The 124478-nt window shown below is 35.7% G+C and overlaps 1 protein-coding gene and 1 long non-coding RNA gene across 38 annotated transcripts; one reads left to right on the forward strand and one right to left on the reverse strand.

Moving 5' to 3' along the window:
• The first annotated feature begins 8947 nt into the window (after positions 1–8947).
• ZNF532 (zinc finger protein 532) lies at positions 8948–121646 on the forward strand. Of its 36 annotated transcripts, none has more exons than XM_016431632.2 (13): positions 8963–9163; positions 11844–11952; positions 22682–22750; positions 25048–25123; positions 40181–40244; positions 55505–57870; positions 69554–69735; positions 75186–75362; positions 88431–88593; positions 92023–92304; positions 111472–111584; positions 114351–114498; positions 119657–121646. In XM_016431632.2, the coding sequence occupies exons 6-13, from the start codon at positions 55525–55527 to the stop codon at positions 120149–120151; spliced, it is 3906 nt and encodes a 1301-aa protein (XP_016287118.1). In that variant the 5' UTR covers positions 8963–9163; positions 11844–11952; positions 22682–22750; positions 25048–25123; positions 40181–40244; positions 55505–55524; the 3' UTR covers positions 120152–121646. The 36 variants fall into 36 exon arrangements, with proteins under 36 accessions (XP_007487583.1, XP_056680484.1, XP_056680500.1 ...); XM_016431631.2 differs by lacking the exon at positions 8963–9163 and adding an exon at positions 9405–9980; XM_056824502.1 differs by lacking the exon at positions 8963–9163 and adding an exon at positions 10738–10890.
• Positions 42449–83542, reverse strand: LOC103093734 (uncharacterized). Of its 2 annotated transcripts, XR_464700.3 has the most exons (5): positions 83357–83542; positions 72780–72849; positions 62391–62530; positions 43499–43602; positions 42449–42635 (listed from the first exon to the last, which is right to left on the reverse strand). It is a non-coding gene; the product is annotated as an uncharacterized LOC103093734 (long non-coding RNA). The 2 variants fall into 2 exon arrangements; XR_001628832.2 differs by lacking the exon at positions 62391–62530 and having other exon boundaries at positions 83357–83537.
• Positions 121647–124478: the final 2832 nt, after the last annotated feature.

The following is a 124478-nucleotide window of genomic DNA, read 5'->3' on the forward strand; positions in this document are numbered from 1 at the left end:
GTTATGTACAGCAACAGAAATATTGTTTGAAGAATGACTTGTGCATGTCTACTTCCTGAGAAAGAGCTTATAAACAAAAATGAGTAAGGCATAGTTTTATATATGCATAGTTGTTGTTGTTTTTATTTTTTGTCAAATGATGCCTTCTCTAGCAGGGGGAAAGTAGGGAGGAATTTTCTTGGGTATTTTAATGTAACAAACAAATACATTTAAATTAAAAAAAGAAACTAAATACACACCTATCTAGCTTTCCCAGTGTAGGTAATGTAAAGTCATACTTAGGGCAAAACCTTAACTCCCCTCCTCCCATACTGCTTTTTCTTACACCTGTATTATCCCCTCAAACTGCATCTGATCACAATGGAGGCTTTGCTGAGTGATTCTTTTGGGGTTAGAAAAGCACAAGAGAGTCGATGTTTCCATAGCTCTATTGTCTTTCCCATTTCAAATAAATGCGGCATATTCCTGTAGGCTCCCAGAGATATGACTGGGGGACACTTCCTCTTTCCCTCTAACACATCCTGCTGACCAGCTTAAGACCTTGATCTCAAATCCCGAAGTCTCCTTTTCTACTTCATTGGCTCCTTTTTGTTCTCCAGGCTTTCATTCTCGGATTGAGCTTGTTGTAAAATGCCACATCCTCTACAGATCATAGTGAATTGTGGGGTCTGCTCCAATATCCGGAGCAGAGAGGAGACGCAATGCTTTGTGCAATAAAATATATAATACTCATCAGTTGAGATTGCCTTAAACATGATGATATATATTATGAATTCCTAAAGAGATAGTGAAATGGGACAGATATCCAATGATGGAAGAGAGCACTAAATAATACTTCATTTTAATAATAGCTATTCCCAATTTCAGCATTCCAACTCTGTTTCTTTGTATGTGCATGGGCTTGTCCTTCAGTGCCTGGAATGTCTTCCTTCCTCACCTCAGGCTTTTCAGAACCCTTATCTTCCTTAGAGACTCAGTTCAGGTGCCACACCTTCAGGAAGGCTCCTCCCCAGACACAGAATCACTACCGCTCACTTTCTCTTCAAATTGTCCCCAAATTCAGTGCCCACCATATACAAAGCACCGTGCTAGTGCTAGAAGTTGGACATGCAAAAACAGAGTCCAAATAGACTTTACCTTCAGAGTTTATATTCCGAGTGGGGTGGGGTGGTAATAACAAAAAGTAAGTAAATACAAGATAATTGGAGTACTAAGGATCCTTAACAATGGGAGGGGGGGAGTCCACCTGAACACTGAAGAAGCATTCTAAAAGGCAGAATGCATTCCTGACAAGTATTGATGGGTTCATGTTAAAGCACTAAGACTTGAGACAGGGAATATTGAGTTTGGGAGGTAGCTAGGAGACTAGTTCAGTGGAATGGAAAATACATGAAATAGGTCTGGAAATAAATATAGATTGTGAATCACTACATTTTAGACTGAGGAGGTTGCATTTTATCCTAGAGATAAACTGGGAGCCACAGGAGATTTTGGAATAAGCTAATGACATGATAACATCTAGGCTTTAGGAATATTCATTTGACTACAAAGGAAAGATAATGAGTTTCACTTTTGATATATAGAATTTAAGGTCCTGATGGAACAACCAGGAGGAGATGTACAGAATGTCCTTGGTGATACCGAGAGTAGGGAGAGAGATTAAGGCTGACATTTACTTTTCTGTTTTTATGCTCTATCTTATCTGGGAACAAGTGCCTCCTCCCTAGTCCAGGACCCCATTAGTTTCTGGAGGATTTGGGCTATTCCATTTTTTCTTTTGTATTCCTATCCCCTCCTCCATTTGATAAGTGATTAATAAATGAAAGTTGAGTTAAACTGACTATGCTGGAGAAGGGAGTGGTATTTTGAGGAAAGTGCTTTCAAATCCTTGAAGTGCTATGATTGTCTTGGCCTGAGGAAGAAGGTGAACCTCTGACTGTGGGGAGGAACTAAGGCAGTGCCATGGGTTGTCATGCTGTGATTAAAAAAAAAAAAAGTTAGGGGGAAGGTGAGGAGAGTCATTCTTAGAGCTCTGGAGGAGAGTTGTGATTAAGGAAAGAAGGAAGGGCAACCAAGATGTCCCCAGAGGGCTCGTCTGGAATGTAATTTTGAGTGGCAGAGTCTATCACTCTATCTTAAGATAGGAAGACAAGGTATAGGGAAGAATAGAATATCTAGTTTATTTAAATACAGAATCGATCAATAAATATTAAGTATCTACTATGTGCCAGGCACTCTGCTAAATGTTGGAGATACAAAAGGAGACAAAAGATATTCCCCGCTGAGAAAGACAGGCTCTAAAGACTTTCACAGGATATAGAGAGAAACTAGCATTTTTTAGAGCAGGAATCAGTGGGACACTAGCTAATTTGCTAAAGGAGGAAGCCTTCAAGTCAGCACAACCAAAGGCTGTACAAGGCCCAAATAAGAACTTGGCTGCTCTCTGGGGATCCCTCCTTCCCCTTCCCCCTCCACAAACAAAAGGCTGAAGGTCTGGAAGTGAAAAGCAGACATAGGGCCAGCTGCGAAAAGAACCTGCATATTGAAGGGAAACGACAGCACTTTCTTGTTTGGAAGGGATAGTTTCATACTACAAATCCACCTAAAGCTTCTGGGTGACATGAGTAATGCTGTGCATTTTTGTTGACAAAAACTACACATTTGAGACACAAGTTTGTAAGAAGTCATTTTTATTAATTTAACATTACTCTAAATCCAACATTTCTAGCTTGTCCAGAGAAATGCCCAAATTGAAATTCCACCCTGCCTACACAGGGTATTTGGTGCTGAAACACCATAGGGCTCTACTCTAAGACATTTTGAGGTTTCATAGCAACAGAACCCAAAACAAGTTAATGTTCAAATATAGTTTGGGAGTCCATATTCTGTAACAATTGTCACTTAATCTACTAAAATGAATCACTCTTCTCCAAGATTCAAAGGGCATCCTCCTCCCCCTCCCCCAATGGAAAGGGGCTCTATCTTTAGGTGGATTATAAAGGGAATGGCTTCAGGGGCTGGTGTGGCCAGATCTTAACTAGAATTTGCGTGTCATATTTGTCATACATTTTGTTTACCACCCTCAATCAATTTTCCTAAATATCTATCTATCTATCTATCTATCTATCTATCTATCTATCTATCTATCTATCTATCTATTGTACCCTGAAACAGTGTAGTAAAGTTTAGTTGGCCATTTAAACTTATTACATGTACTAGACTGCAGGAGCAAGAGAGGAGAAATGGGTGTCATCAGAGAAAGTAGTTTGAGAAAATGACATGATGTAGGAGCTCAGTTTTGGAGTATAAGAAATCTGTCCTGTCTAATTTTTGAGTGATATCAATGAATAATTAACCTAGTTCCTATCTTGTTAAATTTTCAATTTTCATTAAAAAATAAAAACTTTCTGCAATAGAAGTTCCTGGTGTCATATATAATCCTCTTTTTTAGATCTTATTTTATTTAAATGTCTATATTTATTGCTGAGTATTAATTTTGCAATTTAAAATAATCTAGAACATTCTGATGGTTAAAAGGAGTTGACATTCTATAGAAACATGGACTTAGATGCACAAAAAGGGATCTCATAGACCATATAGTTCAACCTATACCTGACCAGAAATCCCTGTCCCACAATATCTCTAACAAGTCCTGTAGTATCTAGTTAAGTGAGTCCCTTCTATTTTTAGACAGCTATTATTTTAGAAAAGTTTTTTCCTTACATTGAGGCAAAATCCTCTCTAAAATTTCTAATGATTGTTGTAAGTTCTGCCCTCCAAGACCCAGAAAAATAAGGACAATCCCTCTTCCACATGATAGCCCTTTAAATAAATGAAGATAATGATCACAACCCTGACTACTAGTCTTTTCTTCTCTGGGTTAAACATCATCATTTCCTTCAACCAATCATTGATCCTTCAAGCCTCTCATTATGCTGATTATACTTATAGGAAGTCCCTCCAAATTTTTAAAGCCTTCCTAAATTAAGGTGCCAAGAATGTCAGATATGGTCTAATAAAATGAGGGTACAACAGGACTATCATCTCCCTTGTTCTGGACGTTGTGCCTCTATTGATACAAACAAAGATTTTGTTAGCTTCTTATTTTTTGGCTGCCATGCCACACTGATTCATATTGAGTTGCTGCCCAGATTTTTTTTTTCCCCACATGAACTGCTGTCTGGCCCTGCTTTCTCCATTCTGTACCTGCAGGGTTATTTTCTTTTCATCAAATGTATGACTTTACACTTATTCCTGTTGGGCTTTATTTGATTAGAGCTACTCTACTGTTCTAGACAAATTTTTTGTATCCTGAATATTTTGTCCAATCTGTTCTTTAACTTTGTGTTATCTGGAATTTTGCTTTAAAAAAATGTCATCTATGTCTTCATCCAAATCATCGATAAAAAATAATTTATTGTATAAACCCATCAAATTGCAATTTTCTCCTTCTAGTTTGGTGCTAGTTTAGTCTGACCAGATGGCGTCCCTGACCTAGAATTTCAGTGAATGTGGACTATAGATCTTTTTTCCTCCCTGAAATAATTACAGTTGGTTCTGCTCTAACCTGACATATGTATTCCCAAAAAACACCATGCTTTTCTCATAACAACCATACTGCTTATGGGGAAAATGGAGTTAGGGGCCCTACACTCAAGAACATTACCAGTGACTTTTTTTTTTAAAGATAGGAACCTACTAAAAATGAGAGTACAGTTTTATGCATGTTAAAAGGTTAGGAAATACATAAATACTACAATAAATAGTGTCTACTGCTTAGTCTGCTCTTGGGGTTGGAAAAATCTCAGTGAGGGAGGGAAAGCAGACTAGCCTTCTTCCCCACACAGCTCCTACTGTTCAAACAGATATACAAAAAATGTGGCACTTTTTCTTGTCAAAGACCTGAAGTTTGTTGTGGAAGTGGGCGTCTGGTGGCATAGAGAAGGCTGTAGCTTATGAGTTATTGTGAAGTGGTGCAGTTTTTTGCCTTCTTGCTCATGGAAGAAATTAAGCATCAACAAACTTGAAATTCATGTTATGCTCAAAATGTTCCCTAATACATCAACTCCGCTGGAACAAATTCTAGTTTTCAAAACAAGAATTATAGCAGAATTGACTTTTATTTTCAAATAAATATTTGCCTTTTCTCCCTTTCACCACTACCCTCCATCTGAAAAAGTACACGCACACACATCATAAATATACAGAGTCAAGCAAAAAACATGTCTAGATTTGCCATGTTCAAAAAACATGTCTTAGCCTACCTACATTGTGAGTTTATTACTTCTTTATTAGGAGATGGGCAGCATTGTTTCATTATGAGTTCTCCAAAATTGTGGTTGGCCATTATATTGACCAGTTTCCAAGTCTTTCAAAGTCATTACAATGTAGTTGTTATTTTAGAAATTTTTCTCTTGGTTCTGCTCATTTCATTTTGCATCAGTTTATACAAGTTTCCTGAGGTTTCTCCGAAATACTCCCCTGCATCATTTCTTAATAGTACAATAGTATTCCCTTATATTAGTTTATTCTTTGCTACCACAAAAAAGAGGCACTATAAATATTTTTGTACATATGAATCCTTTTCCTTCCTCTTTCTTTACCTCTGTGGTATAAACCTAGTGGTGGTATTGCTGGTTAAAAAATATGGAGTTTTGGGGGCATAGTTCCAAATTGCTTTCTGTAAGTCTTTCCATGAGTGGGAGTATTTTTATACCTAGGCATCTCGACTAGTTCCCATTCCCACCTACCCCTGACCTCCATCTTCAGCATCATTGATTTTGAAGTTTGCTATTTGAGGTTATAGGTGCAGCTTGACTGAAGTTTTCCTTTCTTAGGCTTACTGACCTGTATTGGATTAGAGTCATGGATTTGTCCTCCTTAGGACCACATTCTAACAGACTGAGGAAACCATCTCGTAAATGGTCATATTCATTTTTCTAATGCTTTGGTTTGATTGTCAAACTGCAAGATTCATCTATACTATTTTTTCAGGCTTAAGGGAATTTTTTAAGGACATATTTATGTCCTTCATCAATAGACATCAGTACTGCCCAAGAAGCCTATGTAGTATATAAGTCTCCTTGCAACAGGAAATGCTTTATTAAGCAGTTTATATGGTAAATGAAAGGCAAAAGGATTTTCTTTGTTTGCTTGCTTAGGATAGCCAGAAATGAAACCTAGATCATTAGATTCGTCCTCTCTATCTTTCTAATGGACTGATCATTTTTATTTAGTTATATGTCCCCTCAGTTTTGCATTTTAGCCAAGCTAGATGATCATAACAATCTTATTATCATCACTAAAAACAAAATAAAATCTGTTAGGTCTTTTTGATGACCACTGGGATACAAACTCTGAAACTGCACAACTAAAGGACAAAGTAAGCAATACTTCTTTTAAAAAATTGATAATAAATGTAGTCTATATCTCCTTAGAGGTTATAGATCTTTCAGATTGAGGAGTCAAATAGCAAATATGCCTAGGAAGTGTATTTTCATCTCTTATGTATTCCACCTATAAAATGTTTTCCTATTTCCACTGAAGAATGTGGAGGATAGACAGAAAAGGGGAGAGACATTGTTATGCCTTTCTAATGAGGGCAACAAAAGAGGAAAATCATCTTAATAAACCAAAGCTGGAATTTCAAAGTCCACTTTGGGAAGCCTTTGTTGAAAAATAAAATCTCTTTTGGTTTATATAACAACCCCTCCCAAAACAACAAAATCCCCAAGGAACTGAGATTCTTGTAATTTCTACATGGCATTAATGTTACATGATTTCTTTGTGTTGACCTTTCTACATGACTCGTAGAAACAATAATTTGTTTCAATCTTGCATAGTCAGGTAACTGCCTCTGTTGTTATAGTTGTGTTAAACAGTAAGACACAGTGTATCCTTTCAAAGAGGTTTTTGCATTGATTTATTTTTTTTGGTGGGGTAAAGAATTCCTTATTTTATATCTCGGATAAAAACAATTTTTTCCAAAACTAGATTTACACAATTCTGTGAAATGGAGCACTTTGGATCTTATACTTTTAGTTTTCTATTTCTCTTGTTAAGTAACAAAGTTGGTTAGCAAAATGGTTCATCTGAACCCTCCTAAAAATAGTGTTTTCATGATTCGTAAAAAAATGGAATCCTCTATTACCAGTTTGACATAGTTATATATTTTGAAGACTATCACAATGAATCTATTATCGTGACTCCAGGCACATTCACAAACCAATTTTCTCCAGGGCTCCTGCTATTTAGGAGACTTGATGTGAAATGTTTTTGCAAAGTGACCTGTGTGAAAATAGTCTTGCCATTTTGAGACCATCAGGAAATTCTGAAGATGAAGATACTCCTTGGAAAACATTCTATCTACTTACAATCTTGGAAGCCTTAAAATCCCTTTGTCTGCTCTTTAATATAACAGCATGAAAAGGGATAAGGAAATGCTATCAAATTGACCACAGAACCCAAATCTATTAAATGTTATTGCATTTATTAAATATTATGATATGCTTGTCATATACTTCTATATATCAAGTAACAATATCATGAGTATATACTAGTAATCTGTTGCAGATCATGCAGTGTACAATGCAGCCTATAGGGCCATAGAATCATTTGTGATTTGGAGAAGAAAAAAGAATCAAAGTTCAAATAAAATTGAAAATATGCTTCACATTGGAAGTGATTGTTTTCAAGCCCTTGATGATCTCCCATTTTATCAGATGGTATTGGCAAATGTGAGATAGGCCAGTGAAAATTTTGCTATTTACATAGACCTTTCTAAAACTGTAGACACAATCAAATTTATATGCAACTACAAGCATTTTGCTATTTTTTTTTTAATTAAAGAGTAATGACATCTCTGAGAATATTTCAGTTCATTTATATGGAAAGTTTTTTTAATAGCAAAATTGTTATGCTCAATTCTAACTCTATAACATAAGAACAATGGAAGTTAATATAAGGTATACATCATTCAAGTGCTTTGCAGACATTAACTAATTAATCTAATTTAAAACCAACAAAAGGAAACACCCAGAAATATTTCATGCAGCACAGAGTCAGCTGGAAATATTCTTTGCCACTGGATTTTAGTCAAATGGTACATAGCAAGTTTTAAAAAAGGTGTAGCCTAGTTTGATGCAGTATTTGTAGTGGGAGAGCCAAGTGGAATCTTAGCAGACTTGGAGAGAAAGGCATTTTTTTTTTACAGATTTTCCCATTTTGTTCTATTCCCAGTGGCTGCTCAATTGGCATTGTGTGTGTTTTAAATTGGTTTTCAGTTTTGTGTGATGTTACTCTAAAAAAAAACAGATTGTGGACATTTCAGAAACCATGACATACAAATGGATAAAACAGGAGGCTCAATCTACAATATAAAAACCATATAATTTCACCTTTAATTCATGGAAAGATATACTTCATTTTGCTGATATCTATATCTATTTATCTATCTATATAATATATGTGTGTTTGACTACCACATGCTTTTTCTTAAAAAATACCATATGTTATATTTGTAAACAAACTTGTTTCGTAATTTAAAAACTTGGGCTTTTTGCATTTTGTTTTCCCTTCCCTCTGAGATTTTTCAATGCCATTCTCTCCACTTTTAAAAAAGGACTACGGGAAGAGGAAAATGGCATAGGCTAATCAAGTCCCAATTCCTTTTCTTTTTTTCCCAGATAGCAAAATGTGTAGTTTTTAACTCATTCTCCCCACTGGAGTGTCTTCACTCCTTTTGTGGATCGGTTTAAAGAGAAAAGAGCTTCAAATTGGACCTAGAAATAAAGGGCCCCTTCTTCATTCTCATGGGAGAAGCTTAAAAAATTAATTTCTCTTAAGATTTCCCCCTCCCCCTTTTTTATTTGCCTCCATTATAAGGCTAACAGAGCCACCACTCCCCCTTTTTTTTTCTTAAGATTCCCAACCCCCTCCACCCTCTCAGCCTCTCGATATTTTCCAGCCATCTTTAGCAAGGCCTTGCTCTCCAGTAGCTGCGGCTTGCGGCCGTTTAAAGGACTGACTCAGATCCTAAAATGTCTGATTGAAATACACGTTGGACAAAAAAAAAAAAAATCCTCTCTCCATCCTTCTCACCACCACCACCATCACCAGGGCGAGAGTTAAAATCCAGCAGCCCCATATGGGTGAGACTTGGCAGGTCTGTCAGACTTATTTTAAAATTCGTAATAATCTAAGCTAGTTATAAGAATAATAGCATATTGCATGCCTTTCTCTCTAACCAACACCCCCCCTCCCCAATCTTCCCTTCCCCCATTCCCAGCCCCCCCCCTCCCCTCCTCCCCCTTCTCCCTTTCCTCTCTTTTGTTCGCTCGGCTCTCCGGCCGTGCCTGGGCGAGCTGGGGCCACGGCGGCACCCTCCCCTCCCTCCCTAGGCCGCAGCTTCTGCTCAGCCCCGGGCTGGCGGCGCCGCGCGCGGCCTACTCTGCCAAGCTGCCCTGGGTCGTCGCGCGCGGCTCCCCGGGAGAGAGGCACAGGGCCGCGCGCGGCGGGGACCCGAGCGCCGGCGCCCGCCTGCCCGCCTGCCCAGCCCGGGGCTTCAGACTTTCCAGGCCCCGGGGTATCTTGCGGTGGGGCCCGGCCCGGCCCGGGAGCCCCTGCTGCTGTGGTTGCTCCTGTTGCAGCTGCCCGGGGAGCTGAAGCTGCGGCGCAGCCAGTGGTGGTAGTAATAGCAGCAGCAGCAGCAGCAACAGCAGCAGCAGCAGCAGCAGCAGCAGCAACAGCGGCGGCGGCGAGGCCGCCCCAACACACACACACAGACCCAGGCAGCGGGAATGCAGATGACACGCCCGTAATATGGAAGCAGCCGCCGCCGCTGCCGCCGCCGTAGCAGCAGCAACAGCAGCAGCCACGACAGCTACAGCAGCAGCCGGCGGCGCCGAGCTAAACAAAGGTCATCAGAGCCGAGGCCCAGACACCCGGGCTTGACCGCTGCAAAGGCCAACACCGGGAAGGGGGTGGGTGTGCGCCTCTGTGTGTGAGTGTGTATATATGGGTGTGGGTGGTGGGAAAGGTGAGGGTCGGAGGGCAGGAAGAAACCAGGAGAGGGGGGCGCTGGGCATTAGACTGGAATGGGTGGTGGTGGTGGTAGCAGAAGGAGGGGGGGGAGGCAGGTCGCGTTTGCATCTGCCCCTGGCTGCTGCCACCACCGCAGGGGTGGGGTGGCAGGGGGGATTCTAGTCCCCGTGGCCTGCCTGCATTGGCCTCTCCAAGCCCTTCTCTGGGGAGAGCTTCTCTTCCTTTTGCTGCCACTTTCGTGGGGGGTTGCAAAAGGGAGCCGCTGGAGCTAGGCCCCACGGCTTCTGAGAGGGGGCCACGTGAGCAGTGGGGCACTCCTTCTCCTCCTCCCCTCCCCCAGCACTGTCTCTACACTGTTTATTTTAAAGGGGCCTCTGTCCCCCCACTCCTCCCCTTCTTCCCCTTCATCCTTCCTTCTCCTTATGGACATCCCCAGCTTTCTTCCCTGGGGTGAAGGGATTTGGACCTTTTTTCTCCCCAGGTGCTTGAAAGAAGAGGAGAAGGTTGGAGCCAGAGGAGGGGGGTGGCCGTCTAGCCGGGTGGGCGGGCGTGGGGCATGTGGTGGTGGTAGTGGTGCTGGTGGTGGTGGTGGCAGCGTTGGGAGAGAGGGGAGGGCAGCCAGGGAGGTGGGGTGGAGTGGAGTCGGGGTGTCAGGCAGAGAAGAACCTGGTCAACAAACCCGCAGCTCTCTGCTGTGGGGTTGAAGGCCGTCGTGTGCAGCAAACGCATCCTGAGTAAGGACAGAGCTCTAGATTTTTCTTTATTGGGGGGCTCTTTGTTAGCTCCCAACCCAGACACACACACACACACACACACACACACACACAGATCTGAGCCAGGTTGTGGGAGGTAAGTGGGGAAAGGAAGGAGGGGGAAATGGATGTGCTGGGAGCATCGGGTAGAAGGGAGGGGGGAATGGGGCCCTGAGAGGCTTTAGGGGAGCTGCAGAGGTGAGCATTTCCAGGGTTTGTGCATGTGTGTTGGGGGGGGATACACGAGGACTTCCCCTCCTCACCAGGACCAAAAAGGAAAAAGCAACCCCTAGCGAGATCCCCCTGCGCTGTTGATTTTCAGGGACTTGTTGGCAACTCAGCGAGGGTTGCCATAGCTTTTTTATGTAGGGTGACCAGAACCGGCTGAAACTGGTTTGAGGCAGATCAGCTCCTGAACACAATGCAGTCACTGAGCTACTACAGTGGGATAGCAGCTTCCTCCCTTCATGGCAGCCAAAAGCAGAGGAGCTTGCAGGAAGGTACCATCCCAACACAGTATGTGAATGCACACTTTAGACACCACACAGCACTGGTATGTGTCTAATGTAGTCCTAAAAGATTCTGGATAGGGAAGAGGAGGAAAAAAAGACTGGAAAGGTTTGCAGGATCTGAGGTGGCTTAGTCTTTTCCTGCCTTTTTCTTTTGCTTAAGGGATGGACAAGGAACTGAGATTTATGACCCTTATTAAAGAAAAAAAAATGTGCTTTGCTAGGGTGGGGACACTTGGTTTTTGCAGTCTCTCTTTTTTTTTTTTAACAAAACCAAACCAAAATGAACTGATGACTTTGTAATTGTAGTTTTATTTGTGACTTGGAGAATGCTGCTTTGCATGCTGTTTTCTTTTGCAGGAGATGTACTGGTCTTGTGCTTTTCATCTTAGATGCTAGGGTGTGTGCGTGGATATGTGGGGGTGGGGGTACATCTGACTTTTGTGAAGGCCAAAAGGTAACAATATTGTTCTAGGAATGAGCATAAATGCATTGCAGTGATGCTGTGAGGCATACATACTGTCTTTTTTTTTTCTTGTAGGCCTATTGACTGGGGCTGCTTTTAACCCTTTCATATTTGCAGAGGTAATGCATCTGTGTGACAGTAACTGAGCATTGATCAGTCTTTTCAAAAGGTCAAGGTTCAAGAGGTGAGATATGATATTTTGGGCATAAATATAATAATTTGAAGGCACATGCAGACACAGATTAACTCTGACAACCGATTGGTACGCTGGTGAAGAAATCGTGGTTTGATTGTACAAGAAATACTCCTATCTTACCCAAGTTTCATGGAATTAGTTTGACTTTATGATGTCATTGTTATCAGAGGTAACGTAGGATGGCTTCATTTTAAATAGCATGTGCATAGGCTTCTCAGTGGCTACTCACTTTCAAGAAATAGGCCTTGATAAGTGCCAAGTGCAAATACTGGGAAGAAACCATGGGCCTTGTGGGGAAAATGCAGTGTTTTGTATTGCACTATGGTCCTGACCATATAGCATTTTCCTTGTGGTTACATAAAAGGTAACTGCCTCATCAGAGGGAGGCCACCTGGTTATAATTTTAGAATTTAGAGGCTTTGGATTTAGACCTACATTTTCTTCATGCAACTGACCAGCTTTATTTTACTTTGCAGCATTGTCTCATCCTGAAAGGGATTCATTTGGAACCAAGTAAAGGGATGTTTTAGTGATTTTGATGGTGGTAGTAGTAGTGGTGATGATGGGTGTATTAGGGGGAGAGGTTAGTGTAGGGAGGATAGCTTGGAAGATGAATGTTCTAGTGGATTATTTGTGGGGTACATTTTAACATGGAATAATAATGAAGTATTAGAAGAACACTGGACGGGTTGGCATCCTCTGCCAAAGGATGCCTGTTTCCTACCCATAATGTCACAATCATGGATAATAGAAAGTCTTAAATATCTTAAAAGTATATTCTTAAGTTTGAGTTGGCATTTAAATTTATCATGGAAAAGTAAAGGCTTTAGAGGAAGAGAAGAGAGAAGAAAGCAGTAATGAATGTAGCAAAGTGAAGAACAAAGGCTGTTAAAGCTTACACAGGAACACTAAACATTTTGCCTTGGGGATCCTTGCGAAAGGACTGTAACTTCCTAAAACAGGAAATCAGCAACTCTAGAATCTTATCCAGAATGATGTTAACAAATATAACCAGTCTTGCCTGTTGGAGCTTAGTAAAACTATAATCATAGGGTGAGCAATAGAAGGATACCTGAAAATGAATTTTTGTGACTAGGGTGAAGTGCTTATTTTGCTCTTCTGTCTGTTCAAAAGAGCAGACAATCTCAGAAACACTGAGAATTTAAAATTAAGTTAAGTAATGGTAGTTGTGAGCAGCATAGCTGCATTAAAATGGGTGACAAGTATGGAAGGGTGTTTTTTTTTGTTAATTAAAATTTTACTGTGACTTCAGAACCTAAAGTATTTCAATGAAGCATAACAAAAGGAAGAGAAGATTGCTCTCTGTAGGTAAAAAAATACTTTGTGCAATATTTTGTATAGATAATCTCGTAAGATTTGCTAAAATAGTAAAATAATGGAGTAAAATTCCTTTTCAGATGTTGCTAAAATTATTTTTCAAATTCAGCATCATTTCTGAGTGCCAGAGATTCTGTATTTCACTATAAGAATTATGCTTGCAAAGCAGACTCAAATCCATGTTTCATATTTATTGTGTTTTCTATCCTAAACTGCCAACCAAAATTCACATGACTAAACATAATCATTCTTAATTTTAGAACAATAAGCTGATTTAAAATTGTGGTCACTGAAATCATTCCCTTAAAGTGAGTGGTTTTTTTTTTAAATTTAAATTTGAAAGACAAACCTCTGACGAGTGGCAGATTTTTTTCCCCTAAGATGTTAAAAATGCCTTTTGGGAATTGCATGCATAGAATATACTTAAATGACATTCTGGTTTGAAGTCCTATTGGTGGTTTTAGCTTTATGTTTTCATAAATCTTCTGGAAAATAGCGTTTGGTTTTTGTATGTAGGCCAGTATTTCCAGCTGAAAATGCTGTTTAACGTTGGAGGGCTGGTTCTCTGCATCAGTAATCATGAGCTCATCTTGGATTGAGGTTTTTCTCCAGTATTTGGACTTGCACAGAGGCACAACAATTTAGCAAGTTTTAGGTCCCATTTGAGAGGTAGCTGAAGTTGGGAATGTGAATACAAACGGGTCGATTATGCATTAGCATGTTGAGTCTTGGGAAAGGGGCAAAATGTTGACATAGACATTTCAGGGCCTTTGCTTTGATGGTAGCTAGTTGTACACGCAGGCAGGCCCTGCCCTATCTCACATAGAAAGCTCTGGTTGAGATTGCCTGCAGCTGTACTGAAGTATTTCTGAGCATGAATTATAATCCATTTTGACGAAAGAATGTGTTCATTTGGCTATAGAAGGTAAACTGAAGAGAAGGTAAAACTGGAGTTTTTGAACCCATACTTTTTAATTTTCTATTTGGAGAAATTTTTTTCTGTGTATATTAAATTACTGGCTTAAAAAATTAATGGAATCTTATTTGTTGAGAAATAAGGGCTCTTTTGCCTTATGATTTTTTTCCCCCTATTTTGCTTTTTTTGGGGGGTGGAATAGCTTTTCAAAAGAATACTAGAGGAGGTAGAGAGCCATTAACATTTAACAGATTTTTTCTTTATTACCTGTTGGCTAGGTTATTTGAGTTTTATATAGGTTAAAATTTTGTATCCTGCATTTTTTTTTACTTCCCCCAGAGTACTTTCTTGAGCTTTACTCTGAGATATAGAATGTCTCTAGTTGGTTTCAAATAACCTTCCCTTATCTTTTGAATAGTATTTGGTAGAACTCTATTTAGCCATTCATAGCCATTCAGAGTTAGATGGCTAGGTTTCCCTGATGTAGAATGTCCAAAGGTAGCCAATAAAAAGGAAAAGAGGGCATTTAAAATTATTCTGGGTTACTTCTTTTAACTACTTGTAAGTATAACTCTCCTAATGAATTTTCTTCTTTGTGTTAATATTTTAGATAATTATGTTTCTCATGAATTAAAGGATAACATCTTTGAATGATAAAAGAAACAGCTACCCTTATCAACTGAAAAAAGATCAACCTTATAAATTACATTTTAGACTTCTGATGTCACATGGCATAACAAAAGTTTTATGAATGGATATCAAAATGTGAGATAAAGTGATAATGGAGAATTGTCTAATGGGATGACATGCTTCATAACCCAGAACTAATCTAAATTAGATAAAAGTGGAAACAAAAAAAAATCAAAGTACTGAAATATTTTATTCTTTATAGCTATATTTCCAGAAATTTAATTTTTATAGCCATCTTAAGCTTCATTAAAATATTAAAAAACAGTAATTACGTCCATCTAAAAGCTAGTCCCAAGTTCTAGGTTTATAAAGAAAGCAGTTGGATTCCGTATTTGTAGAAGAGGCACACTCTTCATGCATATCATGCATAAGGGAGTTTAACTTAGTTATAATTTATTGATCTCAAAGAATATGGTACGGACAGGTACTGACCTGTGTGACATGCCCATTTGAGTCTCTTCTATCATGATTCAGGGACATGTCATAGTGTACATAAGTTCCACCCAAGAGTTCTCTTCCAAGATTGCAGCTAGTCTATGAAGTGGCTCCCAAATATTTGGCCTTCCTTTCAGAAGTAAACAAAGGGAGCTGGAACCTTTTATAGAACCACCAATCTAGGGTTCCTCAGGAACTTTTGAATATGCCAGGAAGAATTAAGCAAGATAAAGATGTCACAGATATTGATATCATTCTTTTGGTGCTTCGTGGTCACACCTATGGATTTGTCAGTCATTCCATCTCTTTCTGTCAACCCATTTTTGCCTTGCCCTTCCTCTGGGGGAAGGAGTCATGTTTGACCAGATTTCTTATGACAGAGAGAGAGAGAGAGAGAGAGAAGGAGAGAAATTGAGAGAGAGAAAATGAGAGAGAGAGTGAGAGTTCAAATTTGGTCTCAGACACTAGATGTGTGACCCTGAACAAGTCACTTAACTTCTCTCAGTTTCCTCACTTGTAAGATGAGCTGGAGAAGGAAATTTCAAATTACTCCAGTATCTTTGCCAAGGAAACCTTAAATGAGGTCACAGAGATTCAAATATGCCTGAAAAATGACTGAACAAAGCAGAATTCTTAGTATTTCTCAAAATCAAGCTTTGATGGAGATTGTAGCAAAAGTATTAGTGTCATATATTTCAGTCTCCAGTAAGTATGAAAATCCAATTGGATTAGTGGCAAATGCTGTAAGAGACTATCTTCTTCAAATTCCTATGTAGCACCAGGGCAATTTAAGACCTGGTCTTCTGGAACAGTTGATAGGCTGCTTTTTTTATGCATGTTCATTCAGAACTTAGCTCAAAACCAGATTCCTTATGCCCTTGTTTAGTTTTATAATCCTTAGTGAACTGTGGATTAGGATAACTGAAAAATCAAATATCCCAAATTTTATACACATACATACACTCACACACTCTCTCTCCCTCCATCCCCTGTTCATCAAGTTTATGTAGAAAGCAAGGAATAAATGTATGATTGTGTCTAGCCTTAAGAATTAGCTCCCTCTACTACTATAATTATATCTGGGTAGTTGGGACACTGAGAATGAGATTCAATAATCATCTCTTCAGTTTGCCTTTCAATAGACTAGATTATCGTTAACTTTTTCTCCAGAAAAGCCAGGATTTGGGATATAAATTCTTCCACTTCCCTTGTATTATTGAAAATACAGAAATATGTATGTCACTTCATAGAGCCAACAGGTGTTAAATTAATCCTCATTTGCTGGAGTCCCCATGAAAGATGGTAATCACTCTTTGCTCTAGGTTTTAGGAATGTCATTGATTCCCTACTTCTCTTACATTGTAGTGAGTTCCATTTTTCCTGCCCTATTTTCAAGGTATTTGGGAGTGGGATAGGGAGAAGCATGTAAGAATAAACTCAGAATGAATCTTACTGATATTAATTAAATAAGTATTTTATCTTTGGAGGGTTTTAGTTACAGGACTGGCTCTAAAGCAAGTGAATCTTGGGAGCAGAGGGGGTATGTTTGTTTCTTTTTTGGCTTTACTTTCCAGTCAGAGAACCGAAGTCTGAATTCTGTAGATACATTTATCCACTTGGATTTGGATTCAGGAAAAATTTATACCTGTCTGTTATTTAGATTGTCTGGCTGGTTGTCCCATAGGAAAATTTGTGTTGACTTAAGGCATTAAAGAAGAGTTTCTTTGCTTTAACTGATCCAATAGAAATATTACATTTCTCTACATATGACAAATAAGAGGGAGGGAGAGTAGGGATAGAAAGCCAGCCTTGGAATCAGCAAGACCTGGGTTCAAATTCCATCTCTCAAACATGTTGAGAGTATTCTAGGAAACTCTCAAAGGCTATTAATTTGCAGAATAGTTGCTGAACTCTATTGGAAGGGGAAGTTTCCTCCCTGGGAGTTCCCTGCACTGGTGAAATCATAGGTCTTAACAAAAAACGATGTGTGTGTGTGTGGGGGGCAATTAAATAAATAAACATCTAATTTTTCTCATTCGTGATTTGGATGCTATAATTACTCATTTGGGGAGATAGAAGATTGGAAGATAGGACATTGTTTTCTATGTGATTGCCAAGCCTTTTTTTTCCAGTTTTTTTCACAAAACTGTCAATACTTGGGGTATCATGAAATGACCAAAGATGATTTTTCTTCCCCAAACAGGGCACTGTGGGATTGAGATTCCACATAGAATTTACTCCTCTCTCTCTTTTTTTAATCTTCCTGATGGGGTGGGAGAAGGAAGACTCTCTCTCACTCTCTCTCTCTCTCTCTCTCTCTCTCTCTCTCTCTCTCTCTCTCTCTCTCTCTCTCCTTGAACTAGAGGAAGATGAACAACAACCAGAGAATAAGGACAGATTGGAGCTGTAGATGAGAATGACTCTACATCAGATTTAGAAAGTAGAATACCTGAGATTAGATCTAGTTCCTCTAATGAAGACCACCAAGTCCTGTGGGGATTAAGGAACTTGGAATGGGGATCTAGTTCTGATCAAAGAGGCCTACTCAGTGATTTAACATAGACTTAATAGATTTAGAAGTAGAAGGGACCCTAGAGGTCCAACCTCATTCTACAGATAAGGAAATTGAGGCTTAGGAAGATTAAGTGGCTAGCTCAAAATAACACAGCAAGTAGCTAGCTAAAGTGGGATTTTAGCCCGAGTCCTTCTGGTTTTCTATCTCCAGAAATGTTCTCTAGTGCACCATGCTACCTGTCACAGGCAAAAGGAAACAGTGTAGTCTTATAGAATTGTTATAGCATTTGTACAAAAATTCCTCAGGTTTGGTAAATCTTGTTTTACTGGATTATTCTATTGTTATTGGGCAGTACCACTAGGGATTGTTAATCTAAGTTTTATTGGAAAAATGCACAGATGTGAAACCATCCTACATGTGCCAGATCTGTGGCTTCCTTCAGCTTATGTACCAAGTACTTTATTTTTTTAATTTTGATTTTATTTTTATTATGCAAAACAAACTTCCATACTGAGCACACCCATATATAACCAGAACCCCAAATAAATCCATAAATACACTGATGTGAAAGATAGTGCACTTTGATCTGCATCCATTTGACTTCAACAGTTCTTCCTCTGGAGGCAGATTGCATTCCCCACATTTCAGGATCCCAGATCATTGTCCCAGATCATTGCATCGCTGAGAGTAGCCAAGTTTTCAGAGTGGATCATTTCACAATACCTCTGTGACTGTACAATGTTCTCTCGGTTCTGCATATTTTGCTTCGCATCAGTTCCTACAGGTCTTTCCAGCTTTTTCTGAAATCATCTTGTTTATCATTGCTTACAGCACAGTAGTATTCCGTCACCAACATGCACCAGAAGTGCTAAGTACTTTAGATGAACTGTTCTCTGCCAAAGGACCTGACACAATTGGGATCTGAACCAGGAAGATTACCCAGTGTGAGATTACTGCTAGTGTTTATAATCTAGGTTGCTACCCTGGGTTCCCACTCCTATTATTCATGCTGCATCTGACTCCAGTCTTCTAACCTCTTATAGGCTAGTTTCCATTCCTGGGATCCTGGACCAGATTCTCTGTCTGGAATCCAGGCCTGTCACCTTTCATGATCTGCCAAATTAAAATTAAGGCTTGTTAAGCAATTACTACTGGTAGTATGATGTGGTGGGTACTAGGGACCTTATAAAAATTTATATAAGTTGTAGTTCCTGCCATGAGGAAACTTAAAAATACAGCAGTGAGGTAAGACAAACATTGAGAACAGTAATGCACAGTAATATTTGATAAGCACCTTAAATAGGGACAAAATATATCATGTGAGGTCTTTTAAGCCCTTCTGAATATCCTTCTTCACTTTTCCCTACTGATCTCCCTCTCTTCCACTAAATTCAGACAAAAATTCTTTCTTTTATTGGAATACTATCCCAACCCCTCTTAAGTTTAGTGCCTGTCCTCTGCTAATTACTTACTCTTTATCTTATATATAGCTTGCTCTGTAGACATTTGTTTGCATGTCAGCTCCCCAGTTAGATTGTAAGCTCCTTGAGGGCTAGGACTATCTTTTGCCTTCTTATATCCCCAGAGTTTAGCACAGTGCCTGGCACTTAGCACATAGCAGGTACTTAATAAATGTCAATTGATTAATCTACCACCTGTCTCTGACCTTTGATACTGACTTATGCCCCTAACTTGATGCTAGATGCCTTTTCTGGCTTGAACACTGGTTGCTGGGCATTCACTAGGTCATTCCTGCTTCCTACACCCCTGCCTTTGCCCTATTTCTCCCAAGTCCTGGCTCTTTACCCCACATCTTCAAGCATTTGCTGCCTGAAGTCCTGGTGTTGACAGAATCAAAAGGTAAATTCAATACAGAGATTAGATCCAGGGGATCTTTGGGCTGGAGCCACCTGTTGTAATTTAGTGGTTGTCATAGGGATGGTCTGATCTTGAGTCAACATGCAAACTGCTGTTTTCTTGGCCAGTGCTCAGAATGAACTACCTCATCATCAGATGCCTGGTTGCCCTTTCTTAATTGTGACATAGTTCAATAAAATCATCAGTAAACTAGGGAGTGAGCTCAGATTTATTGGATTATAGGACCCTGGGTTTTGAGGTAGAAGGGACAGTAGGTGTCATCTAGTCCAAACCCTCCATTTCACTGATGAGAAGACTGAAGCTCAGAATCTTCTGTAATTTGCTTGGATCACATAGCTATTAACTGTCAGAGAAACTGAGATTGGCAGTTAGCTTAAGTGTGAATGTAGGCTAGACACGAAGGAGGTGGTCAAGGAAGAAGTGTAGAGTTGGGACAAATTCAGGAAACTAGCAGAGTAAGGCTGGGGATCAGAACTGGTAGTAGGTTAAAGTCAGGATGTCCATAAATAGCTAGGAGTGGATTGAGAAACAAGTCAGAAACTAGACAAATCAAGAAGACACAGGACAGATTAAAGTTGTGCAATACTAAAGGATATAGTAAAAAAAGCCAAGATAGGCACAGAGCAATATGGAAAATCCCAAGGCATAGGAAACAAGAGATGAAAGGTCAGAGCAGGGCAAGCAGGAAACCAAATTCAAACCAGTATTGGCAAGAAGAGTTCTGATAACTGAAGCCACACTACCTTACACCCACAGCTTTTAAATGACTAGGCAAGAAGTAGTTCCAACCTACCTTGTCATTATGGGGTTAGGGAGCACCTGGCTTCTGAAAAAGTATGGGTTTGGGGAAGTACTAACATCTGGCAGGTAAAGAGGTGAGAGGTAGACATTAAACAAACACGTGACGATTTCAGTAGAAATGAGGTCCTATCCTCTAGGATATTACAGTCTAGTGAAGGAAATGGGATAAATACAATAAAAATTGACATATATATAACAAATGCCAAAAAACAAGGACTGACTAACTTCATTGTTATGGAACTATGCAAAGAGGTTCTCATTTTAAGCATTTCTGAAAATTGCTTTGTCAAGCTTTATGGTAGAATTCTTATAGAATATATTTCTTTTCTTGAGACACTATAATTCTTCAAAAGAATGAGTCGAGGAAGAAAGTTAAGTGTAAGCCTTTATTTTTAGGGCAGTTATTAAAAAAAAAGGTGAAAAGTAAGGATTGCTTACTAGGACAATGTATAAATAATAGTTTCTTTTTCTAGCACACTTTACAACTAAAGAAGGGCTTTTACATCTTTTATGGCATTTAATCCACATATTACTAGTCCCATTTTTACAAATAGGGAAACATTTTGAGAGGTGACGTAATTTGCACAAATTTTATAACTGGTGAATGGAAGGATGAAGATCTAAACACATATGACAACATTGATTGGCTATCATTTTTCCAATAATATTTTTGTGTCTAGGGCTAAGAACTACCTCCATTACTGTAACTTTTTTTGTGTGCTGATGGTGAGGTATTTATTTGTTATTTTTTGGTGCTAGTAGATTAAAGTTAGGTTTTGTAGTGATAGAATCATAGTCTTTCACTAGTTTGCCATATCATCAATGACATGTGGTTTTTAGGTGACTCCCTTGATACAGTGGATAGATTATTGGAATCAGGAAGATATGAGTTCAAATTTTGCCTCATACTGTCTGTGTGATGCTGAGCCAGTCCTTAAGCTCAGTTTGGTCACTTATCTTTAATTTTCTTATCTATTAAAATAACAGAGTTGTTGGTAGGCTGAAAAGAGAACTTGTATAAAGCAATTAGCAACCTTGAATTGATAAATGTCAATCATCTTTGTCATAGATTAGTTAAAGGTATAATCTAGGAGTAGACCATGAACCCTTCCTTGCTGATATGGAGAGTAAACTTGTTTCCTTGACCTCCTTGCCACCATTGTCTGATCAGATGAGCCAAATTCCAATGTAGAGGAAAAAAGACTGAACTCCATATCAGGGGATTTAGATTTGTGACCCTAGCATTTACCATTTTTATAACATCAACTACTTTGATGCTCAGTTTCCTTGTCCATAAAATGGGGATAATGTACAACTACTTCACAGGGATATTGTGAAATAATCACTTTGTGAACTTTACTAAATAGACATTTTAGCATTTACTACATATATGTCATATTACTGGTTAGCATCAAGATATCAGTTAATGTACACTTGGGTCTGATTGTCATAAAATCTTGTGAAAAAGTTTAGAGCATTATCAGCTAAATATTTGAGTGACCAGTAATTTTCTTTGGTGGTTCTAATCTCTTGGACAATTTAATTGGAATGAATAGCATTTGGATTTTAGTTTTTGTACCATTAGTCAAATAGTCATTCTATTTGTTGACTGCATAGTGGAAAAAAAGGTGGGTTTGGAGTCAGAGAATTTGCATTCAAATCCTGACCTTCCCTTACTAGTGTGACTTTATAGATAAGTCACTTAACTTTTTGAAGGATAGGACTAGATGAGCTATCTCAGATCCTTTTTAAGGCTCTAAATTTATCACCCTATAATCTTCGAGAGCTCTTACAACATTTCCTTACCAAATGTGCTCATCATGACCTTGCTGCTGTTAGTTAGGCATTCTAAAGGGTTCCACTTGCTTAGAATACCTCTTTTCAACAGAGAATTTCTCATGTTTGTAGCTTCGCTCCTTTCAGACCACAGATTCTCTAAGTTACCTAGGATTATATTACATATCTTATTTGCTTGTTAAATGTTGCATGTAGGTGTTGATTCTGCAATAGATCCTGAAAGGCTATGTGTTAAGTATCTCATAGAATCCTAGTATCAGACTTGGCAGAGAACTGATAATCCAGCAACATAAGTAGAGGACTATTATAATCATTGTTATTTTTGTTCCAACCCCTTTCCCATGCAGGAATCCTACCTACAACATACCCAACAAATGGTTAGTCATCCAGCCTCCGCTTGAAGACCTCTAGTGATGGTAAATTCATGATTTTCTAATGCATCCCATTCAATTTGTGGGCAGTTTTAAATGTTAAGCTAGAGCCAAAATCTTCATTACTGTGACTTCAACGTATTGGTTTGAGTTTGGGCCCCTAGACAGAATAATTATTATCTCTCTTTCCCATGAATCTGTTCAGTATCATTGCCAATAAATGAATAATGATTTCTTTTTTAAGATCCATGACGTGCTTACATACTGGTTTTACACCAGTAGTGTCCAACCCATATAGAAATGAATCCCTGTGGGCTGCATATTGATTTAGAAATCTACAAATTAACCTTATCTATATTGTATTATATTTTTATTTATTTTGACAAACAGTTCCCAAAATTACATTTTAATCTGGTTTGGACTGTTGAGGTGGAGAGTTTTATATCAATCTCTATTGTTCAGAGCTTGGCTTTTGAAAATCACTGATCATTAGAGTCAAATGATCTTGATCCTTTATGTAATCTCCTTTCATGATATACACTTATACTTCTTGCGGTATCCATCCCACAAAACAAGAAACTGTCTTCCTTCAAATTTGACAAACCAGTAATATAAACATGTTCGTATTTAATGGTTGCTCTTGCTCCAAATTCAATTCCCCATGAACATATATTCCCAGGAACTTTATTTTTTGTACAAATACACTTTGTATAAAGGCCAGTTCACTGTTCTCTCTGGCCCCCTCTGCTGTGAAGGCCTGTTTGGAAAGTTGTACAAAGAGTTTAGAGCCCCAACCTTTTAAAAGTTTCTTGGAAAACAACATTTTCTGGTTAGAAAAATGAGTGATTATTTCCCTGCCCCCTCATACATCATGTATCTTAAAAGCACTGTATATTGTTATTATTATATTGTTATTATTATCCAAACTGCTAATCTAAATCCTCAAGTACATAAAGTTTTAGATTCCTGATGGGCTAGAGGAAACTGTCTTGATAGTTGAAAAAATATTCAAGGATAAGGGACAAGAAAAAGTCTTAATTTTAAAGAAAAGACAAACAGGTTAGGATATTTAGTATCTGGATGCACTTGCCTTTAAAAATTCTAGATTTTTATATTACTATAAGATATAGAGAGGGAAATAGTGAACACTGACTCATAAGATTTTATGGAGACCAGGTTATGCCAGATAGATTTGATTTCTTTTTGACAGGATTATTTAGACAACAGATTAAGGGAATGCCCTTGAGTGTTGACAAAGCCTATCACAATCTTGTGGACAAGGTGGGGAGATACAGACTAGATAATAGTGCCAGCAGTTGGATTTGAAATTGGTTGAATAGGCCAAAGAGTAGTGATTAAGGAATCAATATAAGCTTGGTAGGAAGTTTCTAGTGGAGTGTCTTATGCTGTTTAGCATTTTTGTGATTTAAATGAAGGCATGGATAACATGTTTCTTCAATTTATAGATGAATAAAAATTGAGTGATAACACTGGGTAATAGTAATGTTATGAAAATATATCAGTAGGCCAAAGTGATAGCCTGAGTCCATTAAGATGAAATTTAATAGAAATTAAGTTAAGGTCTTATTTTGGGTTACAGATCATTTCATAGATACAGAATGGATGATATGTAGTTAAGTAATAGCATATATAGAAGAATTCTGGGATTTTGTAGTTGAATCAGCGTGATTGTCACAAAATAGGCAGAAAAGCTAATACAATCTTAGACTACATTAAGAAAGGAATTAATAGTCCAGAATGAGGGAGGTGATAAGAGTCACACTATACTCTGCTAGAGTAGAATATACATGGAGTATTGTATTCAGTGTCAGCAACCACATTCTAGGACTGATGCTAATAACATATTTTTGAGGAGTATAGAAATGGTTTAGAATAGCCTTTGTGGGTAATGTGATAGGGAATCCATTAAAGATCAGAAGGAAGTTTGCCAGTCTGCATGAAGGTCCATCTGAAGTTAGTTAACCTGACTTTGTAACTGAGAAGGCAACACTGGTCAGTAAGGGAAGGGGAGTAGAAGAAATGTATGGAGGGTTTAGCTATGGTTTGGGAAGGGTGTGGCACCTAGAAGGGTAGGTAAGCCCTATTCTTCTGTCTCCATTTCTTTATCCCACCACACAAGTCCGCCAACAAAACTTTTAAATTAATCAGTCATACTAAGTGACCATAATAATTGAGTAATCTGATTGAGAGCTTTTGGTGCTGCCCTTAGTCAGATACTAGAGACAAAAGGGCTGCATTTTGTGATGACTACACAGTGTCACTGCTTTGGTGTTTGTTGAAGGGGAAGAGCTATATGAGTGAAAGTTTTCTATCTTCTGTAGCTTTATGACGTGAGGAGTAATGCCAGGAGTCTCAAACTTCTTTGTAATGAAAGATCCAAAAGAAGACTCCATTAATGTAAGTAAAGAAACATATACCCTGTTCATTTCTTTTCTTTTTTCTTTTTTTCTCACAAAGCTCTACAAAATTCAAAATGTTAATGACAAAAGGCATCAATAAAATGTTTTTAAAAGTTCTAATAACACTATATTCATACTATGTGAAGCCACTAGAATTCACTTCTGTAATTTTCAAGTTAGAATTTTTATATATAGATGGCTCAAAACAATTTGTTTTGATTTTTTAAAAAAGTATAAAATCAATGTCTTTGAAAGTGAAAAACAGTAAAGCAAGCCCTAGATTGACTAGAGCATTTCAAGGACAAATACTTTAGATACATTCCTGTGGAGCTGTATAAATGCCATACTGTTTGGTAACATCCTTGCAATTCCAGTTTGAAGGTAACTAACTACAGACTTTCCAAATCAGGAAAGATGTTATGCAAATAAAAATTCAGCTTCCCCTATCAGCTGAATAAATTCATTAAATTATAGCATATAAATGAGTTCTAAGTACTGTATAAAATTTTGATTGTACCATAAAACTTTGAATCATATTTGTAAATGAAGAATTACTTATTAGATAAACAATAATATCTCATTTTATATTGCAATGTAAGGCTTGCAAAGAACTGGAATATGTATTATCTCAGTATGTCTACATTAGTGTATGTTAAACAATACCAAAATGAGTAAATAATTGCTTAGTTTTGAGGATTTGAGTTCACATAGAAGTTTCAGGATCCAAAAAGGTTTTGACAAGCTGGAGTATTAGGATCAATCTAATAAGAAAAATAAAAATTTAATAGGAGTGAATGCAAAGTCTCACACTTTGGTTAGAAAAAAAAATCAGTCTAACATGTTTAGTGGATTGGAATGCAGTATAAGTAAGCAGTATCATATGACACCTTCCAAAAAACAAAAATGAAAACTAGTACACATTTGTTTTTCACAGTGAAAGGCTTAGCTTCTGAGTATAGAAGGAATTAGTAGTCCTACTGCCCTCTGCCTTGTTCATTTCATCCCTGGGGTATTATGGAAACTGCAATTTAGGAAGGAAATTGTTAAACTATAGTGTCCAAAGAAAAGTAGTCAGGGAAAGCTTTGAATCCATATCATATGAAAATTGAAGAAGCAGAATAATAAGCCTCAAGAAGTGTCTCATGGAAAGCAAAATAGCTGCTTTCTAGCTGCTTTTTAGTATTTGTATAGCTGTCTTAGAGAAAAGGGATTACATTTGTATTGTTTGGACCTAGAGGAAAGAAGAAACAATGGATAGAACTTGAAAACAGATAGAATAAGGGAAATTTGTGATTGAGGTAACAAAACAGAACAAACTTCCTCAAAATTAGAGCTAACAGTTCAGGAATTTTCCATTCTCCTTGGGAATGAGTTTGATTAATCAGACCACTGAAAGCAGAAGCTGAGATGATGTGCTTTAATAGAGATAGACAGTACAGAAATTCTGGGTGCTTTTGGAAATTCATCCATCCTCTTTTGGATAAAGCTGGCAAGTAAACTGCCAGCATATGGCTTTCTATCACAATAGAAGAACTTCACAAGGAGGAAAAATTCTTAAAATTAAACACTTATCAGATGTTTAATTCTATGACAAGGAATTGTGCTGATCACTTGAAGGGGCCTTAAAATATCATTTAATCCCAATCTTTTATTTAGCAAATGTGGAAACACATGTCTAGAATCATCGTGTGACTTAAGGTCACACAGCTAGTAGGTGGCAGATCTAGTTTCTAGTACTCTTTTAAAAGAGCCCATCACCTTTTGTCCTAAAATCTGTTCCAAGGCAGAAGAGATGTAAGGACTAGGCAATTAGGGTTGAATGAATTGTCCAGGGTCACATAAGAAGTATCAAGACCAGAATTGAACCCAGGATCTCCCATCTCCAAGCTTGGCTCTATTTATTGAGCCACTTAGCTGCCATGGTTCCAGTTCTTTCTCTTTCATATCTTCCAGATAACATCCTGTGGAGTAACACATGAAGTTTCTTAACTGTATGCTAAGTTGATTTTTAAAAAATATGCTTTCTATAGATATTACAGAATAATCAGTAAAATTTTAACTAGGTAATAGGGTCCACATAATTTGACCAATAAGCATTTATTAAGTACCTACTTTGTACCAGGCTGGCACAGTTGCTATACCTTTAGCACACAAACAAAAAGGAAACTGTTTCAGCCCTTGAGGAGTTTACATCTTATCAGAAAAAATAGCATATACTTCGATAAGGACCCTTTCTGGAGCCAGAGCACTTAGGTTCATATTCAGACGCTGACTCTTCTGTGGGACCTTAGGCAGATGACAACCTCCTTGGGTTCTTTACCTATAAAATAAAGTTCCCTTCTAGCTCTCTATCTTATAATTCTGTGGATTATAGTCAAAATAAAAATGGGTCTTGGGGCAAGGAGGAGGTAATTAGCCACTGGGTGAGGGAAATCAAGAAAGACTTTATGTAAAAGATGACACGTGAGCAAAGTTTAAGGAAATAAGAGAATCCAGGAGGAAGAAGTGAAGTAGAAGTGAATTCCAGGCATGATAGAGGAAAACCCTTGTTGCAAAGGCACTGAAATGCCCTGTCTGTGCAGGGAAGGATTATGTAGAAAGTTTTGTCCTTCTCTGGTTTTGTAAATTTGCTGTTTAACTGCATCTTTGGGACCACACCGGTGTGGTCCATTGGAATTGCATATTTTCATATTCTCCAGAACTGAAGACTTTTGTTATTACATAGAGGCAGTATTGTACAGTAGAAGACTTGGATGCAGATGAGGAAAGAGCATAGGGTCAAGTCCTACCATACATTTATTAGCTGTGTGAAATCAGTCAGCCTTTCTTCTGTGAAATGGGAAAAATAAAACTAATGCTAACCAGAATGATTGTGAAAAACTGTAATCCTTTAAGTACTGTATAACTGTATATTATGTAACAGTGACATCTGGGCAAGCTAGGTCTTGTACAACAGACTGGGTTCTGGACTCCCTTTCCTAGGTGGCATTTGGAGAGGAGTTTTCACCTAGGTAACCTAGGTAAATTAATCTTGTTCCTGGAAATAACCATGGCGATGGAATTGAGAACACCCCTAAGGAGGAACACAGCCAAATGAATGAGCTAAGGTTTCTGGGTGGGAGGACTGTCTGCAGCAGCATTTGCCAGTTGCCAGTTGTCAGGGCCTGCAAGGGCAGTTTTGCTTGGAGAAGGTTTTCAAGTCAGCAAACTTAAAAACTTTTTCTTTTGTATCTGAGTTTTGGCAATAAAATGAAAAAAATGAATGAGGTCTTCTTTAAATTTTGATTTGGTGGTCCAAAGAAGAGCAATGGATAGCAAGTATTTTTGGAAGCTTGATCTATTCAGTAAATTGATACACCAGCATTAAAATACCTTTAGGGCAACAGCTAAGTAAACAGATGGCTATTTTCATCTCTTTAATAAGAAGAATAAAAGACTCCTCAGATTTAACTTGTATTGCATCATTTGGTTTCTATTTGATGCAAATTTAGTTACACAGTGAGAAATCAGTTTTCTGTCTAAAGTTATGGGCAAGGGACCCTTCCTCCAAGGTAGAGTTGACATTTAGTAGAAGAATGAGCCAGTAACCTACCTATAATGAACAGGTACATTTGTGAGGATTAAAAAAATTTTTTTTTCCACCTGGTTTGAAAAAAAAATCTGAACTGAACTAAAAGGAGCTTCTGTGTCATGCAGGAACAGCCAGTATTGCTAGTTGTGGTTATCGTGGCCTCTTCCAAATCATAGTGCCTCACTGAATGTTTGAAACCACATTGAGTCACAGTTCAGGCTGTGGTTGGAATCACTTCCTGACAGAGCTTCTACTGGAAGCTAAAGCAGTGATGCTTTTTGAAGACTCATTTATTGAACAGATTCTACACTGACAAGTATGATATATGCATTGATTTTTCTCTTTAGCAGGGAGTGTAGTAGGTAGAGGAGCCACCCAAAAGGATAAACATTAATCCTTTGAGCATTTTGGTACCACTGCTTTTTCTGAGATTGCTTCTTCCCATTCCATTCCACTTATTGTTTTGAACATCCTGTGTTTTGAGGTAAGGCAGGGACTTGAAAGTTAAGTAGCAGATTTGCAGGGTTTCTAGAAAGGATTGTCTAGGGTATTGCTCTAATAGGAATTAATGGAATCTTAAAAGGACACTGGAAAGAAATCCACTTGTTCTTTCCTAAAACAGCATTCTTATTGAGTCATTTTTATATAAGTAGAGTCATAGGAAAATGCATAGATCTTTTGTTGACAGGAAAATTTGGTCATTTGAAAAATTAAACTATCAAATGAAAGAATTCTGAAATGTAGATGTATCTTAATGTGTTCATTTTACACATACCGTCATGTCTATTTAATTTGGCAAATATCAAAATGCTGTTTACTTTTGTTTTTTTCCTTAGAAAATGGTACTTTTTCCCTTTCTCTCTTAGAACATTGTACATATTTTCTATGTAGTAATTATTTTAAATGTCTATATTACACAAAGTTAATTATTTGTAGAAGTAATAGGTAGTATGTTAGAGAAAACTTCAAATGGTCATGTGAATCTCTGCCATTAAAATAGGTTAAAGGGAGTAAGACAGTCCTCTGAAGGTTAATGAACTCCTCTTTGGCACAGTGCCTATATTTTAGCTGACACTAGCTGAATGGTTGTGCCTATTTAGGACATGACTTAGGCCTAGTTGGTAGACTTTTTTTTTTCAGATGCAGATAATTGAGAAAAACAAGCATATATTATACTATCCGTTCTCCTATGTTTTTGCTACCAAAAAATACAATTAAGAAAATGGGACATATAACTTATACATTACACTTTTGAATGACATATGCAAATTCCCAAGTACAAATTAAGTATCTTTGTTACTTAGCTCATATAAGCTCTATTTATTTAAACACTAATTTTCATTGATACTTAGAAGAAGGCTCTACACCTGCTTTTTCCTTGCTTCTATTAGTAGGACAGCTGTTAATTACCTTAACACCTCTCCGTTACTCTTGGAGTCTCTTCCTGTATTTAATTACGCATCTCAGAAAGTTGCCTTCCACAAAATGGCTCTCAGTTGGGGTCAGGCCATTTTACTTTTCAACCTTATATAACTGTTGAACAAAGTAGAACATTATAAAGGATAGATAAAATATGATTTTATTTTATACTTTGTATCCAGATGTTTCTAATATTTAGAGTTTTAACGAACCAAACTTGAAGACATGTTGAAAATCAGATTTAGAGTTAGAGGAAAATGTATGGTTCCTTTTGATTCTTTCTTAGAATCCTTTCTTTAATTTGAATTGGTGCAGTTCATCAAACTAAAGTCACTGTGGGGTGTACTGTGCAAGGTACTGTGGAGACAACGACATAGATGAAAAAGCCCTTCTGTTAAAGATTTTAAGAATGGAGAGTATGAAATGTACACAATACATGAATAAACAAATAATAATAGGCAGTAGTTTAGAGAGTGAGTGGGCAAAGGAAGGAATTAGACAAAGCATTTGCCATAAATTTTAGGAGAGGAGAAAGCACTAAAAACCTAATAGCAAGCAAGAAAGGCTTTTCATGGTATAATCCCCCTAAGATGGACTTTCAAGGACGATCAAAATTTTGAGAGGCACAATTAAGGAAAGAGAGTCATTGAAGGCATGGATAGAGATAGAAATTATGTTGAATTTGAGGAAGATTTAGAGTAGTCCAATTTAGCTGTAATGCCATGATTGTGAAGGGGAATAATTAATTGGACATTTACAAAAATAGCATGGAGTTCTTTAAATGCCGGGCTAAGGAGTTAATATTTTATTCCTGAAACAGTAAGGAATCACTAACGTCCTTTAAGAAGGTGAATGAAATGAATGATGAATTTAAGTTAGTTACAGTAGTCTAGAAATGGTGAGTGCTAGAACTAGAGTGGTCACCATGTAAGAGGAAAAATGGGATGGATGTGAGACGTGGCTTAGAAGTAAAAATTGACAGCACATGGCAAATGATTAGATGTGATAGATGAGAGAGAGAGAAGAGTCAAGCATGACTATTAGATTTTATTAGTGTCTTCAGTAGAAGCCAGGCAGGTTAGCTAGAAGGTGAGTTTATTGTTGGACCTACTGAATTTGAGATCCAGGTGGAGATGTCCAACAGCGAACTGGCAGTGTGCAACTGGAGTTTAGGTTTGAATATAAGATGAAAAGCAATTGAGGTTATGATCAATGGACAAGCCTCTATAGGAGATTAAAGGATGGCATCAGGAGCCCAAGTAGAAGGGTGAGCCTGGCAAAGAGAAGGGCTATTTCATCCTTTGAAACTGAAGTGAAATAAAAGAGAATATAAGTGATGATGTAGAGAAGTCTTGAGATAGAAAGAAGAGTTGAGTGAGATGACATTAGTTGGCCTTGATTTTCTGACTAAAATGGGAGACAAGATTATTTGGAGAGAATGTGGTGTACTAAAGGTGGCGATAAGAACATGGGAAAAAGAGGAGAAAATTTGTAATAGCCATTGGGGAAATATGATAGAAAGTTAGTGAGGAAAGAATAAAGGAGTTGTAAGAATATATGAAATTAAAGTAGATTCATTTGACTAGGTTTTATGATTTCCTCCAGCTGCATTCAGTTGCTTATGTTTAGGATCAGAAAATGAAGCTGTTACGATCATAGGTCACTTTTTACACACAGGTATTGAATTTGGAAGTGGATGTTCTTGACAGTAAAATTCCTGAGGACATTGGGGAAAGAGCTTGTTGCTTAACCTGATATGAATCACAGAAACTATGGGAGGGTGTATAGTAGAGAGGAAGGGAACACTGAGTAAATTCTCTTGAACTTAAGAGAACATTAATCAACATTTTGTGGGAAACTGGTCAGATTATTTAGAATATAATATTAGCAACTGTACATTTTAGTTCCTTCTTTAATGCAAATGACCATTAAAAATCCATGAGCATTTTTTCAAGAAAACAATTTAATCAAATGCATATTTCCTTTAATGGATAGCTTAGAACTTAACCAGATACATTTTCAAGATCCTGATAGATCCTAATCTACTTATAATAAGAGGTATGGAGGGGGCAGAGAGGTGACTCAGTGGATTGAGAGCCAGGCCTAGAGATGAGAGGTCCCAGGTTTAAATCTGGCCTCAGATACTTCCTAGCTGTGTGACCCTGGGTAAGTCACTTAACCCCCATTGCCTAGCCCTTGAACCAATATACAGCATTGATTTCTAAGATGGAAGGTAAGGGTTTTTATTTAAAAAAAAAATAAAAGAGCTGTGGGGCTCCTTATGTATATGTAGCACAAATATAGTCAAAAATATTTGTCTAATTGATGGTTGGGATATCTAGGTGGTAGAGTAGATAGAATACCAGGCCTGAAATCAACAAGACTCATCTTTGTGAATTCAAATATGGCCTCAGACACTAGCTATGTGAACCTGGGCAAGTCTGTTTGCCTTAATTTCCTCATCTGTAAAATGAGCTAGAAAAGGAAATGGAAAACCACTCCATTATCTTTGCTGAGAAAACCCCAAATGGTGTCACAAAGAATCTGACACAATTGAAAAATGAGCTAACAACAACAAACTGATGACCAGTCACCTCTATTCATGGTAACAAACCGAATGCCATACATTTTTGAAACATGTTGTAAAATAGAAGCAAGATGGTAGAGTAGAATATTGGGAATCAAAACACCTAGGTTTAAACCTTATTTTAGCTCACAGGGTCACTTACTTTATGACCTTGGGCTGGTCACTTAAATTTACTGGATCTCCATTTCTTCATCTTTAAAATTAGGGGACTGGATTGGGTGATCTCTTGAGGTCTCTTCCAAACTCTAAATATATGATTCTTTGAGGTATCTGTAGCAATTCCTTTAGGCATCTGATGGAGCCAGACAGTACTAATGGAGTAGCTCCTTGCTGGAAATAAATTAGACAGATTTAGAAAGCATCTTTCAATACATTTGGATGCTTGCCTACTTAGTGCAGAGATTCAGGTGGTTTCATTTAGTCTCCAACTTCTTGTTGAACTTTTTAATAAGTGACTTGAAAAAATGCCCATCTTGAAATTTGTTCTGTTTATCTTTGAAAATTAGGCTAATAATTCTCTGAAGTACCAAGCAGGGTAATTGTTGGTCCATCTGCACTGGGTTAAGATGCATAGTGTGTAATACATGTTCCCTTTGATCAACTGGGGCCTTCTCTTATAACTTGATTCACTATTTCAGGGATTTATAACTTGAGGTCCATGATGAGTTATATTTTAGCATAATTTTGTTTTCTTTATAATACTGTGTATTTTCTTTGACATAAATAAAAACAGTTTGAGGAGGGGTCCATTGTTTTTACAGACTTCAAAAGGAGAGTAAAGGTTAAGAATCCTTGTTACCATGATATTGAAGAAGTGGTTTGCTGCCTTGTAATTTCTCCCTTATCCTGTGTCCATTATTATTGCTGCCTTTGGTTTTAAGATAACAGCAAATATCTCTCTTTATCCTTGACTAGAACTATTTAAAAGGGAAAAGGAGAAACATTTGTCCTGGCAGTGGCTTTGTAGAAATCTTTGGCTTTTAACTATTCATAGGATCTAGGAAGGCATTATAGTTTGATTCATCTGAAAACCACTGAAAATTTTCGCAAATAAATCCAAATGCTAAACAATCATTAATAGGTCTGTCCCTTTTCAGGATGAACAGAAATATTAAAATAAATGAAAAACAATTTTTAAACTCTTTATACAATATATCATAATTTGTTGTGAGTAAATTTCAGTTTGACTTATACAGTACAAGTGACCTCATTCTTTATTTTTCTGCGATTTTGATTTTCCCTTTTTCTTCCTAGATGTCAGTCCATTAAGTTTTGAGATCATTTTGGATTTTAAGAATTTTTTTGTCACTTTATCTCTATAGATAGATTTAAAATTTTTTGAGAATTTGTTTTAGATTAACATCATACCATAATTAGAGCATCATAAGACTGATGAACTTAGTTGTGGGGCTGTGAATGGATCCTAAATGCATTGTGAAATTTGGAGTAGGAAAGGAACTGGATGAGAAAAAAAATAATTTCCTGTGGGAACTTGTATGACCTTGGGTAGATTGCCTTGCTTCTCTGGTCCTAGTTTCCTTCTCACAAAATTGAGGGAGTTTGACTAGATCTCTAAAATCTTTTCCAGCTCTAAAGATGTGATGCTCTGGTTATTTTGCTTCTTATATTTTGTTTCTTAAATTTCCTCATGGCAGATCCTTCAAATGAAGAGGAGTTTTGTTGTGGTTAAGCTTTTGCTTTTAAGTTCATGAAGTAGGGGTGTAAGGCCATTTTAGGGACTTAATACATGTTTACTATCTGGGTTTAAAAGGATATCTTCAGGCTATGACTCAACCTTGTTTCAATATTGTAGGTAGGTAATATGCTGAAGTAAAAGCTTTAGCAGGCTCTGTCAAGCTGAAAAGACCTTGAATAAAGGTCTAGTGATAAACTGCACTTCGGGATCATTAAAGTTCAGAGAATGTGATCATTAGGTTGCCTCCAGGGTGATGAATTCTTCAGCTACAGGAACCCTGGAAGGCCATCTACTGCTATCCAGAGGGTTTGTGATCTGCAGGAAGTACCCACACCAATAAAATCACAGACCCTTGAAGTATTGAAATACTGTGTAAATGGCTCCACTAAATAGTACTCTTCGTACAAGGGACTTTGAGGTTATATACAGGAAGTATGATTTAATTCCTGCCCTGAAGGAGTTTATGGTCCACTTGAGAAACATGTAAAAAAGTTATAAATAAGTGCAAAGTAACATAATTCAGATGCTATATGTTTTCATCAATGTTGAGAAGATAGATATAGTTATTAGGACATTTTAAAATAAAAAAAATATAGTTATAACTTGTTTTCACATCACTTTTGTTCTTCCATACTCAGACAACCTTTGTAACAAAGAAGAAAAAAAAGCAGTTTAGCAAAGCTAACTAGTACATTGATATAATTTGACAGTGATAGCAGTCATGGTTTCCTAAGTGTAGATTAATGAGGGAAGACCAAAAGCTTCTGGGTAGAGGGAATGGCTTATGAAAAGAGAGAAGCAGGGAGGTAGTTGAAAGGACATGATCTATTTCAATGGGAGGATGAGAGAAAAATATAATTTTTTGTAAATAGAAAAAATAAGACAAAATAATGAGACAAGATCCCAATCTCCTATGAGCTTTCACCCTAAAGTAGATATAGTAAAATATATTTAAAAAAAACCCAAACCTACAGATACAGAGTCATTAAAGAGGGATCCTTTCTTTAAGACTAACTACCTATATGGCTTTGAACAAGACCCTTAACTTTCCTAGTTCCTCATATTTTTTTTTTTGTATTGCAGATGAAGGAATTAGATTAGATGGTTTCTGAGGCCCATTCTGACTCTAGATTTAGCATCCCATATTAGCATTAAGATGTTTAGAAGTTCATTTTCAGATCTTGAACAAGCATAAATCTAGTGACTAAAAGTTTCCTCTTGGTCTGAGTAAAATATTATCTGTACTAATACTTTATTCTGTATTTGTTTATATTTAAGTTTGAATAAAGCTTGAACTGTTTTTGCATGAAATATGGATTAGTAAATAATTTTTTTCTCCTGGCATCTAAATAATTGAAAATAGTCAGATTTATTCATTCCGTATGTGCAATTCTTACTGAGTAAAGGGTTTCCCAAGTAAATTTGGGTTGGGGAGAGAGTGATCTAAAAAGGAATTACACACAATTAAAACTCCTATTTGAATATTCATAGAATGCAATTTCTCCAACTAAGGTTACTATTTCAGGAACTGTGATATTTGCAGTTACATAACATTGTCTGACAAAGAATGGAATTTGCTGTATTTCACTGTCAACAGTTTTGTTAGTAATTTAAACACAGTAACAACATAAGCTTATAATTTTAAATGTCTGCATCAGCACATAATTTTTTTCTTATTGTTTTATATCAAGCTGTACTTAATGCATTAAAAGAAGCATATATTTGATTAAGTTGTTTTCTTGAGGAAAATGCTCATAGCACTAGTGGATTAAAAAAAAAATAACCCGTATCTTCTTTCTGTCTTTGAATCAATACTAATTATCAATTCCAAGGCAGAAGAGCAGTAAGGGCTAGGCAATTTTGGTTAAGTGACTTGCCCAGGGTCGCACAGCTAGGAAGTGTCTGAAGCCACATTTGAACCCAGGATCTCCCATCTCTTGGTCTGGCTTTCTATCCACTGTGCTGCCTTACAACCCTTCTAGAGGGTTTTAAATGATTATTTTCATTGAAGAAGGAATATAAATATCCATTTGGGCACATTATATTCTCCACAATCTGACCAATTCTACACAAGATGTTAATTAACATTCCCTGAAGAGAACTTAACTCAGTGTTCCTTTCCTCTCTCTCTCGTGTGTGTGTGTGTGTGTGTGTGTGTGTACATACGTGGACATATGTGGACATGAAATCAATTTGTTTTGTGTTCTTATTCAGAAATGCCAAAACCCAAACTAGGAGCCTATATACTACTCTTGGTTCCAACTTTCATGGCACATCTCTCAGCCAAGGGCAAAGGAATAATATTACAAGGTCTAAGTAGATTATCACTTTATTACTTAGGGGAGTATCTTTGCCAGGAATGCTACCTTTATCTGCTTACAGTAGTAGCATCTTAAGACATTTATTGTCTATAGAGGCATAGCATAAAAAATCATATGTGTCTCTTTCAGCTTTCATACTGTGAATCTAAGAAAATCAATTAAGAAAATGTTGTACAGTCAACAAATATTTATTATGCATCATGCATATTCAGTGAAGATACAAAGAGAATCAAAAAATGTAGTGTTTCCCTCAAAGAGTTCACATTCTAAAGAGGAAGAAAACATGCTTGTAACTATATGCAGATCATGTTTGTACATATGCACATAACTATGTTCAAGATATATGCAGTATAAATGGAAGGAAATCTCTGAAGAAGGATGCTAGTAGTGTGGTTGATCAGAAAAAGCATCCTAACGAAGGTAGAATTTGATCAGGGTCTTGAAGGAGTCTAGGAAAGCCACCAAGAGGCAATGAGGAAAAGGATGAGCATTTCAGATATATTGGAGAGCCAGTTGAAAAGATATAGATTTGGAAGATGGAATATCATGGTCAAGAACCACAAATTGTAAGTAGATTGTAGAGTATGAGGAGAGGAGTAAAATTCAAAAGGACTGGAAAGGGGGAGGAAGGAGCCAGGTTGTGAAGAACTTTGTTATTTTTTAATTTTATTTAGTCAATTTAGAATATTTTTCCTTGGTTACAAGAGTCATATTCTTTCCCTCCCCTTTCCCCAACCCCTCCCATAGCCGATACACAATTCCATTGGGTATTACATGTGTCCTTGATCAAAACCTATTTCCATATTGTTATGTTTGCACTAGGGTGATCATTTAGAGTCTACATCCCCAGTCATATCCCCATCAACCCATGTGATCAAGCAGTTGTTTTCTGTGTTTCTGCTCCCACAGTTCTTTCTCTGGATGTGGACAGTGTTCTTTCTCATAAATCCTTCTGAATTGTTCTGGATCACTGCACTGCTACTACTAGAGAAGTCCATTACATTCAATTGTTCCACAGTGTATCCATCTCTGTGTATAATGTTCTCCTGGTTTTGCTCCTTTCATCAATTCCTGGAGGTCGTTCCAGTTCACATGGAATTTCTCTACTTTATTATTCCTTTGAGCACAATAGTATTCCATCACCAACAGATACCACAATTTGTTCAGCCATTCCCCAATTGAAGGGCATTCCCTCATTTTCCAATTTTTTGCCACCCCAAAGAGTGTGGCTACAAATGTTTTTGTATGCCTTTTTCCTTATTATCTCTTTGGGGTACAAACCCAGCAGTGCTATGGCTGGATCAAAGGGCAGACAGACTTTTAGTGCCCTTTGGGCATAGTTCCAAATTGCCCTCCAGAATGGCTGGATCAATTGTGAAGAACTTTAAATGCAAAGTATAATAGCAAGTAATTCATACCTAAGATGAGCATAAGAGCTCAAACTAGTCATGGAAATGTGAAGATGAAAAAAAGAAGGGATGTATTTGAAAGACAATGAATATGTGATAAAATTTGGTGACAGAAGGGTTCAGGATGACATTGGTTTCAAGCTCATGTGACAGTATAATTCGTTCTCTATGAAATGAATGAGCAAGATGACCTCTCATATTCCTCTCCACCTCCAAATCTATGATCCTTCCTTTGATGCCCTCTGCCCTTCCCAAACTCGTCCCTGGTCTCTGCTCACTTTAGATGATAGCATTTAAAGATACAGGGAGGTATGAGAAGGGATTAGTTTTGGGAATGCTAAATTTTGGTTTAAACATAATTTTTAAAGTGATGATGGGATTATTCATTTGGAAATATCTCTCAGAGTTGGATTTTGGGAATTAGAACTCAGGAGCAAAGTTAAGAGCAGTTACAGATTTAGAATTTAAAGTCATCAACATAGAGATGATGATTGAAGCTTTGGGAGATATGAGTGAATCTCTAAAGGAAATTATATAGGATGTTGTTCAACAAAACAAAATTATTAATGGCCTACTATATGCCAGACACTGAAAAGCAACAGATGTCAGGATTGAGCTATGAGGAATAACTAGGGAGTATTCTAGGTTTTTGTGAAGCTGCTATCTGGCTAAATGATACAGATTTTTTTCAATGTTAAAATTTTTATGATTTAGTCTTGGCATTATGGTTTTCCTTAATACTTTAATAAATAAATATACCTTAATAAATGGTCACAACAATTCCTCATTCAGCGCTCATTAATTGGTAAGAAGAAAATTTTGATGGGACAAGTTCTAGATTTGAAAGTAGAGGACTTCAGTTTAAATGATGATTCTGCCATTTGTTACCTGTGTCACTTTGCCCTTCACATTATTAAAATATATTTCATAGATATCATTGCCTATAAGGTAAACAATATGATCCTTTGATCTGATGACAGGATTCCTGTGTTAGACACACCCATCATCCATATGTATAGGAAAGGCAAGAGGGCGTGCAATATTGGTCTTCAATGCTACCAGTGATTAGATTGGCATGCTAGAGAGTACCATTGAAACAGCCTGGGCTGTGAGCATTCTTCCCTCATTGGTGGGTAATGGCCAATGTTAAGACGACCTAGCAATAATTTGTACTTGGAAATCAGAGGACGGGCATATGTTTGAAATACTAGGTGGAGATCATGTTTTAACTTGTAAAAAAATTGTCTCGACTATTTCCCCCTGAAACTTATTTATAAGACTGTCATGGGTGAAATAGAAGAAGCTTGTAGGTAACATCCTTAAACTTGAATCTTCAGAAGACTTATATTAGATGAATGCAAAACTCTCTTCTTGGTTCAGGGATTGAGCAGCCTAGGGGACCTATATTATGATTATGACTTGAATCTTATCCATCACATTAATCCAAAGGATCTGGGTATAGGCTCTGGGTTTTGGATTGATGATCATTTTGGGGTGCTATGTTTCTTGAAGTACATTTTCCAGGAATTTTGTACTGTAATAAATTTGTTTTAAAAACCTTTACTTTCTGTCTTAGAATTGATACAAGTGTTGTTTGTTTCCAAGGCAAAAGTACAGTCAGGGAAATTGAGGTTAAGTAATTTGACCAAGGTCACATAGCTAGGAAATATCTGAGGACAGATTTGAACCCAGGTCTTGCTGACTCCTAGGCCTGGCACTCTTATCTACTCAGATACATGACTGCCCTTGTAAATAAACTTTTAAATAGATAGGTGAAAGCTTACACTGAAATTATAATTAGTGCCTTTTTTTGAGGGGTTATTTTTGTTATTTTGTTAAATTGGTATTTGGTTTTAAAAAACAATACATCAAAGTAAAATAAAATTTAATTGTGTTGGAGATTTGTTTTTAAAGTTGCAAGTTTAAAGTATACTTAGGTCTTCTTCAAGCAATGACTAGAGTATTATATTTAATTAAAATGTTGGCAACCAGAATAACATACGTTTACAATAAAATATGAAATTATTTTCTCTCTCCATTTGCTTTTTGTAGAAAATCTTTTGGGGGCCAGATTTAAAAGCATTTACTTCCCAGACTTCCAAGAAGATCAAATGAGGTAATAATTGTAAAGTGCTTAGTTAGCATACTGCCTGGCACATAGTAAACACTATATGAATGTTAGCTGCTAGTGACTTATTTAAAAAAAAAACTTCCTCCCCTAGAATATGAATTTCCATTCATTTCCATTCTCTCCTTGCCTACCCTCCCCCAATCAATTTCCTAAAGTGCTGTTTTTGGAATTAAGAATCTGGTCCTGGAGGAATATAAGATTCTGTTGGGAAGATTTATGACTAAATCACAAACTGTTCTTTCGGAGGGGAATAATTCATCCATAATCAAACTATAAAATTGAAATGTTTTGCAGATCTCATGGCAAGATAGGGGCTCCAAATTATGACGGGTGATGTTTTTAAATTGATGTCTAGCACTAATTATTTTGTAGTAGTTTACTGAATAGAATAGAAATTAATTTAAAATATTTCATGATTTTTTAGAGATTTTCAATCTGAAAAAAAATTTGCCCACAACCTTTCTGTGGGCTGGTTAATATAGTTATCCTTATTTTATAGATTTCAAAAAAAGATGATAAATAGAAATTAATATAAAAACCAGAATGGAAGAGTTGAGAGCCTATCAAAAGCTTTAGTTGGGAGTGATGGGGAAGGAAAAAAAAACATTTTTTATGGGACCTACTATATGTCTGGCACTGTGCTCAGTTTGCTTTTCTTATAAACGTTACCACATTTGATCCTTAACAATCCTGTGATATAGGTATTATTAATAACCCTGTTATACAGATGAGGAACCTGAGGCAAACAGAGGTTAAGTGACTTTCCCAGAGTCTCACATCTAAAAGGGTCTGTGACCAAATTTGAAAACAGGTCTTCCTTATTCCAAGCCTTGGGGTCTATTTACTACCACCAAGTTCTAGTACTTCCTTTTTGTTAGGATACTGACTTAACTCACTTGCTGGGCAATTAGTCTTTGTTAGAAAAATATCTGTTATGTTAAGCAAAGCACCTCATTCATATGATATGGCTTCATTCTTATTTCTTACTAAGTTGGAAATACTAGGAAAGGGGTAACACTGCCCAGATAGTTTTTGCTTTATGTAAGTGGACCATTTCTCAGACTATGAATTTGCCAATGGGGAAGGGAAGGAGGGAGAGAGATGGGAAGGGAGACATATGACCAAGATCCAGTACAAGGTTCAAGGACACATTGGGGCTGGGGACCGAGAAGCAAGGCAGGGCCAGGGCCAATTGGATGGGAGCCAGGCCATAGGGAGTGCATCAGATGGTAGACAGACATTCAGGGGCTGGACATGTGCGTGGGTGGCCAGCAGAGCAGGGAAATCTCCTCTCACAGGGTGCTGGAGGTCCCAAGCCAAACCCAAATCTGTTCTTCTTTCCCTTGGAAGTTTTTAGTGGGTTGGGTGGGAGAGGAGACCATGAAGTTGAGGGGCAAGAGTGGAGAGAAAGATAGAGAGGGAGAGAAAGAGAAGGGAAAGGAGGAAAGAGTTAGGGGAAGAGACAGACAGAGACAGAGGAAAGGAGGGAGAGAAAGGAAATAAGGAAAGAGAGATAGAGGAAAGGAGGAGAGAGAGAGAGACAGAGAGGAAAAGGGGGGAGGGATAAAGTGTACAAGTTTCATATCAGGAAGCCAGACTCAGTTAACATGCTTTTTTCATATGCTGAGAATGGGCCTTAAATTAAAAAACAAACAAACAAACAAACACTTGACAAATAGAGGGCTAAGTAGAAATCCAGTTCATAAATGTATTAATTATTCCCTGAGAAGAAATTAAACAGAAATCCAGCACTTTAACCATTTATAAGTGGAATCAGGATTTTAGTACTTTTTATTTTGTTGTGCTTCCAGAGCTTACTTAAAAACATCAAAAGATCTTATTAGATTAGCTGCTGCTACCATGAAAGACTAGGAGTCAATGTGTTTCTCAAGGGAAACCTTGCAAGCTATAGGTAGAATAATGGACAGCACCTGTTCAACCTTCTGGAACCATATCCTATTAATATATTACCTGTTCCTGGAATATCCTAACCTCACCCAACTCTGTATTGCTCTCATTTGCCTTTTCAAACCAGAATAAAAGATTAAAAATCGAGCAAGCTGTTTTTACTCAGAGCAGGGAAGAACTTGGCTCTTGTATCCATTAGAATATCTGTGGTCTGGCCCTTCCCTGGCAGCTGCAAGAGTAAAGAATGTCTTGACTAAATATGAAGAACATAGAGTGCTCAATCAATTCTTTAACATATATTTATTCTTCAATACTTTAGTGGATCTATAACCATATCATAGGATTTCTAAAGGTTGCATCCCACTGTACTTTCTTATCCTGTGTGATTGTGTAGTTCCATAAATCCTTTGGTGAGGATTTACTCAGTGTGTTGGAAACTTCCTTCTAGGCTTTTAGAATTTTGCATGGCTGGAAAATAAAAATCAGATTTTTTAAAGTTAAAAAAAATTCATGGATATTTTGTATCATTAACATCATATCCTACCATCCTTTATTTTTTTTATCAGTCATAAATATTCTTGAAGATAAGTTATCTGGCACTTCTCAAATGCAAGGCATAATAATTGGTAACATACTGCAACTTGCTTATTCTAATATTTACCTCCATTGTCCTTAGGATCACATGGAATATTTTATTCTATTTTTTTTTGAGATGGTAATTCTCCACAAAGCATCTTTTTTTCTTTAAATATTAGGAAGTAAGTTTCTTCAATCTGAATCCCAACTTATTTGAATGAAGAATTTATCATTGCCTAATTAACTTTTTAGATCATTCAGTAAATACTTATTAACCACCTACTATGTGCCAGGTAGGCCCTGCAATGGATAGAACTCCTAGAGTCAGGAAGACATCTTTCTAAATTCAAAAGTGGCCTTAGACACTTAATAGCTTACTCCTCAACTGTAAAATGTACTGGAGAAGTAAATGGCAAACCACTCTAATATCTTTGCCAAGAAAACCCCAAATGGGGTCTTAAAGAGTTGGACAGGACTGAGATGACTAGACAACAACAAAAAATATATCGGGCACTATGCTAAGTGCTAAGGCTACAAAAAAAAGTAAAAGGTAGTTCCTACTGTCCCCTGGCTAATGGAGGAAACAACATATAGCCTCTTGCATTAAGCAAGCCCTCTTTTCTTCATACCAAAGCCCTTTCTTTGAAGAAATTCGGTAAAAGTTCAGGAAGGAACTCTGGATTTCCTGAGTATGGAGTTGGGGTGGTGATAGGAGAGATAGGACAGCACTTGATTGATCCACTTTAGAGAATTACCCTTTTCCTCTCTGCCTTAACCTGCTAAGGATCTTGAAGAAAGAAGTCTGATTTCTCCAGCTAATGGAAGCATCTCTGGCATTCATCTTTGATAGAAAGGGAACCTTTAAGGGGAGCAATAGAAAAAAGATGAAATAGTTTTAGGAAAATTCGATTCTCTAGGTGCATCAACATTTTAAGGGACTATTGTGTCTCTGTAAGATGAATGGATCTATTCTTTGTAGATAGATTTTATCCTGTGGAATTTGTTGTTCAAAAAATATAAAATTTCACTCCAAAATGTCATATATCAGGAGATACTCTACTTGTTTGGACTTTTTTCTTCTAAACCAGTTTTATTAATTAATGGTCATTGGCAGACTTGTGCCCCAAAGTTGAGTAAAGACCTTTGCCATCAACAGTGGTATTCTGTTATTATATAATTTGCTACCTTATTATGTCATTGGGAGGAGATTGGTATTTTGAAAGAAAAACAAATAAAACAAAAATGGCATTGGTAACAATAGCCACCTTTTATATTGGTGAACATTTAGTGAGTCATGTTTTTTACGTTTTTACTAGATTGTAAGCTCCATGAGGGTATGGATTATATCTTCTCAGTCTCCATCTTTCCCAAAGGTCCAGGACACAGTGCTTTGCATGTGGCAGGAGCTTTATAAATAAATACTTGTTCAGTTGAATTACATGTCACATAAATCAGTATTGTAGGTGGTTGAGCAAGATTAGGTTACTAGGCTCTTTATGTACCTGTCTGCTCCAGTGAGGGTTGAAATATGAGAGAAGGAAGAGCAAGCCTGTTGCTGAAGGTGTGTAGTCCTATGGGACACCAGCTGTTTTCATGTAACTAGAAATGACTGGTTAGCTATGTTCAGAAAATATGGAATCTAGTTTCTTTTTTAGTACTTGTTAACTATGGAGCAGAAAGACCAGACTTCATGGTATGTGTGATTGAAGACAAAATGAAAACTGAAATTTTTAAAATAGTTTTTGTGGGGGGTCCTCCCATAGAATGAGAAATAAGAAATTCTTTATAAAAATAAAGATGTCACCATCCTTATTCATATTTTTTTTGGGGGGAAGAGCTCACACAAAAAGTGTTTACTTTGTGTAAGTATGTATGTACACACATATAATGTATATAACATAGCATAAAAATGTTCCAGGCACTGTATAAAATACTCTACATACATATGTATGCATACAATATACAAATATGTACATATTTGTGTATATATGTTTCCTGGCATACATATATGTAAATGTGTCTTTCTATATACATACATGTACATATACATATACTGGAGGTATGGTGGTTTTGAATGGAACTATTGCAGGGCCACCCATAACCCCTTTTTCTTTAGAGTACTGTAGCCATAGTTCCCTACAGCTGCTTCAGAGATGTAGTCGGTCAGTGTTTTTTCATTTGGCAACAGAACTGACATCTGTTCCAGCTGGGCTAGGAAAAGCTGAGAAGGAGGAAGCAGAGCCACTACACAAGTAGCTTTCCTGACTTAGTGCTTCAGATGGACCTGCAGTGAGTAGATCTTTCCCCTAAGTTAGTAATCTAGAGGTGGGCTGGGGCAGATGGGAATAAGGAGTGGGGTAGAAATGACTTTTATTTCTCATTTGGGTTAGCCTTCTATAGGTGAAGCAAGAGTGAGAGCTCTGAACGTGTAAGAGGATAGGAAAATAATGGAGATTGGAGAATCAAGATAAGAACTAAGATTTTATGAAGGAAAGGACCCTTTTAAAATCCAAGAAGACAGCATTTCTTCTTCCCTAACCATTGATTTTGTTTTTAAGCCATTAAGGTTATTTAAAAAATTATATTCTTTGAAGTGAAATAATAATCCAATTAAAAATGTAAAATGCTTTGAATATATGATTTATAAGTGAACTTTTCATATGACTATATGAATTGAAAATAGCTTAAGTTGCTGTTAGGAAAAAGTAAGGGAAATATAAATAGTAAAATTTATTGAAACTAATTGTTGAGTAAATGATTTTTTTAAAAACATGGTCCAATGGCAAAAAGTAGGCAATGACAAAATTTAGCCAGCCAGATGTTTCTAGAAATGAAATAGTGACAAGAAAAGCACCACCTCCCCCATACCCCCTCCAGATTATGGGCCCTGTTTTAACATTATCATTATTTTATGAAATTATCAATATTTTATTTACATAGCATTGCCAGCATGTTAGTTGATTTGTAAAAAGAATGGATTAAAATAACTTATATTTCCCTAATTTTTATCTAAAAATATTAAATTCATTTGAAGATAGTAATGATTTTCTGCCACTCATCTACATGACCTTTATGGATTCATATATTGGCTGGTATCTTAGTGCCTACATCTTGCTGGCCATGTTTCAGGTATGTAATCTTTTCCATTTGAGGGCAGTTTCTAGCTTAGAGTCTGCTTTCATGACTAAGCCTTCTACCTTCGTTTAGCTTTTTTTACCCATTGTAAATTCAGAATGGATTCTATGTGGATTCTATAATTCTCTACAAGAGAGAAAGAGGATTAATTCTGGGATTGGCAGTTTTGTCTTAGAGTCAGAGTGTGTGAGTGAGTGAGTGTGTGTGTGTGTGTGTGTGTGTGTGTGTAGAGGGAGAAAGAGATGACAGAGGTTGTGGTTTTGATGATTATGACAGGTGAAAAGATTATAGAAGTTTTCATTTTATTACCTTCTATAGCAAATAGAATTACCATATGACATTAGACAAATGACATTTAAATTCCCCTCTTCCTTTTTTCCTTCACTGTAAATTATGCCAGTCTAAATTTATGTATGTATGTATGCATGCAGAACTGTTGGATAAAATGATATAATGTAAATACAAATCTTATTTGTGAAAGTATTTTTTCCCCCCTAGGATTTATACTTAAATGAAAACACATCATTTGATGCTTTGGGGGAAGATGTGCTTTACTAGATATACAGATGGATTGGAAGACTAAGTTTTAGTAACTCAAACATTCTTTTTAGAAGGGAAAGTCTGAGAGGCTTAGCAGTCTAATATTTTTTCTTCTTAGAAAAACTCAAGGTTCATTTTATTAATGATTTAAAAAAGAAAACAATTGGGATAGGAACACGTAGGAAGACCTATCACTTTCAGCATTTCTCTTCATATTAGATATAGCTTTTCAGAAGTTAAATGAGAGCATTAAACATTTTTTCCCAATAGCAAAATTTGTTTTTGCCTTCCAAAATGTGGGAAGGCAAAGGGTAATAGGACAATATGATTGCGGGTATGAAGAACATTTCTATAAACCAAAAAGAAGTGTGAGGTTACAGTTAGTGGTATTTATTACACTAATTATACAAATCCAGAGATATGAACCAACCTACAGCAAAAGTTATCCTCTTGTGTTTCAGACAATGTGATACCTTCTAAATTGGCCTGTGTACTCAGACCATCATGCCAGTTAAGCATTTTTTAGTTTATAGCTGAGACTTAGGTCAGTGAAGGTGGCCAACTCCTATTTCTCAAAACCAGAGTCCATTTGCGGACCTTCCATCTTTCCAAGATGTTTCATTACTTTTCTTCCCTGGTCTGATTCACTAGTCTTTCTCCTCTTTTCCTTTCCCGCTTTCCTTCATGAGATGGGCTTAAGCCATTTATAGAAAAGATTGTGAAATACATTGCAACTAGACAGAATTAACTTTGATCAACAGACAAGGAACTCTTGCTTCTGACAAAACAAATAGGAGTTGGATGTTTTAGGTAGAATAGGGCCCCATATTTGATGGAGATTCCAATTTAGTAGTGTGTCTCTTGTTGCCAGATCTTAAGTTTTTCTCATTACTAGCTCTGTAAGGTAGGGTTTTCTGAGTCTTGGTTGCCTCATTTCTCAAATGTGAATGAGAATGCTTGACTTTACAGTCCTCAGAATTGTGAGAAGAGAGCTTTTTCAGCCTTTAAGGACTCAATAAAAGGGAGATATTTTTATTATTAAGAACCATAAACTAAAGATTACCAAATGATGTGGGAGTCCTACTCTTTTTCTTCCTTCCTTCCTTTTTCTTTCCCCTTCTTTTCCTTGCTCATCTTTTTTTCTTTGCTTTTTCTTCTTCCATTATCAAGCATGCCACTGGAATGTTAGTTGTTGACACCATAAAATTCCAAGCTAGTGTCCCATGTATTCACAAATCTGAATATTTTTAAGACAACTTGATTATATGTAAAGAACAACCAAAACTTATCTCAACAAAGCTTGTTGCTCACTAGGATTCCCCCCTCCCCGCCTGCCCCCCCATGTGGTATTTAATTTTTGTAAGTTATAATTGGAAAATATGTTATTAAGCATTCCCCTTCTCCTGGGATGTTTTGGGTAGTATACCTTCTTAGTATTGTCTCACCTCTGCCTTTTGTCCAGGAGCAGGTTTTACTATAAATTATTTGAAACTCAAATCGCTATTATTCAGTTTCAAAAATGATTAAATTATGGGGGCAGACTAATTTCATGAATTGAGTATATGATTAGAAAGTGAAGAGGAATGGATCAAATTAATTTTTCTTCAAAATCGGGAAAACTGATCAGAAAATGGGTTTCCTAATGGTAGTTGTATTATTTATGTGGTTTTAAGTGAGAGACAGATAGTAAAAAATTAGGAATTGATTTTCTTAATTGAAGGGATTGGCTTTTAACTACATAAGTTGACAAAGATTTTTTATTCATAAGCATTAAAAATGAATGTGCTATGTTAGATGCTAAGGAAGATATGTAAAACACAATGACTAATTGTAGGAATGTTTTAATAAATTTCATAGGGACAAAAGGAAATGAAATGTACATAAATTTATATGGTAAATATTAAAATATAAAATTATATATTATATAGCAAAATGTATTTTTTGTTTCAGTTGAGAAAAACGTTACTGTTGGGTAGGGGGTAAATAGCTTTTGGGAGAAAATTATATTTGGGCTTGATCTTGAAGGATAGTTAAGATTTAAGCTGACAGAGATGTTTAAAAAAACAATGTGAATTAAAATAGAGAAATGGACAGATTAGGCATGTGTCTTGACAAGAAGTTCCATTTTAGAGATTACATTACTAGCTTTCAGAGTTGCACTTTTTGACAAAAAGTGCTGGTAAAACTGGAAAGCAGCATGGCAGAGATAAGGCATGGACCAACATCTCATACCATACACCAAGATAAATTAAAAATGGGTACTTGAGCTAGAAATACAGGGTGACACCATAGACAAATTAGAGGAACTTGGAGAAGTTTACCTGTCAAGCTTATGGATAAGGGAAGAATTTATGACCAATCAAGACTTGGAGAACATAATGAAAAATCAAATAAGATAATTTTGATTACATTAAAATATTTTGCTCAAATAAAACTAATGCAACCAAGATTAGAAGGGAAACAGCAAATTCAGGGGAAAATTTTATAGCAAATATCTGACAGAAGCCTTGTTTCTCAAATATAGAGAACTGAGTCAAATTTATAAGACTATAAAACATTATCCAATCAAGAAATGGTCAAAGAGTATGGACAGGCAATTCTCAGAGGAAGAGATTGAAACTATCCATAGGCATATTTTAAAAGACTCCAAATCACTATTAATTAGAGAAATGCAAATTAAAACAACTGAGATAACACCTCACACCTATCAGATTATCTAACATGACCAAAAAGGAAAATTATATAAATGTTGGAGGGGATGTGGGAAAATTGAAACACTAATACACTGTTGGCAGAACTGTGAATTGACACAATCATTCTGGAAAGCAATATGGAATCTCAAAGGGCCACAAAATGCTTTGACAAAATTTCAGAGTTGGAAGAGACCAGAGACATTATTTAGTCTAAAACTGAACAAGCTCTTCCTTTTTAGCATCCATGACTAGTGGTCATTCAGCCTTTGCTCAGAAATCTATTGTGAAGGGAAATCTGCCATCTCCTACTCTAGTCAGTTACCTTTTTGATAGCTCTGATTATTTGTAAGTTTATCTTCATATTAAACTTCTAATTTTCATTCTGTAACTTGAATCCATTTTCCTAGATTTTCTCTCATTAACCTAGTAGAATAAGTCTCTCTTCTTCCACATGATAACCCTTCAAATATTTAAACATGTCTATCACATGCTTCTCAAGTCTTCTCTAAGCTAAATATCCCTGTTCCCTTCAATGAATCCTTATATTGCTTGGTCTTGAGGGCTTTCTCGCTTTACGGTCATTCTCCTCTGAATGTACTCCTGCTAATCAATATGCTTAAAATGTGCTAAGAACGGATCATAATACTCCAGATATATGACCAGGGCAGAATATAGCAGGACCATCACCTCTTTGGTCTTAAATAATGTCTATAGAATTTTTAGAAATAGTCATTAGTCCTCTTGTGGCAGCTATTTGGTGCTTTGGATAAAATTTTTGGACTTGGAATCAGGAAGACCTGAGTTCAAATATGATCTGAGACTCTTGCTAGCTGGGCAAGTCACTTAAACTTTCTCAGTTTTCCCATCTATAATGGGGACAATAATAATCTTTATTTCCCAAGGTGAAGGTGAACATCAAATGAAATAACATGTAAAAGATGCTATGTATGCTAGCTCTTACTATTATAATGGACATTAGTTTAGTCATAGATGTTCACATTTTATATATTTGTATTTGTGTGCATGCACACACCTATGAATGTAGAGGTATTTATAAACTCACATGTTAAACAAAATTGGTGGGGGCAACTATGTGGCTCAGTGGAGAGAGAGCTAGACGGAAGGTCCTGGGTCCAAATGTGGCTTCAGATACTTTTATCTGTGTGACCCTGGGCAAGTCACTTGATCCTCATTGTTTAGCCCTTACTGCTCTTCTGCCTTAGAACCAATACACAGTGTTGATTCTAAGATGGAAGGTAAAGGTTTTAAAAAAATACAACTGGCCTGAAAAAGATTTAGGGGAGTTTGGGGTTAGGCTGGAAGTTTTATACATGCCCTTAATGTAGTTTTAGAATGTCTTTAGAGAAGAACAGTATCCATGACCTGAAAGATGAACATCCCATTGTACTATGTATTGTTTAAAGAGTGCATCTGGAGTATTATGTTTCATTTTGGGGGACATCTTTTAGGAAGGATGCTGATCTCTGGGCTGGATTGAAAGGAGGGCCAACAAGGTGATGAAAGTCCTCAATATATCATGTGATGATTATTTGAACAAATTAGTAACGTTTATTCTAGAGTAGAAAAGTTTTGAGAAAAAAATGGGATTCCTGTTTGAAGAAATCATGTAGAAAGAAATATTAAATTAATTCTATTTGGTCCCACAAGGCAGAGCTAGGAATAATGGATAATAGTAGTGTTGTTTTTTTTAACCCTTACCTTCGGTCTTAGAATCTCTATTGATGTATTTTTGTGGAAAATTCTATTTTTCCTTTGAGTTTCTGCTTACAACTATTACTGAGTTACTTCTTGTTTTTGGTGGGGAGGGATTCCTTAGATTTGCAAATGTAAATTTTAAAAACTTTTTTGGAGGAGCATGTCGGTGTGCTTCCTGTTCAGATAGCCCTTGTGACAGTAAATAATTATGTTGTATTGCTTCTCCCTTTATAGCATTTCTTGGATCCCTTCTTTCACATACATGGTCATCACCTTAGTTGAAGCCTTGATTTGCCTTTTTGCTTTAAAGTCTCTTCTTTCTTTAATTTATCCTCCACCTAATTGCCAAAGTAATGCTCCTAAGGCATGTCTGCCCATTCTGTCGTGTTGCCTTACTCAGAAAGCTCCTGTGGCTTCCTTTTACTTCTAGAAGACAATCCTGATTTCTGTTGGGATTTAAAACTTCACACTTTTTCTATCCTCTCAGTCTTATATATTAATTTCATGTTAATCCCATTTTCATTTCTCTCAAACTTTTCCTGGATGATATTCCATCTCTGTGCCTTTTCCTAAAATTTCCTATGTCCTAAAATGAATAAATATCATGAGGTAAATATGGAAGACAATTATGTGTAGGAAAATTAATGGTTATTGGGAATGGAATTATCTAAGTCAGAAGTGTCAAACACTCTTGAGTGTAGTTAGATACAGATTAAAATGTATTTGGGAAATATTTCACAAAATCAATGAAAATGCAATAAAACACAATAATAAATTCTACTCTCTTGTTTCTGACTTCACTATTTTGATGACTTCATTACTTTTGTCTCACCGATGAAGGTACTCTACCCTCCACTATTTCAGACTTTAACTCATCCATTCCTTCAAATCCTGGTGATTATTTTTTTTAAGCATCGGAATAAATTTTCCATAGAAGATTTAATAAATCCTCCTTTAAATATTTTAACATTTTGTGAATTATCTGTGCAACACTCAGACCTCTGTCCACTTGTCATCCCTTCCTGACATGCTACAATTGACTCACTTCCTTCTCCAATCATAATTTTCCTTAGTCATTTTTTGTGCCACCATGGAGATACTACAACCTGCTCTTCACCTTCCCTTGCCCCCATTATGATCTTGCCCTTTGAATTAGCCACCGTTTTCACTCTTTGAAAATCATATAGTTTCATGATTTTATAGTTATATATATTAATTATATTATAAATAATTATAAGGATTATAAGGTTAAAATGTTTGTTCTGTTTTGATATAAGGTAATAGCATAAACTCATTTAAAGGCTGGTAGGGTCCAAATTCATTCCAGTTCTCTCTTCTCATTTTCCTTTTCAGTTCCACATCTAGCTCCTTGCCCATCATTGATATAACATGTCTAAATCCTAAGCACTGATGGACTGGCTCATCGAGTTGCCAATCCTACTACATACCTAGTACAACCTAGACATTCTTCATATGCTTGGTTTTTTCTTTAGAATATTAATCTGATCTCTCATTTTCTGTGGATCTCATTTAGGAATTAGGCCCTGTAGTATTTTGGGTTTTGTTCAGTCAACAAAATGTTACCTGCAAATGGAAACATCTGGAGAAATTCACCTTTTAAAAAGGATCCCTCTTTTTTTTTTCAGACTCTATGTAGGACATCTGTGTTGATAGTGCCAGTTATCTTTGTCTAGCATATGCTTTTTGCGTCACTGGATGGTTATATTTAGAGTACTTGAAAAATGATACATTTGTGCATTAATGTTCTTATTTTCCTTCTGCCCCTTCTACATGTACTAGTGTGGTAACATAGCAAGAGTTAGAGATAGGATTTGAATCTAGTTCTTTCAGAGCATGGTCTTTTTAAAAAAGTTTTTAAAATGATGAACTCAACATCTGTTATCAAACTTGGAATATTCTAGTATACAAAGCATAGAAAAAATAGATTGCATGTGAATCCATGACGCACACTCAGCTTGTTTTTTAAACATTACTTTTCATATGATGATACTAATATTGTTTTGCTTTTTTTATCTGTGTCCTCTTAACTCTATTTTACTCTCTTTTGTGAATTTTTCATTATTGATGCTTTTTCTCCTAAGGTCTTGAGGATGGAAAATGATAGAATTTTAGTCCTAGAATAAACTTTAATGCCAAACTGATTTGTGATCCCTTAAGCAACAGATAAAGACCTCCAGTCTTTTCCTGATGAATCTCTATTCTAGTGGTTGCTTCATTATGGTTTGTTTTTAGGACTACAACATTGGGGAAAACGAAGGATATTCAGAAGCTGGGCTTTCCTCCTCTTATTCATCCAGGGACTTAATGATCAGCACCCTCTCCAACTCTTGTTTAAATAGTTCACTTTCCAAATACTTTGCTCTGGAAAATCCTCTTTCCCCTCCTCCATGGTCTCACAGTTTCAAGGAAATGGAAAATAACTCCTGACAAAAAGTTGGCAACTCCTAATCTGTCTTTCCCTTTTAGCCAAGAAGTATACAGTGATAGCTCCTCTTGTGTGTCCATTTTCACATGTTGAAAATCAATTATGGAAGGGGCTTTTCTCAGCTTCCATTTAGACAGAAGTTCATTTCTGTCAGCTGAGTGATAATTTGAGGGCAGGTGGAAAGTCAGCTTGCTACTTGTACTTAATAGGAAAGAGAAAGGGTGGAGGAAAACTTTTTTTTTTCTTTTGCTCAGGAACAAGATGACTTATTCTGATGATATTTAAAGGGGAAAAGGAAAACTGGAGTTGAAGATAAAAAGAAAAGGGAACTAGATTCCCCCCTATCCCCAATAATAACCAAGGAATAACAGCAAATAATTTTATAATCTTGGACATTATCCAAAGTTACAAAACTTAAATTCCAGAGCTAGGATTTGAACCGGGGGTGGTGTGGGTGGGGGTGGGGTCATGACTGCGAGCTCAGTGCTCTAATTTAGACTTCTCTATATAGTGCTAACCTAAATTAATTTATATAATACTTTAAGGTTTATATAGCACTTTGCAAATATTGTCTCATTTTATCCTCACAACCCTGGGAGAGAGGTGCTGTTATTACTCCATGTTACAGATGAAGAATATGAGGCAGATAGAGGTTAAGTGACTTAACCAGGCTTGCTTACATAGTTTGTGAGTATTTGAGGTAGAACTCAGATCTTCATGAATCCAGGGCCAGTGTTCTATTTACATTACCAGCTACCCACCTAGATAGTGCTCAATTAATTCTATTCTAATTCCTTTGCATCTGTTATATTGACTTCTTTCTGCCTTCCATTAATGATGGAAATTTTTAATTGATTGTTTTGCTTTATATATATATAAAACATATATATATATATATATATATATATACATACATACATACATGTATATTTAAACTCAATAGCCCCAAACATATGAGGAGTCAAATTTAATATTGTTTGAAAATCTGGAAAATTTTAATAATGATCATTTTGTCAGCAGAATTAATAGTAAAAATTGAAATGTTCTTGTAACATTCCTAGAAGCAAATGCTTTTGACTGACAGATTTTACATTTTACAGTTATTCTACCAAATTATTCTCTTTTTCTAGAACCTAGGCATCCAGTAAGTTGGTAGATCATCTTGTCTGAGAGTTTTAACATACCTAATTAGCTCCCACTGTGAATTAGTGGTACAGTAGGACCTAAATACCTGCCTGAACACCACAGTTGTATAACAGAACTGTTATTAGATATTGTGATAGCAGATTTTGATCAGTTAATAATTATAATAATTAAATCATAATTATTTATTATTTACATACTATATAACAAATGTATAATTAATATAGTTGTTAATAATATTTAGTGTCAGGGTTCAAATCTTGATACTTTCATTTACTTCCTTCATCATTTCAGGCAAGTCATTTTATGTCTATGGCTTTAATTTTTAAAATGCAAAATGAGGTAATCCTTAAGCTCTTGCTCAGTCTATGCTACTGTGAACCATGAAATTAAAATCACAAACCTTCCCAGACATGCCCCTCCACCTTGGATTTTTGATCATAGGTATCACTAATTAAAAAAATACACATCCTTTTTACTCTAGACTAAGCTAGCTACTTAATTCAACTCTTTTCATTTTATAAATGAAGAAACTGAGTCCCACACAGATGACTTTGTCCAAGGTAACAAAACTGGCAAATTTTTTTCTTTTAAAAATTTAATTAATTAATTAATTTGTTACATTAAGGTTCTCAAGTATCTCTCTTCTTCCCTCTCTTCTCTTCCTGTACCAGAGAAGGCATCATTTGACAAGAAAAGTTATACATACATGTAAAAAAGATGTCTTACTTGTTTCTATTTAGTAGTTTGTTCTCTGAAGATGGACATGCACAAATCATTCTTCAAACAATATTTCTGTTGCTATGTATAATGCTTTCTTAGTTCTTCTCATTTCATTTTTTATAATTCCATGTAGGTCTTTCCATTAAAAAAAATTAAGCTACTCATTCTTTCTTACAGTGTTGTAGTAGTTCATGACAATCATATGCCACAACTTGTTTAGCCCTTCCCAATACAAATTTCAGAGGCAGGATATCTAAAAACTATATTTAATGGTTATCAATTTGCTGGTATAATTTTTATTAAGACATGGAATCCATTCTACTGAAACTTTTAAGTGCTAATGACATTTTCTTTTATTTTGGCAGAACCTCTTCTGAACACATTCATGACCATGGGGGATATGAAGACCCCAGACTTTGATGATCTTCTTGCAGCCTTTGACATCCCAGATATGGTTGATCCTAAAGCAGCTATTGAGTCTGGCCATGATGAACATGAAAGTCACATCAAACAGAATGCTCATGTTGACGAGGATTCACATGCCCCGTCATCCTCTGATGTTGGTGTCAGTGTTATTGTTAAAAATGTCCGGAACATTGATTCTTCAGAAGGAGTAGATAAAGATGGCCATCATTCTACAGGCAACGGTTTACATAATGGGTTCCTCACAACATCCACAATGGAAAGTTATAATAAAGATGGGGCAAAATCTCTGAAAGATGAGGGACCAGCCCCTGAGGTAAAACTCAAAGAGACCACTTTCAACCAGTTTAGTCCTATCTCAAGTGCAGAAGAGTTTGATGAGGATGAGAAAATAGAGGTGGATGACCCACCTGATAAGGAGGAAATTCGTTCAAACTTCAGAGCAAATGTATTGACAGGATCTATTTCCCAACAGGACTATGAAAAACTAAAAGCTCTTGGAGGGGAAACTTTGATTAAGCCGGGAATTCCTACTCCTACCACCTTAGACAAAAATAAAGTTATTAAGAGAGAAACAGAAACAAATTCTATAACCTTGGGCGTGTATGAACCCTTTAAAGTTAGAAAAGTGGAAGATAAATTGAAGGAAAACTCTGAAAAGTTGCTTGACAACAGGGTGCTTGATGGAAAGTTAACCTCCGAGAAGAATGAAGCCAGTCTTGCCAGTGCAGCCCAATCAAAAGCAAAATCCTCAGCTAAGCTCTCCTCGTGCATTGCTGCAATCGCAGCCCTTAGTGCTAAAAAGGCTGCCACGGACACGTGTAAAGAACCAGTGGCCAATTCAAGAGAACCTTCTCCATTACCAAAAGAAATTAATGATAGTCCTCGTGCTGTTGAAAAGTCCCCGGAGTCTCAGAGTCTTATCGATAGTGCAAAAAAACCGTCTATAAAACCACCTGATAGCCCCAGGAGTGTGTCCAGTGAGAACAGCAGCAAGGGATCTCCATCTTCTCCTGCAGGGTCAACGCCAGCAATCCCCAAAGTCCGCATAAAAACCATCAAGACGTCCTCTGGAGAAATCAAGCGAACAGTGACGCGAGTTTTGCCTGAAGTTGACCCAGACTCTGGAAAAAAGCCTTCGGAACAGACTCCTTCCATGGTGGCCTCTGTGACATCACTTCTGTCCTCTCCAACGTCTGCCACCGTCCTGTCTTCTCCGCCACGAGCACCTCTCCAGTCTGCCGTGGTGACCAACACAGTTTCCTCTGCAGACCTGGCTCCCAAACAGGTCACCATCAAGCCCGTGGCTACTGCCTTCCTTCCTGTTTCAGCAGTGAAGACGGCGGGGTCCCAAGTGATTAATTTGAAGCTTGCTAACAATACCACAGTTAAAGCCACCGTTATCTCTGCTGCTTCTGTCCAGAGTGCCAGCAGTGCCATCATCAAAGCTGCCAATGCCATTCAGCAGCAAACAGTGGTGGTGCCCGCATCCAGCCTTGCTAACGCTAAACTCGTGCCAAAGACCGTGCACCTTGCCAACCTTAATCTCCTGCCTCAAGGTGCCCAGGCCACCTCTGAACTCCGCCAAGTGCTCACTAAACCTCAGCAACAAATAAAGCAGGCAATAATTTCTGCAGCGGCCTCGCAGCCACCAAAAAAGGTGTCTAGAGTCCAAGTGGTGTCTTCTTTGCAGAGTTCTGTCGTAGAAGCTTTCAACAAGGTGCTGAGCAGTGTCAACCCGGTCCCCGTTTACATCCCAAACCTTAGTCCGCCGGCGAATGCGGGGATCACGTTACCAACCCGGGGTTACAAGTGTTTGGAATGTGGTGACTCCTTTGCACTGGAAAAGAGTCTGACGCAGCATTACGACCGGAGGAGTGTGCGCATCGAAGTGACGTGTAACCACTGTACAAAGAACTTGGTTTTCTACAACAAATGCAGCCTGCTTTCCCACGCTCGTGGGCATAAGGAGAAGGGAGTTGTGATGCAATGCTCCCATTTGATTTTAAAACCAGTCCCAGCAGATCAAATGATAGCTTCTCCTTCAAGCAATACTTCCACCACATCATCTACTCTTCCGAGTTCTGCAGGAGGTGGCACACATAATGTAACAAAGATTCAGTCGGGCATAACTGGGACAGTAATCTCAGCTCCCTCCAGTACGCCTATTGTTCCGGCTATGCCTCTAGATGAAGACCCATCCAAACTTTGTAGACATAGTCTAAAATGTTTGGAGTGTAATGAAGTTTTCCAAGATGAGACGTCATTGGCTACACATTTCCAGCAGGCTGCAGATACAAGTGGACAAGTAGAGTATCTTATATTTAAATTTTGTTGTTTTCAGCCATGAATCTCAGTATGTGTACCATAGAAATAAGATGAATTTATGATTTGGGGTGCTGAATCATGATAAATAAGGGAAAGTGGAATATAAGATGCATACTTTTATAGAAAAGGCAAAAAACGTATCTAGTTATGAACCACATTGAACAAATAGCTTTATATGCTAATTGGAAATTGATTCTTTTAAACAAATTAATGTCTTCGTGTAACAACTGAGTAAGAAAACAATAGTTGTATCTTAGGTTTAAAGTAAAATAAAGTAAGAAAAGGAAATCTTATTGCAGAAACATGGGTTAAGATTTGACCTGAGAGTTTTAACTAGTTTAGCTTTTCTTCACAACATACTATAGGCTTAAGGGTCTAGATTCACTGTCAAAGATTCTAAGCATCAGTGACAAGTTTTGGATATTTTTATTGTGTTCATTCAGCTGTATCTGTTGGAGTTTCTCTGTACAGTCAAATACACTTAATTGGTGCCCTGCTTAATGGTGTGTCTGGGATGATAGCCAGGAAGTAAATTTAGAGTAATATATTTCACTTCAGTGAATCTCATCTAGAAATAAGTGACACTCCTCCTTCCATTTAAATGGAATGCCTGCTGGGGTTTGTAAGCCTTTTTTGGGGGGGAAGGTAGTTAACAAGTATGAATTGATATTTAGTGAAATAAATTTCCCAATGGGCAGCCCTTTATTCATTTCATGCTGCTTCTCTCCATGAGTCTGCATGATCAATGAAGATTAGCTTTTTAAAATATGTGAGTATTTATGTATTATTTTTAAAGTTACTTGACAAAATGTAGTAAGCTTAAGATAGCTTCTCCTTGCCAAAGTTAAAAATTCTGCTTTTTTTTTTTTAAGCATCTTAAGATCATTTGGAAGTTTTTTCTCCCTCTTTCCCCAAAGTTAGTTTATTAAGAGAGGTTCTAGTTTATTTCAGAAATATTCTGTATATATTGGCAATTCAGCCTTTAAATTTTGAAAACATTCTTGAAGTTTCTTTTATCCAATTGTCACCAATAGTGAGCCTTTATAGAGGACTAGGATAGATCAGTGGGTCAAAATGAAGAGAATTATGTAGTCATATCCTAGGATTTTCTAGTGATAAAACTTGGAATTCTTTCAGTCAGGTTAGCCTCTTACCCTATTACCTCTTCCTCAAAAAGACAGAATTTTTTTTTATCTTAAAAGGTGATAAATTTAGATGTATTAACTTTGGTTTTATCCTCTTTGTTTTCCCTCCCATTCTTTGTGAGCATGTTGACATACTTAATATCTTAGGGGGACTTGGTAAGACACATACACACAAAAAAGTCTTTCCTCTTAATTTTACCCCTTATTCCTACACTAACAAATACAAGATTTTCCCAGTTAAACCCAATTTTAAAAAAAGTCAAATTCACATTAAGAACCTGCTTTGAGTTAGGTACCAGGAACAGAAAAGACAAAATATAATCTTTTTCCTTTAAGAAGCTTGCATTCTACTGAGAAGATATAATACTTGCACGTATAAGGAAATAAAAGTAAATTTGAGGAATTTTTTAGGAATTGGAAAGAAATTCAATAGGAACTGGAAGTGGAGTAAGAGAAGGAATGGCAATCAGTGATAGCTTCATGGAGAAGGTGGTACTTTGAAAGAACATAAAGATTCAAAGAAGTAACGAGGAGAATTTACGTTACAGGTTTTCACAAACAAAATGAAATGTTATGGTTGAGAGTCACTATTTTTAGCAGTTAAAGAGTTCATTGGTGACATGGGTAAAAATAGTTTCAAAACAGTGATGTGGTTAAAGGCAGATTATAGGGTGTTAAGATGTAAATAGCTAGTAAGGTACTAAAAAACTCCAATGTTATGACTCTAGAACAGGGGTCCCCAAACTACGGCCCGTGGGCCACATGAGGCCCCCTGAGGCCATTTATCTGGCCCCCACCACACTTTTGGAAGGGGCACCTTTTTCATTGGTGGTCAGTGAGAGGAACACAGGATGCATCCACATCCTGTGCTCCTGGAGTGTGGTGGCGCCTCAAAGCGCAGCATCACTCATGTACAGTACTACTTCTGGTGACATAATTCTTTGCATAGCGCCTTGTTCTAAGAGTAACTGAATGAGAACGAGGCACTGCGCAAATGATTATGTGGCTGCACAATGGAAGACATCAGCATGGTGAGCCGGGATCTGGGGGAGGGGATTCTGCACTGTGTATATTGCTGCTGGGTATATTGATGGCGGTGATGAGTATGTGCAAGGTGTGAGAGGCCCATCACAACCAGCACTGCAGCCTCCGCTATCCCAGACAGCACTATACAGATTTGTTCATAGTTTTTTTTTTTTACAGTCTGGCCCTCCAGTGGTCTGAGGGACAATGAACTGGTCCCCTGTGTAAAAAAGTTTGGAGACCCCTGCTCTAGAACTTTGGCAAGAAAAGGAGAGGAGAATCAAGAGCGATGGTAAACGTCAGGATTAAGGAAGGATTTATTTAAGAATAGAAAATTGTCTTTCTCTCTTTTTAAACTTAATTTCCCCCAATCAACATTTATTTATTTTATTATTTATTTTTCTTTTTTCCCCAATTAACATAGTCAAAGCAAAACAAATTCCCATATTGCCATACCCCAAATGTATGTCCCATCAGGTATTCTGATTCTTATTACCTCTAGATGATGAATAGATAGCATGCTTTCTTTTGGTTCCTCTAGAATTATGTTTGGTCATCGCATTGATCAAAGTTCTTAACTATTTCAAAACTACTCATTTTTACAATGTTACTATTATATAGATTGACCTCCTGGTTCTGCTTATTTCACTCTGCATTCCTGTGATTCCATTGTTTCAGTGAATTCCTGGTGAGGAAATTCCTCTACCAATGCAGATAAGTAACTGTTCTGCAATGTTTATAGTCTTAGATAAGAGTTGATTGATGAGACATATCTGAGCTGCCTAAGGTCACCTAGCTAGTTAGAAGTAGATCTTGAACCCAGTTCTTCCCTACTGTAAGGTGAATTCTTTATATAATAAACCATCATGTCCCTCATTAACCTTAATTCAGAATATGTACACACATATACATGTATGTATACTTCTATGTCTATAGGTAACATACAGACATGTACTTCCATACTTTGAAAGATGCACATTTTTATTGGTGAAATTTTTTTTACTACAGATTTCCAACTCTCTATTCTGTAGTAGGTGGTCTTCACAAGTTGCTGTGGCCAAAAAAAAATTAAAAAAATAAGAAAAAGTTGTGGGATAACCAGTCTTCTCATGATGGGTGTCTCCACTTTTATTTAGACTAATGTTGAGTGTTTTGAGGACAAAACACACAATCTGTTATTTCAGAAACCATACTCAAAAAGCCAGCTTTGTGATGCTTAATATTCATTGTCAAGTAACAAATACTTTTTGAGCATTTACCATGGATGAAATGCTTTCTGACTCTAGAGGGTTTAGCAGGAACTATATAAAATATTTCCTCTCCTCATGGAACTTACAGTCAACTTTGAGAAATAAGGTGTTACACAATTAAACAAAACACTAGACATAATGCGCAATAAAAGAGCTGTGAAATGCTATTAATGGCCCAGAGGAGAGCTAAAAGATGACTCAGAAATTAGAATGACATCAGGTACACATAATAGTTTTGAAAAAGAGCTAAAAATGGAATGATTAGGATATTTTGAATTCTCATGAACTTAGGAATTAAAAAAAAAAAACAGATTTAAGGCTGAAATGTTGGTATCAAAACCAGGGTTATACTCAGTAGATTGGTCTACCTAATAAACACACCAGCATCTTGGCAGCTGATAAACCAAAGCATGTAGTTGCCACCTTTTCTTCACATTTATTTCATAGCATTTCTGCCATAGCAAAGGGGGAGTTTTTAGGCAGAAAAATTCATGATTGGCCTTTTATGGATTGGTTCTCAAGCTACTTCATCTTTGACACAGATGGTAAAAACAAAACAAAACAAACCCAAATATTTTTGAGCCAGACAACATGGGTGGTTTAGAAATACTTTTCTTATATAGACTCAGCCAACAGGTACTCAACTAAATTGTGCACATTAATTATGGATCATGTTGACCCTACCTGGGCTGAAATCCAGTTGTTATCTTAATACAGAGAAGGGTATACTTAAGTTGCTACAATTTCTTTGGAGATTTCTTCATTTTCTTATGGGAGAACTCATATTTCCTAAACTGTAGAGTTTTTTCCTTTCTTAAATTTTGCCATGTTTTTTAAAAATTGTGAGTTTATTTTTAAGGAATAAATTAGTAGAACTAGTCTTTAGATTTTGGTCTGCTCTGTATTTAGGAAGAAAGCATTTTTTATAAATATTTTGGTGTTTTATTTAAATTGCAAAGCAGCATTAGGGAGTTGAGGTCAGCTATAACAATTAATGTTCATGTACATTGGCATATCATTACTTAATTTCTTTAATAAAACTGTAGATATAGATTAGTACAAGTTGAGATTAATTTTCTTACCTCCTCCTGTTATTCCATTTTCTAATTATGTCTTCTAAATCTTTAAAATATTATGTTTAAGGTTTGTAGGCTCACACTGTTTCCCTGGCCCACATCCAGATTTGTCTATTTAGTCACAGCATTTGATGAATTCTTTATTACTGTGGAGATATTTGAATACAGAATCAAAGAATTTTAAAAGTTTGAGAGATCCAGAGAGTCTTTGACTTAACTCAAAGTCACAAAGTCAGTTAGTCTCAGAACTGGGATTACAATCCAGATCTAGTTTGCAACATGACTCTTTCTATTAGAACATACTGCATTTCACTAATCTGAAAATCAATAGATTATGCTTGTATATGACTTCTGTCATAAATCTCTAAATTTGCTTAACTGATGACTGCTGTCCTTACTAATGTTTTTTGATATATTAAAATTTTACTAAAACAACATGTGATATGTTATAATTATGAAGAATAATTTCAGCCTAATGCTTTTATTTTAAAATTTCTTAGAAAGTTTTTAATGAGAACAGCAGCTTGCACTTAAATAATAAACCTTAGAGTAGAGCAGCCAATAAAAACACAAAGTTGCTGATAATTAATGGAAACTAGCTGATATTTAAGAATGTGTTATCAAACTTTTGGCTAAATTGATCATGACTAAAAGATTTCCATTAAACCCACTGATTAAATCATGTTTGCACAGTGAATTTCTAAAGTCTCTCCTAGCTCTAAAATTCTATGATTTTGACATTTAAAGAAGCTAGTCTGCTGTTGGAAGGAAGAGTCGATAGTGAAGGGAGCTGACTTTTATTGCCTGGGATGTGATCTTGAGCAAGTCACAATCTCCCATTTTAGAGTTTAGTTTTTTTCATCTGTAAAATGATAAGGCTGTACTATATGCTAATGCCTTTGGATCTTTTCGAGTTTAATATATTCAGTAGCTTTAGAGTTGAACATGTAGATGGTTTTTAGAGGCACAAGTGCAGGCTGATGTACATGGACAAGGAAAAAACCAACTGTCCTGAATTCTTCATGCGCTGGAACTGTGGACTGGTGTGTCTACCAGCCAGGTTTATAAAGCAGCAGTGGGTTGTTATCTCCCTCAGACTTTTGCATCCAATCCCTAGTACCACTCTCAGGTCTTAGGTAGAAAGAGAAGGCAGAAGCAGGCAAGTTGAGGTGAAAGTATGAAGTGAGGAAGACCTACTTCACAACAGTAGCCAACCTGACTGACTACTGTCAAAGATGATCAATCTGAAAAGGTCCTAGTACTTGGAACTGAGGAGATGGCAGGTTTGTATACAGCACCTTCTGATGATGGCTGCCTTCTTGAGAATGAATGTGAAAATGTCTTTTTATCAAATTAGGTAACCTAAACCTTTATATCTCAAAGCTTTTTTTATATCAGATAAATTTACTTTGTAAAGCTCTAGGATGTATAGACTTAGTGAAATCCCCTTTATTTAAAATGTTTATAAGAAGTCATTATAACGACTGAAATGGGCAACATGTAGAATAGGAAAGCTAACCACAAAACTTCATATTTTTACTTCATCAGGATAGGTTAACTCAAAAAAAGGTAAGTCTTACTCTTTGTTGCTTAAAAAATTAGGAAATCTCTCAGACTAGGCATTCTGGAGATAAGGAGAATTTCCAAGAAACACTGTTTCTTTTCCAAAATATACATATGTGAAAGAATTTAAAGGTTCTGTTGTTGCATTTGAAGTTGAACATGGTGGGCTTAATGTGCAAATATCACTTGGTCTTTGTGTCATATGAGCTAGAAACACAATAGACCAAAAAATGTCATTTCATTTTCTGTCGCCATTCTTTTCTTCCCCTAACTTTTAGTCCTTTGTAATCCCATAATGACTATATATTTGCCATCAAACTGAAATGTTGACGTTAGGGTGGTTTGGGGTTAAAAAAATTCACTGTCTGTCCTTAATCTTTGTGAAAAATAATCACAAATTCTAGCCACTACCTGAGTTTTCGAGAGCAGAATTTTTCCAAAAACTAGTAGGGTTTCACTTCTTCTACCTTGTATGTGGGTAGCCAAATCATGGCCCACACTAACAGTGGAGGTGGGGATTTGCAAGTGCGGGGTTGTTAGTACTGTAAACTATTTTTAAAAAATCATTTCAAAGATAATTCATATGGTTGGTCTGTGGCTTTTTCTGTGGCATAACATTTAGATTTTCTTTTGTAGTGCTGCAAAGAAAGATGCTTTGGAAGGAATATGAAAAAATCCATATGTATCTTTATTGGAATAAGAAGTTTTATTTTTGCCGTTTTCTTATGTTATCAAAGAATACTCCAGATTCTCCACTTTTATATTGCTACTTATTAATGCATAGATGGCAAAAGATAAATTGTGGCATTGGTTCTGAAGCTCAATAAATGTGGTAAGATAATTTTAAACAGAGTTCTGCTTAGGCTTTTGCTCTTAATTGAGCCTGTGACAAAATAAGTCAAAATCTAAAAGCATTTCTCCTAGCCATAAAATTTTCTTTTAAAAAATTACAGTTGCCTTTGAAATGATAGATAAATATTTTAAATTTATACATTTTGTACCCATCAAGAGAATGAAATTTGAAATGCTTTGTGTTTTTATTTTGAAATTGAATAAAAAAGTAAGTCAGGAAACAAAAATAGTATATAAAATCTGTTAAAATCAGATGTAACATGATAGAGTGCCTGACCAGTCAGGAAACAGAACCAATATATTAATTTTATGGGCCATCATATTAAATTATCAGTCTGTGACTTTTAGATCCCTGATTAAAATATTCATTCAGCCTGATATAGTCTACTTTGGGCATATGCTGTGGGAAGGTCCATTTTGGAATTCTCAGCAGAAAGAAAGAAATGCCACATTTACTTGCATATTTCTCTTCCGCCATCACAGGAAAGTATTTTGGTACTCAAGTGTGATTGGGAGTGGGGAATGGAGAGAAGGAGCTCAGAGATATGGAATGATTCAGGCACATCCTTCTGACAATGAAACCCAGCAGTCATAGTATATCATGTTCTCTTGATTGACTACCTAGCTATAGACACAAGAAGTTCCCTGGACAGCCAAAGCTATGAAGGTTTGATAAGTGCAGAAAAGGTATTGCTGCTAATAATAATAATAACAAAAATAATAATAGCTCGCATTTATATAGTGCTTTAAGGTTTGCAAAATGCTGTACAGATGTTAACTTATGATCTTCAGAACAATTCTATGGGGTAGCTGCTATTATTTCACAGAATAAGTTATTGAGGCATAAAGAGGTTTAAAGACTTAGACTACATGACTAAGTTATTCCATGTCCCACTTCCTATCCACTGTGCCACCTAGCTGCTCCTAATAAATAGAGTGATTTTTTTCCCCTGGCTTTTATTTTTTGTTCACTGTTATATATTATTCCTAGCAATACCCAAATAGTCCAAAAGATAATGAGCCATTTACACAAATGATGAAAATGATGAAGTAATTTATTCCAGTCTTTTCAAGGGGAATCATGAGTAGTTAGCGGACTTAATCAGAATTTCATAGGGCTTTGAAAAACATGTAAACCTTGGAAACTCCTACCAAAACATATGTGCCATTCAGTGCCTTGAATTAAAACTTTTATCAGGAAAGTCAGCAGAATAGTTTCCCTCAGTGCTGGCTGTTGTGAAAATACATCACCATTTTCTGTGAGTGTTATCTCAGTAAGAGATTTATTGCCCCACAAAACAAGAGTAAAAATTCATATTAAACTTTGAGATCAGCAGTTTTTAACCTTTTTTTTTTTGGTCATGGATGACTTTTAACAGCCTGGGAAGACCTTTGGATTCCTTTTCAGAATAATGGTTTTTAAATATATAAAATATAGAGTTATAAAGGAAACCAAATATACTGAAATACAGTGATATATTTTTATCTTTGTAGATCCCATGGTTAAGAATTCCTGATCTAGATAGTAACCTCCTAGTTGGTGTAGGAATTGGTTCTCTATGTGCTAAAAGTGATAAGCCAAGTTAAACATCCTTAGTCTTATTCGGCCTTCTAGGGATTTTGGACAGTTACTGTGATAAAGGCAGCTTTGTGGGGGTGGGGTGGGGGGTAAAGATGTGATATAAGGAATAAAGGAGAAAACTTAATCATTTTCCTTAAATTGGTGGTGGGAAAAAAGGAAAGTATGAAGAAGAGGAGAAATATGTGAATAAATATGGTCTGTGTGCATGTCTATATGTATGTATGTATAAAGAAATATTGTAAATATTCTATAAGATGCCCTAGATGTAAAGGATGATCAGGTTAGCTTGTTTTGAGTTTGGGACTTCTATAAGCCATGTTATTGGCCCATTATTGTCATCTTCCTGCTGAAGGAGAGGATATAAATCTCTTAGAAAAATAAAAAATAGGATTCAAAGCAACTTAAAATGCAGCTATATGCGAATTTTTGGTGGAGAGGGACATAAAGGCCAATCTTTCTTCTTTAAAGTTAATTTTTCAATAGCTCATTTTGCCCCCATATGCAGGATGTTTTAAGTCGACCATGTCTTTTCCTGTCCCATTTCTTTTCTGCCCTGTTGGCTTATTGGCATCTGAACAACCTTGATGAACACAAAATGAGCATACAGACTATAGAAACATTTTTCACATTTTTCAAAACAGAAAACTTTTTGTGTAAAGAATCTTAATATTTCAGAAAAAAGTAAATTTTTTGAATTGTCTGACTTCAAAAGAATGGCTTTGGCATTTGTTAATAAGATTCATTATTAAAATATCAAATCTTTCCTATTGACCCACAAGCCCACAATTATATTTATGTTTCTCAGATTTGCAAGAGGAAAACCATCAGTAAATTTGATTTGTGATTCTATATTGGAAAGTATAACCCCTTTGTTAGCTTAAGTAAGACCTGTACTTTTGTTCTGGAGATTAGTATCTGAAAATATTGATAGTCTCAACCCTGGACAATTCAAGAAAATAATTTACTGTGGAAATTTAATCATTGCCACTCAGTACTAGGCATTGAACAATCTTCAAGGAAGGCAGAAGACTTTATTTCAGAGAAACAAATGGTTATTTTTAAAAGAAAAATTTATAAACAGGATCCTGATGAGTAAATTTGCATGTATGTTTATTTGTGTTTATATAGACAGGCAATCGTCTTTTTAATGGGATTGTATCTCAAAAACTATCTGGAACATCCTTGCTTTGTGGTAGGAAGTATTATGTAACAATAGACACTATTAATGGGAGTCCTTTTTTCACATTGTGTGACTTTGAGCATCTTTATACAGAGAGTATTGAATTAGATAGCTAGATCTATAAGGTCCTTATAATCTCTTCCTTTGATGATTGTTATTGTTCAGTCATTTCAGTCACATCTGACTCTTTGTGACCCCATTTGGGGTTTTCTTGGCAAAGATCCTGGAGTGGTTTGCTATTTTCTTCCCCAGTTCATTTTCTAGATGAGGAAACTGAGGCAAACAGGATTAAGTGACTTGCCTAGGGTCACACAACCAGTAAGTGTCTGAGGCTGGATTTGAACATGGGTTTTCCTTGATGCCATGCTGGGCACTTTCTTTGATGATAATTGGTATTTAACAAATTTAAAATATAGCTTTAAAAGCATTAAGGCCAAAGGGAAAGGGACTAGACCTATAGATTTATTAGTATAGGAAATTTCCCTCTAACAATGCAGGTCAGCTCTTTGATGCAACTTATAGTCTTAGAGAATTTACGAAAATATTAAGAGGTTAAATGATTTGCCCAGAGAACATGGAGAATATATTTAAGGGTTAGAATTTAAACTTCTGTTTTCTTAGCTTTGAGACCAGCTGTCTATCCATCAAACCAAATTTTCTGGAGAAAACTATAAAATTCATTTGCATATTATTTTTAGACTATAAAATTTTGTGGTTATGTTAAATCTGAAATTTAAATGAGAGACTTGATTAAAAGCCAAAAGTTGACCAGTCATAGCAAACATTGTTTTTTCACTTCCAAATTCTTTGACATATGAATAAAATAATTGGAAGGATCCATGTTTGAGACTTAAGACTAAAGGGAATACATTTGTCAAATTGTGTTAGCTGTTTTAGAAAGCTTTCACTTTGTATATAGGAGGCAGTGTGTTACAGTGATTAGAGTGCTAGGTTTAATGTAAGGAAAATCCAGGTTCAATTCTTGTCTCACAATTGTTAACTATGACCAAGTCACCTAAAGCAAATCATTTAATCTCTCTGAGCGTAGTTTCCTCATCTGCTAAATGGCATACCAGTTGACCTTTGAGATCTTTTCAAAGTTTAAATCTATGATCCCATATACAATTTCTATTTCATATTTATCGATGAGAGAGGATGGCTTAATCCTGGATTTGTATGCTTTGGCTTTAAATAGGTTTTAAAATTAAAGACAGTTTCATACTGACTCATATATTTTTATTTTATATGTGAACAGTCTTGCCATTTAAAGGTTTTCTGTAGAATTTAGTGATTTTAGTTTACCTTGTAATTTTATCTCTGACCTTGATATCAGACATCTTAATTACTTATAAGAACAATTTTTAAAAGGTCTTTCTCAGTTTAAAGGCCTATTTAGGTGTAGGGGAAAAAAGAGCAACTAATTAGTATGGATGTTCTTCGGCACTCCCATATTTCAGATTTCATGTTACTGAAATTACAGAAATCAGAAAAATGCATTAGCCTAAAGTTTATAGTGTTTTGAAGGAAAAAAAGTGGCTGAGATTATGACTACTGCCAAGTTACAAGTCTACATTTAAAAAATAAGCATAACTTTTAACCGTCTAAGTATTAGTAAAATTTAGTCTTTAACCTTTAATTGTAGGTAAAGTGCTTTTTCCTCACTGTTAAAACAAAAAATTAATGTTGTATTTAGATAATATTAAGCAAGTGGCACCAACTAAAAGAATTAGGAAGTCTAGGTAAAGCTTAATAATACTCTTTAGCTTCCATTTTTAGTTTGACTTGAATAAATGATATGTTTTTGCATTTCACAAGTTAGGGAGTGACATGTTTAATTTTTAATTCTTTAGTTTGCACTTTTCCTTGGGCTTAACCTCAGTAATAATAATATTTAAAATGATAGATGTATTTTTTTGAGGTTTAACAAGTTCTTTCCAGATTAGAAAATACATAGTGGGACCAAACTTTTTTTTCCCCTTTTGGTTTATTTAGAAGACATGCAATATCTGCCAGATGCTGCTTCCTAACCAGTGCAGTTTTGCATCACACCAGAGAATCCATCAGCACAAATCTCCATATACGTGCCCTGAGTGTGGGGCAATCTGCAGATCGGTCCACTTCCAGACCCATGTCACCAAGAATTGTCTGCACTATACTCGGAGAGTTGGTTTTCGGTCAGTATGTCATTTGCTTGTGTGCAAGTAATATTTATTTGTTTGTTATTAGATCTCATTTTGAGTGGTCCATGCACACAGTGCCTTGTACGTAGTAGGTGCTTAAAAAGGTTGGTTGAATTGAATTGAGTTGAATTATCAGTTTTCATTGGTATACAGTGATACCTCAATTAACGGATCCTCTGGGAACAAGGTTTCTTTGCCTTAAGCCCTGGTGTGCACCTTGTGGCTCAGTGACAATGTTCTTGCTAAGCAATGCGTGATGTACAGCTGTGCAAAAACAAACAAACTAAACCAGACTAAACTTCAGCACTCAACTTCTTTGTGGAGCATAGCCAGAGATAAACAGAGCTGATGGTAGGCAATATGGTTAAGTTGGCGAAGCTTTTCTTAAGTATCCTCCCTTTATTCTTTGTTTTTCATATTGATATAGACTCTCTTCTTCACTTAAATCATAGAGTATCTTCTTTTGCTTTACCTCCCATTAAACAAGGAAAAGATCTATGTCCCTACTGGTCTTTTCTTAAAGGCTGCAGTCCTGAAGCCCATCCTACTGGACAGCACCTTTGTAGATCTCTCTTCTTTTTCTTCTTTGAAGAGCACAATTCCCCTCCCCAAATTCCTAAAGTTAACTCCTTCCAATGCTCCACAATGCCCAGATGTAGTTTTGTTTTCTGACACATTTAATTAGCATTTGATATTTACAAAATAATTCCTATACTTTTTGATTTATGCTACTTGAACAAAGTATATTATAGAATGCACCCTCCTTGTTAATAGAGGTATTACTGTATTTTATAACAAACATAAAATAAGTATTGTGTATGTGTGGTGCTCTTGTATTCAAAGTGTTATACTCAAAGATGGTTTTATTAGTATGAGCTTTGTTACTTAAATGCACTAAAATTAAGTTGTACCTATAATGGGATAATTTTGTGGGACTTTGGTTTTGCCTGTAGTTGAACTCTGAATCTACAGTAGCCTTTCCTCTTTCTTTATCTCTAAAACTATTAGATTTGCCCCACATTTAGACTGTCATTCTTATTTACCTACAGCCTTACTATCATCTACAAAAGCCTGATACAGTATCTTGTGGAAAGAGCTTTGGGCTAGAAATCAGGAGACCTAGGTTTTTTAGTTCTGGCTTTGCCATCAACTTGAATGTCACATAATAATTTTTCATGAAGTCTCAACCCATAAAATTGGAGTAGTGATGCCTTAACTCCAAACCAGTACTTCTAGAATATAAACAAAATAATTGCTATGAAAACCATTGGATTGCTATAAAGAAAGGCATATTTCTAAGGCAGCATAATTATGTTTTATAAAGATTAACAAAAGAGCCACATAAACATCAAACAATCTTTGATAGTTGTCAGATACTTTTGATGATTACTGTTAGGTTTAGTATTTCTTAATAGACATCACCTTTAAACATTTTCCCATAGATTTTAATGTGTCTGGAACATGTTGGAAGTAGAAAATGTTAAAATGAATTCCTAATGTAAAGTAGAATTAACTGATTTGAATTTCTAATTCTCAAAATGATTCCTGTGAGCAGACTGAAAGAAATAACTCTCTGACCCCAAATTGTAACCCCCTATTTATTTTTCAAGCTATTTGAAAAAAGGTCATTCTTTTTCAATATAATTTTAGTAAATTTTTAAAATGCAAATTTTATGTCTCAACCCGAGGCTGTGGACTGATAGTATATACATTTCTTCTCTACAATATAGTTTGTAGATGGGATATACAGATAAATGTTTAGCTCTCAGAAAAATAATCATGACATACTTTAAGTTTAATCTGCATTATTAACTTTTGTTCATCACTCTCTTAAGCCTAAACAATCAAATATAGCAATAAGCCGAACCCTGATTTGTAGTTTTTGTTAATTTCCAAACTGCTCTTTCTGAAAATTTAGTAGTTGACTTTTTTGAGACATCTGAGCCAGCCCTGGCACACTACTGTTTGTACATGATGTCATTTATAAAGGAAAAAATTTATTCCTCTTTAATCACAGAATTTTCAGAAGTTTTGATTTACCATATCTAAAACTCTTGCCTACATACTTATGAACATACTGGACTATTTACTAACACCTAGATATACTCTCTCTTACTGCCATACCTCCAACCTCCACTCCCCCTCCCAGGCAATGCAATAAATAATTTTCAACTTTGCTTGCATGGTGGTGGTTATTGGTGGCTAGTACTTGGACTTTGTAATAAAGACTGTTTCCTCCCAGTTCTCCCAGTCCATCTTGTGTTTGCTAATATAAAATGACCGTTGGATCTCTTGTGTTGGTCATCTAAGTGCCTGAAGTTCCCGTCCACATGTTACACTGGATTTGCTTCTGGTGGCTTTTTCTTTACACAGAAACTTTCTTCAGTGGAATGACTGTATCTTTGTACCCTTTAAACATATGCCCTCTTTTTACTCTGATGGTACCTGACACAATGCAACTTGAGATTCATGAAGTGATTCATAGATAGAAGAGAATTTGGTGAGCAACTGGATCTTCCTCTGGCTGAGGTCTGTGTCCTGTTTTTCTCTCTTAATTCAGATTATCCCTTTGCCTCTGTAGCCTCAGAAACCCAAAGTTTCCTTTTCTTTCATCTGTGCCCAAAAATCTTACCATGGTCATCTCACTAACAATATCACAGCACCTTTCCCTCAGTCCTTATTTATGACTTTACTTTCTTATGCCAACACTGTTGTAATTCTGTATCTCATGTGCTCCATGTAGTTTAGCGTCTAAAAACTCAAAAATACTCCAATATTGATTTTAGTATTAAAGATACTTTGACTCCCAGATATCTTTTTTTTTTTTAAAGGACTAACCCCCCACCCCCACCCTCAGCTCATGTTGGAGAATTGTTCCTCCCCCCACAGGTTCCCATTTGTCCAACACTGGACTGCTTTTATTTCTAAATATCACTTTTTTAGTTGTAGATGGGACTATCTTTTCTTTACATCAGAGGAGAAAAATTATTCTATCTCATTGGAGCTCCATTTTATCTAACAACATTATTTTTATTTACCTCTTCATTGTTCATCATTCTGCAAGTGTGTTATTTGTATGTTGTCTCCTGGCACGGCTACCAAGCATGTCTAAAAAATGAATAACAGATCATATTTATGTAGCTCCTTAAGATTTTAAGAGTGCTTTACTTATTGTAATTTCCTATGATAGGACACATTAGTAGTATTATCCCCATTTTACAAATGAAGAAACTGAGATTCTAAGTGAATGTCTCACTCATGGTCACATAATTAAATAGCGATTTGGGGGAGTGGGGGTGGGATTTTAACCTAGATCCCCTAACTCCCAAGGTCAGCACTTTCCCCACTATGTCACATTGTCTCTCAACATATATGAACCTAATTTGAATTTTTTTCAAGTTTTACATATGCCACCTACTCCCTTGTTTTAAATCACCCTTTTCTACAGTTTTGATATATTGATTACATGAGAATGAAGATTCCTTAAGAGCCACTATTCAAATTTGTTTCTGTCAAGATTCAGAAAGATTCAGAGCAAAGACATGGAGAACTTATTTTTATTACTTTTGTGTTTCTTCTTGAAGAGAGAAATTCTAAAAGCCATCAGTTTGTACCTTGAGTGAGCCCCTGAATGTATGTGGCTTTGGCCAAGACCTCTTTTCTAGTGATTCTTGACATTTATCTTCTGAAAATGTCAGTATAGTAAGTAAACATGCCTTCAGGAAGCAACTTTGTCCCACAACAAAGTGTTTTATCATACCATGAAGCAAATCTTAGCAATATTTAAAATTCATGAATAATAGTGGAATTGGCTGAATCTTAGAATCATTGAATTCATAGCATTTGTAAATTCTTAGAGTTGTGAAGGATCTTAAAGATTATCTAGTCCAGCTAGATAAATAAAGGGAATAATAAATAAAAAAATAAAGGGAATCAAGCTATAAAGAAGGTTAGTGAATTGCTCAAGGCCATTACAATGCATTGATGGCATAACTGGGACTTGAAGGATCCTAGGTCTCCTTATCATACCTATCCAAGGGGTGCTCTTTCCATTATACCACATTACAATCACTACTAGTGCTTTCCAAACCAGAAAGATTTTTTTAGTATGCTTACATTGTTTTTCTACCCCCAAAGGCTAGTTCACGTGGGTCAGACTTTATTATTAATAATGGATATAACGACCAACAAGATTTATGCTTAATCAATAATACTTTTCATATAATACTACTCCTATAGTATAAAAAGAAAAAATTGAGTAAGAGAAGTTTTACATGACATATGTTGACAGAATGAAGATGATTTCACAGAATGTCTTGATGGCTTAGAAAAGAAAAATTTCAAGTCAGATAAAGGCCAGAGTGAGCAGTAATAAGAATGAAATGATCTTGAATGAAAATAAAAGCAAGGGGGAGTGTAAGTAAAGACAAAATTTGTAAGATAGGATAGTGATTTGAATGAATTTTAGCAGTTAGAGAAGATATGATCCTGAAGGAAAAAACACAGATAGCCAAGTATAAAAGAGAGAATGTGTAAAAAATAATGTCATGGAGGTGGGGAAACAAGATTATGTTTAAGAATACTGATTTTTTTTTTCAGGGCTACAGTTAAGTAATTTAAAATGCTTACCAAAAATTGGACTAGTATAATGAAAAATAAATTTTTTTCCCTGTGGATAAAAGCCAGATAATAGTGAAAGGTTAACTTTATTTAACATCTTTCTGTACTTGTGGAACAAATAATTTGACATATTAGCAGCTCATATATATATATGTCTGGAAATCTTGCCTAGTGTCTCCTAGGCCACCTTGTAGTATAATATGGGTTCCCCTCTCCCTAACAATTTGGGGATATGATTTGGGTTGTAGGAATGGGAAGAAAACTAAGTACCATAGCACTGACCCACAATGCAGAGTGATTTTCTAACACAAGAATCACCTTGAACACAGTGATTTCTAACAAAATCCTAGGATTTAGAGTAGAAGGGAGATACCTTAGAGGCCATATATTCATTTTACAGGTGAGGAAACAGGCGTAGAATGATTAGATGATTTACCATAATCATGCAGCTAGAATTCACAAAGCCAAGATTCCAATTCAGCTCCTGTTAGGGGTTCTGCTCAGCACATCAAGCTGCCTCTGTATCTTGAACTGTACTAGATCTGTCCCTTAGTATTACCTTACTCTGGTTCTTTGCCCTTACAAAATTTAGAGCTGTGTGAGAAGTGGACTGTTTGAATATTTATTGTTTCTGGTTTCTTTGGCATTCCTCAGTGCTCAAAAAAAGTTTTATTGCAAAAGAAAAACAAAATAACATGGAGAATCTTTAAATATCTAAAAAGACAAAATACACCATTTGATTTTTAAAAATGATTTGGTGACTTCATTTTTTATTTGGAATTAATTTAACTGTTCTATTAATGCTCCTTTTTTTTTTTAAACAGATGTGTACATTGCAATGTTGTGTATTCTGATGTGGCAGCCCTGAAGTCTCACATCCAAGGTTCTCATTGTGAAGTTTTCTACAAGTGTCCTATCTGTCCAATGGCATTTAAATCTGCTCCAAGTACCCATTCACATGCCTACACACAACATCCTGGCATTAAGATAGGAGAACCAAAGTAAGTTATATTCATTTGTGATTTTTTTCTCACAACTTTTTAATTATAGAAAGATGTTATAACTGCTAAATATGTTTGAGGATATTTGAAGATATGTTATTGAAGCATGAAATCTAGCACATTGTGAATAATTTTGCTACATGCTAAATGAATTAGCTAATTAATGTTTCCCTGAATGTTGAATTTAAATGATGTTATATGTTATATATATATACTCTTCATAAATGTATAGCAAACAAGCAGCTTTTTATTCCTACTCCTTTCCTTTTTAAAAATTTTTTTTTAAATTTCCTTCAGTACATAATATAGGAAAGAGAATATTTTAACTATACCTTTTATGTTACAGAATGATGAATTTCTAATCTGGTGTCTTTTCATTATTCCTTAATAAGAGAGAATGGGAGAGAGTGGGGCAGTGGGAGTGGAGTATTTCTTACTAAATTTATTTCATAATCTGCCCACTTTTGATAAGGTTCTCATTTCATCTTTGTCTTACCCATTCAAATATCCCAATTGCTTATTTTATTACATGATTAAAGCTGAATCCATATTTAAATTTTCACATACAAAGAACAATGGAAAGTACTTGCTATGAGTGTTTTATGGTAGGTTCATCCCTATAATTATATAGCAGGAGGGCTTTTTACCTAGGGTTTGTAAACTTGGTTTTATAAAAAAAAATTTGTTTCAATACAATTGATTTCCTTTTGCAATCCTATGTATTTAATTTAAAGGATTTAAAAGTACTAATCTGAGAAGAGATTTAACAGGCATTAACCAGCCTGCTAAAGGGGGCATATTACACAAAATAGGTTAATAATCCTTGGTATAGAGTGTCCAAATCAATCAGAATACTTTACAAATCATATATAAGTCATCATGAGAGGTATCTGGAAGAAGTAGAATGAAATTCCTTTATCACACAAGTATTCAGTATAGGACAGATATCTTGTGGGCTAATCATTGTGTATGTTGGACTTTTACTGTAGGTATTTGAGGGACATAATTTGACCAGTAATACTCTGATTCAATCTAAACTGAGCTGTATTATGAGAAGACTAGTTCTGGTTAATCTTAGAGTATATAAGAAGGAGTGGTATAGAGGTATGTTTGGTTTGATGTAAGGAAAAACTTCTTAATGATTAGAACAGTCCAAAAATTGTGTGGATGGTATATTTCCCTCTATGATGGTCTTCAGAGATTGGTTGGTCATTGAGTGACCATCAGGTCATTCCCTGATGACTAGGGAATTAGGGATTCCTCGTGTATAGCTTGGACTAGATGGGAGACATCCATTCTGATTCTCAAATTATATGATTCTAGGTAAAGAAAAGCTACTTCAATACAAAGTTGGCAAAAGAACAGTTAATAGAAATTGACCTTCGATTATCTCTCTAGATGTTAGTAAAATCACCTCCATGCTTAATTTGCCATCTGTGTGGCTGTGAGGCTCTTAGGCATCCCTGCAATCTTATTGTTCAATTAAAAGAGATGTAGTATATACACAACCACCTGATGTTTTTACATGCCTGAAAACACCATCCACTCTTATTGGAACATCTGGAGTCTGATAGTTCTTTGGGAGATAGGCTCCATGAGCATTGTGAGGGCAGAAACCAATTTTCATGAAGACAGGCAAAGATTTAGTTCCTTCTGACCCCCTGATAAGCAAACACAAAATGTTTTGGGTTTTTTTTTTTTTTTTTGGTGCAACAAGGAAGAAAGAAGACTAAAAGTACATGCTTCTATCTCTTTGTATCCAGAAATTATGGGCAATCTCCAAGTAATTTTATAGTTAACTTCTCAATTATCCATGAACACTGGGAATTCTTTATTTTCACAGAAAGATGTTTTCTAGATAATTGAAACTTAATTCACTGACTGTCAAAGCTTTTCACTTTCATTGTTTGGAATGAACTCCTTTTGGGGTTTTGCTTTGTTTTATTTTAAATTTGGGTCCAGACCTATGATTTCACTGCTAGAGAGGAAATTACCAATGCAGACTGGCAACTGTTCTACAATTTATAGCTTTAGAGAGTTGTCTGGGTCAACTGACTTTCCCGGGCTCACATGGCTGGTCTGTGTTGGAGGCAGGACCTAATCCCAGGTCTTCCTAACTCTGAGGCCCATGGTATCATGCTCCCTTTCCAAATAAAACAGTATGCTTGGTGGTATAGGATTATTATTATGGATATTTGCTTTTGGAGTAGAGGGCAACATATGTCTACTTTTCAGCTTATCATGTCCTTCCATGTTATTCAAGCAGTCATTTGATTAGTCAACAAGCATTTATTAAATACCTTCTGTGTACTACAGATACAAAAACAAAAATGTTTTTTGGGGGGGATTTTCTCTAACAACAATTTCTTAATACTCTTCTAATTTGTGATTCCACCACATATTTGAGCTTATTGAAATTATGTTAAGTAAGAGATAGAAAACTTTTGAATGAGAGCTCAAGGAATTATGTACCTTTGTATGAGAGTTTTGCAACAACCAAAAAGCCTTCTTCATTGACTTCCAATTTGGAGCTGTGTTTTGGAGGATTGAATTTGACAGAGTCTGCCTTCCAGATTAGTGGGACATTATAATTTTCCCCCAAATATAAGATAATAAGTTGATGGAGGAAACAAATACACATATGCCCCTTTAAAAAATTTAGGGATCAGTGTTTTATTATTTATTAATATTATGCATTTGATTATAAATTCAAGATGTTTCTATCATATGAATAGGGAGAGGTCTGGATCTGTCACTTTATTGGTGTTTGACATTTGCAGTGTGGAAATTTCCTCCATTGATTCAGATCATCAACTCTCCAATTTATAGTCTTGGAGAAGGTCTCTGAGGCACTGAAAGGTTAAGAACCATGTACAGCTACCATATTAATAGGCTAGATTTGATCCCTCATCTTTTTCTAAGTTTCTTATTAACTAGGCCATTGCCTCAATGCAGTATAAAATATTGTTGCTTTATCGATTTAATATAGAATTGGCAAAAACTGCTATATACTTCATAGTCTAAATTGTCTATACAGCATGAATTTTAAATGCAAGTGCTGATTGGGGGGAAAAAACCAAACTTTTTTTTTTAATGTTAGAGTCATTTCCTTATGCCAGGAAGTGGGGTATTATTGAATTTGGTTTTGATGTACATTTCTAGTGATTTCTTTTTATAACTTAATCTGCTCATTACATTTTTCTTCAGCATAACTAAAATTACTCTGAATTCATTTTGTATGTACTAACTGAAGTTAGTGAGAAAAAGATTCAAAAGTCTTCCAAGTTTCAGGAACAAAACTGTGATCTTGAAGCATCCATAAAATGTATAAGCCACAGGTATATGATAGCATATTGTATTCAGGTTAATTACTTATAAAGGAGGATAGGTAGCTCTTTTCCTTTTATTGATGACAATACAAAAAAAATGTGATAAAGTGACAAAAAAATTTCAGATAAAGTGATTTGGGTTATGAATAAGAGAGAACTTTATGCCATGAAAGTTGGTTTCTTAGCAAGGCTATAGAATTAGAGCTCTGAAAGATGACAGTCTCAGAGGGGTATTTTAAGTGTTGTTCTGCCTGAAGATGAATGATAGAATGTATGACCTCTAAAGAGCTCCTTGAATCTTGTGGTTCTGTCATAAAGTAAATTGATCTTTGATTTGAAGCTTTGTGCTATTTGTATCACTAAAGTAAGGCTGGAGGCAAATCCTAAAGGGAATTTTGCACTTTATCCTCCAGATTCTGCTCTTAGTTCTAGGCGCAAACGTCCTTAATTTATGTACCTTTGGGAGGGGGCATGGTAACAGGTCTTTCAAATTGGGTATGGACAACTTTGGGCCTGGAAACCAAATAAAGCAAATATTATCTTTAAACCTTACCTTCCATCTTGGAGTCAATACAGTGTATTGGTTCCAAGGCAGAAGAGTGGTAAGGGCTAGGCAATGGGGGTCAAGTGACTTGCCCAGGGTCACACAGCTAGGAAATGGCTGAGGCCAGATTTGAACCCAGGACCTCCTGCCTCTAGGCCTGGCTCTCAATCCACTGAGCTACCCAGCTGCCCCCTACATTAATTTTTTCAGAGAGAGGTTTATTAGCAAATGGAAGCATTAATAAAAGACATTTTTGTGACCAATATCAAAGCCCAAGTCATCTCAAATTTCCAGTATCTCAGTAAATGACTTCTTTACTTGTCTGGTTATTCAGTCTCGAATCATTCAGCTAATTTCAATTAATAAAGTCTATTAAGCATCTTAATCTTTCTGTCTTCTCTTTAATAATTGCAGGAAAGTCTTTCAAGTTCTCTTAAACTCATCTTTGAATTCTCTTTACAAACTTCTCTGTAGGATTTCCTCATAAAACAACACAGGATAGTTCTGTTAAAAATTGTTTTTAGGGGGCAGCTGGGTAGCTCAGTGGATTGAGAACCAGCCCTAGAGATGGGAGGTCCTAGGTTCAAATCTGGCCTCAGACACTTCCCAGCTGTGTGACCCTGGGCAAGTCACTTGACCCCCATTGCCTAGCCCTTATCGCTCTTCTGCCTTGGAGTCAATACAAAGTATTGACTCCAGACAGAAGGTAAGAGTTTAAAAAAAAAATTTGTTTTTAATTGATACTTTGATTTTTTTTAACCTCACAATAATTTTCTTTTTTAAACTTTTAAATTCAGTTTTATTCTGTTTCAAATTCTTTCCCTCTCTTCTCCCCCTTCTCTTTATATTGATAAAGAAAAAAACATGGAAAATAGATTCCCACATTTGCCATCTCCTCTTGCCCACCCCCCCAAAAGAAAGAAAGAAAAATAAAATGCATTTTAGTGTGTACCCTGAGTTCATCAGTCTTCTATTTGGAAGTGTCTAGAATGTGTCATTGTAAGTCCTTTGGAGCTGTGGTTGGTCATTATGTTGATCAGATTCATTTAGTAAAGTTTTTCAAAGTTCATTATTTTGATAATGTTACTGTTGTTATATGATTGTTCTCCTCGTTGTTCTTAGTTCATTCAATTCATGTCTTCCCAGGGTTTTTCTAAAATCATTCATCATCTCTTATAGCACAACAGCATCCCATCACAATCATATGCTGTAACTTTTTCAACCATTCTCCATTTGATAGACATTCCCTGAGTTTCCTCCTCTTTGCCTTTAAAAAAAAGAGCTGCTATAAATGTTTTTGTACATATGAATCCTTTTCTTCTTTCTTGATCTCTTTGGAACATAGACTTTCATATCCTTTGACCATCTACTAATTGGGGACTGGCTCTTTTTATAAGATATTTCTTATCTGCTCATATTTGAATGTAAGCAGTTTATGTTTGCTTAGACCTTTATTATTGTTCAGAAATATTTACCTTTTTGTTTAATCCTTCCCTTTTCTTCCGTGTTTGAACTTTGAAGTTTTTCCATTGCTCTGGCCTTATTGTGACCCCCAAAACCGCTCATTTCATTTTTCCTCTATAGAGTGCTAAGTGCAATTCTTTCTGTGATTATGGATTCCATTTAGGAGGCTTTGTGATATTTCTCTTGTTGCTGCAGTCAGTACAATGTAAAACAAACTGGATCATCTGGAAGACCTCACTCATTGACACTTAGGGTTTATGCTAGACATCATCCATGATGGTGGGAAACATTTTTGACAAGCATATGTTATATACTTTGCTTCATAGTATATAATAATTGGGGCTAGTTGAACAAAGTTATCTCTGATGTTGCATCTATCAAGGAATGTTTAATGATCTTAGCTTACTTATTGGGAACATCTTGTTGGAAGAGAAACTTTAAAGACTGAATTGGTTCTACTGAATTAAAAGCCTTTTAAAATAGTTAAACACAATGGGATATTATATTTTCTATAACCTTCAATCATTTTCTGTGAGTACAAAGATATTATCTACTATAAAATCTTTTGTTAAAGAATATATCTCATCACCAAAGAACATATATAAATAAATCTCATAAAGCATTACAGTGATGAGAATGTAGTCATATGGATTGGTAGTTTTAGATATCTTCTTGATTGGCCTTTTTTGAAATAGCAATAACATTGAATTTTTCTAATCCTTTGATACATTTCATTTTTTATCTATCTTGACATTCTATTCCCTCATTGCCCTAAAAATTGTACAACCTCTAACATGGACCTTATTTGGGTATACCAATACTGCATTTGGTCTAATTTGTTTTCAGTAGTGTCATTGTTGCTAATTTTACTTGTCTGAAAATAGAGTGAATTATTTTTACATTATCTCTAGCTCTAGGATTGGGAAGAAAGTATTTGTCAAATTATAAAGCACTATTTATTCATTATTATACTTCTTCCTTCTTTTCTCATTAATATTAATAGTTGTATTGATTAATTAATGATTATTTAATTCAGTTCAACAAACATTTATTCAGTGTTTGAATTAAATTGAATTGCACATGCCACTTAAAACTGTATGTGTAATCATTTTCTTCCTTGAGGGGCAAAAATATCTATGGATAAAAAAGATGAATTTTGTGGGAGATATTTTTTTAAAAGAGAATATGAGAAAATGAACTCTAGCAAAAGGCACATTTTTCATTTAACCTTTCTTTTCATTTAAAAAACTTCATAGAAAAATAATCTGGTACACATAGGAATACAATCATTATTTGCAAAACTATAATTCCCAGTTTCATATCAGACGAGACAGCCTGGGCACTAACCACTAGCAATTCTTGAGTTTCACATGTATATATACCTGTGTGTGTGTGTGTGTGTGTGTGTGTGAAAACACCTGCCTTCTCAAAGCAGGGCAGATAAAAGGTTTCCTCTGGAGGAAAAAGCTTCATGAATCTCCAAAGTGATAGGTACCATGAATATGAGGGAAACAGTGACTTTTCACTTTGCCATACTACCTTGTATTTTTCCTATGCTGCTCCTTCTTTGTCCAGCACCAGTTTTATGTTTGGGAGCAAGGGAAGGATTTTAAAATTGCTTGCTTTAGGGAGGGATGCATATGGAAGTGGTGGGTGGGAGAGAACAAACTATCAGAACTACTTTAGGAAATGCCAGTTAAGAATTTGAAGGAAATCTGAATCAAGTTGGAGCCTATGTGTCTGTATCTTTTAGAATATACTTCTATCTATATAAGTAAGGAATTAAAACTAAAGTGAAAATTTAGTCTAGAGGTGTAATGATAGGTTTGTCTTTTTTTTCCCTTTTCAGAAATCAGGCAAATTAAAATTGTACCAAAAGCAAGTTTAAAAAATTGGACAAATCAGATATATACCTATTATAGAAGAAAGAATCATAGAGGGAACAAAATAAATAATAATTGCTATAGCTGTGTGCTGCTGTAATATTTGAAAACATTAACAGTATTATTGCCACATTTTAAGATAGACTTAACAAACTGGTTTCTGACACTTTCTGGTGCTCCTTTAGTATATGAAAGATTTTTATATGTATATATACATGTGTGGATACACATGCACATACATTTATGTTTATATACATACACACATAATATGCACATATAGACATTTACAATAGGTACACAAATTTCAAAGAGATTGGCAGGTTACATGGAATAACTTTGTTTCTATTAGGATTTTCTTTTCAAAATTTCTATTTACTCCAAAAAGTAGAATCATTCAGATTACATAGCTTCATTTAGGGTTCTAGTTTTTTCTTTATTCTTTTATTAACAAACAATAGACTATAAGCTCTGTGAGGATAGGGGTTCTTTCATTGTAGTCTTCATATTCCTAGCCCTCAGCATAATTTATAATTAATAAATGATTAATGAAGTAAATTGAATTGTGAGCCTGTAAGAATTAAAAATTATGAGGCTGGCTATAACTGAACAACTTTATAAAATCAAAAGGAGGAGGAGGAAGAAGGAGAGGAGAAAGTAGGTACTTATTTGACTAATCTGTGGCCACCATCATGGGCCTTCTCGCTACACTCCACCATGGGTTCAGTCAGCACCATCCACAACCTGCCAAAGACCCTTACTTTCTCCTAGTCTTACCTTATAAAGTCTTTTCTTCACACTAACTCTCACAAATCACATCCCAGGAGCTAATGATAGTTTCTTAAATTGCCGGGGCCACCTGAGGGGGCTGGGGAGGGGATAGGGCCTGGGAAATCTTTGCTCTGCTATCTCTTGATATTCTTGACTCCGTTGCTTCCTGTCATGTGACTTTTACACTTCCTTGGCAGTGGCAGGTCTATCTCCATTTACTCATTAGTATCTGGCCTCCAGGTCAAGAGAACAACATAAGAGAGAGAAATTCATTTTAGACAAACCTATTATTGGGTATTTTCATATTAAGCTTAGTAGTATTACTTTAGAGGCATGATAGTACAGTGGAAAGGGTGCAAGACTCATATTCATAAGAGCTAGATTCAAATCCTATCTCAGCAATCTCACAAACCCTTCATCTCCTCATTTGCAAAATGAGGAGACTTAATATTTTCATTACTTATCTCCTGTTGTTACTGCTCAGAAAACACTTTACAAACCTTAAAGAGCTCTGTAAGCATACTGCTGATTATAAAGAAATTATTTGTAAAAAATACCAAAAAGGGAAGCAGACATGGAGATGTAGTATCAAGATTTTGTATCCCTAACATAAGATGGATTTTAGAAGACACTTTTGGTTAGACCAAAGGAAGTTTCTGATAATCAAAATTATTGCCTGGGCCCATTGTTTCGTAAATAAATTCATTAAAGTCTTAAATTAATCTAATTTGGAGAATCTGTGATGACAGATATGAACAGTACTTATAAAGTAGTTTCAAAGATTTGGAGAAAATGTGAACAACCAAGGGTTGGAAGGAAATAAATCCCTAGATCCAGTGACATGTAGCTACTTACTAGGAAGTCACAGGGAGGAATTCCATACTGCCTTGGGGGGGTCAGAAAGCATGAATGTCAAATTTGTAGTAGTGACTTCAGTAACAGTGGCATAATCTATAATAATAACTCATTTATACAATACTTTCAGTTTACAAAGCTCTTGCCCCATAATAACTCCGTGAGGTAGTTAGTAGCAGTATTATTACAACACCCCATTTTAAAAATGAGGATTCTGAGTCTCAGAGAGGCCACGTGACTTGTCCCCTGAAGGACTCTAACAGATTTCTTAAGTTGAAGTCTAGTATCCTAGTCTATTAATAGACAGAGTGAATGTATTGGAATATCCTTGTTAGCATTTAAAACAAAATAAAACCCAAAAAATCCCTACTTAATTTTGGTGGAAAAAATGAGATTCACTATTTTTAAATTTCAGAAGATATATTTCGACTACACCTATTTCCCTACACATAATCAAATAATGTAGACAGAATAACTAGGAATAATAACATCTTTTAAAATATCAGAACCTGACTCAGAATTAAATTTATTTTTTATACAGCAAGCATTTTCATGCATATAATCACAAACTAGAATTTTACTACATAAGTGATTACAAAATCATAAAAGATATGTTAAGAAGTATTACCAAGATAGACTACTAAGGTGACTTTTTCAACATGAATTTCTCTTACTAAAAAAAGATGATAGAAATAGTTGTTCTTTAAACCTGAATTTAACCTCGTGACTTCAGACATGTAGAAATGTAAAGTTTGTTTAGCGTAATCTGTAAAAATCATGATCTAAGTAGTTGAACTTTAAAATGTCTTACCTGTGATTTCTTTTTAATTTAATAACTTTTAAAGATAAATGCATGTAATTTATCTTTTGTAGAGCTATAAGCTTATTTTAAAGTAAATTTACGTCCATCTGATTAGGGTAATAGTATCTCTCTCAACTAGTTTCTCATCTGTTTTAGTTTCACAGATAATGCCTCTATGTACAAGTGGTAGGATAATGTGAGATATAAAGTCTGTCTGCTTGAGTCCATGAACAAGGGGTTATTTTAGCAATTTTTGACTAGGTCATATAATATTTGATTCTGTGTTGACATACAAATATGCCCTAGCTGACTGTTTGCCTGTTCAGATCTCTTAACATTGGACATTTTTCCCATATAGGTTTGTAGTCAACCATTAGGTTTCCAGAAAGATGGAAAGCACATAAAATATACAGAGAAATAAAGGATTTTTTAATTTGTCAGTGATCCCAAATATCATTCACCATTCCTCAGAGTGTGATGTGTTCATTTATCATCCTGGATCCTTTTTTGAGAGAAACCAAAAGGAGTCAAAGTTGACAAAGTTGTACAGTCCCTCATATTTGGGAGCACTATATTCTTTTGTTTTGAAACTTTGGTAGAATGGATGCTTGTTATGTTTAGGCAGAAAAAGTATAGGCAGATCTTGTGTCATAATTTAGCATATTGAATTAAATTGTCCTCCATTAATTGAAACCATAGTGAATTATTAGTATGTATTTTAGGGTAAATACAAAACAGGCTTTTATTCCAAGGCAATAGTTTAATTTTGTGTTCTATTATTTCCTCTAATTTTGTTTTCCATGATAAATGTTAGAATTTTTTAAAGAAAGTAAATTGTTTTAAGGAATAATGTATTATTTATTATATGTAAATTAGAATAAAAGGAAATATGTTCAGAAAGATTATCATATAGTTTATTTTATAGTATATGTTTGGTTTATTAATTCAACACCATTTATATTTTTCTGAAAGAATATTTTTTATTATTCCTAGTAATGAATGAATAAAACTATAGTTTTGAATGTTATATTGAAATAACTATCATGTCTTAACAACACATCTTCCTTATCCCACTGGTTTAAATAGATAAAAATTAAGGAACATTTTTATATGAAAAAATTTTTGATAGGGAATAATTGATAAAGTAAGTGAATTCTCAAAATGTATTTTAAAATATGTGGTTCTGTTTTCTTTTACATAGCATAGTTGATTTTAATGTTAAATGGTGCCATAGAGAAACTTTATTTTGGTTGGGCCAATTTTATTCTTGAAATTTAAATAGTGACTCACATTTCTTTTTAATGATTAGTTTTACTTTACATGGGGAAAAAAGAGATATAAGCATTTCCATGGGTTAGAATTACAGTGTATTTTAGTCAGAAAAAGTAATGGTTCCAATAGCATGTTTTATCTCACAGTAGATAACAAAGAAAAATGTGAAGTTTGAGGAAAAGTTTTGAGTCCATGAGATCACCACCAGGGTTAGTTAAAGATTCTGTCCTTAATCTGTTAAAATAAATGAATAGGTCAAGTTTATGTAATTTTATCGTTGTGAAGTTCTCCAATTTGGGAATCCTTTACTGATTGCAGTCAGTCCATGATTAGTTGATAAATCTTAGGCAATTGCTTAGTCTCAGAGCTTAAGTGACGTGCTTAGGGCCACAGAGCTAGTATGGGGTGAGAGGTGAGATTTAAACTAGTTTTTCTGTCTCCAAGCCCAGCACTTTACTATATCTTTTACCCATTTAATTGGCCTTGTGATTTTTATTTTTCCTGATAGACTATTTATAAAGAAGAAAATTAATAAGGAAGGGATTGTGCCTTATCTTGGGCTTGAATGTTCTCTGAAAGGTGAAGGGGTATAATTTTATCTACTTGCCTAGAATTATTATGATGGTTTGAAGTGAGGGGGGGGAAGTACTAGAAATTACCCAAGTCATAAATCCTATGATCATTCTCTACCAAAAAAAAAAAGTCAAATAGCCTATGGTTCTTTCTTTTAGTATAACACTTTTGAATATAATTATACCATTTTGAGTGTAATGTAAATGTGTAAACAGATCCTGAAATTTTTTATAAAAGGCTAACAAATTTTAACTTCTTACATGAGACATCTGTTTTTGATAAATATGGAACTTTAAGAAAAATGCTCTCAAATTAAAATAATAAATTAATCACATCAGAAAAGAAAAATTCCATCAACAGCAAAATTCTTATGAAAGACTATTTCAACACAGGGAAATAGTCCAGGAGGGATTTCAAGTACAGACAAGAATTGTCTTATGAAAGAATGGTGTCTGTATTTTTGTGTGCATGTTTCTTCTGAGCTTTGACCATAGATGAACCAAAGGGGGAAAACTACTCTGTTTTTCCCCTTCTTTCATTACATGACCTACACATTTCTTGTTTCTCAATCAGTTTCCCTCCCTGCCCCATAGAATTTTGTGCCTATTCCCATAGCCCTTCAAAGAAAGCACAGGTTCTCATGGGACCTCCCATGAGAACCAATATGAACTAGGACAATGGCTGACAGAAGGGTCCTCTACTGTGTGTAGAACCATTGACAAGTAACTAATAAAATCCATTTCAAGAGAAAAGATTGGTGGTAGGAAGAATTCGAGGTCAGAACTCCTAGACAATTCTTGTCCAGGGCATCACTGATAAATGATGATGGGTGGTAATAGTTAATGACCTAGAGGTTTAGACTATTTTATCAGATGGCTAATAGTCTCCTTAAATAAAATAATTATGATTTTTTTAAAAATAGGAATTTGTATAACGGTTCAAAGCAAAATGAACTTTTGGTTCCTAAAAACCTGTTAATGCCAATTATATGAATATATTTTCTTTCTTTTTAAACGAATGGTTATTCATTATTGTGACATGAGATATATATAAGTGCTACTACCTTTTCTTTTTTTTTAATTTTAAAACAGGAAGGTCCTTTTTATGAACTCAGGCATTTAGAGGATAGCAATCCATCTAGATCATTTAACAGATTTTATTAGTCAAGTCTAGGATGTCAACATTGAGAGATAATGTGTTCATGGAACTATTCCTTATGCTCAAAAGGAGCTTTAAAGGGTCATGACTGTTCCTGCTTGTTGAACAATTTGTAATCTAAAACTTGAGGGTAATGCTTCTTTCAAAATAAATCTAAGGAGATGCTCATCATTTTTGACTTCTAAGATAGGTAGTTAATTCACTTCTTTACTTCAAATGACAAAGTTGATCAGATGTTGACCCATAATAATTTACTTTAAAGTTTTTATTCCTCAGCCAAGTTATATTGTTAATTTTATCATGTATGCTTGTTCTCACTGTGCCTCTTCTTCCTAAAAACAAAACCGTAAAGTTGTCATTCCTTTAACTTGAGCAATCAGGCTGACTGACGTTATTTTACCACACTTCTTCTATTTTTAGAATAATATATAAATGTTCCATGTGTGACACTGTGTTTACTCTGCAAACCTTGCTGTATCGCCACTTTGACCAACACATTGAAAACCAGAAGGTGTCTGTTTTCAAGTGTCCAGACTGTTCTCTTTTATATGCACAGAAGCAACTTATGATGGACCATATCAAGGTGTGTGTGCATCTATCAACTCCTCTCCTTTAAATTAATTGGAAGATACGTTCGTTGATTATAGATTGAGACTGTAAATTATTTTAGAGCATGCACTATCAAGGATAGGCATGGATGCAAAACATGAATTATTCAACAGTAACATGCAGACTTTGGTAATCAGTTGAAATGTAAAATGCTGGTTTTTTTTTTTTAATTAAGTAGTCAGTAAATGACTTGAACTGTACTCAGTAGGTAACCTGAATATCATCAAAAATAAGCAGTTAATTATAATTCTATAAAATGATTTTTAAAACCACAGTATTTTTTAATGGAAATTCCAGTTCTGAACATTATTTTTGAATATTTCCCAGGAAGCTGCAATGTGCGATTTGTGTGTACATCATAAAAGTACATACTGTATGTACCTGCCTTATTTCATGAACTAAATGTATGTTATGTATATATGTGTGTATATATATACGTATATATATATATATATATATAAACATAAACAGGAACATTTTTCTTGAAAAATTACCTAAGTTGTTAAATTCTCATTGTAGTATTATTCATCCCTTGATTTTTTTTAGGTTCTTTATTTGAAGCCTGCAAATAAACTGGCCAATAAATGATCTATTTGAACTTTTCAAAAAAATAAGGTGCAGGCATCTTAATGTACTTGGAGTTACTTTACACGTTCCCCAAAAGGCCAGTGTCCCAACCTTTTCGATGGCCAGTCTGATTGCTTAAGCAATCATGCTCCTTATGTGGTTAAGTGATGATACCCTTTATTGGGTATCAGACATAACTAAGAGTGCCTTTTTTTTGTTTTTGTTTTTAGAAGAAAAACAAGTAGTCCTAAATTTCCATAGAATCAAGAACCTATCTATCAAAAAAATAAACTGGAACCTTTTAGTTCAATTCCAAGGTGATGCTACAGTTGGAAATGGGGTAAAATTTCATAACTCCAGGCAGGTCTCTTTTAAAAACAAACAAAGTGCCTGATTTATTCTAGGCTTTTGTCACTAGATGAATAGATATTTAACCTTTGAAGCCCTCTGTTTTGAACATGACTGAACAGTGCACATTGGAGATAGGCAATTATTTCACAAAACTCATGAGCCTACTCATGTTCTTCGGAGACAGCAGTGTATCTGTATCTAAGGGCTGGTGGTGGCAGGACAAAATGTGAATAAAGTGTACTAATGATACATTTCACATCTTCACTTTTCATTGACTAAAAAGTCATTTTTCATGAGATCTCATAAAAAAACTCAGAGAAATCTTAGAGGGAAATAAAAACTTAATGGCTCTTACATATTTGAAAAGAAAGTAAATGGAGAAAAATTACAGGCAGATATTTTAAAGAGGGTTTTAATGTATTTTTTTTCTAGAACACATCTTTAAATCTGTACGTAGGGTCATCAGTGTTGTGGTTAAGGTCTTTGTTGTATTCATTGTAAATCTGGAGGAATGAATATGAGTTTCTAGGAAATAGAGACTGAAAAGGAGTGATAAAATCCTGTGGACAGAAGGAGAGAGTATATTTTAATTTGTCTGCGTTTTCACAGAACCACAGGATACTGAAACAGTAAGAATATTCTCTTGTCATTCTCATTTCATGTATATTCTATACCATACTACTACATTTATTTGGGGGAAAGAATAAGAAAAGCGATAGAATTTGAAGAGAAGTACATATCACTAAAAATATATATGCCAGCATCACCTGTTATTTCACTTAAATGCACCAAGAATTTCTTTACCTGGGAAGGCCCTTAAGCAAATTAATCAAGAATAGGGAAATTTTTTCTTTTTTTTTCTTCTTTTATGCATTCCAATGTAGCTTTTCAAGTTAGAACTTTGCTAATCTAATTTAATACAAAATTATGTAGTTCCTTTGATCTATTCAAATGATAAGTCTTCTAATAAATGTTCAGCCCTTGCATTCCTTTAAGTACAATAAAATCACATTTCTAGGATTATTAGTTTTATAGCATCTAGGAAAAAGTAATTTAAAAACATATTTGTTGAAATTATATATAAAACAATGGTTATTGATGAATAATATTTTTAATTATAAAATTGTTAGATATTGGGAACGTATAATTATTTTCCCCTTCATATGTTCCCCTCTTATCTCATGTCAGAATCTTATTTATTTATTTTAGATATTATAATCTAATCAAGTTATAGTTTATATTAAGAGAATTGGTTTTTTACTCATTCCTATTTTAAAATTAGTATGTGTTATAGATTTTTAGTAGCATGATTTCTTTGTTTGTATTTCAAATTATTTAAAAGAAATTCCAGACTTTGAAGGAAGTTTACATTGACTTTTGATTTAGTAAAGTGTTTGGCTTCTGTTTGGCTTTTCAAACACATATGGATTTGGGCTTTCAGTTTAAAAGGAACCCAGTACATAGCCTTTGGATATCATTTATCCATTCCTTCCCTGGTTCTTTGTTTGCAAAGGAACATAGCATAAAACTTTTAAGTCAGACATTTTTCATTGTCTGATTGTCATTTTAATCAGTGAAACTCATGGTGCTGAGAAAATTAAATAATCTTACTCTTTAGGGGAAAAGCAATGGATAAAAAACTATGCTCAAAGAGCATTCTACTATGGAACAAGACTAGATCTCATGAAAAAGAATGGACATTTTCCAGAAGTATTCACTAGAATAGTTACCCTCTAAGGTATTAGGACATCAATCTTAAATAAGAAAACAGGAAGCATATAAAACAGTGAGAGGACCTTTTTTGACTATAATGAACAATCTTGCTTTGCGCAGGTACCTCTTGGCATATAAATCTTGTGAGTTTTTTGTCAGACTGTAGTTAAATTTAAAGTAAAATTTAAAAAATGTATCTAAAATAGTTTATATGTACTGTTTTAGAGACAGTAACTCATCTTCCCCATTTGTCTAAAATAGTCATAACAAATTTGAAAGTTATTTTATAAGAAGCACCTGTTCAGAGATGGGTTGATCATTAATGCCAATTATTATTTTCCTGTTGTCTCAACTTTTGATGCTTGAAATTAATAAAACTGATCTTCCCAATTCCACTTCTGTTAATGAGTTTCAATTATTTAGGTTTGCTGTAACCTAATCTCCTCTCCTCTCCTTTTTAAGGACAGTTGCCATATATTGGTGGAAATTTTGAATATCAGGATTAGATGTGGAGCAGGTGTTTTTTATCACAAAACTATTTTTGATTATATGAAATTAAAATGTGTCATGGGAAACAGCCTCTGAAGCAATTCTTTGTACCCCTTCTTTTTGTTGCAAATTTTTAAAAGTTTGCACCATTTTCTTTCTAATAATATAAGAGTATGCTTAGGAAAAGTACCTTATAAACTAGCAAAGACTTGATAATGGATTGATACATTCTTTTTTTAAATACTTTTAGTGATGTGATATCTAAATTTTTTTCCCTATGTAGTCCATGCATGGAACATTGAAAAGTATTGAAGGGCCTCCAAACTTGGGAATAAATTTGCCCTTTAGCATTAAGCCTACAACTCAAAATTCAGCCAGCCATAACAAAGAGGACCCGAAATCCGTCAATGGGAAAGAGAAGCTTGAAAAGAAATTACCATCTCCTGTCAAGAAAGTAGCTGAGCCCAAGAAAGTAGCCAATCCTGGATGGACATGCTGGGAGTGTGACCGCCTGTTCACTCAGAGAGATGTTTACATAACCCACATGAGGAAAGAACATGGGAAAGTAAGTAAAATGACGAAATTTCTTCTACCTTTAAAATGAAAAGAGTTCTACAGCAGCGATCAGGAGGCCAGAACTTATACTGCAGCTTTCTGTCTAGTTTCTAGCTGTGTGATCTTGGACAAATAACTGAAGGGGTTGGACTACATGCAACATGAAGTTTCTTTCATTTATGACATTCTGTGAGTCCACAGATCTTTTTTTTTAGCATTGAAATATCTGAAATTTGTTCTTCTGCCAACCCAGTTTTTTTTTTTTTAACTGAAGAAGTTGAGATATAATTTAATCCTGAATCTTGGAATTTGTCTCTTCTTTTATACTATGGGTGAAAGAAGAAAATGAGTTGATAGCCACACACAAAGGAAATATATTTATATTTTTTTGTTGTATAATGTTTTTTAAAAGACAGGTAAATATTCACTTCACCTAATTTTTAAATTGAAAATTAAGCTGTCAATGTTAATATGGTACACAAAAATGTGCCCCTTTAAAAAAAGCATCATTAAAAATTCTTTCTAATAGACTATAGTCTATTAGAGGAAATAGCACAGAAGGTAGGGAAAGAGAATAAGGGATTAAGCAAGGAATGGGGAGAAGGGAGAGAGGGAAAGGGAAAAAGAAGGTATGTGAGAGAGTGAAAAAAGAAAATTCTTTATATTTCATTTCTCCAATGGATCTTATTGACATTGTATTGACACTTGTCTTTGTTGTTTGATCTCTCTCCATGCCTTTCCACAATTTTATCTATAGAGGCTTATAGAGTGTGACATTCCAATAGCCTTTCTCTCTTCTCTTGTTCTTTCAATTTCCCAGGGTGCCAGAACCATGCAACTTCTCTCTTGCTCTTGCACTTAACTGACCCACTTCCTTTTCCAGTCATATAGTTCCTCGATATCTTTAATGTCATTTATTTTATACAATCATTTATACAATCCTATATTGCAGCCTAAACAATACCAGCCAGATATGTCTCTTTTGCTCTTTGGTTCACACGAAATTTTCATTCTTCAGACATTGTTATGTTCCAAAATTTGTTTCTCCACAGTACCACTTGAAGAATATTATATTTAGAATGTGAGTTTTCATGTCATGGACCACTGGAGACCATTTTAAGCACAACACAGTTTGAAAAATTCAGTCTGTCTACTCTTTTTTTTCTGATTCAATGTTAGGCTTAACTCAGTGTCCAAGTTACACAAACTGGACTAATAACTCAGTGGGCAATCCAAAAAATTGTATGTGATAGCCTACAAAAGATATTCTCGATTCATGGTTTTTTCTTCTGTGGATCGTTAGGCTGATTTTTTTTTTTTGAGTGGTCATGGGACATACTGAGAAGGCCCTATAGAATTATGAGCTTTGAAATAGTCAGTATGATATCACCCCCAAACAAAAGCATCTGAGGGTCCTCAACATCTATAGAAAAACATTCTTCCATTTGGATTTTATAAAAGATGTCCTTCAATCCTTGCTTGATAAGGATATTCATAGGGTCATTGACAAAAACTGCATTTTACTTCTAAGGTACCAGAAGTTCCTTCTAACTATATAAATCTATGAATACATTATTAAATCATTTTCCACATTTTTATATTAATATATACATGTATATACACAATTTTCTGTTAGTAATGTGTTTATAAAGATATCATCTGATACAGAAAACCATTTATGAAAGCCTCTATTTCCTTTGCATTTTTTCATCATGATAGATATTAATGGTTACTAATGCCTTCTTGATCACTTTTTTAGTGATTCAGTGTCTTCTATTTGTCTCCAATCATTTGACATCTTTTTATTTTCATATTTTTAAATGTCTTTAAAATAAACATATTCTGGCTTTCAAAATTATTTTGCTACCAGCACATATACCTTGTGTGTACTTGATGAGATCCAGCTCTTTTTCCTGACTTCATCTTTTTAAGTATTATTTCCTTTTGATTCATATATATACACACATATATATACACAGATATCAAATATGGTTCCCTTGTCATCAAAACAGATTGCTGTAGAAAGTCATCTTTTTCATAGTGATTATTTGTTGTTTGCCTGACCTTATCTTTATATGCTCATGCAATGATTGGATTTAGCTCCATTTCACACCAAGTTTTCTGAAAACTTATTTTTCCCTCAGTAGCTCTTAATTGTTTTGTGAAATGTTACCATTTGTGATCTTCCAATATCCTTCTCTTTTACATTTTGCAAATATGTTTATATTCTGATAGAAGTGTTTTCTGCTTTCTTCTAATATTCTTGATGTGGCATTTGTTTTACCTAGTTAAAATTCTAAAGAAAATGGTGATAATGATTTAGAATCAATTTCTTTTCTATGTTTCCTACCATCCTTATGCTTTTAAAAATAGGGTATTGATTTTAATATTTGCATTAGCTAATTGATCATTTTTAAATTGGAAATAATTTGCTTCCAGGCTCTTAAGATAGAATTAGGTTTTCTTTTAAAATATTTTCCCCATATTCTGTACCTTCTAACTGTTCTTGAAGAAAGTATTCAACTGTTTTGATCTGCTTAAAATTCTCTTTGATGTGCTTCATTCATTGATACTACCATATTTTTCAACACTTTTTTTTTGCCATCATGTCTGTGTATATCTTCCTCCCATAATCCTCATGTATCTATCGAAAAATATTATTGCCTTCATTTGAAGGCTCTTGTCAAGTCGTGGATTTTTGCTGTTTTTGAGGAGAGGAGACATAGAATTTCACCCTGGTCTTGATTGAATATGATATAAAAAGAGCAATTAGTGGAGTCGGAGGACCTAGTTTCAAATATATATTATTGTTACTTATTAGTTGTTGGGAAAATTCCTTCATCTAATAGTAATTCAAGTCAATAGACATTAATGTCTTCCTTTAAGCATAACTCTGTTTTATGCGTGAGATAAAAATATTAAACACAATCTTGCTCCTTTCCTCATGACACTTAGAATCTAGTAACACATACCCAATAATTATAATATGATAAATTAGTGTAGAAGGTTATACAAAGTTGTGTTACATAAGATCTGAAAAAGGAAAGGTGATGACTGAATGGGAGAATAATGTCCTAGAAAAGATGGCATTTAAAGTAGGCTTTAAAGAAGGGTAGAAATTCATGTGAGATTCTAAGCTTAGGGAATAGCACCAACAAAGTCATGGAGGCAGGAGAACAAGAAAATGCATAGTAAATAAGGAGAGTGATAAGTTTGCTAATTTGCCTGGAGTAGAGTGGAGACCTATGTCGGATGAGGCTGGAAAGGAATGTTTCACTAGATTATGGAAGTCCTTGAAATCTAAGCAGTTGTAATGTGTTCGCACTACAGGAAGATACAAATATAAAAAAGATGTGACAGTGTTCTAAGAACTTACTGATAGCAATTAACAAAGATCTAGGTTCCCATTTGTTTAAGAAATTAAAAACAGCATTTTTTAGCAGGTGGCAGGACAGAAAATCAATTTTTTTTTCAGGGAAATCAATATAAATTCTGTAATAAATACTTTTCATGGTTAAAAACTAATTTGGATCAATAAATACTATAAAATACTATAAAGAATGGAATTTAATTCTTATGTAATTTATTTCCTTTATGTTTTAGCATTGATTATCATAATGTATATATTTGTGCCTACACATATCAATGTGTGCACAAATATGAATTGCAAAGAAATCAAAAAGTGGGTGATTTTATAGAATTTGGAAATCAGAATTAAAAGATTAGGCCATGCCTTCTGTGGTGATGATTTATTCTTATTGATACTGGTCTGGATTACAAGTTAAACTATACACATATTCTGATCTAAGAAAGAGGGGAAAAAACCCAACAACCCAAAATGCCATTGTTAACTTAGCCAGTTTTTATTCTACCATGAGTCCGATTGAAATATTTCACTTATTTCATCCACAAAGTTATATAATTGTCAAGTTTCTTGGGAAGATCTGATTTGACTATTATCTTTGTTAAATACTACAGATATATTAGAACAAGTTCAGAGGTACTTTAAGCCCAGGTACCATGAGTGACTTCAGTAATACAATGGAGAACATGCGTGTGCGTATGTGTGTGCATGTGTTCGTTTGTGTGTGTGTAATAGTGAATAATTTGGTCTACTTAGCCAGCTATAATATGGAAGAGCTTGCAAAAGTTTGGGCTCTATTTATATATGTGTGTGGGTGTATATATAATATATGATGGCCTCAAAGCCAGGAGTTGTACCATTTCAAGTTAAATCTTCACATTCATTTTCTATCCAATGATATTAGATGCCTCATTGGTCACCATAATTAGTATTAACCTCTACATGTATAATATAGTAAATTTTCTTTCTTATTTTATTCCTATACCAAAATCTACTGTTCTTTTTCCAAGTTCAGATTTTTACACAAAACTCATCAAAAATTTATTCATAAGAAAGCTATTACTATATGTATGTTTATTGATTTCAAAACTTTTTCATTAATCTGAAATCAAAATCCATTTTAAATATTTTCCTTGCATACTTTCTCCTGTAAATACTAATGGACATTTACATTGAACCAAAGGTTTTTCCATTATGTTAGATTTTCCATAATTATTGGTAAGGAATGAGTTCATTCAAAACACTTTAGGCGTAAAATGACTGGTTTAAAATTGCTATTTTTTTTTTTAGAACACATTTTTAAATTTAGCATCAAAAACAAAATTTAAAGGGAAGAACCATTTTAAAAAAGCAGCCGTTTTTCTAAGTGCTTTCATTTTCCGTGTTTTCAGTGGTTTACAAAATGATTGATGGTAATTTTAGGTGTGAATTTCCAACGTTAGAAACTAGTATGGCCATTTTTGCTAGAAAGTCTGTCTGGTACAGTGGAAAATAGTGCAGGGAGGAAAAAAAGGGCTTTGTACTACATGGTTTTCTTTATTTCTTTTTCTTTCTTCCTTTTTTTTGGTCAGAGTCTTTATTTTAATGGTATTTTGTTTGCTCCAGTGTATATTATTCACTAATGAGAAAATTCTCATCTGTAGATTACCAGGTGAGGTAGTGATTATTATAGGGGAGTTGATATTTTCAGAACAAGGTAGTTTTTGAGAGATTTCTGGGAATACATTCTGGGAAAAATTCATTTTGATATTTATTTCTTGTTCATTTACAAAGTCCTTGAAGAGTTAGTTATATTGTAATGTTTTATATTTCATGAATAGTTACTGCTAGTTGGACTAATTATCCACCCCTTTTCTCTCCTCTAACTCTTTATGTTACCTCCATCTTCCCCCACAAAGCCTTTGAAGAGATTTTACTATCTCCTCTCCAGCCTAGCATCCCTTTACAGAAGCAAAATTAAACAAATGAAAATACTGTATTTTACATGGAAATAGGTATGAAGTGCAACACATGTATAACCCAATGGAATTGCTTGTCAGCTCCAGGAAGGGAGAGGGAGAGAAAATGGATCATGTAACCATGGAAAAATATGTACAAAGGAAAAAAATACTATATTTTAGAAAAGATTCTTGTTAACATATTTTGAAAGGAGCTTTGAAGAAATTTATTGCTATGAGGGAGTATTGTTAAGCCTCTTTCCTTGTCCTGCACATGTTCCATGTTCTTATTTTCATTCCTCCTTTGCTTGTAAAGCCTCTCACTTTGAAATTAGAAAAAAAAAAGGTTCTTAAAAAAACTCAAAAAACCCCACTCAAACTGCATGCAACCACTTAGGAATCAAAATTGTCTTAGAAATAGGGCAATGCTTTAAGAAAGAAAAAGAATTAAACACGATGCAGAAACAATCAGAAACAAGAATTTTCTCCATGGTCATGTCATCTTTAATTCATGAATGACCAATGCATGACTTGGCAAAATGTGATAGTGGAAACAGCTAGTTCTTTTTCTTGGGTTGTGCTGAGAGAGGAGACAGGGAGAATGATAATGTAGAAATTGTTGTAAAAGAATCTCTCATATACAGGGAATATAACTAAGGGAGGGATGGGATAGTTCTTCTAAAGGGAAGAACATAAGAACTAGTTTAGGAAAAGAATAATAGCCCCTTGACCCCCTGCTCCAGATCACAAACCAGGAGTGATGAAAGTCTGTCTCCTAATTGGGCATCTACAAGTAACATGATGTTCCCATAGCCTTTACTCATCTTCATCTATATAGTTCTTACTGACCCTTGATAAGTTAGCTCTCTTGAATATTTCTTTTCTTCCTTACATTGCCCGAATGTGTATGATACTGACCTGGGAACAAAAGATAATTCTGTGGTAAGCTATTCTTCCTTCCTGTCTTTGTTTTGAGCTTGGTTGCACCATTTTACCTATTTGTAATAGTTTTCTTTTGAATCTTGATTTTTCTTTGCAATCTTACGATCCTTTCATAAATCATACACACGTATGAAAGGTGACTGCAAGTAATGAAAATGCTTTTTCAATAAACAGAGCAGAAATTTCACTTCTCTCCTTCAGAGTAGTAACCACTGAGGACTATATGGTTACTTTAGTAATATGTGTGTTGTTTGTGTGACTTGCTGGTGTTCAAAATATTTTTTTTTTGCATCTTTTGTAATTGTCTTCTGTACCACTTTATATATTATTCACAACTCTCCCCCATTCTCCTCCCCACCCCTAATCTAGGCACATTATTTTATAGTTACATCTTGGTTTTCTTTTTTTAAACTGCAAATGGATTTTTACCCCAAACTGGATCAACAGCCTTACTCTGAATGGCCCAGAGATTTGCCCTCATGGAAGTTGTTAAAAAGAATGTACTTCAGGGTCTAAAAGAATTTCTCAAAGAAGAGTTCTAAAAATAGGTTGACTGATGGCAAGTAACACTGTTAGGATAAATGCACAACTTGCCAATGTAACTACTTGGAAAGAGACAAGAACTATTCTAATGTATAAATTTTTATATGTTTATTGAAATTTTGATGAAATTAATTGCACTTAGCAGTTTGGAGGTTGGAATGAAGATAGCAGGGAGTGATGGCCCAGGAATAAGGATTTGCAAGATTTGCATCAGGACAAGGCAGAAATGGTTTCAGGGGTGGAAGACAAATGCATATTTGAATTGGCCAGTTATGTGGTTTTTGAACCATTTTGATTTGGGTTTTGTCTCTATGGTTTTTGTTTGTCTCCACTTTAAAATGTTCTCATTTATATTTTAATGAAGCATTGGTTTAATGTCATCTTAGATGACACTAGAGCAGGGATGCAGTGACTAGATTTCATATTTCAGGATGAAGAGTAGGTGTGAGGTGCAGAGAGAGAGGGGGAGAGAGAGGGGGGGAGGGAGAGGGAGAGAGAGGGGGAGAGAGAGGGGGGGAGGGAGAGGGAGAGAGAGGCAGAGACAGAGAGAGAGAGGAAGAGAGAGAGACAGAGAGAGAAGAAGAGAGAGAGAGAGAGAGAGAGAGAGAGAGAGAGAGAGAGAGAGAGAGAGAGAGAGAGAGAGAGAGAGAGAGAGAGAACTTGAAATGTTAAGGAAGATCTCTTTTCAGAATTTGAGGTCATGGGAATGGCAAAATTGTAGATGATGGTGTGTTTAAACGTAAGCCATCTGGTGATTTGGTTTACTGAAAAGGTCAGAGAAAGAAAGTTTTTGCATAGAACACTGTTAAAAACCAGTTTGAAAAAAAACAGCTTCTCAGAAAAAAAATGCTTGAGGAGAGAGAAGATTTCTGAGGACCTAAGAGAAAACTTCCTCTGAAATAAATTTACTGAGAGGACCTGTTTAAAATCATAGCACTGTCAATATCCCCTTTGATGATTTCAGGAACCTTCTATAAAGTAAAGTGATACAAAGTGAAGTGAGCAGAACAAAGGGAACAATTTACATAACAACAGTGATATCATTATCATACCCATGAAACCACTTTGAAAGACTTAAGAACTATGATCAGTGATCAGCCATAATTCTAGAGCACTCATCATGATGAAGCATGCTATCCACTTCCAGATAGAGAGCTGGTAGACTCAGAGAAAGATTGAAAGATTGAAAAATATTTACTTTTCTTTCTTTCCTTTTTTTTTGGCATGACTAATGTGAGAATTTATTTTGCAAGTACATTTGGAATGACTTTTATTTTTCTTATTCAATGAGTAGGGGAAGGGCAAGGAGAGAATTTTGAACTGAAAAAAATTCAATTAAAAAATAATTCCCTTTTTAATTTCTTGTAGCACCTCTGTTTCCAGTTCTTTGCTAATGCAAACAAAGTTCTTATAAATATTTTTGTACATTTGGATCCTTCTCCTCTTTCTTTAATCTCTTGGGATATAGACCTTGTAATACCTTTAGAATGATATTGCTGGGTCAGAGATCATGCATAGTTTAAAAACCTGTGGGGCAAAATTCTCAGGGTTTTTCCCCAAGATGAGTGGACCAGTTCAACTGTGCATTACTTGTATAAATTTTTTTGAACTCTGGCTATAAATTTAGGGTATATTCCTAGTAATGAATTCACTGAGTCAAAGATTTTAGTAACTCTTTACGAAGTATTGCTAAGATTGCACTCTAAAAAAAAGCACCAAATTTTAATTCCAATAGTTGTAATAGAATGCCTATTTACCCACATTCCTGACAACATTGAACTTTTAAATTTTAAATGCTTTTCTCCCAAAATTAAGGATAGTAATGTGGTAAATTTAAAAGTAATTAAAATTGCATTTCTCTTACTTTTTGGAAACTTCTTTTAAAGCAGGCCTGTACAGTTCGTGTTTCCATTTTCATAAATTATTTCTATCCTTTGACTATTCATTGAAGATTGGGTATTATTAACTTTTTTTTTTAAACCCTTACCTTCCGTCTTGGAGTCAATACTGTGTATTGGCTCCAAGGCAGAAGAGTGGTAAGGGCTAGGCAATGGGGGTCAAGTGACTTGCCCAGGGTCACACAGCTGGGAAGTGTCTGAGGCCAGATTTGAACCTAGGACCTCCTGTCTCTAGGACTGGTTCTCAATCCACTGTGCTACCCAGCTGCCCCCTATTAACTCTTCACAGCTGATCAATCCTTAAAAATCCGTATTTCAGACTTTTGCCAAATATATTTCCTGCCCCCAAATTTCAACTTTCACTTTTAAAAATCTTTTTTGTTGTGTAAAATTTTTAAAATGCTTGTGTAGTGGGATCTATCTTTTTTATTCCAGCAATATTTCCATATTTGTTTTGATAGATTTAAAAAGTTTATCTCCTCATGTGATACTGTTTTTTTTTTCTGATTTTAAAAAATATAAGAGAGTATGGATCCAGAAGTTTCATTATTGTATACAGTATAATGCCTGCACCCAAAATAATTTTTGTTATATTATTTCAAATTTGAACACAATTTTAATTATCTAATTATTTCTTGCTATTGTATTTTATAATCTTGAGTTTATTAAACACCAAACTTGTGGAAATTTGGTGGTTTTCTATATTTTCTATTCCATACAGTTGATCTACTTTTCTGTTTTGTTAATCAGATAATAGTTTTCATAAATAGCACTTTATGAAATTTTGAAATTTGCCTTTTCAACTTTTGAAAATAATTTCCCATTTGTACTCTTGTGTTTTAACTTTTTAAAACATTTTTAAACTATCAAATTTTTTCTCCACTCATTGAAAAAAAACTCAACAGAACCCATTTTCACATAAGTATAGTCAAGCTAAACACATTCCCACGTTGACTGTGTCCAAAAATGAGTTTTTTATTCTAAATAATAGTATATCATCTCTCTATTAAGAGGTAGACAGCATTGTTGTTTCCTAAATTCTTTGGAATTATCATGGTCAAATTTTTTTGTCTAGAGTTATGTCTATTAAAATTATTTATTTTTACAATATTTATGTTTAGTATAAATTGTTCTCTTGGTTCTACTCATATGTTATGTTGCAACATAAATTCATAGATCTCTTTCTAGATCCTCAGAAGCCATCTCTTCATTTATTAAAGTCCAATAATATTTCATTACATGCATGTCCATGTTCAGCATTACCTTCTACTTCTTTGCCTCTACAAAAAGACCTCTTTATGTATATATTAGATTTTTTTTTCTCCTTTAATCTCTTTGAGATATAGGCCAAATAGTGATGGTTTGGGGTGGGGAGATAGGTTGTCAGAGAATATGCACTGTTTAATAACTTCTTAGAAATAATTCCAAAATAGTGTTCAATTTGGATAGAAGAATTCACAACTCTACCAATAGTTCATCACTGTGCTTGTTTTCTCAAAGGACCTCCAACATTTGTCATTTATCTTTTTGGTCACTTTTCTCATTCTGATAGGTATAATGTACAACCTAGAATTGCTCTAATTTGCATTTTTCTAATTGTTAAAAGAATTGCAAAATTTTTCCCAGTAGCTCTTGAGGTCTTAGATTTCTTCCTATGAGAACTATAGTTCTTAATAGCCCATATAATTCATAAAACGTGATCATTTTAACTAGTATTATAAAATAACCCATTAGTGTTTTTTTTTCCCAAATTGTTTCAAATTCTTCTTTAATATTGAATATTCATTTTGTCCTGTATTGTTGGTTCAGATTTACAGAACTACACATGACTCCTGTTTCTCCTTGGAATACATTACTGCTTTTCCCTCCTCTTTTCCAGTGGGTGCAAAATAATCTTGTCTTTTTTGAATGCCTTTTCCTTTGTAGTTGAAGGTCATTCTTTTGATTGTTTCGGAATTGTACCATTCAGTTTAACCACTATGTATCTTGGCATTTGCAACCTTGATATTTTTTCCCTGGAAGTTATTAATTTTTTCAATTGGAATTTCATTTCCTATGTTCAAGCTTCCTGAGAACTTCTATTATTTCCATCATTGTGATGGTACATTTTTTTTTGTCCTGTGATCCTTCGATTGCCTCTCTGCATCTTGTCTTTGAGTTCAGTGTGTGTTGCTTGCACCGTGAGCATATTTTATTTTTAAGGGTTTTTTTTTACTTCTCCTTCATTTCTTTGTATTTGCACTTCCAATCTATCATTTTCTCTTGTTTCTTTGGTGAGGCTTGCCATTGCAGATTAAAGTTTTTCTATTTTTCTCATTATTTTTGCTGTGTAGGAAATAAATTTTGCTCTCCTAACTCTCATTTCTGATTTATGGTTAATGTTCTCAGATTTCACAGGGTCCTCTGTCTCAGCAAATGTTTGATCATTTCCCTTTATTTTGCAATATTTCTTCATAGATAACTGAGCTTGTTTACTCAATCCAGAGGACATAGCTCCTCTGTTGTTGCTATTTTTCCGGTTAATTTATCTGTCTGTGTTCAAAGTCTTCAAGCTTTTTTCTTCCTGAAATTCTTGGTACTTTCAGTTTCTCCACCCACCCCTTATTTTCTTTATCATTCACATCCTAACTCTCTCCCCTCGGTGATTTTCTTGAGGGCTGGATCTCAAAATGGCTCAGACTTCTCTAACCCTGGACAATTCCTAGTTCACCAGCCTAGGTCGCTGCTCCCCCTGATGTTTGAATGTTCAGAACTGGCCCCAGATGAACGTTGTGCTCTTTCCCTCAGGCACAGTGTCTAGTCCTGAGGACCTGTTCCACTCCATCTGTTCCTCAGTTGTCTGGCACAGCACTAGCAGTTCAGAGCCTGTTTTCGCTCTATTCAGAGCTTTGCAGCAATGCTTATGGGTTATAATTCCTGGCAGGCTTTTGCTTTTGCTCCTGATGGGCTATGGCCAAGCTGGCTGTCGAGGTCTAAGAGCACTTCTGCAACCCAGAGCAGGGCCATTCATGACTTTAGAGAGAGGCAGGAGTCTGGGGTTTGGGGATGGTTTTTAATGTAAGCCTGTGTCCTGTCCTTGGGGGTGCTACAGCAACCTTGCTGCTGATAGGGCAGGTGGTAGGAGAAGGATGCTGAGTGAGCTCATGGTCAGTGAGCATCATGATGTTCCTGGGTTTGAGGTTCAAATCTCCTTTTAGATTCTGAGTGTTCAAGACCATAAAGACAACTAAGTTTGCTTTATTTGGGGCACATAATTTCTGTTTCAACTTTAAGGGGTTATAGGGAATCAAGAAAATATTTAGTTTGATATCTTGTTGCTCCTTTGACCCAGAAGTCAGTATTTTCATGAGTATTTAGAACATCTAATAAATTAATATGTGAGGTTTTGGAACTTTTATTAGACAGTTGTCCCTTGACATTTGTGGGTGTTAGCTGGGCAAGACTCCCACAAATGTGAAAAACCACAAATAATTCAAGGTCCCGCCCAAACCTTTATTTTTAATAATTCTGATCATATTTATTTAAAACGCAAAACAAGTAAAACAACACATTGTACCCATAAAAAAGTTGAAGTATATAAACTCAAATGAAAAAAGTATCTTACACTCCATGTAGTCTCAGCTGTAGGAACTGCTTCATGGATTTTCTTCTCCTATGAAAAGTGCTAAATGCAATGATTGCTGTGGGAGAAAATCACAGGACTAAGTTTGAAAGGTAGAGACAAAGAGAACACTTGGTTTTTTAGTACACTAAAACTTTTAACAAAATTTAACTTTATGATAAACTTATATGTGTATCTATAATAAATGATAAAATAGATTAATCATATGGTTATCCCTTTCACATTGTGGGGGTGGGATATGGCACCCCTGCAGTCTGGAAAATGTACATAAATTTTTTTGGCCCTCTCTTCATACCAGAGAAAAAAGTCTGCATTTATCTTTTTCTTTTATGGGGTATTTATAGTTCCTTATCTGCATTTACAAGTTATTGAACTTTTAAAGCTATCTCTTTGTTTCTTTGTGTCATCTGCTGGCTTTTGTGTTTTCTTCACAACTTTTTACTTATTTTAACTTAAAAAAAAGAAATTTTTATATTTATGGTATTAAAAGATAACATTTGTTAACCATATATTTTATGCATTTCTGATTTTCTTATCTTTTTCTGGGTTATCTGCTGGTCTTTGTATGTCATCTTTGGCTTCTCAAAAACTCCCTCCAAATTCCCATTTAATTTCTTATGCTGGCCTCTGATATATCAAAACCACAATGGGGAAAGTTGTGATATGGAAGGGATACCTATATACAGTCTTTATACATTTATGACTTATTCATTTTTTTCTTTATATATATGCATCATCTATAGTTTTTCCAAGTATGTCTCAAATCTCCAAAAAATTCCCATTCATTTATTGATGTACAATCCAAAATAACCAAAACCAGGAATAGGAAATCCACCAATGTCATTGCAAGACTATAATGAATTGTTTTAAGAATGTACAGGAGGGGGCAGCTGGTTGGCTCAGTGGTTTGAGATCCAGGCCCAGAGATGGGAGGTCCTGGCTCAAATATGGCCTTAGATACTTCCTAGCTGTGTGACCCTGGGCAAGACACTTAACCTCCCTCTCCCCCCCGCCCCCCTCCCCCCCCATTGCCTGGCCCTTGCCACTCTTCTGCTTTGGAACCAATACACAGTGTTGTTTCTAAGACAGAAGGTAAGGGCTTTAAAAAAATGTTCACAGAATATCCATCCAGTTGTTTGGGTCTTCCTTTATGTTAAAAGAAAAAAAACCTTTTGAAGTCATTACACATGTCTTCATAGGTTAATTCCAATATAAATTCAATTTTTTTCCTGGTTACTTTTATAAATGATTCTCTACTCTGAAGTCCAACCCAATGTATTATTTTGGCATAAATATGTTTTTGGATTCTTAAAGCTTATGCAGGCAACACACAAGCTTGGCAGGTTCTACCAAACTTGTAAGGCCTTAATTATGGACATGATGATGGACTATATTTCTATCACATGAGAAATAGCCAGGCTAAATTTGATGACGCTTATCATCAAATTGGCAGGGCAGTAACTTTTTTGGCCATACCCTCTTTAGGAACATCTACTAATTTGTAGTGGAGTTATAATTTCCATTTTTGGAAGCAATACTTCTGCTAATTCTAAATTAGAGATTCCTATTATATTGAGATATTTTTAAATATTGTCTATTTTTCTCTTCTTTTAAGTGGCATGTAAAAACTTGTGATTTTCATTAGTCTGTCTTAAAAAATTACCTTGTTAAGTCATTTATTCATTCGCTTTTTCCTTATTTGTTGACCTAAGCCAAAAAAAGAGAAGAAAATAGTTCTACCCTAATTATATCATATTTTTAGTATTGTTTTCCATTCAACAAGATATGTTTTGGGAAGGTTTTTCTCTAAACCAGGGGAGCCCAGAATAGTTTTTAACAGATGGTAAACGGATTAGAGAATGTGTCAATAAAATCAGATTAAAGATTGAAAAGAAGATTTGGATAGAGATGGGTGGACAAAGAATCTATCCATTCTTTTATGAATATGCAGATTGACTTATGAATCCTGATACTTTAAAAAGTTATTCAAGTTCTTTCATCTTCAGATATTGTGCATATTTTTCAATTTTGAGTTCCAATTATAAATCATGAAAAGTTTAGCCACTTATTGCCTTCCATTTTATCTTTTTCACATCACACTTATCAAAAGCATCTATAACTGCTCTTACTTTTATATTCATATTTAAATTCATCATATTTATTTTTGGTCTTTGCCTGTGTTTTCATTGACTCTCAGTGAATAAACTCTGCCAATTTAAATCAGCAATTCTTCTGTAATTTATAGTTTTAGAGTCTTTTGTAGCAGCATAAATTTAAGGGACTTCCAATAATAACGAATACCAGTAGTAATAATAGTAACTAGCATTTATAGAACACTTTAAAAGTTTGGAAAGCATTTTACATACATTTCATTGGGTCCTCGCACCACCCTTGATAGGTAGATAAGATCATTATCCCCATTTTACAGATGAGGAAACTGAGGCAAGGTTTAAGTGACTTGAGTTAGGTAGGTGTCTTGGGCAGGATTTAACCTTAGGTCTTCCTGGCTCTACGTCTAGCCCTCTCTCCACCACACCATCTGCCTACCTCTAGCTAAGTATGCGTCAGATGTGATATTTCAGTTAAATCATCCTCACTCTGTGGCCAGCCCATAAGTATCCACTATGATATCTTAAAGGGCTTGCATTCTATGGGAGAGATAAACTAGGAATTTTCCTTGTTATGGCCCCAAAGGCCGGATCTTAATTAGCTTGGATTTTAAGCAAGTGGTGCTACATCTAAAACTTGACTAGAAAATTAATTCTAAAAACAAACAAAAGTCACATGTAATAGTGAAGTATTATGCCTTCCAACAAGTAATGAATGTTAGAAATCATTTAAATTTAAATTCTTTAAAGAATAGTGAGATTCTAATAAGCTGATACAAATGAGAGTCTTCTATAGTCTTGGAGGCAAGCATTGATACAGAAATACTCTTGACATGTTAGATTTTTTTTTAGTCAGAAAATGTATAGTATGTTAAAACGTGTAGTATGTAGTATATTTTTAGATTAAGATTTAGATTAAGATCTTTTTATTTTAGATTTTTTTTAGATTTTTAAGATTAAGATTTAGATTAAGATCTTTTTAGATTAAAACCTCATATTTATATGTTTCCTTGTTATCCTTTTTAGTTGTTAATATATTTAAATTTTTTCATGGTTTTAACCCTACATTGTTTGAAAATTTAACCTTATTATGTTATAGGAAAGCCAGAATGATAGTGATGGGAGAGGAGTAGGAAAGTAGAAGGTTTGTAAAATGAAAAATGGCAAATAGGAGAGAGAAGAAGATTTGTATGAGTGAGAGACATAATGGAATATTAAAACTGAGAGTATTTCACTCAAAATCAAAGGCAAAACCTTAGCTAGAACTCTGTCTTTCGGTTTCTGATCAGTTACTGAATTACTCAAGTGATGCTATCTTTCTGTTCTTTTCCTGTCTTTTGTTTGGGTGTACTATGTGTATTTTTTAAACTATTAGTGCAGGAAATTCATTCATTCATACCTTTGAAATGTTTAACTTCTGGTCATTTTAACCTCATTATACATGGTTCATTCAATCAGCAGATATTTACAAAATGTCTACTCTGCGTGTAGCACTGGGGCAAGTACTATAGAAGATAAATGAGATACAATTTATAATTTCTGCCTTGAAAGAAAAACGAGGGACTTAAGCTTGGGTAGAAATGTTGGGGAAAGAAGATGGACATTTAGGAATTAATTGTACAAATAGAAGTAGTTAGAGAAAGAAAATGTTCATCAAGGGAAAGAGTATATCTGATGAGAATAGAAGAGCAAAGAATGCCAAACTTCCAGGAATGACCAATTCAAGGTCAGGGAAAGAGAAGAAAGAGACAGAGAACCAAGCTAATGAAATGAAATAGAACCATGAAAACACGGTGTGACTAGTGTCACATACCACAGAGAGGATGAAGGGATTAATGACGGAGGAAAAGCCATTGGTCTTGGCATGAGTAAATTATTGGTGACCTTCTAAAGAGATTTGAGGTTTTCCCCTTAGAGCATGGAGCTGGATTATCTGAGGAGAAAAGGGTCTGTGTGTTATGAAATATTCTGGAGGCTACATCGATACCTCCATTAGCAGACACAAGAAGAGATACCTGGTGACTCTGCCACAGGGTAGTGAGCTTACATGAACAATGTATCTGGTACGTGATGGAAAACATTGACAGACTTGTCAAACAATTTGTCCACGTCTCGTTTCTGGGTGACTCTGCGGTCTCTTGGTTACCTTTAACTTTAGCTCATCTTTTGAGTTGGATTTTACCAAGGTGTGAGTGCCAGGCGTGCTAGAGCTTATTAGAGCTGCTGGTGGTTTATCAACCTCATCAAGAAGGTTTTAAGGGCTATAAGGTCAGGATAAATCCCTATGATGTAAGACACCACAGTTTGAACAGTAAAAGTTAGTAGGACATGGATAACACTTCTTTTATCGTGAGTTTTCACCCGGCAGTTGTTATTTGCTCAATTCACATGGGTGTTATTTTCACTAATCATTATCACATTTTTACTTGATTCATGACCACTGTCACATTGGCTGCAAGGAACACAAATATAATATTAAAATACATTTGGATAAAAATCACTTCAAAGCTTGAACACCTGAAATCTTTTGGAATTGTCTACAATTTTTAAAAGTAAAAATCAGTAGAAACCTTCTGTTTTTGATGTTGTTGTTATTTTGAAATAAGAAAACTTTTTGCTGCTCTAGAATCCACAGAGCCATAGACTTGAAAAACACAGAATGTCCTCACTAACAGCCCAGCTCTTTTAGGATTGTGCAATTTGTTACAATTTCTTATTCCTTGTGTTACAGCATTTGTTTATATTTTAACAAAGATGAAGAAGAGAACAAGAAGTGCCTGAAAAGAACAAAATTTTAGAGCTAGGAAGGACATTAGAAATAATTTAGGGTCACCCTCTTCATCTTACAGGTAAAGAAATGGAATCTGAAGGAGGGGAAAAAAAAGAAAAATCAGATTAGAACTCAGATATTCCTACTTTGGCCAGGTTTAATGCCTTTTCCCCCCCAGTTTATGTACCATTATTAGCTTTCATACCTCTTCATCAACATTACTTTGGGAGAGTGGCTTGGACTATTATATCATTGGTAAAGGAACCCTCAATCAGGAAACTTCTACCAATGCAGAGCAGCAATTGCTCTGCAACTTATAGCCTTAGAGATTAATTTAAGTGACTTGCTCAGGCTCAGGAAGATAATATAGGTCAGAGGTAGAAATTGAACAAAAGTCTTCCTGACAGTCCAATTCATCATCCACTATACCTATTAGACTGTAACAGTACCTAGCTATATAGTAAGCATTTAATAAATGTTTGTTAATACTATAGTACCTTTCATTGACTACAGAGAAAATGTGCTTAGTAGTTCCCCTGTTTAATTCAAGCTGCCTTTCTATAACTGATGCCAACTCAAGGAGTTACTGTATTATTATTTTAAATATGAATCTCTCTTTTAAAAATTTTATCATTTGTTATAAGATTAACTTATTGAGTATTTTTCTAATAATTCTCTAATTTTCTAATTAACAATAATAATTTTCTAATAATTATGTGATTCTTTATACCATAAAATTTTTAAATCTATCTGTAATTTACTATGTTGGTGTCTTAAAATATTTTCAAAATAAAAGAATTTAAAAATATTGATCATGATTGTTTAGGTTTACCCTAGCATAATATTGAACAAATACCCCCTTATTCCCTTCTTTACTGATGACTTTGAATTATTTTTTCTGATTTTTAAAGTGTTCCAAAATGAAACTTAGTGGCTGGCTGTCATGCCCCATCTGTCATGCAAGTTAGTCAAGGGCTTATCAGAAATATAAATGAAAACCATTGATGTATGTGCTTAGAAAATTTTAGAGTTGGACATTGTTATAAGTCATATGTCTCAAAGAGGAATTGGGTTGTGCTGATTACCTGGTGGCTCTTCTTTCTAGAGCCAGATATCTCATTTATTCTTCATTGTGGCAAGAAAGTAAGATAAGGAATAATAAAATGTACCTCCAGGTTTTCTTACATTGCCTTTCTTAGAAAAGTATTAGTATATCTCACGGGGTCTTTTCCATAAATTTTAGTGTCTATCTTTATTTTGAAGAGAGGAAGTCTAGAAGACCTGGGTTCAAGTCCCAGTTTTGAAACATAATGATCATGTAGACCTAGGCAAGTCACTTTAATCTCTCTCAGTGCTCCAGAGCACTGAACACATAAATTGATGAACAGTTTTCTGGTCTTCACTGTTAAAGGGAGTCTCCTCACTGAGAGTTCTCTAGACACTCATGAAATCACAACTCTATGCAGTCCCTTCCGCCAACCTATTGTTGGAATTGTATTGGAATTGGAATTGGAAATGGAATTTTAAAATTAGTCAGGTAGACTTACTCCTTGAGGGACTTAATTTAAAATGATTCACAGAATGAAACAGTATGAGTTCTATGGAAGTTCACTTATTGAACATTTGTTGAAGGAGCTACTATTGTATTTACTGCCTGCTTTTGTGAAAAAGTGTAAAGGATAATTTTTTTTTCCCCTCTGATTTCAGACAGGCACAACTTTTAGAAAAATCAGGCCTTTGTATTTTGAAAAGGAAATTTAACTTAAAAGTCTTCCTAAAAACCCCGAATTTTCCACTCCTGTGGTAAAGTTTCCCTTAGTACTGTGAGAACAGCTTTTCTTCTTTCTCATGTAGGTACATTCATTGAAGAGTTGCCAAGCCCTACCAAGCCTCTTTTAAACTCGACTTATTACACAGAGTTTCTCATTTTAAAAGAGTATTCTGGTTTTAAAGACCTGCCACTGACATTCTCCTTTCCTCTCTTTCAATAAAGCAAATGAAGAAGCATCCTTGCCGCCAGTGTGACAAATCATTCAGTTCATCGCACAGCCTCTGTCGCCATAATCGAATCAAACACAAAGGCATTAGGAAAGTTTACACCTGCTCGTAAGTGATGGTTTTTAACATAAAGGTCATGAGAGAATTGAAAGAGGAGGTTTTATTGGTTTGACTTTATAAAAAATATTCTTTTTTTAGAATAATATTTATTTATATCTTTTGTTATTACATTACTTTCATTTCCCACTGGAAGGGACCTCAGAGGCCATCTAATCCAGCCCCTTTATTTTTGTAAATCCTAGGATTATAGATTTAGAAAGGAAGAGATCCATGAGGCCATCATGTTCAACTCCCTCTCCTCATTTTATGAATGGGGAAACTAGACCCAGAGAGGTTACATGATTTGTCTAAGTAAGCATCAGAGGTGGGACATGAATCCATGCACTTTAACTTAGAGTCAAGTTTCTTTTCACTTCACCTCTTTGTTTTGCTTTAGGATTCAACTCATTTGATTTTTACATGATCATTTTGTCACCTTATTCTTTGATGTGACATTAACAAAAGTTTTTTTTTTTTAAGTGAAATAATCACAACCTTCTTGATTACCTGGTGCTTAACTTGACCTAAAAAGCATCATATCATACAGCATCATATCATAGATTGTATTATGGAGAATACTTTTTTCGGAGTAACTCATTGACTTTCCAGTTGCGGCCAAGCTGGCACTTGCAAAATTTTATCGTTAGTTTTGCCCAGTTGCTTAAAGTTTTATGTCAATAAGACTAAGGTAATAAATAGGTGCATAGTTCATCTAAGCCATTTTTTCATGTACTGAGATGTCTAACTTGAACTCATGCCATTGGCTACAAAGGGAACCAGAAAAAGAGAAATTGACCCCCATTCATCATCAGCCAATGCTCACTAATATCACCGTGGCAATTAAGGCAGTATCGTTACATTATTATCAGCAAAAATGTGTATTTGAAGTCGTTTCGCCTACATATGTTGCTGTATTACTTTTTACCCAAAGCAAGTTTAGAAAAACATATTTTCTTCCCTTTGGATATGTGAAAAACTGAACAATGGACAAACACAGTAAATGGATAAATGCATAAATACAAGCAGAGAAGTAAGTACTCGTTTTGAAAGGGAGTCATTAGAATTTCCTGTTTAGACAAGGATTTGGCAAAGTAGCATGCTTGCATCTCTTCAGCTTAGTCAGGGTAGCTTCACAGAGGACATGGAAGATTTAAGGGAGCTATCTGAATAAAAGGAAAACGTTTATTGAGGTGACCACATTGTATAAATAGAACATAGCCAGGAATTGGGCTCCTGTGGGAGTTTGATGCTTGGAAAAGAATAAGTAGAGAGACTTGACTGAGCTGCAGGAGGCAGCCTGGAATTTAAGGTGATTCAGTGTGGCCCTAGTGAAACACTAGCTTTGAAACACAATGTTAGTATTTTTGACATAGAAGCATAAAATCCCTAAGCCATTGGACACTCAAAAACCATAATATTATTCCAAAACTCATTGATGGTAGCAAAATTGCCATCATTAAACATGATTAAACAGAAATGTGCTATTACCCTGTGGTCTCAGGGCTCGTTTAATTTGTTGCTTGTACAGAAAGGATTCAAAAAGTACTTCAGTTATGTTTTAGTGCCCATATAAAGTTCTTTTGAGCCTTCCAGAAGGAAGCAAATCTAGTTCTGAAAAGGCCGTTGAATTTTCAATCACCTATTTGTTTCTTAAATGAAATATTGCCATTGGGTTCTATATTATAATGTACAAAACTGAAGTAGCTATTGACTTAAGAAGTGCTAGGATTTTGTCATCTATTATCCCAAAAGTGATAATTTCTTACCTTCAAAAAAAGGAACAAAGTACTATGTCTACATGAATATCCTTTGCTACTACAGGATTGTTTTTAGAAAATAGGAAGGGTAGTAACATGGAAAAAGTACTGGACGTGGAGTTCCAAGACTTTGGATTCATTTCCTAGCTGTGTGACCATGAACAAGTCACTCAAGCTTCTACTTTGTGTGAAGCACAATATAAATTGGAGCTCATTATACTCTTCCTTTTAGCTGTGATACTCTCACTTATTATAGACTTGTGTTTTCAAATGCCTGCATTTTAACCTACTGGCTGGCCACTGAAAAACCATTTATCAAAAGGAAGTTAAAATTTTAAATATATTTATTAGATTATCATTTTATGAAGAATTGCCCATGCTATGTGCTGCTGAAGATCAATTTCTTGTGTTATGCAATTGTCATGAGCCTGGCATAATGACCATCACTAATTACTATCTGTAGAAGAGCGCCTTGTTTCTTTCATATTAGAGCACCTCTGAGAATAAAATACTTTTGGAGTCATCTTAAAGGGAAAAAATTAAATCAAGAACTTCTTTTTCAAGAAAGTAAGGAGGACTGATGCTAAATTAGGAATATTTTATAATGCATCTGAACCAAAATGATATGTATCTAGGAGAAAAAAAAAGTGACACCAACAATTTGAAATGTTTAATAAAATGGGAAATAAGCCCAATAGGACCATTGATCTAAAGTTTCTAAGGGATCTCAGAGGCTATCTAGTCCAGTTGCCTTATTTTAGAGATGAAGAAGCCCAGGGAGAATAAATGAAGTGCCCAAGGTCATCCAAGTAGTGTCATAAGTGGGATTTGAACTCAGGTCCTTTGGCTCCAGAGCCAGTGCTCTTAGGCTGTTGGTGCTTTCCTATGCCCTGATACTGGTAAGTATGCGATTGGCCTGTGAAGATCTTGAAGACCAATAAACATCTTTGTGGGCCTAGAGTTCTTTTGAGAATCCCTATAAGCAAAATGTATACATGACTTTTGTTGTTTTATGTAGGCACTGCCCTGAATCAAGGCGCACATTTACAAAACGGTTAATGCTAGAGAAACACATTCAGCTGATGCATGGGATTAAGGACCCTGATTTAAAAGAAATGACAGAATCTACCAGTGTGGAGGAAACAGAAATAAAAGAAGAGACCAAGGTAAAACATATAAGAATTGCTCTCTTTGCAGTGAATATTAGTATAGGAAGCTAGATAGCTTTATCTCTGAATGCTGATTCAAATACAGTACAAAATAGATTTTTAGTAGATAACCATAGAATGTCAAAGCTGGAGGCATCCTAAAGTCATCTAATCTTACCCCTTCATTTGATAAACATCCTGAGAAAACCTATTATGGAATTTGAAACCAGGTCTTTGGACTCTCTTAAGTCTCGTGCTTTTTCCACAACATAACACTGCAATATAGTACTTTTTTAGAACAGGAAGATTATATGTGAAACTGAGATTTTTCCATTATGTACAAGTTTGCTTTTTTTACACAAAGAATATAATAAACATCAACATGTTACTTTCACATTGATCCTGCTTGTCTGTGTTTCTTTCTGAACTTCCTCCTTTTCTCTTTCTGTGCATTTTAGAAAATCTTTCAATGAATATACTATTTATTACAAACTACCTAAGTGTAACAACAAAATATAGATCAGGACTTAGAAATTGGTTGTTGTCAAGGCTAAAAAATATCCCAATATTTTTACTTTGTTTTTCTATATTTGGGGCTTAGGTCAGATTTTCCATTCGAAGAAATCTTCTAATTGCCTTCTGATTGCAAATTTCTGTTCTAGGTACTGTGGGGAATACAAAGAAAAATATAACATGTAGTCCGTCCTTGTACTTAGGGAATTTGGAGGGTGAAGGGGAAAGTTTTCTCTCAATTCCCACAATTGAATAAAGTTTTGTCACAAGACAAAAATTGGACTTGACCCATAATTGAATAGAAAGGGAACTGAGCTAGTTTCCAGAAATGAGTCACAAGATAGCGTCAGTGTGGTTCAACTTGGTTCCCACCACCACTTGCTGTTCTAATCCCCTCAGGAGCTTCCAGTGTCGTTGAGTAGGAAAGAAGGGTTTTTGTTTTGTTTTTTTACAAAATCAACCCTAGTCTTTTTCCTGAAAGTAAGCCCCACTCTTCCAGCTGATACATAACTCTCTGAATGTCCTACTAGCACACCACACCTCATGCATTCAGAATATTTTCCTGCTTCTTTTATCAACTTCTTTGTATCTGCTAATGGCATCATCACTCCCCTGATTCACACAGAACTTAAAATCTAAGACATTTTTAATTTTGTTAACCCCCCCCCTTTAATCCTCCCCCAAAATCATCACAGCAGTTACCAGTTCCCATTGATTCTGTCTCCACCATTATTCTTATACACATCATCTCTGCTCCAGTGATCTAACTTAATACACCCCCCCTTTTTCAGGCCTTCATTATCTATCACCTAGACTATTAAATATTATAATATTTTTCATTGTTGCCTCATTTTAATCATATCCGATTCTTTATGGTTTTGTTTGGGGTTTTCCTAGTAGAGAAACTGAAGTGATTTGCTATTTCCTTCTCTAACTCATTTTACAGATGAGGAAACTGAGGTAAACAGGGTTGTGACTTGCCTAGAGTCACCCAGTAAATGTCTGAGGCCAGATTTGAACTCAGGAAAAGGACTCTGCGTGACTTAAGGCCAGCAGTTTATCCACTGAGCCACCTCTATGCAGCCCAATGTAAGAGAGAAAAGACAGGTAGTAGCTTTTGCAAAAGTCTGGTGCAAGACTTTGCCGAAGAGGGCTGGTGCATGCACAGAACTAAAAGAGAGATTCCAGCACTGGTCCAAACCTTTTATCACAATTTACATATTTTGCCCAATATAATATAATTATATAAATAGTATACTAAAATACAAGTATTGAGTCCTGTTGCCTATTTTAGAAATAAGAAAACTGAAGCCCAGGAACAATAAATGAAGTTTCCAAAAGGTCACCCAGGTAGTGTTATAAGTGGGATTTGAACACTGATGACTCGAGATCCAGTGCCCTTAGTTTTTTGGTGGTCACTTAGTAAGATAGCGTCATATCACACATAACAACATAACATAAGCTAATACAATATAACAACCTAACATAACAATATAACATAATTTAATATAACATAATTGTTATAATAATCTCCCAACTGGTTTCTACCTTTCAGTTCTTAATCCAAAATATTTCTATTCTATAAAGCCGATTCTATGCTTAAACTTTGCTCAAATAGCATTGATTTGTCCTGTTGCTTTGAGCGGCAGTTTTCAAGCTTTTTCCATTGCAGAAGAACCTCATTATGCTTTAAAAAATTAACTGAGGATTTCCCAAAGTGTTTTTTTTTTTAACGTGGGCCACATCTATCAATATTTATTAAACTAAAAAAAAAATTTAACATTACAGAAATTGTTTTGACCTCAGAAATCATCTAAAGGTTCTCAGGGAGCCCCCCATTCCTCCCCAGGATCCCTAGGCCACCTTTGAGAGCCCCTGACCTAGAGGATAAAATAAAAATTAATCTCTCAGTTAAAGAGTCAACAATCTGGCTACAGTGTAGAATGACTTCACTTCCTGTACTCTGGTCCAACCACAATGGATGACTGTCTTTTCTCCCCTTCCCTTCCCTTCCCTCTCCCTCTCCCTCTCCCTCTCCCTCTCCCTCTCCCTCTCCCTCTCCCTCTCCCTCTCCCTCTCCCTCTCCTCCCTCTCCCTCTCCCTCTCCCTCTCCCTCTCCCTCTCCCTCTCCCTCTCCTCCCTCTCCCTCTCCCTCTCCCTCTCCCTCTCCTTCTCCTCCCTCTCCCTCTCCCTCTCCCTCTCCCTCTCCCTCTCCCTCTCCCTCTCCCCTTTCTCTCCCTCCCTCCCTCCCTCCCTCCCTCCTTCTCTCTCTCCCTCCCTCTCCCTCTCCCTCTCCCTCTCCCTCTCCCTCTCCCTCTCCCTCTCCCTCTCCCTCTCCTCCCTCTCCCTCTCCCTCTCCCTCTCCCTCTCCCTCTCCTCCCTCTCCCTCTCCCTCTCCCTCTCCCTCTCCTTCTCCTCCCTCTCCCTCTCCCTCTCCCTCTCCCTCTCCTCCCTCTCCCTCTCCTTCTCCTCCCTCTCCCTCTCCCTCTCCCTCTCCTCCCTCTCCCTCTCCCTCTCCCTCTCCCTCTCCCTCTCCCTCTCCTCCCTCTCCCTCTCCCTCTCCCTCTCCCTCTCCCTCTCCCTCTCCCTCTCCCTCTCCCTCTCCCTCTCCCTCTCCCTCTCCCTCTCCCTCTCCTCCCTCTCCCTCTCCCTCTCCCTCTCCCTCTCCCTCTCCTTCTCCTCCCTCTCCCTCTCCCTCTCCCTCTCCCTCTCCCTCTCCTCCCTCTCCCTCTCCCTCTCCCTCTCCCTCTCCCTCTCCTCCCTCTCCCTCTCCCTCTCCCTCTCCCTCTCCTTCTCCTCCCTCTCCCTCTCCCTCTCCCTCTCCCTCTCCCTCTCCCCTTTCTCTCCCTCTCCTTTTCTCTCCTCTCCTCTCTCTTCCCCTCCCCTTCTTGCCCTCCCCTCTCCTCTGCTCTCCTCTCCCTCTCCTTCTCCCTCTTTCTCCCTCTCCCTCTCCCTCCCCCCCTCCTCTCCTCCCCTCCCCTCTTCTCCCCCACTCTGCTTTTTGCCTTTGATTTTGTCTTCTCCTCATTTGTGCCTCTTAGTTTCTAAAGAACAGGGATGATGTGCTTTTTAAAAAAAATCTTGATATTTTCAGTATATACTATTATACCTGACACTTGCTGTTGTTGACTTGTTGTTCAGTCACGTCTGACTCTTCATGACCCCATTTGGGGTTTTCTTGGCAGAGATACTGGAATGGTTTGCCATTTTCTTCTCCAACTCATTTTACAGATGAGGAAACTGAGGCAAACAGGGTTAAGTGACTTGCCCAGGGTCACCTGGTTAGTAAGTGTCCGAGGCTGGATTTGAGCTCAGGAAGACTTCTCTTTCTGACTCCAGGCCCACCATTATGTCTACTGAGCCACCTAGCTGCCCTGGCATATAGAAGATCCTTAATAAATACCTAACAGAACTGAATTGAAGTTGTTGAAGACAAACTTGAGGCGAGAGAACTGTCACAAAGCAATAAATGATTGAATACCAGGTGGTACAGTCAAGGAGTGATAGAAGATTGCAGAAGGAGATTTCATTGTGACTGGGAAAGTTAAGCCCGTTGGGCCTTGAAGGATGAACAAGACTTAATTAGAGAGGAGGAGAAAAAAGAAACAGCGTGAACAAAAGTGAGAAGGGAGGGTGGCTGGAGCACAGAGTTGGTTTAAGGGAGCACTGGGAGATGAGGCTGAGACATGGAAAATCTAATATTGTGTTTTTATTGCTACTGAGATCCCTGGTTTCAACAGGTTTGGAGCATCCCTCTCTTCCTGGGTACTGATGACTCTTTCTGGCATTCGGTAGCTGTTCAGCCTTCTAAAGAAGCACAGACCGTTGCCTAAAATAAGCATTATATCTGAAAGAAGCAGAACGAGCTTGGCATTTCCTTTGTGCTACCTTTCATTGGGGAAATTTGTGGGTAAACTGCCCACAGGCTCAGAAGGTGCCGTAAGCCATCAAGCCGCCTTATTTTACACATGAAGAAACGGAGGGTGGTCAGTCAGGTGACATTAGGAAGGTTGGTCACACGGATGTTGAGTAGCAGAGCTAGAATGCAATCTTTCAAGTATTTTTTTTTCAGCCAGAGATTTTTATTTTTGTTTAGCCATTTTTCAGTCATGTTTGGGTTTTTTCAGTCAGTTCGTAGTTTATTTTTTAATAGTATACTTTAATCTGTATCCTGACTCCAACAGTTCTTTTTCTGAATGTTATTTGGGGTTTCCTTGGTAGAAATAATGGAGGGGTTTGCCATTTTCTCCAACTCATTTTTACAGATGAGGAAACTGAGGCAAAAAGGGGTAAGTGATTTGCCCAGGCTCACACAGCTAGGAAGTGTCTGAGGACAGATTTGAACTCAGGAAGAACTCGGGAAGTCTTCCTGCCTCCAGACTCAGCGCTTTACCCACTGTACCACCTAACTGTCCTCAGCCAGAGTCAGATGTCCATATGTGGAACAATGACTGGCAGAAAAATTGAAGACAGCATGGGGACAAGAGCACATTAATATTGGAAATAGGGTAAAACATTTGCAGAAGCATGTCTTGTTTTTTAAATGCCACCATGTAATAATACTTTTTGTACTGACTTTTCAATCCATCAGAGCTGGTCATTCTTCAGGAAAACAGCAGAATTGTTCTAATTTGTTCAATTTTTGTTTGTTTTCTTTCATCAGGCGCCCAGTCCAAAGCGGAAATTGGAAGAACCCATCTTAGAATTCAGACCCCCACGAGGAGCAATTACTCAGCCATTGAAGAAACTAAAGATAAATGTTTTTAAAGTTCACAAGTGTGCCGTGTGCGGCTTTACGACAGAAAATCTTCTGCAGTTTCACGAACACATCCCTCAGCATAAGTCTGATGGCTCTTCTTACCAGTGTCGAGAATGTGGCCTTTGCTACACCTCCCATGTCTCTCTCTCCCGACATCTCTTCATAGTCCACAAATTAAAGGAACCTCAACCAGTGTCTAAGCAGAATGGTTCTGGGGAAGATAATCAACAGGAAAACAAACCCAGCCATGAAGATGAATCATCTGATAGCTTGATGTCAGACAGAAAATGCAAAGTTTGTGCAAAGACATTTGAAACTGAAGCTGCCTTAAATACTCACATGAGAACACATGGCATGGCCTTCATTAAGTCTAAAAGAATGAGTTCAGCTGAAAAATGAGTATTCCAAAAGGAAAATCTCTCTCCACATTGGAATGGAAAAGACTTTTTTTGTTACAGAAAGTTTGCAGTATAATAGAGTTGACAGTACTGTTTAGGCTGTTGCAATATATTCTCCTTAAATGTATCTTCTTCACCTCATCGTATATACCCTCAATAAGTATTAAAACAGTATTTGAGTTTAAAAAGAGTTTGTATATATTTAAACTAATAACTTTTATACTCTTTGTTACGTGTTTGTATCAGTATTTAGTGGAAAATGTTTTGAGTTATTTTTTGTTTAGGATTTTTCTTTTTTTTGTACCAAGTTTCTTTAAAACAGAGTTCTTAGCACTGGGGGCAGTTCCTTGGATTCAGATAAACTGTTTTGTACGCCATGAGTTTGAATGGTTTAGCTAATTGAATTACAGGCTAACACAATGCCTTTTTTAGTATTTTTTATTTTTTAGAATTCACTACATAAATTGTAGTTGGTTTTAGGTATCAAGAACACTAGGATCTTCAAGTGTCTTAGCACTAGTACTCAGTGTATCTACTTTGGAAGAAGTATGTGTGCGCCTTGAAACTCATCATTGCATATCTGTGCATCTCTAGGTATTTATAGGCCAGAAGAGAAAGCTTTTAAAGCAGCCTTGCAAATAACTCACTGGTGGATAATAACTGATGCCAGGCATGTAGAAGGGAATAGTGTTTTCTTTATTGTTGTCTGTGAAGAGAAAGGGATAATGGAATCCATTGTAAAATAAAATCAGAAAAATTTTGAATTGGCAATTTTCTTTTTCCTATTTATTTGCAAGACTGTTTTAAGATCACAGGGATGTAAGTTTGATGAAAGGGCTGGACTGCTGTAGAAGAAACAAATATGTAACTAGATCAATAGATTTTTATACAGTCTGGTTTTCGTCTTGTAATTTATTAAACATAGAGACATAAAAAATCAGATATTTCTTTGGCTTTTCAAGAAAGAAAATAGTTAATTTAACCCTGTGCTGTCTCAAGAATTGACTTTTCCTATTCTGGGTGCTAATGCCAAATGTTCTGGTACTTAGAGTTAGGATACACAACTGAAGCTGCTGCCTATCAATGTGTTAATACAGCAGCCAGTGGAATCCCAATTGGCCATTTCAGATTGAGCACACAGCTGCCAGGTTTTTGTTCCGTCATTTCAATAAATATATCTAATATTGGTAGTTTTGCTTTAATGAAGCACAGCTAAGGTACCGTTCTGTCCCTTCCTTATATAGTTCTCTGTGAGAGTTATATTTTTTGTGTTTTTTTTGTTTTGCATTTTATATCTTGTATTTATCCCTAAACAAGTTTTGTACTTTTTTTTAAAAAAAACTTTTGTGTATATATAGAAACTTGCATGATATACTGTAGTTATCGTTCCGTTCCTTAAAGGGTCTTGCTGCTGTCAGATGTTATACACTACGTTCATTATAACTGTATTAAACACATTTCATATGTAAATAAATGTGGCACATTTTGCCCTTGTGCGTCTGTGAGTCACTTTTATTTATACCTAATTCTAACAACTTGAAGAACTTTAGAAAACTATTAGCTCTGGAAGAATGGGCTAGAGGAATAAGATTTAAAAAATCCTCATTCTAGAAATATAAACATGCTCATTCCAATTACCAGATAGTTTGGAGATCTCCATTATTCTTTTAGCAAATATTTTTTGAGCCCTTTTCAGTGTCTGTGGTCAAATTAAGAGTGGTGAAGAGGAAGGTTTTGGGAGGGGAAAAGAATGAGCAAGTGTTTATTGTGTGCCAGGCACTATGCTAAGTGCTTTACAGATCTCTTAGGTGACCCTCACGACAACCCTGTTAGGAAGGTGATGTTAACCTCGTTTTTATAGATTGGGAAACTGAGGCAAACAGCTTCAATATCTTATTTGGGATCATACAGCTGGTGAGTATCTGGGGTTGGATTCAAACTCTGGTCTTTCTGATTCCAGGCCTAGGGTTGTATCCACTATACCATGTAAAAAGGAATTTTTTTATTCCTTTTTAAAAATTTTTTTTTATTTAATGGGGGACCCAGAGATCCTCTAACCATAGAGATGTGTACGCACTAGTCAGCCCACAGTGACAGGAAGGAGGAACCATAGAGACAGAAAGTGAGGTAAAGAGGAGCTTAAAAGGGTGCCACAGTTGTAGGGAAATTGTCTGCTGAGTTGGTAGTTGACGTTTAGTTGCTGAAATATAAAGGTGAGTCCGAGTTTACTGAGAGGGTTTTTGACTTTAGCCTTTAAAGGGCTTTTTGGCTTTTGGTTTGTGTTGTTAGGGTTTTTTTGTTGTTTTTTTTTTTTGCTTTCTTGAACTTTTTGGAAGGTGGCTGGTCTTCATTCACAGACCTAATTGGGGTTGTTATTAAACACTGATTGAGTTGGTTTTGATTGGGCTGGATTGGGTTGGAACTTTGTGGGATGGCCATTATTAGCAGTAGTTCTAGGCAGTTTTAGGTAGTAATTATAGGTAGTTACAGGATAACTAGTAGAGACATTAGGAAGTTTTCTTTACCTCTTTCCTATATTTCTCTCCTTTACTATATTCATTTTACTGTATTCTTTTACTATCTCTTTTAATTAAACTAAATTGTTAATTATTAAAAGTTGCTAGAAGTTTTCTCTAGCTTAAAGAGATAATATTAATTTACAACTACTATATTCTCATTAAAACTTAAATTATTAAAAGCTGCTCTCTTATTTTGTAAAAACTCCTAATTTAACCCTTACAACTACCTGGCTGCCTTTAAGAATTTATAATTTATAACTTACTTTTACAGTTTACTGCGGAGATGAAATATATATAAACAACTGTTATAAGACAGAATAATAATGACCTTAGGAGACAGATGGTAAGTAATAAATAGTATTCATATAGATAGTACTTTAAGGTTTGCAAAGCAGTTTTCAACTGTCACATTTTATTTGCCCAAACCCAAAGGAGGTGGGTATTATTATCCCCATTTTATCTATGAGGAATCTGAAGTAGACAGTGACTTACCCAGACTAGTAAGTCTGGTTTTGAACTCAGGTCTTCCTGACTACAGATCCAACCCTTTAACTATTGTACCATCTAGCCACCTAAATCAAATGTGGGAGTTCCTAGGAAGGAGAGAAAACTTCTGAGTGGGAAGAGAAATAAAGGAAAACTTCCTAAATAATGTCAGTAAGCTGGGTTGGGTTTGAAGGAAAAATATTCTTAACAGGATAAATATGGGGAACATGGACATTCTAAGTGGAGGGAATAGTCTGAGCAGAAGGCAGAAAAAGATTATGGAGCCCAAGGCATATTCATGGAAAAGCATGTCATCTAGTTTGACCGGGGAAAATGGTATGTGTAGGGTTATAGTGAAAGGTAATGCTACAAAGGTAGGTTGGTGACACATCATGGAGGGGCTTGAATATCAGCTTAGGGGTTTTGAGTATTTGGAAGTCAGTGGGGACCAGTCAGAATGTTGAAGTGGAGATGATGTAGAGAGACCTCTCTTAATGACTGTCAGATAGAATAGAGGAAGAATTAAGTGATTCAGAAGAAGGCAGAGACATTAGTGGATTAGCACTAGTCCAGCTAAGAGGTAAAAAGGGCTCAAATTTGCATGATATGAGAGCAGTTACAGAGAGAAAAGTATTTGGTGGGAAACAAAGATCTTTGAGTTCTGCTTTAGAGTGGCTCATTAAAGGGTATTTATGAGAAGCTGCAAAACAGAGTCTGAAATTTTATGGTCTGGAGTACACTAGTAAATTTGTGAGTTTACTAGTAAAAATGTGCAGCCAAGAGTTTAAATTTGTGCAAGATTATTTCAGATTAATATAGTCACATTATAAGCCTTGAACCCATGCTATTTCTGTCTACTTGTTATTGAAAGGAAAAATGGAAAAGGAAAATGAGAAATTAAAGTTTTTCATGAAGAAATATGACTAAAAGGAATGATTTAGTAACTTTTTTTCTTTGTCTTCCTTACAAGGTCTTATGGGATCAATCCCAACAAGAAAGAAGAAAATCTGCTAAATAGATAATGCAGTTTAAATGTTTAAAAAATCTTCCTTAGTTTTATTTAATCAGTGTCAAGATTCAAGATTGTCATTCTGATTTTTAGCTTTTTAACCTTCAAAAAAGAAATTCAAAAATTCTTTATTTAAAGAAATTAACTCTTTCCATTCATCCCAACTTTGATTTATTTCAGTTTTGTACAATACTACAAACTTGATCCTATAGAATTTAATGAATACAGACACTTGACATATGGTGGTGTGGTATGCTACTACTCCTAAGTGCCTTTTTAATTCAAGGATCTTGTGAAAGTACTATATACACTTA

This window comes from Monodelphis domestica, chromosome 3 (genome assembly GCF_027887165.1).
Source record: "Monodelphis domestica isolate mMonDom1 chromosome 3, mMonDom1.pri, whole genome shotgun sequence".
Classification (NCBI taxonomy): domain Eukaryota; kingdom Metazoa; phylum Chordata; class Mammalia; order Didelphimorphia; family Didelphidae; genus Monodelphis; species Monodelphis domestica.

Bases quoted from the DNA above. Each gene is read 5' to 3' on its own strand.
- ZNF532 (XM_007487521.3), top strand. From the start codon at position 55,525: ATGACCATGGGGGATATGAAGACCCCAGACTTTGATGATCTTCTTGCA. The intron at 69,736-75,185 runs GTCAGTATGTCA...TTTTTTAAACAG, and splicing joins ACTCGGAGAGTTGGTTTTCG to ATGTGTACATTGCAATGTTG. The intron at 92,305-111,471 runs GTAAGTAAAATG...CTTTCAATAAAG, and splicing joins TGAGGAAAGAACATGGGAAA to CAAATGAAGAAGCATCCTTG.